Source organism: Opisthocomus hoazin, chromosome 3 (assembly GCF_030867145.1).
Source record: "Opisthocomus hoazin isolate bOpiHoa1 chromosome 3, bOpiHoa1.hap1, whole genome shotgun sequence".
Taxonomy (NCBI): Eukaryota; Metazoa; Chordata; class Aves; order Opisthocomiformes; family Opisthocomidae; genus Opisthocomus; species Opisthocomus hoazin.
In genome coordinates this window covers 64,469,006-64,613,184 of record NC_134416.1, presented here as the reverse complement: position 1 = coordinate 64,613,184, position 144,179 = coordinate 64,469,006, and positions in this window count along the sequence as shown.

Below are 144,179 nucleotides of genomic sequence, written 5' to 3'. Positions count from 1 at the left end.
AGCATATCACTCTATGCATATGAGAAAGGGGGCACTAATCTTACTGTTTGAACTCACTCATAGTGACACTGAGGTGAGACCTTCACAAAAGTTCATCTCCTCTCCAGACAGCAACTTTGATTTCCCTTTACTTGTTCTTTCTTGTTGCAAGTTACTTCCACTCCAGATTAGAGCGACTCTTGCTCTTATTTAATCACTTATGTGCAGATGTTTTGTCAAAATATAGCTGAAGGTAACACCTATGTTGTTTATGGCCAAAGAAGAAAAGGGAGGAATTCTCTTACCTCACTATTGCTCCCTGTACTGAACAGTACACATCACTGCTCTATTCCACTCCTTGCTAACCCACTGTATTAGCAAAAGTGGCAAGGTCTAAGCTGTTGTGTGAGAGCTTGCTGAAAAGTTGTTTGGATAGCACACTGAAACAGTACACTAACCTTGGAAGATCAACAGCATATAGAAAAATTTATCTGTTTAAAATCTTAAACTTTTAACTCTTGAAGTTATTAGCTTAGAAATTCCAATATGCACCTTATATTTCTAAAGGGGTAGGTAGTACAATGTAATATTGTTATACAGATCATTTTCATAATCTAGATCAGCACACGCTGTGTCAGCTGTAAGATTTTAAAACTAAAATTCTGCATTAGAAGCCTACTGTCTTGATGAGATCTTTTTGCCAACAGTCAAAAAACTATGGCAATGACCAAGGTCACCTCCAGCAGAGAGAAAGAGAAGTGAATCCCATGAGGTCCGAAGGGGTGTGTGTTTTCAGCAGTGCAGTAGCCCTGAATCCCGGCTTGTGCCTTTGTAGCAATTTGAACTTTCTCTTGTCATATAGATTCAGGCAGACATCATCTGAGGCATCCAACCATGTGGGAAGGCAGTGGCCAGCTGGACAGAAATACACATGCAGCAGTGAACTGAGAAGGCTGTAAAGAGAAGACCTGAAGGGGCTCTGCCCTTAGGCTTTAGGATAAAGCTCACATTCCTACATATAATCACAGCGTGTCTGATTCCCTCATCCCATGAGCTAGGACCACATGTGGAAACCAAAAAGATGAGAAAGTCTGGGACACTTTGTCAGGCAAACAGCGCTTGATCGTTTTTGCATATCTGTATTCTACTATAAATTATCTTTAACTGCATATTCATGGGCCTTTTGGAACTGTACTTTTTAATAGCTGCATTTCATATTTTTTAAAATTCCATACCAAGTCTAATAAAGAACCGTCACATTTTCCTATTTCTAGATGGATCCAGAAGTAGCCACAAAATACATATTTCTTTATATTGACTGGATACAGTGAGATCTAGTGTTTTATCCTGCTGTTTATGAACAAAATTTCAAAGCTTGGATTATCTGCTCCCTTGGGAAAGCTTATGATCCGGAAATAAGTCTAACCTCAAAGCTCTGTTAAATAAGTAAAACCATAAGTAAAACCATAATGCTAATAAAAATAGTATCAGAACTCTAAGATTAGGCAAAAATTCTACTGTAGTTTATATTTTTGATAGAATAGAAATAAAAATTACATACAAAACCAAAACAGTTTGATACATCTTGCTTTCAACTGACTATAAAATTTCATTTATGTACTTTTAAAGGCAGTCTCTGCTATTATATTGACAACAACATGAACATTGAGGTGGTTGTCCATTTATTCTAGAGGTTAAAAGAAGTTCAGATTCACCATTCATTTAGATCATCTCATTCAATAACAATGTTTCTCTTTTCCCAATGAATTATGATGATTTATGTGTAGTACTTTTCTCGGAAGAACTATTGTTCACTAGAGACTTGGTTGAGCTCGAAAAAGCAAATTTAATTTAAGACTATAGGTTTCACTTGAATAAGATTGATGTAGCCCAATGTCCACCAGACATGAACAGAGAGAATGACCCTTCTTCTCTTCAAAAGTATTAGGAGCATGCCTGGGAACATGAGACAAAGGACTGTAAACCCTATCCTGTTGCAACAGAGAATATTCTTTAGCCGAAGGGAAAATGCACAGGTTGTCCTACTGTATGTACAAATACATCCTCAATAGAGGCAGTTTCATGTCTGCTACATTTGAATGTTCAGTTTACTATGTTGTTTAGGCACTAATTGCCTTCAGAAAACATTTCTTGTGGTACCAATGAAAAGCTTGTCTCGAGTAGCCTAAGAAGCTTAAGATGCCTCTTCCAAAGTTAATATATGATAGGTTCTATTTGGAAATCGTTCCTGTAGCTGTAGACTCTACTTTCTTTTCAGATAGGTATTGGTTGCTGATAAACTCAGGTAAGCACAGATCATACAGTGATTTTCATCTGAAAGGTCTGTGGCAAGCACACTTCCTCTCTTCAGAAAACAGGGAAGGGAAGAAAAAGTGGAAGAGCATATCCTTTTGAGGCATTGGTACGGAGAGAGAAAACCATGGGAGAATGGGGTATGATGTAAAAGCTATTTTTTATATTCCTGTTCATTTTGTGTATTCCTATTCATATTCCTTCATGCTTTGATTCAGCACTGCTCCAGAAGTATGATTAAAAGTGAAGTCAAGAAGAGACTGTGTATGTCTTGCAGGGTCTTCCTGTCTCCATGCCCTCATCCAGTACACTGCCCATACGTGTGCAGTAAGCTGCCTTCACAAATATCAGTTCTGCTGTGGCCAAAGGGTCCTCTATTGTTTTTTTGCCAGTAGATGCATTGCAGATATATCCTATGGATTTTCATAATTCCCAAGGTAAAACTGTCAGGTTTTTATTAGGAAAGAGATAAGCATCTTAGCCTGCAGCCTGCTGTGAAAATCACTAGATACACTTTCCTAGATGTAAATTACCCATTATCTCAGTAAGATAATTAATGTATCTGTTAACTGGGTGTCTGCAAGAAATACAATAAAATATAAAATTAACATGGATAATCTTAAACCACACTATATTAGATGAATGTTGCATGTTTTTTGAGGTATTTGGGGTGATGTTAATAAATTCCAGCTCCGTTTGCCCTAGGACATTGATCAAAAAACAAGAATATAGGATTTGATTGGAAAGAATTCTGTTAAATTTAAGTACAAATCTCCATTTGCAAATGGAAGCAAAACATACAATCAAAAAGAATCATTAACAGCTCTTCAAATAAACAATACAGAACTGGATGCTTGGAAGTTGTGTTCAAATGGACTCAGAAGATGAGAAATGATGACGGTTCAGAATTCCACAGTTGAATTCAACTAGTACATCTTGAAAGAGCACTTGCTTTTGATAGGAAGCCCAACACTAAAGAGTTGCTTCAAGCACATTAGAGTGTTTTTTTAAATGTATGAAGTTAAAAACAGATGTGCAATATTTTTTTCAGCTACTGTGTTCTTGGCTAAAATAACGGCAGCAATGCTGAACAGAAATTTATATTTAAGAATTACGAAAAAATCAGAGGGGAGGGGGAGGGACCTTTACATAGGTAACCCTTCAGGTGAGTTAATATGGATCCCAATCTGAGGGAGAAATTGCTCCCCAGACCAGAGTAAATCATAAACATCCTGATTTAATTTGATTTATAACATCTCTGTGTAGCCTACGTCCTGCTACTCAGCTCCCTGCCCAGCATGATACTTTCTGTTTGATGCTGGAAACTCCTCCTATACCTTACGCACAGTCTCGATGTCCCTTCAGGAAGGTGTTACAGGACTGGAGATCCATGCTTGGGATCATGCTGACATCCCTTTGGTTATTCTAAAAAAGCCAGGAACCCAGTCTTTAGACCCAGTATGCTGTGTACCTGTCCTCCCTGCGTCAGAGCTGAGACTTGGTGCTCCCCTGCGTCCCCTCTTCCCCAGAGAGTAGTGTCAGCCTTCTTGGAAGCACTGCAATCGGAGGCTGTAAGGCATTCAGCAGAAGCCCACAGCCCGTACAGAGTTGTTCGGGTCTAGCCTCTTCTGGCTGTTTCACTTCACAAATGAAACACGCAGGAGATGCTGTATTGCTTCACATCAGCAGTAAATCAGGACCTGTCTGCATATCCCAGACTTGTAATGAAGTTAAGCTTTTGAAAATATTTTTAAGCTTTTCTAAAAAAATATGCAAGTACTGAATGGCTTTCCAAGTATTTTACAGTTATTTAATAGTTGGATGGACTGTTTTACTGTTTCGTTTTTCAGTCTCGTATCTGGCTTGTTTTCTCAGAAGCTGGCTACTAGCAGCTTTTACTCCAGACTGGTGATGCTGCTGTTTTAACCGGGTGCTAGCTGATGTTGCCAGTAGAAGAATCTCACAGATAAAGCTACACGTTTCAGAAGTGCACTCTTAATTTTGACTTATGAGAATGTTCCCTTGGAGGTTTTGGCTCAGCTGCTTTCTGTATGAACCTGCTGGCCTGGACACAAATTCTCCCATTCTTTGGTCAGCGTGAACTGAGAAATAGCATTTTCATCATCCTCTCCTCTCTTATATGAGTGTAATGACTTGGGTATTGTGGTTTTCACCAGCCAGCTTACAGGACACATGCTTGTGGCATTGCTGTGGTGTAATGACTTTTATAGGTTTCCATGTGTTACAGTTTTTGAGGTAAATTAAATACTTATCAGCATAAATTGCTGTTTTTTCATGTTTGTGCTCGATGATTTTTTCTTGTGCATGTAATAGTATATTATTACCTAAGTTTTACTTTGTCAGACTTCTGGCATTTCAAGGTTTATATGTGAGATGGGCAGGTATATTGTTACAAATTAGCAGATCAAGCTCTCTTTTTAATGAAATAACTTGGTCAGGGAGTGAATCTCTCTTCTGTAAATACTGAAATACATTACGACCTACTTATTGAGAGTAGCTCATGAGCTTTTGGTCTTTCATATCTTATTATCCACATATCTGCTTTTAGCTGCACTTAACATCATGTGTTGAACTTTGCAAACACTGATCCAAATTTTTCCTATAAACCAGAAAGCAACGTTGTCTTCTCAACTTTTTTCAAATAAAAATAACTACAGGGGAAAAACTTGTGTCACCTAATTTGTCTTCTCATGTTGCCTGAAAACCGACCTAAGCTGTATATTGTGATACACAAGGTGTCTTCTGCTTGATTAAAATGGTCTTTATATAGCATATTTCAGTGCTTTGTAACTCTTCGCTTTCTATGAAATAATTCAGATATGGAACAGCAGCTTAAGAATACATTTAAATACTGATGTCACTCATCTGACATTTTATTTCTGCACGGGCATCTCCCATCACATGAAAAGGGATCAGATCCCATCACACACGTTTGAATCAAGATAGCTGGCACCCTATTCTAGAATTATTCTTCCTGTATTTTCAAAGTCCCATTTACTAGTTCATCCCTGCTGAGCAGGTTGAACTGAACTTCCTATTCTGCAGCAGATTGACTTTCAGGTTATGCTATCTTAGCAAACATAGCAAGATGCTATTTAGTCTGGCTACAAAAGATAAATAGCAAACAAAACTAAAAGTTCGTTAGACTTCTAATTGTTCTGTATTTAGTAATGACTTTGGTAGGCTATATTCAAAGCATTTGCTGGAGCTGAAGTATCTTTATGGAAAAAAGGTCTCCAGATTCCTTTCCATCACAGAATTTCAAGAGTGTGGACAAGATAATACTGTATTTTCTAGCTTTCTTATGAAGAATCAAGCATAACAACTATCTCTAGCAAATTTTTATTGAACTTGATGAAACGATTAAAGCCATTTCATAAAATCCTTAAATCATTCCATGTCCACCTCAAGTAACCTATGTGACTGTTCTAGCAGTATGAAGAATTTTCTTCTTTCGGTTTGTCAGATCCTGTTCTCTGAGATTCTGTCTGTCTGTAATCTTTTCAAAATGGTTTTATCAAAGATTAAACAAGATGTACTATTGATAGAGATTGAGATTTGGCATCTCAAACTCCCAGACTTAGAGCTTTAAATGATATCTTCTGTACAAGATGGTCTCATCAGAGAAATGAAAGGGGTTGTGCTATATTCTAAGTGCACAAGATAAAATATGTTTTCATTTATTGAATTGTTATTGTATTATTTTTATAGTAAATCTAAAGCAGTTCCTGTGGTTCAAGCAGAACACAGTAAAGAATAATTTTGTACTTTGTATGTGTGTGTATGGAAATAAATAATAATTTTTCATGGCAAATTTTTGGAATCCTTTATTTTACCGAAAAACTAAGGGCCATTTCCCTTAAACGCAATTTCAGATACAGTTTCTTTATAGTATGTCTGATGTCTTACTATTTACCAATTTATATTGTTTTCAGCAGTGTCTGAATACAGCATTCCGTCTATAAATGTCACAAATTTGTTGAAGAAAGCTCAGATGTTTAATTTCTTATTTGCAGAGATACATAGGTGGTAATATTACCAGAATAAATTTTGCTGTATAAAAGTTTTGTAAACTACCTGTATCAGAGGAATACAGAGTCTTCAGACAGTCTGTGATAATGTTGACTTAGGTGTCCACTTGTATTACAGTCTCTTTTCTGACTAAAAATGACTTGATTGAATCTGATTGTAGTATTATTCCATTTATAATTGATCTTGTATGAAAATTCAATTGTATAACAATCAGACATACAGATGCTAAAAATGTCCAACCTACAGATAACCTTGCTAGTTCCTCACATCAGGCTAGCTGTAGATATGGTAAGCTCTTTAGGGTAATTATGTTCTTATGTTTCCAATAACATTGAGCTGTTTAATTATTTTTGTGGCTGTCATAATTTGCAAACTTGGTCATGATAGTAAGGTTCCTTCTAGCACAATAAAGAAACACTGAAGATCCTTTTGTACACTACTCAGTGAAGTTACAGAAGTCACCACCACATGTGAAACTCTGAGTAGAAGTTAGTGAACTTACATGAGCCGATGGGCAGTGAAAGCAATTGGAAGAAATAAGACTTTACTAGTCTGCAACAATGTGTATGTGTACATTAGTACCAGAAAGCCAGAAGACACTGAAAAGAACAATCCACGGCAATATACAGTAAGCAGGAATGACAGCAGACTGAGGGCTTTGGTTGTGGTCTTCCTTTTTTTCTTTTTTCTGTCAGCTGTCCAGCTTCATTTACACCAAATACAGATACTGAGAGTGGGGGAGGGCTGTCATGTTACTTGTTCACCTTTGAATCCGCATGTCTTACTGTGGTTGAATAAGTAATTGTACCAGGTTTACAAGGCAAGGTTTTGGTAGCAGGGGACTGCAGAGGTGGCTTCTGTGAGAAGCTGCAAGAAGCTTCCCCCATGTCCACTGGAGCCAATGCCAGCTGGCTCCAAGACGGACCTGCCGCTGGCCGAGGCCAAGCCAATCAGTGACGGGGGTAGTGCCTCTGGGATAACATATTTAAGAAAGGGAGAAAAAAACTGTAGCAGGATAGAGGAGTGAGACTACGTGAGAGAACCCTGTAGACACCAAGGTCAGTGAAGAAGGAGGGGAAGGAGGTGCTTCAGGTACCAGAGCAGAGAATCCCCTGCAGCCCATGGTGAAGACAATGGTGAGGTAGGCTGTCCCCCTGAAGCCCAAAGAGGTCCGTGGTGGAGCAGATATCCACCTGCAGCTCATGGAGCACCCCACACCAGAGCAGGCAGTTGTGCCTGAAGGAGGCTGTGACCCTGTGGGGGACCCATGCTGGAGCAGCCCGTTCCTAAAGCACTTCACCCCATGGAAGGGACCCACGCTGGAGCAATTTGTGAAGATCTGCAGCCCATGGGAAGGACCCACACTGGAGAAGTTCATGGAGGACTGGCCCCTGTGGGAGGGACCCCATGCTGAACCAGGGGAAGAGCATGAGGAGAAAGGAGTGGCAGAGACAACGTGTGACAAACTGACCTCACCCGCAATTTCCCATCCCCCTGTGCTGCTCTGGGTGAGGAAGCAATGAAAATTGGGAGTAAAATTAAGCCCAGGTAGAAGGGAGGAGTGAAGGGAAGGTGTTTTAAGATTCAGTTTTATTTCTCATTACCCTACTCTGATTTGATAGGTAATAAATTAAACTAATTTTCCCAAATTGAGTCCCTTTTGCCCATGATGTTAATTGGTGAGCAATCTTTCCCTGTCCTTATCTCAACCCATGGGCCCTTTGTTGTACTCTTCTCCCCCTGTCCTGCTGAGGAAGGGGAGTGATAGAGCGGCTTGGTGGGCACCTGGCCTTCAGCCAAGGTCAACCCACCAGAGTAATGCTCTGAAAATGAACCAGAGCTTATAGTGAGTAAGGCCATTGTCAAAAGACTGTTGTTCAGTCTGTTCAGAAAAGTCACATAGTGAATTTAAGAAACTCTTGTGGCCATGATGGTTGAACGCTGCTTGGATTCTCTGGGTGCAAATTTACTGCATAACCCTAGAAAAATTACGTAACCAAAGTGCCTGCAACAAGTCACTGTGTCTCCCACACATCTGTATATGGGCCTGGAACGTGTTAATAATTGTACTATTTTAGGATCTGTGCTATGAATGTGAAAAGTCTCTTATGTTATTGAGAACTTAAAAAAAAATTAGGTGGATCAAATGCTTAAACATGTTCAATGATTTTAACATTCATTTCTCTACGTGAGCTTCTGATACATTAAATAGGGCTAATAATGATCACAAGTAATTTTTGTCTCAGATGGGAATTGTGGTGATAAATGCAGTGGTAGAAGAACCGTAGAAAGCCCCATGACAAAATTAATAACTCTGTATTCAGTACAGAGTTTGGATAATGTGCAGTAAATAGTGCATGGATCCACACAGTGAATGGTAAAAAAAATCCAACACAGTAACAAAAACCAAAAACCCAATACTGAATAACTCCATCTGTCTTGGAACGAAGTTAACTGGGGAGGAGTTTATTGATGACAATATTCAATTATTGAAGTGAAACTTGCACCATAAAGCATAAAGCACTAAAAAGTAGCCTACAATTCTGGCATTTTCTGGCATTTGACCTTTCAGAATAAATTATGATTTTTACATTATTTTTGTTTGTGTATATGAAGATCATTACGTTCTCATTCTATTCAATCACATATTTGGAAATGAGAGCACATTACCTGCAGTAACAAAACATGCATTCCAGTTCTTAAGAGAACTAATACTCTGTGTTCTTACCTCAGTGGATCACAGCTAATGCTATGGCAAGACTTTCCAAATAGATTTACGGTTAAGAAAATGAGGTGAGGCATCAAGATACTCTAAATCATTACAAGTGCTTTATGATTCAGTATTGCTGTTCTCAGAGATTGCTTTGAAACAACGAAACACCTTTTCAAAGGATACAACAAAGCAGTTCCTTCGTTTTTCAATTCTAAACAATAGCTCACTTAGCAAGAACATTTGCCTCCACAGATGCATTATTAGGCAGAATCTTATATAATTAGATGCCAATCTTTTATGTGTGTAAAATTGTTCACTTCGTGTGGAAATATATTAATATATGGAGTAATGCATTTGAAGAAATATTTGAATACTGTATTATATTATATTATATTATAATATACTTTATTTTAAAAGTAATTTAATTGTTTTCTACATTGTTATACTGTGTGGAAGATAACATTTAGATAATCATCTTTTTCAGAATAACATAATAGTTCATCTATTGTCCTAGTTTTGTATAAAGAAGAGACTGTTCTTTAAATTGTAATTTATGTGAAAGTTCCATTGCCTTTTTTTAAAGTAAAGATTGTTCTTATTTATGTGAGGATAGATTCAGGAAGTATATATTTAAGGCCTCATTTTGATTGGTTCTTGAATGTGTTGCATCTTCCAAGAGGGAAAAAGGAACAAAAGAAGGATCCTGCTAATGAAGAAGTCCTTCAGTACCTGAATGAGGATAGAGGAGAGATGAAGTCTGTGAGGCGAGTCACAGGCTTGCTCTGGAGATGGTGGAGCACCTGAAAGCAGAAAAGAATTTTTAATAAAAATGTAACTGTGTCCAAGAAAACTTGGTGCAGGTCCAAGTTTGACATATTGCCTGTCAGCTTTTATCCTTGGTAATCATTACCTATGCTAGCAAATTTTGCGTGGCATATAGCATGTTATGATTATTATTACCTCTGTGATAGTGTGGGCATTTTGGTGGTGGTTTTTTTTGCCTAAGTAGTTTTGAGACACAGGCATAGCCTACAGAGGTGTCTCCATTTCAGCTCTTTCAAATGCAAGTAAAAACCTTCAAGCAGTTTCCTGATATTATTAAGTGTACTTTTATCCCACAACAGTTACAAATTCTTTTAAAGTGGAATTGTTTTCAATTTACCACATGTTTTGGATACTATGACCGTTATAGGTTCTGTATTTCCTGTGCTACATGGGATGCTAATGGTTATTCTCATATTCTATTTAATTTCTTCTCTAAAAGTCAAGGCATTTTTCAATAATCATGAGGAATTTTGCAAACATTTTAAATACAAATTATGTATTTGGATATGGTTTGGGCCTAAGAACTTCTTTTCTGGTAGTATTTTTAAAGAATAAATGAGCTCTTTCAATGGAAGTAAATTGATGAATTACATTTTTGACATTCCTGATTTACAGCAGTTTGGGTATAAAGACACAGAATTTGAATGACTCTTTCTTCCCACTCTTGAATCTACATAGAGATTAATCTCCTTCCTAAGTAATGTTAAGTTATCAGTCATTCATGTTGCTAAATGTCAAAGGCAAAGAATGCACTATGTAAGACTGAACTCTTAAAGAAAAAAGAAATATTTCTCAGAGAGAAGGGAAAAAAATATTCTAGTTGTTTTAATCATACTTATTTGAAAAATTCTAAGGCTGGAAATCTCTTCCCCAGACAGTTAAAATCCATGTTGTGATGCTGAAAATCTTATTTTAGGAAAAACTGAGCAAATTTCAGTTGTACTAGTTTGACAGAGGAAAACATTCTGCTGCCTAATGAAAGAAGGGCATTTAAATAGGAGACTACTAAGAGTGATGACTCAAAGAGGCTGTCAGTGGGATAACAGATGAAGAAGCAGAAGAATGTAAGGCCGGAGGATGTAACACTTCAAGGTTTCTCTAGCTGTAACACATTCAAAGATGTTGGAAACTTTCATTCCCCGCTTCCACCTCCCGCTACTTGCTCTGGTGTGCCTGGCTAATGCAGTTAATATTGTGTTTAACGTGAAAAATAAATGCTCCTTGGCACTTGCACTCCCTGTTGGTAAGGAGATGAGATTAGCGTTAGTGGAAACATTAACTGAATTATATCTAGGACTGAGACAAGAAGGAAGCATCTAAAAAGCACAGTGCTTTCTTGATACCACTGAGAAAATACTTCTATTCCTGTATTGTTTTGTTTTCTTGTTTGTTTTTTTTTTCCCTCCATCTACTGTGTCTTGTCACCACTAAAATGTCTCTGTGAGAAAGCTCAGAATAACAGGAAAATACCGTCAAGTATGGAAAATTCAGGTAATACTATGATGCCTCTGAGAGTTAGCTATGGTCAGATGCTTTCCTGCTTAAGAACTAAGAGAAAAATGTTTTAAGGTGGTGATGTCCAAATTTTGAATCTTTGAATGAAATATTTAAAATATTTTTTGCTTTAAAAGCTCTTTTTGTGTGTGTGTGTGCGTGTGTGATGACAAAGCTTTTTCTTGCAGTGCTTGGAGATACTCCTTGATTGGTATAGTTCTCTCTACTAAATTCTTCAAAGTTTGAGTGCATCTGAAATAACACAGCATTGTGAGGACGTGTCAAGAGAAAAATAATTCCTTTTTTTCAAGATGGGTTTTATGTTGTTCACTGTCAGGGTTTGAAGACAGATTTTCTTTTGTTTGCTCTTTAGTCACTTCTCTCATTACCTTTGGCCCTACAAAGCAAGCAAATGCAGCTTTCAAATTTTTGTCTGAAAGAAAGTTGACATTTCTATTAATGTGAATGAATGAGGCTTGGAACTGGAATAACAAGCTGAATTTGAGGGAGTTTTGCTGGTATTAGAGCTTTTAAGCTTTTTTAACAGCCCTAACTGTTAGATTGCATCCAGTGAGAGGTGCTATACATAAAAAGCATAGTAGATGTATATTTCTCCCAAATGTTCATCAGTAGTTGGCATTTTTTAGCAGAACTTTGTTTGAAGTGGCAAATAGTATGTATTTAATATGGGAATTTTTGTTACCACTGAATCACAGAATCACAGAATCACAGAATAGTAGGGGTTGGAAAGGACCTCTGTGGGTCATCTAGTCCAACCCTCCTGCCGAAGCAGGGTCAACTACAGCAGGCTACACAGGTCCTTGTCCAGGCGGGTCTTGAATATCTCCAGAGAAGGAGACTCCACAACCTCCCTGGGCAGCCTGTTCCAGTGCTCTGTCACCCTCAGAGGGAAGAAGTTCTTCCTCATGTTCAGGCGGAACTTCCTCTGCTTCTGTTTGTGCCCATTGCCCCTTGTTCTGTCACTGGGCACCACTGAAAAGAGCTTGGCCCCATCCTCCTGACACCCACCCTTCAGATATTTGTAGGCATTTATAAGGTCCCCTCGCAGCCTTCTCTTCATCAGGCTGAACAAGCCCAGTTCCCTCAGCCTCTCCTCATAGGAGAGATGTTCCAGTCCCCTCACCATCCTTGTAGCCCTCCGCTGGACTCTCTCCAGTAGCTCTTCATCTTTCTTGAACTGGGGAGCCCAGAACTGGACACAGTACTCCAGATGAGGCCTCGCCAGGGCAGTGTAGAGGGGAAGGAGAACCTCCCTCGTCCTGCTGGCCACACTCTTCTTGATGCACCCCAGGATCCCATTAGCTTTCTTGGCAGCCAGGGCACACTGCTGGCTCATGGTTAACCTGTCGTCCACCAGGACACCCAGGTCCCTCTCCGCAGAGCTGCTCTCCAGCAGGTCCACCCAAAGCCTGTACTGGTGCATGAGGTTGTTCCTCCCCAGGTGCAGGACCCTGCATTTGCCTTTGTTGAACCTCATCAGGTTTGTCTCTGCCCAGCTTTCCAGCCTGTCCAGGTCACGCTGAATGGCAGCACAGCCTTCCAGTGTATCTACCACACCTCCCAGTTTGGTGTCGTCAGCAAACTTGCTGAGGGTACATTCTAACTCTTCATCTAGGTCGTTGATGAAGAAGTTAAACAAGGCTGGGCCCAGTACTGACCCCTGAGGGACACCACTTGTTACCAGCCTCCAACTAGACTCAGCGTCGCTGATGACAACCCTCTGAGTTCTGCCATTCAGCCAGTTCTCAATCCACTTCACCTACCACTCATCCAGCCCACACTTCCTCAGCTTCCCTAGGAGGATATCATGGGAGACTGTGTCGAAAGCCTTGCTGAAGTCAAGGTAGACAACATCCACGGCTCTCCCTTCGTCTACCCAGCCAGTCATGTCATCATAGAAAGCTATGAGATTGGTCAGGCATGATTTCCCCTTGGTGAATCCATGCTGACTACTTCTGATAACCTTCTTTTCTTCCACTTGCTTCATGATGGCCTCCAGGATAAGCTGCTCCATCACCTTTCCTGGGATGGAGGTGAGGCTGACCGGCCTGTAGTTCCCTGGGTCCTCCTTCTTGCCCTTTTTGAAGACTGGAGTGACATTGGCCTTTCTCCAGTCCTCGGGCACCTCTCCTGTCCTCCAGGACCTCTCAAAGATGATGGAGAGTGGCTCAGCAATGACATCTGCCAGCTCCCTCAGCACTTGTGGGTGCATTCCATCGGGGCCCATGGATTTGTGGACATCCATATCACTTAAGCGATCCCTCACACAGTCCTCCTCGACCAAGGGAAAGTCGTCCTCTTTGTAGGCTTCTTCTCTTACCTCCGGGGCCTGGGATTCCTGAGGGCCAGTCTTAGCACTGAAGACTGAAGCAAAGAAGGCATTCAGTAGCTCTGCCTTCTCCGCATCCTCCGTCACCAGGACACCCGCCTCTTTCAGCAGCGGCCCCACATTGTCCCTAGCCTTCCTTTTTCTGCTGATGTAGTTGAAGAAGCCCTTCTTGTTGTTTTTGACATCCCTTGCCATCTTCAATTCCAGGTGAGCCTTGGCCTTCCTCATCGCATCCCTGCATGCTCTCACCACGTTTCTGTACTCTTCCCAAGCGGCCTGCCCCTCTTTCCACATTCCATGGACGTTTCTCTTCCACCTGATCTCCGCTAGAAGCTCCTTGTTTAACCATGCAGGTCTCTTGCCTCCTTTGCTAAATTTCTTTCTCAGGGGGATGCATTGCTCCTGTGCATGGAAGAAGTGTTGTTCAAAGAGCGACCAGCACTCATGGACCCCCCTGCCTTCGAGAGCCCTGGCCCACGGGATTCCTCCCAGTAGCTCCTTGAAGAGGCCAAAGTCAGCCCTCCTGAGGTCCAAGGTTTTGATCCTGCTTATCGCCCTGCTTCCTCCACGAATGATCCTGAACTCAACCATTTCATGGTCACTGCAGCTGAGTCTACCTCCGACCTTCACATCCTCCACCAGTGCCTCCTTGTTTGTTAACACAAGGTCCAGCAGAGCGCTTTTCCTTGTTGGTTCCTCCACCACTTGCATCAGAAAGTTATCATCGATGCTCTGTAGGAACCTCCTGGATTGCACCTGCCTAGCTGTATGGTCTTCCCAGCTGATGTCAGGGTGGTTGAAGTCCCCCATGAGAACCAGGGCCTGTGACTGTGAGGCTGCTTGCAGCTGCCTGTAGAAGGCCTCATCAACCTCCTCCTCCTGGTCAGGTGGCCTGTAGTACACACCCACCGTAATGTCACCCTTATGAGCCTGTCCCTTAATTCTAACCCACAAGCTTTCAACTTGTTCCTCATTTGCTCCCGGGCCAAGCTCAATGCATTCCAGCTGCTCCCTCACATATAGAGCAACTCCCCCACCTCTCCTTGTTGGCCTGTCTTTCCTAAAGAGTCTGTAGCCATCTATGACAGCATGCCAGTCATGCGAGTTGTCCCACCACGTTTCTGTGATGGCGACCAAGTCGTAGCCGTCCTGCTGTATAATGGCTTCCAGCTCCTCCTGTTTATTGCCCATGCTACGTGCATTGGTGTAGACACACTTGAGCTGGGCTGTCAATCTCACCCCTGGCCTTGGCACGCCAAGCCTAGGCTCATCCCTAGGGAGCTAGGCAATATCCCCTTCCCCCTTCAAACCTAGTTTAAAGCCCTCTCAATGAGCCCCGCCAGCTCGTGGCCAAGAATTCTTTTTCCCCTTTGTGATAGCTGAGTTCCACTTGTTGCCAGCAGGTCCGGTGCTGTGTACACCTCCCCATGATCAAAGAAGCCAAAATTTGACTGATGGCACCAGTCCCTGAGCCACCTGTTAACCAGGTGAGTTTTCCTGCCCCTTTCAGTCCTGTTCCCTGCCACTGATGGGATGGAGGAAAACACCACCTGCACCCCTGATCCCTCAACCAATTGCCCCAGTGCCCTGAAGTCCCTTTTGATGGCCTTGGGACTTCTTTCTGCTATCTCGTCCCTGTCAACCTGCATTACCAAGAGGGGGTAGTAATCAGATGGCCGCACCAGACCAGGGAGTTTCTTCGCAACATCCCTAACCCGGGCCCCAGGGAGGCAGCAGACTTCCCTGTGGGATGGGTCCGGTCGGCAGATTGGGCCCTCTGTTCCCCTCAGAAGGGAATCACTTATGACAATGACCCTCCTTTTTTTCTTAGTCGAGGCAGTGGTAATACGTGGGGCTGTCTGACTCGTTCTAGGCAACCCCCTGGATGGAGCCTCACCTTCACCCACATCCTCTGTGGCCAGTCCCTCCCATTCCAGAGCCCCATACCTGTTGCTTAAGGGCAACTGGGCAGGTGAGGGAGGCCGGGGGGAGATTCGCTTGCCCCCCTGAGCAGGGACCTGTTTCCATTCCCCCCCATCTCTTAGGCCCCCTCTTTCTGCTCGGTGGCAAGAGGGTAGGGGGTTCTCTGCTTTCTGTGGAGCCGCCTCCTGCTGCCTCTGCCTCAGGGGGGGCAGGGTGCTGCTGCACCAGTCGATCTCCCTCTCACACTCCCGGATGCTCCTCAGCCTCTCCACTTCCTCCTTCAGCTCTGCCACCAGGCTGAGCAGGTCATTCACCTGCTCGCACCGAACACAGCCATTGTCTCTGCTGTCCTCCAGTACGAGCACCAGGCTCAGGCACTCCCTGCAGCCAGAGACCTGGACACCCGCGTTCTTGCGTGGGGCCTCCATCTGGGTCCCCACACTCCTTCGAGCAACAGCTTTACCACGGGTGGTAACCATGGCTAGAATATCTCCTGGAAGAGCGATGCCCACTACTTGAGTTGCCAGAAGGGGCGGCTGTACCCTGCCAGTTGCCTTCCCCGCTCGCCCTGCCTGCGCGAACTGCCACGCAAACTGCTGCGCCGCTCCTGGGCTGCTGCGCCGCCGCTGTTTGCCGCCTCTGTTTGCCGGCTCTGTTTGCCGGCTCTGTTCGCCCGCACTTCTGGTCGCTCGCGCTCCCTGGGAGCTGCTCTTATCCGTGAGGGGGTTTGGCCGCTGTCACACTCGACTCCGCCCCCGCTGAGTCAGAGCTGCCGCTCGTTGGCACTTCCCGCTTTCCCGCTCGTTAGGGGGGGGCTGGGGTCTCCTCTCTCTCTCTCGGCGCTTTTTGCCGCCTCGCCGCTGCGGTTTTGCCACCGGAGAAAGGGTCCCTCGGCACGAGCCTCTGCTCCAGAACCCTTCACCTTCAGTAGCTTCGCCGGGGACAAAAAAAAAAAAAAAAAAAAAAAAAAAAAAAAATTCTCTAGCTGCCCACGCAGATACCCTTACTTGCCTCACTCACACCAGTCTCCCCTGTAGCTGGTTTTGGAAACACACACCTTTCCAGCCCCTGCAGCTGGAAAGACCCACCCACTTGCTCCAGTAACTGATGCTGAGACCCCACTTGCTCCAGCAGCTGATACCACAGGCCAGGGGTGCCTACACCCCCCAGTCTGACTAGCAGCTGGTGCTCAGTCCCTGCAGCACGTATACACATGGGATAGAGACTCAGATTATGCAGTGAGAGAGTCCAGAAAAGATTTAATGAGATGACAGGACACACCGATGATCAGGCACAGGGCTCAGCCAGACAAGCGTACTGACTAGCCCCATTTTACATGTGACTGGCCCCTTTTATAACCCTTTCTGTCCACCTGTCCCCCCCCCCCCCGGATCCCCTTCCCTTGCACATTGCCTCAGCAGTTGGCATAGTCCCTCCGGCCCCCCCAACATCCTGGACCCTCAGGTTTGCATTCTTATCAATTACAAAGCTCCTGTTTGCCTGTAGTTTCTTGGTATGTGACTGACCAGGCTTGTTTCTGGTTATTGTCTTTGTTAAGGCTAATAGGTCAGGTTTTATATCTTCACGTTTTTTATCATCCCAATTTGGCAAGGTCATTAGTCAAACAATCTTACTGAAGAAAAACAAAACCTTCTTACGCTCCACAAATCCTTACCAATTAGTGTGTCTGGCTGGGTTTATTCCTATCACAACTTCCACTATCAACTGTTAGTCAGGTTTGTCTCTGCAGGTTCTTGTTTATGGCTCCTTTGACCAGATAGCCTTGAAAGAACAGACTCTCTCTTTCCACACACCCTTGCAGAGTATTTTGTTGATTAGTAAAAGGATTTTGCAGATAAATATTTACTGAAAGCTTCTGTTGCAATGGACTCGCTTTGCCTAAACAGCTCTCCCTTGGACTCTCCAGACTTGACTTGTTCAGTGCATCCAGTCAGAATGGAAAGTAACCTGAAATACCATGTTCTTTTCCACCACTTTGGGTATATATACAGGCATATAAAATTTGAAATAGTGTCAGTGATATAGTGAATATAGGAATACAGGTCACTCTGGCTCATATTTTCCTTTTTGCCATGGGATAAATCTAGAATGCTATTTGTAGTATTACTCCAGATTTATTGAATGTTTCTTAAACCAAACTGTGCCCAGTGTTTTTGACCATAGTCACTGGAAATTGTAAACCTCACAATTTTTTACTTCATTTACAGAACAAAGAATCTTTATATGTTCATGCCTAAAACAGTAGTTGAATTGTGGACTACAAGAATGATGGGTGGGAGACTATTCAGCACCCATATTGTGGGCTACAAGATTCAGGGATGACACCGAGTGAGAAGAAAAAAAGATCACTTACTCTCGTAAGTGGATTTAATTCTAGCTTTTGAAAAATTTCAGAAATACTGTCAGACTGAAAAGGTTGAGTGACAGCGCGATCACTGATATCTAAAGAACTAAGATGAATTTTGTGTCTGCAGTTCAAGAAATTATTTGCAATTAGAAAAGCATTTAGCTTGCTGGGGTTAAAAAAAGAGACTTGGATAAGATTAGAGCAAAAGCTTAGTTAAAAAAAACAAACAACAAAACAAAATGCCAAAACCTCCCAAAAAAACCACACACAAAGAAACAGAAAAGCAGAAGTTTTAAAATAAAATTTAGAGCTTGTAGAGGCAAAGACAGGTAATGTTGTACTCCCTGTTCCTCAGAAGTCAAAGGCAAAGTCATCACTTTCATTATTTAATCTTTTACCTCCTCTCCTTTCAATTTAACCTGCCTTTTTGTCCTGTTCACAGGATAAAGAAAGTAGATTGAAAGGAGCACAGACATGTCCCAAAGTGCTGTGAAGCCTTCCTGCTTTGCATGCTATGAATGAATATTGTTCATTTACATGTTCTGTGTGAGCCTGAATGCTGAATTTTTCTGTCCATCCACTGTCTTGCTGACTTCTTTGCCTGACATATGCAAAAGCAGCTTTAGATGCCAAGAGCCTGGAGAAGGATCAGACCTCAGCAGGAGAGCACCTGAAGGGCAGCACAAAGGAACTCCAGCCACTCAGCCAGTAAGTCAGCTTCAGCTAGGGCCCAACTTCAATGCCTCTATGCAAATGTGCACAGCATGGGGAATAAGCAAGAGAAGTTAGAGACGTGTGCATACCTGCAGGGCTCTGATCTCATTGGCATCACAGAGATGTGGTGGGATGGCTTCTATGACTGGAGAGTTGGAATGGAAGGATACAGACCCTTTAGGAAGGACAGGGAGAGGAGCAAGGAGGGGGTGTTGCTCTCTACATCAATGACCAGCCGGACTGCATGGAGCTCCACCTGAGGATGGATGGGGAGCTGACTGAGAGCTTATGAGTCAAGATTAAAGGCAGGACAGGGACTGGTGATGTTGTAGTGGGGGTCTGGTACAGGCCACCCTACCAGGAAGACCAAGTGGATGAGGCCCTCTATAGACAGGTAGGAGCAGCCTCATGTTCACAAGGCCTGGTTCTCATGGGGGACTTCAGCCACACCGATGTCTGTTGGAGGGACAACATAGCAGGGCATAAGAAATCTAGGAGGTTCCTGGACTGTGTTTGATTATAACTTCTGCCTCCAAGTGATAGCGGAGCCCATGAGGAGACATGCCATGCTGGACCTTGTTCTCAGCCACAGGGAAGGACTGGTGGGGAATGTGAAGCTCAAAGGCAACCTTGGCTGCAGTGCCTATGAAATGGTGGAGTTCAAGATCCTTAGGGCAGTGAGGAGGGCACACAGCAAGCTCAGTCCCTGGACTTCAGGAGAGCAGACTTTGGCCTCTTCAGGGACCTGCTCAGTAGACTACCATGGGATAAAGCCCTGGAGAGAAGAGGGGCCCAGGAAAGCTGGTTAATATTCAAGGATCACCTCCTCCAAGCTCAGGAGTGAAGCATCCCAACAAAGAGGAAGTCAGGCGAAAATGCCAGGAGGCCTGCATGGAAGAATAAGGAGCTCCTGGACAAACTCAAGCACAAAAAGGAAGGCTACCGAGGGTGGAAGCACGGACAGGCAGCCCAGGAGGAATACAGAGAAATGGTCCGAGCACCCAGGGGTTAGGTTCGGAAAGCTAAACCCCTGTCAGAATTTGATCTGGCCAGGGGCATCAAGGGCAACAAGAAAAGCTTCTATAGGTACATTGGTGATAAAAGGAAGACTAGGGAAAAAGAGGGTCCTCTCTGGATGGAAACAGGAGGCCTGGTTACCCAGGATATGGAGAAGGCTGCGGTATTCAATGACTTTTTTGCCTCAGTCTTGACTAGCAAGTGCTCCAGCCACACCACCCAAGACACAGAAGGCAAAGGCAGGGACTGGAAGAATAAAGAACTGCCCACTGTAGGAGAATGTCAGGTTCGAGACCATGTTAGGAACCTGAAAGTGCACAAGTCCATGGGACCTGATGAGGTGCATCCGTGGGTCCTGAGGGAACACGCAGATGCAGTTGTTAAGGCACTATCCATCATATTTGAGAAGTTGTGGCAGTTTGGTGAAGTTCCCGGTGATTGGAAAAGGGGAAATATGAACTCCATTTTCAAAAAGGGAAAAAAAAAAGACCCAAGTCTTTCTTTCTCACACTCCAGTAAGTCTCACTTCTGTGCCTGGCAAGACTCTGGAGCAGATCCTCCTGGAAACTATGCTAAGGCACATAGAAAATAAGGAGGTGACTAGTGATAGCCAACATGGCTTCCCTAAAGGCAAATCACGCCTGACAAATTTGGTAGCCTTTTACAACGTGGTTACTGCATTGGTGGATAAGGGAAGAAGAACTGATGTCATCTAACTGGACCCGAGAAAAACATTTGACGATATCCTGTGTGATATCCTTGTCTCTAAATTGGAGAGATGTGGATTTGATGGATGGACCACTCAGTAGATAAGGAATTGGCTGGATGGTCATACTCAAAGAGTTGCCATCAATGGCTCAATCATAGAATCATAGAATCATTAAGGTTGGAGAAGACCTCTAAAATCATTGAGTCCAACTATCAACCCAACACCACCATGCCTACTAAACCAGGTCCTGAAGTGCTACATCTACATGTTTTTTGAACACCTCCAGGGATGGGGTAAACTTTCAGTAAAAAAGTTTTTCCTAACAGGCAGTCTAAACCTCCCCAACGCAACTTGAGGACCTTTTGTCTCATGCTATCTCTAGTTAGTTGGGAGAAAAGACCAACACCTGCTTGTCCCGATCCAATATCGGGGAGGTTTCGATGCGATCCCAGGAGATGAGATTAAGACGCAAATGCAGTCATATGCTGTGCAACCTTGTAAACTTTATTTTCGGTGAACTGGGAATTGGATGTCTGGCGGGGACGGCAGCAGGGCGGTGAGAAGATGAGACAGAAAAAAAAGAGTAAAGTCGGAAAAACACCAGCGGGCGAGGAAAAGAAGTGCGGGGGGGAGGAGATCAGTTACCACCACCACGGATTCGATGATGTCCAGTGACGTCCAGTCGGCTCAGTCTCTGTGCAGGTATGGAGGCCCCGGTGAGGGTGGAGCCCAGCAGCGAGGCGGTGAGGAGGAGAGCAAGAGGGTGACGAGGAGGAGAGCAAGAGACCGGCGAGGAAGAGAGCAAGAGGGTGGCGAGGAACATGTGCTGCCCTTTTATAGGGGCATTTGCACATGCACAGAGCATGTCCGCATACATGCAGTTCCTGCCATGCGTGCTGCCCGCTTAGAGAAGTCCGCTCTTGCCCGTCCATGCGGTACTCTGTGCGCAAGCTCTTTCCTGCAGGTCGTTGTGGTGTTTTCTTTCCAGAGGCCAGCAAGAGATGACAATGGCAATGTCGAGACAAAAGCAGTTGTAGCGGTCTTCTACAGCATGTGCACATCCTGTCCATTATCTTTCCTTGATGAAAAAATATGATGCAACTTCGTCACTGAAAGTATGCAATAAGTTGCTTTTATTGAAAATTTTCAAGTAACCTAAAAATTAATTTTGCAGTGACCATTTTCAAAGGCCAGTTTATCAAAGTACTGAATTCATCAGCACATGGTGATGACAAAGTGTTGTCCTCCCATACAAAGAGAAGAAAGCCTGAAAAATCAGCAGTGTTTCCACTACACAACGCTAAGAAGCCTTGCACCTTGCTCTGCTTTTTGACGATTGGCATATGCCAATATATCAATGGATTGTTGTTGCAAAGACTTGCTTACCCTTGTGTTCTCTGTCCTTTCTAGCTCTCCTTTTCTTTCTCATGTCCGTCTCTCTCTCTCTTTTAGGTTCATAACAGGTTCACACTTTCCTGTATCAGCTCTAGCAATTGCATGGCCATCTAATGAGATCAGCTTGTTGATCTGATAGAACTGAATATTCCTTTCTGGTACTGTTAGAGCTTCAGGGGGAGTACAAAAGCATAGTTTTAGCATGGCTTACATGATCCACAGGATGTAAGTCAAATCTTAGAAACAAGGAGCTACACAACATCATTATCGATATGACACACGAAATGTAGGGCTGGTTAAAGAAAGAAAAGAGTAATGGAAGAAATATCAGGGTATCTTTTCAAAGTCAGATGTTATGTTCTGTCAAAAAAAACCAAACGAAACCCACATACACACACAGGGAAGCAATACTAGACATGGCAGTACTGTCTGTAAAATGTTTACCATGGTCTGAGTAAGTATCAGTACCGCTATCCCACGCAGATCTTAATGTGGATGTCATGAAAGCAGTATAACTTATTTACACAGCCTCATGGTGCAAGAATTTGTCTTCATTTGGGGGGATATTGACAGTTTACATCAAAATACATTTATTAAATAGGTATGCTTCAGGACTGAGGATGATAGTTAATGCTGTTGCAAGTCGAATAATCATTGTTGACTGCAAAGACACAATTTTGCACCACCTATACAAAAAACTACTTCCTGCTGAAACACACTCTTATCTCAAAATAGGATATTAAAAAACAAAGAAAGAAAAAATCTGATGAGCTGTAACTCCACCACAAACCAATTCAATTAAATTATGATTACTTCTAATTTATCTCTGTTAATGAGCTCCCACTTTATTTCTGATGTTTAAATAGGCATTTTCCCTTTTCTTTGTCCCTTTCTCTGTACTCCTACTAGGTTTTTTTCTAAATACTGAGGATTTTTTTTTTGTGAGTGTGACATTGCTGGATAAGTGTTCCAAGCGGTCTAATTATTGTCCAGTATGATGCAATAAAATTTCGCTTTCAATTTGTCATCAGGGTCAAACATTTTCCTCTTGAGTGTGGAGAATAAAAATTCAATACTTTGTTTATTAAAAGATTCTCTGGGGTTACAGAATCAGATTAAAAATTATTCTGTGAAAGATGGTGAGTCTGCAAAATATGCCTTTGTAATTAACTCTAAAAGTCTGGAAATATTTTCAACATGGTAGAGAATAAAATGAAGGGGAGGGAGTATCATCATTAGAGAACTGCATGATCTGGCATTATTGTAAAAGGAAATAATCAGCGCTTCCTTCTATGAAGAATCCTTTGCATATCAAATTTTCTTTCAGTGTATTTTTTTAAATGCTGTTGTAGGAATAATTTGTTCTGTTCACATCTGGTCCTTAAAACATACTCATTAGGCATATGTTTTCATAGGAATTAAAGAACAAATGTTGTAGTATTCATTGTCTAATATCAAAATACATGACTGTCATGTTAAAATGTTCTTCTTCTGGATTTAGCACTGTGCAGACACAGCATGAATGTAGCATAAAAAAGAAAACCCAAAACCCAAGAAGCTTAACGGTGAATCAGCTATTCATTACAAATTGCTATATGTAGCTGAGTTTCACACTTCTTCCGTTACTTAGTATATTTAATTTCCAGTGTAAACCTGTGCCTCCTGTGATTTTGTTTCTTTATTCTAATATTCTATACCAGAGCTTTCTGTCTCTCTCTTTCTTTCTTTCTTTCTTCTTTCTTTCTTTCTTTCTTTCTTTCTTTCTTTCTTTCTTTCTTTCTTTCTTTCTTTCTTTCTTTCTTTCTTTCTTTCTTTCTTTCTTTCTTTCTTTCTTTCTTTCTTTCTTTCTTTCTTTCTTTCTTTCTTTCTTTCTTTCTTTCTTTCTTTCTTTCTTTCTTTCTTTCTTTCTTTCTTTCTTTCTTTCTTTCTTTCTTTCTTTCTTTCTTTCTTTCTTTCTTTCTTTCTTTCTTTCTATGTTTGTCTTTTTCTCTATGTTTGTCTTTCTGTCTTTCTGTCTTTCTTTCTTTCACAGTCTCACTTGCAGTGAAATAAGCAAAATCTTTGTCATACTATGCCTGTATAAGGTTCTCGATTCTATTTTTGTAGAGTTAGGGCTCTAAGGAGTGAAAACCTGCATCCTTTTCTTTCTCATGTATAACGTCACTGGTGACGAAGCTAGGAAATGCTTAGGAATGGATATATGCTGGGTTATCCTAGGTAGGGAAAAATCAGCATTGAATAAACTTTTTGTTTGTCTTTAGTGATAAGCATAACAATACCTTTATCATCTGAAATGAGTGGGAGGTTCTCCTGGTTGAGAGAGAGTAGTTACTGCTCCACCTAAAATAATATTCAGTTAGTAATATATTTTGGCTCCATAGTAACAACTTATATTTCACAACCAACATAAAGTACATAAAGAATTGTGAGAGGTAATTTTTATTATGTGCTTATATAGATTTCTCTCCCTTTTTTCCCCCAATGGGGATATTAAGTCTTTCTTATCATCACCTGTAGAAATCATAAAATAAAATCATTAAGTCCTTCATAAGAAAGAGTCATAGTGGTGAGATACTATACTGTAATCAACAAATCATGCATCAGCAACTTTTTGTACATTAAAGGAAGACCATGTCTCAGGAAGAGCTTTTTGTATGGCGTATTTTATGCTGAAAAATGCTTTGTGGAATGTGTCATTGGGAAATTTTAGTAAAAAGTTTAACAAGATTTAAAATTTTTTGAATGTTTTTTAATAATATTGTTTCAGATACTACTGAGAGTTATAGAAAGATTTGTTACATGAATTGTTTGTTTTAAAAGTTTAGGGATTTATGGCAATACATCTTAAAATTAGATTATTGTTATAGTGTGTATACCTCCATTTGAACATTTTTTTCTGCCATCAGTGGGTACTTTATCCTGCAACAGGTCAATGCAAGAAGAGCACCTCTTACTGGTCAGTTTAGCTGCATGTGATTTTATTCTCCTTTTAAAAGCAGTAGGTGTAAGCTGTAGATATTTTTTTTGGCTCTGCCAGATTTGCAGATATTTTTTGTCTTGGATCTTGTCAGGGAGGTCAAATACAAAAATTATAAACCCCTGTGCCACAGTCAGATATGGAGTACTATTATAGCTTTTGTTCTTTTTATTCACATAACCTTTTGCTCTCTGAAAGTGTTATCCTTTTTTATTTTTGTACTACAGAAATATTTGCTATCAGAGGAAAATTCTGCCTTCAAATGTGTGCAGAAAGTCTCATTCACATAAAACTTGAATATAAAAACACTAAAAATTTCTATAACTATTTAGCTCACGAGGAGGAGTGAGACATCCCAGAAATATTCTGCTCATTTCATTCATTTGGCCAGGTGACATCTATAGCATAAATTGATATTACCCTCTCTCAGCACAAGTCTTGGTTTCTCCTTACTTACCAGTCTGACATTCTGGTAACCAACATATGGTGTTGAATGAAGAGATCAAAGTAAATTACTGCATGCTGGTACAATAGCCTAAAGTATAGCCCATTAAATTCAAAATGGGAGATATTGCCTGTATCATACTTTATCAGTATGTACTAGTAACAACACTTATTCAAGATCTCTCACCCATCTCCAGCTGCTTAGCCATACCTTAATTATTGGAATATTTTTATCGTAAAATTTTATTTCATTCTAGGTGAAATTATGGCATTCTATAACTTCTCCACTTCCACTATTTAAAAAACCTTAGTTACTGAATAGTTACACGCACTGTCAAATGATTGACAATGATGGTTCCTCTGCTATTACCATTCTGCTTATGTTAGTTTAAGACACATCCTGGAGATGTATCTCAATAAAGGTTAAGGAATGGATATAATTAAGGAATGTAGACTAAATACAGATATAATGAGGGAGAATAACAGACAGCTTCTGCAACTTTCTTGATCTTTTTGCCATTTTGATGAGCACTTAATTGAAGATTTTGCTTTGTGAAGAAGTGAATGACAATTGCCTTTTCTTAGGGAGGGTGAAAGTTATGCTTTTAGGGAAAGTAAATAAGAAATGAAGCACAATAATTTTTAGAAGCCTGTAGAAATATTGCAGTGGGTCACTTTTACAAATTGTGGAACAGAAAAGCAGATTTCAAATTGCATTCTGCTTATCTGCAAATCATATCTCTATAAAAGATGATGTAGTCCCTATTAATTTAAACCTGGAAGAGAATCGTGTGATCACCTTCACAGAAATTGCAATCTTTCTATCATACACTTGCAGTTACAAGACGATACTGATATTTTTGAAACAGAAATCTACTGAGGATTTTTTGTAAAAAAATTAGTGTCTGTATCACAGATTCCACCTGCAACTATTGGAGACCTTATCTATGCTTTGAGAATGGCTACTGACCATATCAATTATTCCTTTATGTCCGATATTAATGGTGACTCACTTTTTCTTCTCTGTATGACTGCAACATACTGTAACACATACTGTGCAATATTTAGTGACGTATGCAAACTATATGAAGTTATTACATGAAATTGAACTATTTTGGTGAAGAGCCATCTGGTAGAAACAAAAAAGGCTTAAGTAGAAGAGAAATTTGTGAGTAATAGGAATTCTCAATGAATTTCTGTGATTTCATTGTCACACACAGATCAAACTGTGTTGATTAGCAACGATAAGTGCACTGACACTTTTTGTTGCTTTTTACTATCTTTAAACATGTTGACACATCAAAATAAAACAAAGTGGGAGACCATACTCTAGCTTTGAGACCAAATTATGTATTACTTATCTTTGGATTTTCTCTTATGTGGAGAGACAGTTGTCTTAAAATGTACAAGTATCTCTTCTAGTTTATATTCTTTTCCCTTTTCAGAATGCCTGAAATGGGGTGAAGATGGAACCACATGCTACTTTCTCATCAAGAAACTAACAGTACGTACTGAAATCCCTGGTGTGTGGCAAGCGAGGAAATGTGGTTCAGAGCAAGTGAGGTAGGAGTCTGGAAATTCATGAGTGAATCTGAGTTGTATTGAGCAGACAATTTTAATGTACATGGAAGGTTGTAGTGACTTGTATGGTCTGTTGCATATGATGTCTCACTTGATGGATCACATGACATCTGGTGAGGTCTGAGCTTGTGAAAGTACCTTTTCTACTTCCTGACCCCCTCTGAACCTTGCTGAGCTTGTGTTAGCAACCCTGTTGCTAAGCTTGTGCTAGCTTCATGACTGAGAACAAAAATTCTTTTTAAATAGAGGTCATGAGAAACAAAAGAACCAAAAAGCTATTGTAGATTTTTAATGATGCTTATAAGCTCTTCTCTGAAGCTGTATGAAGTTGATGATTCTCATGTACAGCCTTATTTACAACTGTTCTGTACTCATAGAAACAATTCTTATGTGTACGGATTTTTCTAAAACAACAAGTTTATTCAATAAGGGTTCAGTAACTGAATTTAAAGCAAGCAACATATTTTTCTCTGCTGGTCTGAATGAAATTGAATAGAGATATTACTTTCAAGAATATTCAAGAATATTCAAGCATATTAAGTCCTCCATACTTGATAGAAAACAAAGTATAATTTATTTTTCTTTTACATGGTCATTTGATCTCAGTCATATATGCATTGTTTTTCTAAAATTCTGCCCCTACATTTTTTTTTGTGAGTATTTCTATCCCTCCATCTTTTTTCTTTATGTGGTTTCTAATTCTTTCTACCCCCTAAAAGTAAGGTAAAGATAAATTTAATAGAAAAAAAAAAACAGGAAATACAGTAAAATGTTTGATTGTGCTATAGAAAATTATGAAAATAAGACAAAAAGAGGAAGGAAACAGATAGCAGAAAAGTATTACCAAGAATTTTTCTCTGATCTATTCTTATTTAATCTAATTATTTTGAAGTATATCAGTCTGAAGATCTCCCCATCACCGTGTTTATGTATCCTTCCTAATACTATTCTACAGTATTAGATATGTGTAAGGCTTCAAAAATCATAAGTTTTAGGAAAATTGTAATTCAGGCACAGAAATATGATGCATATGCAAATGAGAAATAGAGGGTATGCAAAAAGAAAACTTTTTTACTTTTAAAACATTTTTAAAGGGAGGTAAGGATAATTGCCCACAAAGAGATGCAAATGGATTTAAAGTTTCAATGTCTTCTGCAAATCCTTGATTCTGACCTCATCTAAACATGAAGGATGGAGACACAGTATAGCTTCATAATGATGATTAAATCACAAGACACATTAGACTGTCCACTGATCAATATTAATGCTGAAATTAAAATTCTGTTGTTAATTAAATCAAACCTGATTGCACAATGGAACAGTGTCTGAATACCATCTATCTACTAGTTCTTTGGCCGCAAAAGTTGTCTTTCTGTATGTGTTTACCAAAACAGCATAGGAAATGGTTGTGAACTGGTACCACACAGATCACCATGTCTATATCAGAGTCTTTGCAAGAGTAAGGACTCCCTGTCAGGGAGCTTTAAAAATGGGAAGATAATTATTCACTTCTGAGAATGAAATTTTCTTCAACAAAGAAAATATGAAGGTCTTTTTTCTTTCTCATGTCCTTTGATTCTTTTCTTGTTTGTTTTTCTTTTTTTTTTCTCTGGATGTATTTTAGACATTTGGGGGGGTTTCTTGACATATAAGCCGAAATCCAGTAACTTGTGTCAACACAATTAGGCCGTGTGTGCTGTACTAACCAGCTTGTTTCTTTCTGGTACCTCTAGTCTACTTTTCTACATTATATACAGAGCCAATTGTAACTAATTTCTGGTCTATGACAGTAAATGAAGTTATCGATTAAGAAGAGGAGTACTTAACTGAGGTTATTTTGAGAATCTGCTTCCAGTGTTTTGAAGTATGCTTTCCACTGTCTGTGTCTCCCCCACATTAAAAGAGCTGATTAAAAAACAAACCAAAACCAAAAAAATTCCAAACCAGACCTTTCTGTCTACTTTGCTCTTCAGGAAAATAAAGGTATTTGAGAGCATGAACTAGATTTGTTCCTTATTGTAAATTAACCTTTATAGTAATAACCCTTATCAGTGATTGATCCAGCAGCTAACCAATGTATAAACTGAAAAAAAAGCTGTGTAGCTGAAACCCTAGCTACAAACTGTCTTTTTCTGGGTGTTTGGAAACTGTGCAGGTCCAATAGTGTTGATGAGAGGAGTGTGCACTCTGTCCCACTCTTTTAAAGTCATTTAGACACCTCTGGCTTACTTTTCATTGTAAGAGGCCACGAAAATTCTGTTATGTTGTTTGTCCCACAGAGTCACCACTTGAAAGATTTAAACTAATATTACTTCTGTACTAGGATCAATTCTGTGATATGTCTGTTAGTCTTTTTTTTCATACATATATATTGCACTTCTTTTTTAGTTCTGGTATGAAAGTTTAGCCATAGAAGAAACGATACTTATTCTCCTCAGAAACATGTTAGGAGCATTTTATCTACCGAACAATATTTTCTTATGTATTATTCTTTTCTGGAGAGCTTGACATGAGAAGATAACGTTATGAAATCTCATTTATGGAATTGTGTCCGAGAAATGTCACTGTTTGTACATGCCAGAAATATGTCCTGTACTGTAGTTGCTGTATTTGCTAAACCTGGTGTAAAAAATATGTGACAAAAATCCATAAATTACATCTCTTTGTTAGCAACCTAATTTTTTCCATTGAAGTGACTTAAATGTTTTATATACACATACATACATATACATAGATAAATATATAATCAACCACAATATGGCTAAACTTAAAAGAGACCAAGAACTCCAATATTTGACTTGATGTGTGAAGGACATATATAGATGAATTATCTGGAGAATGAAAAAATATCAGTCAAAGCTGAATAGGTAACTTGTTTTGTTCCGAAATGTGCTAGGAAAACTACAGCTAGAACAGTGGAAGAAAACATTTTCTAGAAAAGACTGAAGGATCTTCTCTTACATATTTCCTCTTATACTGCTGTACTTATCTCCAAATTGATCCTGAAAAAAGACACAGGGTATAGAACAGGAGTTTGTAAAATGTTGATCTGAATAGACATGGATTAGGAAATAAATACTTACTATTTCTCAGAGTACAAGAATCAGAAGTGTCAATGAAGGGATCAAGTAATGGATTTAGAGTAAATGCAGGGAGGTACTTTTTCATACAGTGTGTAGTTAACTTGTTGAATCATGACTTTATAGATACCAAATTTCTACTTGTTTTCTGAAAATAGTTCATAGAAATTCATACTGAAAAAAGAAGACCAAAGGACGGTAAACATGAAAATACAATGCAGGAACTCCATTAAGTGCAGAGTGCTACAAACTACTGGAATACACCAACAAAGCTAGAAGAATAGACTGAGGGAAGGACAACTGATATACTTTCCTCCCACATGCTACACCAACGTAACTTATCAAAACCAGAACAGAGTCTGAGATAGGTCTTTTTTTTCTGATACAATCTCTGTATTCTAAATTTTCCTCAAAGTGTTAAATGTTCCCTTCCATTTCTCATTTCACTTACTTGAAACTGTGTTTTTTCACCCTGCACTCCTACTATTTTTCCTTTCACATCTTACCCTTCCTCATCTACTGTCACAGATTATTACCAGTGATCAATATCCTCTCCCAAGATATCTCTTTTCCCTCCTACATAAGCTTCTGAGGCATTCATCACTCTGCTTTAATTTTATCCGTCTGGTGGTGTTCCTATCCACTCCTCCATTCAACAGGCCTGTGAAGATGAGTAGCGACGTTTCTTATTTCCTGCATATACCTTACTCTGAGCAGTGCCATATAGGCAGAATGTGGGTGAAGAGAGGGAAGACGCCACATTGATATGTTGTGATGTGCCACAGAGCAAGCTGTTATCATCTTGTCTTTTCTATTTCATTTCAGCTGGTCCAAACAACAAGGCTAAAAGCAAAAGATAGAGCAGCATCTGAAAAAAGATCTGTCATTAGACCTGACCTACTCAAGATATTAGATAACCTTAGAGTCTTTACCAGTTTTCTGTCTCTAGATGTCACAGTATATATCACATAGCAAGGCTGTGCTATGAACATCTGCTTCGTAATACTTTGTGTATGATGAACTAAGTCTCATCTATGCATTAAGTTCAAAGTACTTTAAGATATCTCGATTGCAACTGCCTTTCTTAGCTGTCCTCCTTTTGACATAGGATTTTATTATTTTGAAAAGGTTCAAGAGATACTCAAAGCACATCAGAAGTACAGTGGGCTTTTTTTACTAGTTGATTCCTCCAAGGAATTCCAAATTCCTCAAAACTGCGGTAGATAGTATACATAAGGCATTTTCAGCACCCAGCAATAGTTTGTATACTAGTGTTTGTGGAAATCCATCGTATTCTTTCTTAAACACATTTCTTCTATACCACACCGTTCTAATCATATAATTGTTTTTCAAGAGGCAATGTTTGCTAAGTTCAAAGGCACTTATCAGGAATTCACCACCCAGCTGTCATGGTTTAACCCCAGCTGTCAACTAAGCACCACACAGCCGCTCACTCACTCCCCCCCCTTTCCTCACTATGGGATGGAGAGCACAATGAGAAAAAGTAAAAACTCATGGGTTGAGATAAAGACAGCTTGATAGGAAAGCAAAGGAAGAGATAATAATAATAGCAATATCTATAGCAATAGCAATAATAGTATTAGCAGTAGCAGCAGTAGTAAAAGTAATATATATACAAAACAAGTGATGCGCAAATGCAATTGCTTACCACTCGATGAACAATACCCAGCCTGTCCCCAAGTAGTGCTCACTGCCTCCTGGCCAACTCCCCCAGCTTATATACTGAACATGACCTCATATAGAATAAAATGCCCCTTTGGCCAGTCTGGGCCAACTGTCCTAGTTGTGTCCCCTCCCAGGTTCCCATGCATCCGATGGGCCAGGGCAGTGTGAGAAGCTGGAAAATCCTTGACTGCCGAACCACACCTGAAAATATCAGTATGCTATCAACATTATTTTTATCCCAAAACCAAAACACAGCACTGCACCAGCTACCAGAAAGAAAATTATCCCTTCTGAAACCAAGGCACCAGCACACAATACCTTAGCATACACATACATACACAAATGTTTCCTTTCAGATACAAAAGCTATAGCAATCAATAGTTACTCTTAATTAACAATTAATCTGAACAAGAAAAAAGGAGAGGAAACACCTTTTAGCCTTTGATTTCTTTAAGTCACTTATGCCATGAATCATATCTTATGGTGTTTACTGTTAGGCTTGTCATGTTTTATTTTGATTAAGATGTGTAATATGGCCTTTCTAAATGAGAAGAAATAAATCATCCCGTCTGTATCTCTTTCTACCCCACTAAGACCTATGGGGGAAATAGTGCTGTAAGTTTCATTATATGGAGAGAGAAGATGAGTTTTAATAGATTAGAGACTCTCTACAGAGCTATGCTATACAGCTTTTTCTCTATTTTACTCCCTCTTTGGTAAATCTAATTTTAAATGTGAAGCTTCAGATCAAGAAATAGTCATATGGTGAAACGTAGACTGCAGAAATTTATAATATTCGCACAAACTTTTAGTGTTTTTTTGTATCTACATTTCTTTTTCATACTGGTCAGATATAAAAGATGATAAAGAAGAGTATGAATCAAAAAGAAAGGTGTGAAGTGAAAACAGAAATAGTTGATCATGTGCATTAAGCTACATTATTTCAGATAGTCGTCTTTTTCCTCTTCCTCTTCCTCTTCCTCTTCCTCTTCCTCTTTGTTATAGATGCTCGCCTCCCGTGACGAATCCAAATTGAGGAGCCAATTGTTAATTAATCAAGTGTGAATTTATTAGCAATAGAATTTATTTAAGCAAGCGATGAAGCAGGCAAAACAGCGCTGGGCAGCCGGGGAGTCTCTTGCTCCGCCAACGGTCCGCACCTCACCTCCCCCAGAGTCCCTTTTTATAGTTCAGTAGTTCCGGTTCCACGTAGCACATCCTGGTCTCCTTCTGTGGCTGCGCATGCTGTTGCTAGGGGGTCGCTCTGGTCCCTCTGGTGGTCGTGAGGATGAAGGCCGTAGTCTTCCTCTGTGTTGTGGATCAGTTCCTTTCCTTATTTGGTCATGTTGACCCACTACATAGAAATCCCCGCTTTATTCTTTCTACAATGATTAAGGAAGTGGTTACGCAAGGGTTGCACATTAACAATACAGCAAATACCAAGGTAAGAGGGAAGGGGGGTGGGACCTCCTTCACCTTCCAACCGGTTTGAGAACAAATCTTATATGCTTTGGTTTATTACAACTTCCCCCTCTTTTAATTTGTACTAATTTGTTCTTCAAACCGTGCAACTGTCTCTCGTGCTAAAGAGAGAACTAAGGTTTCTTCCTTGCTGGTTTCTTCTCCCTCCAGGTGCTCGTATTGTCTTTTTAACAGCATCAAATGGGCCGCTTCTAATTTGCCTTTTATTAACCCAATTACTTTATTCAGGATACAGGGCCCAAAGGTTAAAACAAGTATTAACAATATTAAGAGTCCAGCAATGGTTAGCAATATGGTAGTTAACCAGGGAGAATGATTAAACCACTATTCGTACCATTCTTGCTGAGTCTCTCTTTCCCTTTTGTGTTTTTCGAGACCCTCTCTTAGTTTAGCCATGGTATCTCGCATGACTCCAGTGTGATCAGCATAAAAGCAACACTCTTCTAATGCAGCACAGAGACACCCCCCCCCCGCTGTAGGAAAAGAATATCCATGCCCCTTCTGTTTTGCAGCACAACTTCTGATAGTGAGGTCAGGGACTTTTCTAATGCCGTAATTGACTTTTTCTATTCGTTTCAAGTCTTTGTCCACAGCAGCTCTGAAGTAGCTAAAACCTTGCTGTTGTTGTATGAGATTCCTGTCCCGGCCCCTACCGCCCCAATACCCAATAAGGTGGCTATTGGGATAGCAGTGATGTGTTCCCTTTTTGTAATGCGGGGTTTTTCCGCATCCCAATGGTCATTGATTATTTTCTCTTCATGATATAGGATTCTCGGGACAATAATGACTTGGATACAATATTCGCTAGAAGCATTAAACACAGCCAAAGATACGCATGGAGTAAGGCCCGTTTTGGAACAGATCCATTGAGCTCCTTCAGAGGGAATAACCCATTTTTCATTGGTTTTCCCCACTGTGGACGAGACAGAGCTACAGAGCCTCCGTTTTTGTCCCCACACCTTGCCTATACAGATTCCAGATCCAGAAATATGTTGCATGGTTATCCCCTTTTTCCTATCCCTCCAGGAACACTGGGGTGGTGTGATTCGGGTGTCTAAGTTTTATGTAGTATTTACTCCTATTGCCTCATAGAAAGGGGGTTTCACAACATAACACAATCAACAGTGAGTAGTTAGGTTTAGGTTGGTTTGGTTCAAGGCGTCATAGGTAGCTTGCATTACTTTCCACAGGGGGAGTTCTCCCATTCTATCGAGGGAAGGTGTTACAGTATTTCTGGTGGTTTCCATGAGGCTAGTAGCTACCTCTGGTCCACTAATAATTGGATTGAGGCCAACTCCTTGAGGAGGACTTTTTACTTCCTCCTTCCTTATAAATATCAATCCACCTCGATCTGTTCCAGGTTCCCATAACCTTACACCCCAGGTCCTTTCCACAGTCCACCCTAAATCTGAGGGATTTTGTACCGTCAGGCTTAGATTCTTGCATTCTCCCACTAAGTTCACGCCTCCACCATAATCATAGGTTGGATGCCTACACCCTTTTGGAGCCCATTCAACCACTAAGTTTTTATCTTTGATTGGCACTTCCCATTCAGTAGCTATGGTTTCACATCCCCAATACACACAGTAAAAGTGTCTTGGGAGATTACAGTAACCTCTCCCTGGGTTGGAATTTGCACACTAATAAGTACCTTTTCAATTGTTTACTCCCCAGCACTGTTCTGCTACAGCAGGCCTTAATAAGTCACAATTAGTGACGCTAAATGTGGGAGCTCCAGGGGTGATACTGGTACGGATAACCTTTGAGTCTTCCATACGGATTAAAGTCCACTGAAAAGGTTGATGACTAGCACTAGCCCCTGATCTTACAACCATAAACTCACATTCAAAGAATAGCAATATTACCCAAATACGGGCTGCTGGTGGGGGCTTTGGGGGAGTCCAAATCTGGAAGGAGGCCAATTCCCTTGTACCTGCAGCTTGGGGTGCGGTATAGTGGTTTAGACTGCTTCCCTCTCTGTCCCTTATAGGGTCACCCTGCGAGGGACCGGTTCCGCATCCCACCTTACATGCGTCTCTGCCTCCTTCGCCTACTCCGGTGCCTGGAGCAGCGAGGTTAGTCATTTTCTCGGCAGAATCCGCAGTCTTCAGGAATGGTTTTTCCGGACCTCCTGGGACCTGAACAGGTCCACACGCTTTTGTCAGCAGGGCCCTAAGGACAATAAACGAAATCCGGGAAAATGGAGCTCTAGGGTTGTTAGATCCACCGCTGCCCTCTTTAGGTTCCTCTCGAATAGGAGGTGTGATAACAATTTCCCAGTGAACGCTCCCACCCTTGATCTTACCTCAGTTAGTCCCTTCTCCCCTGTGGTTGTAACCACTAGCAGTCTCCTTTAAACAGTCTTAATACTCCGCTTGGCTTGCTTCCACGCAAACCTGGCAGTATTCCAATTTGTATTTCATTTACAAACTACCCAGCACGAATGTCCAGAAGTGGGGTGTTTTATACAAGGTATTCTTAAATGTTTCTATATTTGAGCGTCTTAGATACTTCTGTTTCTACTTCACAGCACAGAGGGGGTACTTGAGACGTTCCTAGTAACTTATACAGTCCAGTCCCTCCTGTTTGATCAGGTATTTTCCCTTTACTCCAGGGTGCAAAGTGTAGTTTCCGTAAAGTACCTTCGGGGGGGGGGGGGTGTTTGAAACCACTAGTGTATATTGTCTCTCACTCCTCTTCTGGGATGGTTCATTCGCTGATGCCGGTCTTTTTCATCCCTATCTGAAGGTCTCTTGGTTCAGATATTACAATCCATTTGGTGGGAGTGGATTTCACTGGTCCTTTGACTCAAAATGCTTAAGTTCAACTTCGCTTAGCCGTACAAATTGCTGTATCTGTGGTGAGAAGAACAACAAAGGGTCTTTCCCAAAGAGGGTTATTTGTTTCTTTTTAAGGAATACGGTCTAATTAAACCTACAGCACTAATAACTTCTCCAAGACAAAAGGTGCAAAAGTGTAGCTCCGTAGCTATACTTTTCTCGTCTGAATTTCACTGATTTTTAATATTTCTTAAATTTCCTTAAATCACTTGCTTAAGTCCGCTTTAGCAATCAGCCCTGTCCTAATCAGACTAATTTCTACATCATGCACACTGACAATTGTCTCTAAATCATACTCAAACGTTTTTCCCTACAAACAAAACACTTAAAAAAAAACGAGTTACCTAAAAAAATCCTCCTGTACAAAACACCAAGGGCTAATACTTGATTCAAGTAACCCTGTCTCACAGTCTGACACACACTTCTTTAGTCTCCAACATGCTCTCCTCACAACAACAAAAACAACCCCCATAAAACTACAAATCAAAACTTTACACTCACCTTACAGCCAGGCTACATCTCACTCGCCCAATCACTCACTGAATATGTCTAACACACAATAACGACACAATAACACTCATACCTTTTTGGGACTAGCCCAACACTTCATACAAACATCAAGGCCTTATTATTAGGTGTTACAGTAGTGTTAGACGATATGATCTTTCACACAACACAAGATACCGAATTTTACAACACATAACAATAACCTTGGCAATACCAAATATAACTCCCGCTTCTTCTTTCTTTCTTAAAGGGAATAAATGAGTTCTACTACTTGTGTATTCCCTTTCCTCAAGACTGGCTGGTGGTCTCTTACTATTCACCCATATACTTAATTGCTGGCACACCCAGTCCTCAAATGACCCAAAAATGGGCCAAAGTACATGGGGGTTTATGAGAGCCTTCCCTCCCCAGATCTTAATACAATAATGGATCACCTTTTCTTTAGACTTACTTTTTTTCTTCCTCTGCGAGCTATCCCAATACCTATTATCAGCTCTAGAGGGTATCTTGGGGGTATTCCTCCACCTTCTCATGGGTGCAAGGGGCTTGCTTTTCCCCTGTCCCATCTTCCGAGGCGCCTTTATTCACACACACACTCGCTTCCCCTCGTTCATGGCCCACGCTCTCGCAGGCAATGGGAACCCTCTTGTAGTCAAGAGGGTCCGCACTAGCTTCGCCCGGTGGACTACTAAGTCCGGTGGATGTCTCAGTCAATCGCACCTCGGGAAACCCACCCCGACCGAACGGAAACCTTTTAATAGTACTCACGTGTCCGGGAGTCTTCATTCGGGTCTTCGTGCACAAAAATTACGGGGTACTGCAGTTTCTTTTGCCTGCTTCCTTAAATTTAGGGTTCGGAGGTACAGGTGTTGGAACAAGGAGTTGTCCACCCAGGGGCCATCCGAAGATGGGATGGGGCGCCTCCCCAGGGTCTGGATCCCGAACCAAATTAACCTGTATCCGAGTCATGGCACCAAATTGTTATAGATGCTCGCCTCCCGTGACGAATCCAAATTGAGGAGCCAATTGTTAATTAATCAAGTGTGAATTTATTAGCAATAGAATTTATTTAAGCAAGCGATGAAGCAGGCAAAACAGCGCTGGGCAGCCGGGGAGTCTCTTGCTCCGCCAACGGTCCGCACCTCACCTCCCCCAGAGTCCCTTTTTATAGTTCAGTAGTTCCAGTTCCACGTAGCACATCCTGGTCTCCTTCTGTGGCTGCGCATGCTGTTGCTAGGGGGTCGCTCTGGTCCCTCTGGTGGTCGTGAGGATGAAGGCCGTAGTCTTCCTCTGTGTTGTGGATCAGTTCCTTTCCTTATTTGGTCATGTTGACCCACTACATAGAAATCCCCGCTTTATTCTTTCGACAATGATTAAGGAAGTGGTTATGCAAGGGTTGCACATTAACAATACAGCAAATACCAAGGTAAGAGGGAAGGGGGGGGGGGCCTCCTTCACCTTCCAACCGGTTTGAGAACAAATCTTATATGCTTCCTTGTCCTCTTCCTCTTCCTCTTCCTCTTCCTCTTCCTCTTCCTCTTCCTTTTCCTTTTCCTTTCTTTCCTTTTCCTTTTATGTCCTTTTGTCCTCTCGTCTTTTTTCCATTTTTTTACTTTTTCTTTTTTTCTTTTTTTCTTTTTTACTTGAAATCATTGCAAAATACTGAGGCATTTCAAATGGAGGTGTTTTTCTGCTGAGAATGTTCTTGTTTGTGGTAGATTATGATTTATATAATTTCAGTCAGCCTGAAGTGTAGTTTAAATAAAAAACTAGTCTTTCAGAGACGACACCTAGAAAATGTATGGTCTTATATTGTTGTACACTTGTATTCTTTACACATGGAAGACTCAAAGAAAGAAAGTGGGAAATAGCTTGAGGAAACAAACAGATGATACGTACATGCAAAAATCTAACATGGGAAAATGGGAATTCATATCTACCAGTCATACATTCAGCATACCTTAAATCACAGATATTTATGTGGTGGTTTTTCCCAAAGCATCTCTTATGCCATGTGAACATCACTCATTATCTTATAACAAGCTTAGGATCTTCAATACAGAGGTGGGCGAACTAAACACATTATCTACTTCTGTTCAGCTCTGTTGTTCATGTAGTCCTTACAGTAATGTTTAAAAGTATGCGAATATTGCCATGGGCAGAGAGTACTTGTGCATCACGAACTCAAAAGTTTCACCTTTTTTGTTAGACTAATATAATTATACTCACACTGTACAATTACATCAAGAGACCATGTGGAAGTAATCATCAGGCAAAAGTTATAATATTAATTCCAGATTCTGAAGACAGCGTCAAAACTTGAATGAGCAAGATACTAAAAAGGTATTTTATTAGCATCTTGCTGTTATCACACTAGAAGTGAATACTTGCTTTGACCAGGAAGAAAAACAGTTTGTGAGATGACTAAAAAACCAGTTTTTTCTTTTGTGTGGATATTCATATGTGTGCTTGCATTTTTTTTAATGTATATATGGTGACTACTAGTATGTTGATTCTCATTTTTGGCACTTCATTCAAAATTCCAAAGTGTTTCAAACAAAACCTTTCTTTTAGCTGAACAGTGAAAAGATTATTAAAAACATGACAGTCCTCCAGGTCCCACTAAAAATGATGTGAAGTGCTCTTCTGTTGTATCAAGATAATGTGTTGATGCAGATTTTCTTCATTTTTTCATTTATATTAGTTAAACCTTCTTCATGAAAAAATACTAATTCAGAACATCCTTCAGAATCTGTCACTCATGAAAATAAAAACTATGTTGCCTTATGTAATAGTGTGTGTAACTCTGAGTGTTATAATTGGACCATCATGTTGAATAGACTTAATGTTTGATTACGGCAACAGATACTTTTTCTTACCTATGTCTGAGTACGTCTGTGGGTATGCGGGTTTATTTATTCCCCCCCCCTCCTATATTTTGTCCTTGGTTTTGATCAGAGATGCATTCTTGGTAATGGAAATACTGTCCTTGAACTCTCTCTTGTATTACCCTCACAGATTTTACCAACTCAGTATCTTCTTTTTCACTAACCTGACAATATAAGGGAGACTTTAACAGATCTACCACTAGTAAATCGACTTTTAATATCCTGACATTTTGCAATACTTATCACGTGGTACAGTTTTCGTAAAAGATAAGCGCTACTGTCTGCTAGATGTTCAGATGAGCTATTACAGAACACAGCAACTTACTTGCTGGTATTTTTGTTTCTTTACTTATCTTGTCTATTTTTCCAGTTCCATCATAGCTATAACTATAACATATATCTAGATCATGTCTTTTAGTGTTCTTTATTTGATCATTTAAATATCTCTTTTTTTTTCTTCTTTTTTTTATAACAAAATAAAATCTCAAACTACATTTGATACTCCAGAATGCAGGTTAGCACCTGCAAGTTGTAAAAGCATTACAAAATTAAAACTGAAATAAAAAAAAACCAAAATGACCACAAGTCAACTCAAGTCAGGCTGAAAATTTTATCTATGGCACTCTCAAATATGGTGATGAGTTCAGAAGCTTTTTTCAGAAAAATTTATGTTATTGGTAATACAGAAAGATCACACTTTGAATTTCGACATGTTGTTATGGTATTATATATGTGGTTTCTTTCTTTTTTTTTTAAAGCTACCATACTTTTTTTTCTCTTTTTGCAACGTGCCTGAAGGTTATCACAACAGCTAGACCAGTCATGACAGCCTGTAGCACATTTATGTCAGGTAGTTCTTGTTTTGCTCTTAAGTCTGTAAGTAAGGTCTAGCACTGATTTTGAATCAAACTTTCAAATAGATCCTGCTTTGATTAGAGAGTTTGATCAGATGGCCTCCAGAGACCCCTTTCAACCTAAATTATTTTAGAATTCGATTTAACTTAGTCAGCGGTGTGCTATTCTTCCGCTTCTTCCTCTTCCTCCTCTTCTTCTTGTTCCTCCTCTTCCTTCTCTTATTCCTCTTCCTCCTCTTCCTTTTTCTTGTAGTCATATTTTTTTTACAACCTCACAGTCTCTAAAATAAGGTAAGTACAACTTGCTATTTTTGTTTTCCAAAGAAATTGAGACATTGGAGACAATAGGTAAATGGTTTTTGTCCCACAAGAGAACTCAAATAAGTCATTATGTTACTGTGATTTTATTGATATAACTTACCACTTCACTTGCCGCAGAGGTACAACAGCATGCATGATTAGATAATAAGCCATAATTTGAACAGCCCAGGTTGGAAGGAACCTTGAAATTCTCATGAATGTTACTGGTTCAAAACTGGGTTGCACACAGCCAGTTCAAGTAATTCTCCTCTGTGTTTCACTGGGTTTATATTTCTGAAGCAAACAGGTTTTTAGGCACTTTATATGTGAGTTTGCTTCCGTAAAATGGATATAGCACACTCTGAGTCTCATAGAGTTATGTACCTCTTGGTGTTTATAAAACAATAGACAAACTTTGCTGACATCATCGTTAAGATTACCTAAGAGGAAATTAATAATTTGTGTTCAGTACTTGGTTTGAATGATATATATTTTAAAACAAAATATGGAAAGGATAACAGGAAAAAAAAATAAGCGTTTAATATGTTGGAGGTGTCAGGGACTTCACTGCTAAAGTACTGTATTAAGACTGGGGTTGTAATGAAGATGCACAAGAGATATGAGTTACTGTACACGAGCAATTCTAAAGACAGGATCTGTAGGTCATGAGAATTAGCATGAAATCATTGAAGTCCATAAGGTTACATGAGTTAATAGCAGATTAGAATTATTAAGGTATAGCAATGGACAGTAAGTGTGAAACAAGCCTGAGCCTATCATTATATCATTATCATTATAACCAGGCTCAATAGAGATGAGCCCAGGAGTGGCATGCCGAGGTTGGGGGTGAGACTGATAGCCCAGCTCAAGTGCATCTACACCATTGCACGTAATGTGGGCAATAAACAGGAGGATCTGGAAGCCATTGTACAGAAGGACAGCTATGATTTTGTTGCCATCACAGAAACGTGGTGGGATGATTCTCATGACTGGAGTGCTGCAATGGATGGCTGTAAGCTCTTCAGAAGGGATAGGCAAGGAAAGAGAGGCAGTGGGGTGGCTCTGTGTGTTAGAGATTGCTTTGATTGTGATTCAAAGATCCGGTAGGAAAAACCTAACAGTACAATGTATACTGTTAAGCAGGTATTCTTTATTGCGGCGCTGGGCACACGGGGGATTTCTCCTCCAAATGTGCGCACCAGACACCCTGTTGCTTCAGGTTAAATACAATCACACATGTAAATATTCATTATATTTCTATGAACTAATTAGCATATGTAAATATCTTTCATGCATGTCTGTTAGTATCTGTGGGTGGTCTTCGGGGGTCCCAAGATGAAGGCCCATCCTCTTCATCATGCTGTTCACTGATTGACATTTGTTTCTGCGCAAACTCAGTTCCAGGATCACGTATATCATGTCCTTCAGGGTGTTTTGCTCCGGTCTTGTTGCTTTCTGGGTGCCTTCTTATCTCTGTAGCTTGGTGCATTTGCCCTCCGAAGGCCGAGCAATCTGGTGCAGAATTATTTAGGAGTCTCTTTTATCCCACAATTATCCCAATTATTTGCTGAGAACAAAGACCACTTTTGTTTCACTTAATTATTTTGTCTAACGACTAAGTGACAGCTTGTGCCCATGTCCTTCCACTACGTTCCTTAATGAGAAAACAGGGATTAGTGTAACAGTTAGATTGTTAGATCACTATGCATGCAGAAATGCAAGTTACGGTACTAAAGACTACTAAAAACTAGAAAATATTAAAGCTTTTTGTTATAGTTTCACATTTCTTACAATCCCCTCTATCAATTGTACAGAGCTCAACAATTGTGATGACAAGATTGAAGGCTTTTAGGTAAAGACGAGGAGGAAAGCCAACAAGGCAGACATCCTGCTGGGGGTTTGTTATAGACCATCCAACCAGGATGAAGAAGTGGATGAAGTTTCCTACAAGAGGCTGGCAGAAGTCTCACAATTGCTACCCCTTGTTCTCGTGGGGGACTTTAACTTACTGGACATCTGCTGGAAATACAACACAGCAGAGAGGAAACCCTCTACGAGGTTCCTGGAGTGTGTGGAAAAAAAAGTCGGGTCTACCACCTACAGAAGAAAGGGCGGGCAACTCAAGAGGAGTACAGGGGTCTTGTTAGGTCGTGCAAAGAGGAAATTAGAAAGACAAAAGCCCAGCTAGAACTCAGGCTGGCCCCTGTTGCAAGAGACAACAAAAAATATTTCTACAAATACATCAACAACAAAAAGAGGGCCAAGAAGAGTATCCTTCCCTTGTTGGATGTGAGGGGGAATATTGTCAACAAGGATGAGGAAAAGACTGAGGTACTTAATGCCTTCTTCACCTCAGTCTTTAATAGTCAGGCTGGTTATTCCCAGGGTAGTCAGTCCCCAGTGCTGGAAGATAGGGAAGGAGAGTGGAACAAACCTCCCACAATCCAGGAGGAAGCAGTTAATGACCGGCTATGCCACCTGGACACTTACAAGTCTAAGGGGCCAGATGCACCTCAGACCACTTTTTTCATGCTATCACCCTTTCACTTGTAACTATTCTATAAGAAATGATATTTTAGTTTAGAAATGTATGACGTAATAAAAATTCTCCATATGTTTCTAGATGGCAATTTCTTTTTTCCTTGCCCTCTCTCCCACCTCTTAAAGCTTTGATACATATTATTATCTATTAAACCAATAAAATATCTTTGCTGAACATTTAGATGTTTATTTAAGAGAAACGTGAAGAAACGAAACTCCTGGTTCAGACAGTGGAAAGATTTTGTCTGTTGAATGCCACCTTTCTGTACTCTGTATTATGCTGTTTTGCTTCCTTTTCTAGCTGTGCTTTAGCTACTATTCTATTTCCAATGTAATTTGTTTTCTCTTATTGTGTATTGTATCTGTCGTCACTACTTAAAGTGTACATAGATATGTAAGTACATAGATATGTGTCTTGGTTCAGATCAGAGTTGTGCATGTGGAGCAGACAACCTGATAATTCCACTTAACTCTCTTTGGTTTATACCTTGGTAGATGGGAGTAGACTTTATTAAAGTGTTCCAAGTGGATTTTTTCAAGATAGAACTGAACTGAAAAATTAATTCTAGCAGCTCATAGATATTCATTTCATGGGACCAGACTAAAGATACTCTAGCCTTTAAAATGTGCGTGGTGTGGGGTAAGTATCATCAGCACAAACTGCTTTATTCAAAAAATCTGTTCCACTTTGACCACACTTTTACTGAAGTAGACTTAGCCTTACTCTCATTGGAACTGATGCTATTCAGTGAAAAAAAGCCCTCCTACTCCTTCATCAGTTTAACTAACCTTTGTTAGTTAAAGCATGATTTTGAGGATGGAGGAAGACCAAGGAATTGCAAGGGTATGATAAAAAGTACAGTCCTGGGTTATGCTGAGTTAGACATTTCTTTTTAAGGCTGTTATTTGTATTCAAGTTTCCAACTAAATTAGAGATTCGTATTTCTCAGTGCTGCCTCCTCTAGAAGAGAAAGAGATTATCTGATTCTTTCATCCAAATACAACACACATCTGAGGTGTACTTGCTTTTTTGTTTCTCTTTTTAGCTTTCTTAGGTGATGTTATGGATGGTCTTGCTTCAGCTTTCAATCAACCCTAGCTCCTACAAAAAGAAATGAGATCTTTTATGAATCTGTCTGCTGCTGGTGACATATCTATGTGTGTGCTTTTAGAAAAAATCTACATGCAGAAATTCAAGCATCTCTACTGAAAAAATGACAAGGTGGCCAGCTTTAGTATGATAGGAGTCTTGGATAATGGCAAAAGATAAAAAAATGTTAAGATCTTCTACTCCTTTTGTAATGAAACATAATGATAGTGGGTTATATTTGAAAGAAATTATTAATTTGCCTTTTCTTTCAGAATCTGAGAGGATAAACTGAAAGCTTCCTACCTTCTGTCCACTGAGTGGAGGAGGTGTTTAGTTTTCATTTCCACTCCAACTCTGAGAGTAATATTGGTGTATGTGTCTTGGTTTCTCATAGAACAAATATAAATTTATAGACAACTAAATTAAATTTGTAAAGTGGTTTCACTCTTTCTGTAGTGTCCAAATATTATCACGAGTTGATTTTTATATTTTCTGTAGCAACTATACTGTAATTAATAATTTGCTGCTTATAATTAGTTGTAATTCATACTTGCATAGTATATCCATTTATCACAAAATAATGTTGTAGCTTTCCTTCTTCCTCTATTTACTGTAGAAACTCATGCTTAGTGGTTATAAGGTGTTTTTCTGAAAATATATTCCTCTTCATCTAATTACTGAGTGACTGAGAACCTTTTTCTGTAATCCCAGTTAAATATAAGCAATATTCCACCTGAAAGGTTATGGGGACAAATAGCAAAGTGGAAGGGAGCAACAATGTTCATTTGTCAGGTGGTGCAGGAACTTGCAGGCAGCATCACCTGTGAAGAGGTTGGTTCTGCTGCCTTCCTGATAAACCTATGCTCGAGCCTAAGGCAGCTTTAGGATAAAAACAGCAGCCAGGGGCTGAAAATAAGGCTTAATGTGATGGCATGGTCAACAGGCAAAGTCAGATGTCTTTGGACTCCTTTGAATGAACAACCTTGAGGGATCGAAATCAGCTTGTCTAATGCCTGGATAGACAGCTTCTCTGACCGAGGTTGTAATTCCCGGAAAAATGATAATTTTCCACCTTTGAAATGTATTTGCTTGCATTTGCTCTATTTGAACTATGCATAAATCTGCTATAATAGAGTAACATCCCAGTGCATGTGAAGACCCTAGAGGAATTATGTGCAGAAACTGAAGACCTCTGGACATAAAACATAAGGTTTTCCTGCTGAAATCACTGTTTAGGTCAGGGTAGCATGTCTGCTATTACCATCATTTACAGAGGCTATCTGCTACTGGGAGATGACAATATTGCATGTGGTTTTGTGGAGCACGCAGTTGCCCTTAAGCATATGAACTTCTGCTAGTGTTCAAGGAAGCTCTGCATGACAGATAATTAGAAACTTTGTGATGAAGCCTCTGCTTTTTAGGCAAAATAATCATAAAAGTGGTGAATTAACTCCAGCAACAGAATATCTGGGGGTAAGAAATATTGAATCTTCTGAAAAAGTCTGTTCTACATTATAGTGAGTCTTAACATTGAAATAATACATTCTTTACTAAGGAAGATTGAAATACTACCATTTGTCATGCCATAGACAAGGAGAAATATGAGTCCCTCCTTTGAAAAACAATAGTTTTCCACTTGTTGAGATAAGAATGTCCGGGTAAAATTGATATCAGCAGTGCCAAGTAGCCAGAGATATGCCAAGTTTGTTTGTGATGCATCTTTTGTAAAATATTTGCTGTTGTTGATGATATCAATTTCAGAGACTTAAATCCTAGGCATACATATTTCTTTGTTCTCTTCTTAATAACAAAGGCAAATAAGAAACAGTAAAACCCTGATTGCTCAATGTGAGTGACCGCTCTTCTCATCAATGTTGTAATCTTGCTCTAATGCTCTGCATGCACAACCCATAACTGAGGTTACTGATGTTTTCTGATGGAAGGGCTGTCTTCATTTTCTTACAATGTCATAGAAAGGAGGAAAGGAAAGCTGCCACAGTGTCTAATAATAAGAACTATCTCCTCATTGTTGAAGAAAAGAAATTTTGAATTTGTCAAATATTTTCCTTTCTGCAGATGTACTTCTGCAGTTTCAGCCTGAATTTTGTTGCTTAAATAGTGGAAATTTTGTGTAGACAAAATTATGAACACACCACTTGTAATCAGCTGGCCTCCATCGCATCTCTGGTTGCATTCTACACCACTCTTTTGGCAAGTTCCAGTGTAAATCAAGCATCTATCTGCACTGTTGCTGATTGTCTTGGCCTTGGCCAGTGGCGGGTCCGTCTTAGAGCCAGCTGGCACTGACTTTATCAGACATGGGGGAAGCTTCTCACAGCTTCTCACAGAAGCCACTCCTGTAGCCCCCCCGCTACCAAGACCTTGCCATGCAAGCCCATAACACCCCCCCATACTGCTTGAATGTCAACAGGAGGGAAAACCACTTGTCATAAAAAGTGTGGTTGGAAAAAGTGAAATCTTAAGAAATGGATGTGGGAGTGGATACTACCCGAGAAACCTTAACGGAATAATCTGAAAGTGAACGGAGAATGATGAGGAAGGGCGAAATCTGTCAATGCCGCTTTTGATAAACATCTCCTTACCCAGTAAGTGATAGTTAACTGCTGAGCAATAGCGAGAACAGTAACTGTCGGTGACTTTGATTCATGCTAATAAACGCAAAGACTATAAGAAAGTTGGCAAGTGTTTACTGTTCCTTGAATAAATAAGCCCTAGCCTACTTTTTAAATAGATGCTTATTAAGTGAATTTTGCCCATTTTATGACTTAAGAAAACTGGGATTCCTGCTGACAGGAAGAGGAGAAACAGGGCATTTAATTATTTAGTTTACAGAATAGGTCTTGTCTCCTTCATACTGGCATGTTTTTAGTGCTGAATATGAAATATGAAATGTTGCCACAGTTGCTCTAGAGAGAATGTGAAAAACCTGAAACTCAGAAAAAGATAGGAGAAGAATTATAACTTGAGTTCACAGTAAACATTTTTTTTTTATTATTATTTTTATAGGGTGATGCTATAGGAAACCTCCAGGGGTAAAATGGACTCATAAGCTGCTTCTGTTCCTGTTATATTTAGTGAGACAGCTCAGCAATGTTGGTCTTTATATAATATCCAAAATAAGCATTGATATCTCTCTACTAAAATGTTCTATATTGATTCCTGGTAGGATGCAAGTTTCTGCTTAAACTTCATCAAATACTGCCTGATTTCAGAGATTCCTAGCATGGCCCATTTTAAAGTGCAATTTCCTGACTGCTTGCACATATAACCTGAGTAAAAAAAGGTACATTTAAACCACAGTTTAAAATTTAAACATTCAGTTCCCTGATTGGTATGTTGCATAACTGCAAAAAATCTGTAGCAAGGAAGATATTGGCACTTATTAAGACAGAACAGAAACTCAGGCAAAAATGCCAGAAGGCCTGCATGGATGAACAAGAAACTCCTGACCAAACTCAGACGTAAAAGGAAATGTACAGAGGTGGAAGCAGGGACAGGCAATCTGTAAGGAGCACAGAAATGCTATCTGAACATGTGGAGATACAATAAGGAAAACCAAAGCCCATCTGGAACAAGAAGGCCTTCTGTAAGCACTTAAGTGGTGAAAGGAAGGTTAGGGAAAATTTGGAGCCACTGCTGAATGCGGCAGGGGCCCTGGTGACACAGGACATGGAAAAAGCTGAGGTCCTGAATGCTTTCTTTGTCCCAGTGTTTACTAGCCAGACCAGACTTCAGGAATGGCATGCCCCAGAAGCCAGAGGAAGGAGCAAGGAAGATGTAACCTTACTGGAAGAGGATCAGGTCAGAGGATATGTAAACAACCTGGACATATATAAATCCATGGGACCTGACGGGGTGCACCTAGAATTGCTGAGGGAGCACGATGATGTCATCACAAAGCCATTATTTATAATCTTTGGTCGATCCTGGCAACTGAGAGACGTGTCTGAAGACTGGAGGAAAACAAAGACCACTTCTGTTTTCAAGAAGAGCCAGAAGTAGGACCCATGGAATTACAGACTGGTCAGCATCACCTCAGTCCCTGGGAAGATGATGGAGCAGGTAATCCTGAAAACATTTCCAGGTGCATGAAGATCAAGGTCATCAGGAGTAGTCCACATGAATTCACTAATGGGAAGCGATGCTTGAACAAATTGATAAATTTCTGTGACAAAGTGACTGGTTTGATAAAATAAGGGAGACAAGTGGATATTGTCTACCTAGACTTCAAGGAAGGTTTTCAACACTGTCTCCCATAAAAGCGTCACAGCAAAGCTGGCGAAGTATGAGCTGGATGGTCATATCAAGAGGTGGATTGAAAACTGACTGAACAGCAGGGTCTGGAGAGGTGGTGATCATGCGACCGAAATCTAGTTGGAGGCCAGTAATCAGCAGTATACCCCAGGGGTCAATACTGGATACAATCCTATTTAAAATCTTCATTAATGATTTAAATGATGGAGTAGAGTGCACTCTCAGCACCACCTGTATTTCTGTGTCCAGTCCTGGGCTCCTGAGTACAATATATATATATATTTATATATATATGTTTATATATATGGTGTAACAGTAGAGATAGCAGTAAGATGATTAAGGGACTAGAGCATCTGTCAGGGACTCCAGGCTGAAGAGGAGAAGGCTCAGAAAGAATCTTATCAATGTATATATATACCTGAAGGGAGTGTTCAAAGGAGACAAAGCCAGGCTCTTTTAAGTGTTTGCTAGTGACAGGGCCAGAGGCAATGGGTACAAACTGAAGGTTCCACCTGAACATCAGGAAACATGTTTTTACTGTGAGGGTGACCAACCGCTGGCACAGGTTGCCCAGAGAGGTTGTGTAGTCTTCATACTTGGAAATATTCAAAAGCTGTCTAGACACAGTCCTGTGTCCAGGAGCAGATTAACTGACTCTAGATGTCCCTGCATGAACACGGGGGCTGGACCCCAGAAACTCCAGAGGTCACTTCCAAATGCAATCATTCTGTGAGTTTGTGATTATGTGTATGTCTTCCAAGAAATATGAAGACGGAAGAGCAGCAACACGGGAGTTTACAAGGGTAGCTAAAATCAACAGCTGCTTCTACCTTTCGAGGGCAATTTCATCTCACTCACCTCAACCCCACATCATCTTTCCCCAGCTTAATCTCTTCTTCTCCGCTTCTGTTGGACCACTGCACACAGTAAAGGGGTTGTTGCCAGAAGGAGACAGCAGAGCAAATAACTTGAGTAACCAGTGGTCCTCCTGTATTGGTTCTTTTTATTTCGGAGACTTTGAGGTTCATGAAACTAATTCAATGCTTACAGCTATACATTAAATTTTTGAATTTATGCTTATTGAGTTTTCCATCTCTGAAGATATTATAGCATCTGCAATTCTCAATTTCTTGACAAAACTAACTAATTTTTTCTTTTTTTCTTTAGTTGTTAATGTCAAAAGATTAAGTGCTCATTATTCTTGTTTCTTTTTCTGTTGTTTTTGTCATTTTCCCCATTTGTGTTGTGTTTTAAAACTATTCTTTGTGAACTTTATTTGTTGCCCAGATTACACATTTTCAGCCACTTGCATTTTCCTCTGGTACTTGCCTCCTCCCTCACAGTCTCAGTTCACAGTATTATTTCCACTAATTTGTAGTACCTCTATTGCATAAAATGTCAGGGTTGCCATGTTAAATTTGCTTGCAGAAGCAATCTTTTAAAGGAAAAAAGTGAGCATTTCAGGGAAAGAAGGACAGACTTCGGCTAGAGGCTTTTTGTGAAGCACTAAGAGAAGTACTAAGGACAGAGGGCAGGGGAAAGGGACTGAAATATTAGATAAGAGCAAGATGAATTCTAGCTGTTCTTAAAAATCCACTGGACTACCAGAAATCAGTAGCAGAAAATGAACTGTTAAAAGTTACAAATAGACAAGGAACCAAGCACACAGAATGGGGTCTCTAGGAAGCAATTGGTCAGTGACTCCCTCAGGGAGTGAAACTACTCCCCCTTGTCAATGCGTGGCCCATGAGGCAGATCACAGAATCACAGAATCACAGAATAGTAGGGGTTGGAAGGGACCTCTGTGGGTCATCTAGTCCAACACCCCTGCCGAAGCAGGGTCACCTACAGCAGGCTGCACAGGACCTTGTCCAGGCGGGTCTTGAATATCTCCAGAGAAGGAGACTCCACAACCTCCCTGGGCAGCCTGTTCCAGTGCTCCGTCACCCTCAGAGGGAAGAAGTTCTTCCTCATCTTCAGACGGAACTTCCTGTGCTTCAGTTTGTGCCCATTGCCCCTTCACAGAATCACAGAATCACAGAATAGTAGGGTTTGGAAGGGACCTCTGTGGGTCATCTAGTCCAACCCCCCCGCCGAAGCAGGGTCACCTACAGCAGGCTGCACAGGACCTTGTCCAGGCGGGTCTTGAATATCTCCAGAGAAGGAGACTCCACAACCTCCCTGGGCAGCCTGTTCCAGTGCTCCGTCACCCTCAGAGAGAAGAAGTTCCTCCTCATGTTCAGACGGAACTTCCTGTGCCTCAGTTTGTGCCCATTACCCCTTGTCCTGTCACTGGGCACCACTGAAAAGAGCTTGGCCCCATCCTCCTGACACCCACCCTTCCGATATTTGTAGGCATTTATAAGGTCCCCTCGCAGCCTTCTCTTCATCAGGCTGAACAAGCCCAGTTCCCTCAACCTCTCCTCGTAGTGGAGATGCTCCAGTCCCCTCACCATCCTTGTAGCCCTTGTCCTGTCACTGGGCACCACTGAAAAGAGCTTGGCCCCATCCTCCTGACACCCACCCTTCAGATATTTCTAGGCATTTATAAGGTCCCCTCGCAGCCTTCTCTTCTTCAGGCTGAACAAGACCAGTTCCCTCAGCCTCTCCTCGTAGGGGAGATGCTCCAGTCCCCTCACCATCCTCGTAGCCCTCCGCTGGACTCTCTCCAGTAGCTCTTCATCTTTCTTGAACTGGGGAGCCCAGAACTGGACACAGTACTCCAGATGAGGCCTCGCCAGGGCAGTGTAGAGGGGAAGGAGAACCTCCCTCGTCCTGCTGGCCACACTCTTCTTGATGCACCCCAGGATCCCATTGGCTTTCTTGGCAGCCAGGGCACACTGCTGGCTCATGGTTAACCTGTCGTCCACCAGGACACCCAGGTCCCTCTCCGCAGAGCTGCTCTCCAGCAGGTCCACCCCAAGCCTGTACTGGTGCATGAGGTTGTTCCTCCCCAGGTGCAGGACCCTGCACTTGCCCTTGTTGAACCTCATCAGGTTCCTCTCTGCCCAGCTTTCCAGCCTATCCAGGTCACGCTGAATGGCAGCACAGCCTTCCAGTGCATCTACCACACCTCCCAGTTTGGTGTCGTCAGCAAACTTGCTGAGGGTACATTCTAACTCTTCATCCAGGTCGTTGATGAGGAAGTTAAACAAGACTGGGCCCAGTACTGACCCCTGAGGGACACCACTTGTCACCAGCCTCCAACTAGACTCAGCGTCGCTGATGACAACCCTCTGAGTTCTGCCATTCAGCCAGTTCTCTATCCACTTCACCGACCACTCATCCAGCCCACACTTCCTCAGCTTCCCTAGGAGGACATCATGGGAGACTGTGTCGAAAGCCTTGCTGAAGTCAAGGTAGACAACATCCACGGCTCTCCCTTCGTCTACCCAGCCAGTCATGTCATCGTAGAAAGCTATCAGATTGGTCAGGCATGATTTCCCCTTGGTGAATCCATGCTGACTACTCCTGATAACCTTCTTTTCTTCCACTTGCTTCATGATGGCCTCCAGGATAAGCTGCTCCATCACCTTTCCTGGGATGGAGGTGAGGCTGACCGGCCTGTAGTTCCCTGGGTCCTCCTTCTTGCCCTTTTTGAAGATTGGAGTGACATTGGCCTTTCTCCAGTCCTCGGGCACCTCTCCTGTCCTCCAGGACCTCTCAAAGATGATGGAGAGTGGCTCAGCAATGACATCCGCCAGCTCCCTCAGCACTCGTGGGTGCATTCCATCGGGGCCCATGGATTTGTGGACATCCAGATCACTTAAGCGATCCCTCACACAGTCCTCCTCGACCAAGGGAAAGTCGTCCTCTTTGTAGGCTTCTTCTCTTACCTCCGGGATCTGGGATTCCTGAGGGCCAGTCTTATCACTGAAGACTGAAGCAAAGAAGGCATTCAGTAGCTCTGCCTTCTCCGCATCCTCCGTCACCAGGACACCCGCCTCATTCAGCAGCGGCCCCAAGATGCTACCAGTGCCTCTTATGCTCGAAGATGCAGCTTCACTGCCCTCTGGTCCCTCTCTTCTCAGAGATGCTACGGATGCTACGGACACAGTATATTATGTCTTCTTGAAAGCTGGCCTCAAGTCCAACCTTTGTAAACCTGTCTTGCATCCTACTCTGTTGCTGTGCCACAGGTGATCAAGGGGTGGGCAACAGCTTCTGGTGAACAGCTTTGAGCAAGAGACAATCAGTGGAATTACTAAACTGCACAGGTGGTGCCAGGTTGGACCCATCACATTTATGAAGATCTGTGCTTGGCAGGAGCAGGTGCTGAGCTGGCAGGGACTCTGTGTCGAACTTAATTTACCGGATGATCTGGTTCGGCAAACATTTGGTGTAGATGCTTGTTCCTGCTTAATGTTAAGTAGCTGAGTAAACACAACAGAAGATCCCCACAAGCTGAAAAATACAAGTTCTTGAAATGTCCAAGGGCAGGAAAAATATGTTTATTCATTTGTCTGCTAATGTGTCTAATCTGTACATGATGTCAAAGCATCATTCTTTCCGGATTAGTCAGGAGCTTGAAAGTTTCTTAAACATCTTTTTATATATTGCCAAAAAGTCAATTTGTATTCAAAATTTTAAGTGTGAGCTTATAAGCCAGGAGTTTAGAGCAAGGTTTGTCCTATATTTTTGAAAATAATTCTATCCAGCAGCTAGAAGCTGCTAATAATCCATAAATCTGCACCTCTTTGTAGAGTAGTTTTTATGAAGTAAACCAGGATTAAAGTAGTGTTTATTGAAATAATATAACACTTATGTAAGTGGAGATGTATTGAAGATAAAATAATCAAACCATATCTGTACTTATAAAGCCACACTAGCAAGCTGCGAATATCCTGTCAGTCAGCCTAGTATAGCTTAAATTTATCTCTGTGTAAGTTCATATGTTTATTGTATAAATAATTTTAAAAGTTTACTTTTATTCTACAGAAGCATGGTATTAAAGACTTCTTCCAGTTCACTACTTTCCAGTAGATGTTCTGTCTTACTGAAAAGCAAGATCTGGTCAGAAGTGACCTATAAGTTAATTTTGTTGAAAAGTTTTTTGTTTTTTTCATTTGTGAGTATCTCTTCCCTCCTCCAGTTATATTTTCAGTAACATGTACATTGATATGAGAGATAAGAGTCAAGCACCATTGTCAAATAGTGCCAATGCTTTAACAAGAACTTTTGGATAGTGAACGGCATACAAAATTACACCAGTTCTGATTTTAAATAGTTGATCTTGACAGCCTTCTCCTTTATTGTATCTCCTGACTCTTATCCATCATTTTTCAAAAGTGAAATTTAAGTACTAGACATCTGTACTGTTAGATATTATTTATTTGGGTTTTTGCAGCCAGATGAGATGTTGCATATGAACAATATTTCATCTCTTACGTTAGAGGAGGAAACTATCAGTGTTACAGATGTGTTATGATGCAATATTCCATGTTTGTCAGATGATTGCAATGATGATATTTAAAATATATCACAATGCTAATATAATAGGCATTCTCAACCTGCATGTTATGATCAAAGCAACAATTCTTCCTATACCTGGCTATTGTAACGATTTTAAATGACATAGCCCTTGAATACTTGGAGTGTTTTTTTGGCAGTTCTTGTGTGAATGTGTGGAGGCATTCTCTTCCAATCTCCTCCTGAATGATAATAATAGTAATAACCAACAATAACAACAGTAACAATATTGCTAATGTCCAACACTTATTTTATACTTTTTAACACTTTTTAAACCCTTGAAAAGGAAATTTAGAGTCATGCTGTTTAATATAAAAAATGTTTTATATTAGTGATTGCCCAGAGAAGTTGTGGATGCACCATCCCTGGAAACATTCAAGGCCAGGCTTGATGGGGCTTTGAACAACCTGTCTAGTGAAAGGTGTCCCTGTCTATGGCAGGGGGGTTGGAACTAAATGATCTTTAAGGTCGCTTCCAACCCAAACCATTCTATGATTCCATAGTTCGGTATCTGCCGTTATGCTATGGATGACCAGAAAATTCAGTGTTGTGATTATCAAAGTAAACAATTGACTAACGTTTCTTTCCAGTTGAAATGTGACACTTCATCATAAAGTGTTTGAGAATCAAGTTATTATATCATGTTAACATTCCCTGGAAGATAACAAATTAGATTTACTTTGTTTTAAGTCTGGCTTCTTCATTTTTGTAAAAGTAGATCCTCAGTTCATTGTCCGTGACCATCTAGATTTTGCCTGCAGCACAACACATTTCATCCTATTATCCGCTACACATCCATTTAACAATTAAGATACTCCCAGTTAGGTGTAATTGGCAAAATTATTTCTGTTGCTGCTGTCCCCTTTATATTCATTCTTCTAATGCTCTGTAATAAATGGCTGTTGAAATTTTAATAGTCATCAGTTTTTTCTATGTGTATGAAATGATAATACAGTTGTATTAAGAAAAAATGCTAATCATTAGACTCATTTTTAGTTTCACCTGCAGCATTAGCAAATGAAACTAAGGCATTAAAAAATTTTCAAAATCAGATTTACTTTGCAAGACTATGTAATTTCAGATCATGTTTAGGAGTTTTTTTTCACTGTTATGTGAGGTGCTGAACTATTGCAGATTCCTGCTTTGTCAGGAGTTTCTCTGAGTAACTATTCAGAATTGCATGTTATGTAATGACTGAAACACTTCCTGTAACCATTTTCCAAAATGCTGCTTTTGAGTGTGTTGTCTTGTTTCCTCTCTTTTGTTGTTGTCTGGTTTAATTTGCTTTGAAGAAAAATCACTTGGGATAATCTCTGCTGAAATGTAAGATAGGCTACTTGGAAAAAGCTCACACTTGACCCTCAGTAGGAGAATTGATCTTTGTCATTATGAGAAATAAAGCTGAACGTATCTTGCATGAATGAATTACTACAATATGTTTTGCTCACTGATGGGTAGCTACCTTTGCTCTTTTCAGTAAGTAACACTTACAGGCTTAAATTAACTAGATGTAAAAGTCCTTTCCTTCCAAAATCCTGTCATTGCACCTTACCACAGATTTAAGTGCAATATCAATCAGTTAAGTCTGTCACTTCATGAAAATATTGTCATGCATGAGCGGCACTGGGAGGAAGCTTTCTTTGGTGGGAGGTATTGGTGAGGAAGCTGGCAATAGGCTTCCTGTAGTTTTAGAAGGTCAGAGAACACATATTTTCAAGAAGAGTTAAAAAGTCACAGTAAAAGACTTACGTGTACATTTCTGGCTTTACAGAAAATATTTCAAGAAAATACTGCTACTCTTTACAAGGTCATGAGAGAGTTATAAAACAGGGCTTTCTGTGTCCAAACAAAAAAATCTGGTTTTTATTATTATTTTTTAATGACAAAATAAATGTAGATCCATTTTTCAGCGATCTGAAAGCATGCTTCCTTTTAGTTTAAACTGCCCACTCCAGTATCTATACAGGCTGGGGGATGAAGGGGTTGAGAGCAGTCCTGATAAGAAAGACTTGGGGGGGCTGGTGGATGAAAAGCTCCACATGACCCAGCAATGTGTGCTCGCAGTCCAGAAAGTCAACTGTATCCTGGGCTGCATCAAAAGAAGCATAGCCAGCAGGTAAAGGGAGGTGATTCTGTCCCTCTGCTCTGCTCTGGTGAGACCTCACGTGGAGTCCTGCATCCACCTCTGGAGTTCTCAGCATAGGAAGGACATGCACCTGTTGGAGCAGGTCCAGAGGAGGGCCACAGAAATGATCAACTGGAACACCTCTCGAATGAAGAAAGGCTGTGAGAGTTGGGGTTGTTCAGCCTGAAGAAGGCTCCAGGGAGACCTCATTGCAGCCTTTCAGTAGTTGAAGTGGGCTTGTAAGAAAAATGGGGGCAAACCTTTTAGCAGGGCCTGTTGCAATAGGACAAGGGTTAAAGGCTGTAAACTAAAAGAGGGTAGATTTAGACTACATATAAGGAAGAAATTTTTTACACTGAGGGTGGTGAAACACGAACAGATTGCCCAGAGATGTGGTAGATGCCCCATCACTGGCAACATTCAAGGTCAGGTTGGATGGGGTTCTGAGCAACGTGCTCTAGCTGAAGATGTCCCTGCTCATCGCAGGGGCGTTGGACTAGATGACCATTAAAGGTCCCTTTCACCCCAAACTAATGTATGATTCTACATTTCTATCATTATTACAGCATTTCAGGTTTAAAATGCTATTCATATTATGGTACAATTAAGATGCAGAAGAAATACAGAAATATTCATACCATGGCTCTGAAATCTTAAGCTTGCTCTTCTGTGTCTTGAAGTAAATATTTAATCAGATAATTATTTAGTTTAACTCTTGAGATAATTAAGTTAGCCAGCTGTAATTGTTGATAGCTTATTCTAACCACAAGTTTCCTGCAACAGGCCTTGAGAATGAAGGACATATAGCAATGGGGGTTCTTGTTATAACCCTACATATAAATGCAAAGCCAATCTAAGGATGCATTCTGATGGACCAATAGATATCATTTATCTTGATGGGTCTGAATCTGTCAGGCAAATATCATGCAGCAGAATTGACAGAGTGTTCATTTACAATGATAATATTATAGCAGTCTTTATTATGAAATCTCCTTAGAAAAAAGAAAAAAAATCTCTTCTGTCAGTAGAGATGACTTCCTGAACACAACATGTAGAGTCATTTCATTGCCTTTAATAACTGTTCTCATGGGAAATAATTGCATTGACACAGGATATCCAAAGAAAGTGTCCTAACTGTTGAAAAAAGAAGTGACAGACATACTAACCCTGGGATGCAGGAGTAGAATAGCAAATAGGGCACTAACCTCAGAAGCCTGAATTTTATTCTCAGTTTGGGCACATTTTTCTGATTACATTTTGTCACTGTTCTTTTGTGAAAACTTTAAGTTCCTAGGATAATGTAATGCTTATTGCTTAGATGACTGCCTACAATGTTGTCAGTGAGAATCTTTGGACGCTAGCACTGTTGATTGCCTCTTTTTTTGCCCTTTGTGTTAATACACACAAAAAAAGCACCTTAATAAATGCCTTATGTAACTAAATATTAGTGTTTTCTACTTTAGAAAATAATTACCTAATTTCTTTATTTGATGTAATATGTTCGCTACCTGGTTCTTTTGCATATGTTCTAGCAAGGCATTACTTGTAGAGTGTACAATTATTTTAAACACTCTTTCTGAGGCAAATATTATGTCAATTTTCTAATAGATTTTGGCAGTAGGAAAGCTGTGACAAAGAACTTGCTCTCATCTTTATAGATCTGCTCTCATCTTCATAGGCTGAACAACAGTCTAACTTAAAAGCAGAGTTACTACATGAAAACAAGATGCTAGTGTAGAATAGTGTACGGTGACAAATATTTTGGAAAAATAACAAAAGTCATGATATGAGTTGCATCACAATCACAGATTGTATCAGTAGTAAAACTGCTATTCAAAAACAGATTTGCTGCAGTACCTCAATATCATCTCCAGTTTTGGGACCCTGATGCAAGAAAGACATAAACTGGAATGAGATCAGCAGAGAGCCCCTGAAGGAAGGGGTTAAAAGGGATTTTAATACAAGTGGCATTACCTAGTAGTTGCTGTGCATTTAAAAAACTGATAGTGCTTATCTATTGTCTAAATGAACTGAAGCAGAGAGTCTTGCATCTCCATACAAAGGGGTTAGTTCCTGATAGGGGCTGGGAGTCGCCTAGAACCGGTCAAGACCGACCCTGCTGTATGGATGGGAGCCAGGAGAGAACTGAGTTTGCACAGAAACAGAGGTCAATCATCGGACACCGTGATGAAGAGGATGGGCCTTCATCTTGGGACCCCCAACGACCACCACTAAGAGGCACTGCACAAGCGCACCTGGGAGCAGACTATGGAAATTATTTCTGGGAACTAATTTTGATATGCAATGAGGATAGATGCATATGTATAGGAGTAATGGGAAATCTAATGCGTATGTAATAGTTGATTGTATAAACTGAAGAGACACGTTGCTGTTCGGCGCGCACGACTTTGGTGGGATTACGCCCCGTGCTGCCCAGCGCCGAATAAACATACCTACTTTACAGTCTTACAGATTGTGGAGTCTGCTTTCCGCACATCAGTTTTGGCGAGCCAGCCAGCAGATCTCTACTCGACCATGGGAGCAACTGTGGAGCGGACGCTCCTGGGCGCGCCCCGGGCACTTTCCTTGGAGAAGCCTCCGCTGCCAGCCGCTCACCCGGAGAGTAGACAACAACCTCTTGAAGCCGCGGACATAAACGGTATGTTTTGTAGGGAAGGGCCTGTAAGTCGTACGCGTGGCCGGGGCTGCTGGTAAATCGCATTGAGACGTCTGGCGTGCAGCATAGTCCCCGTGGGGAAAGGGTACCCTGGTAAGGAAGGGGGGTTTGCTGACCGATAGAGCGGCCGCTAGCGATCTTGAGGTTAGATCGAGCAAACCCGACGTTACCGCTGCATCCCAGTGTTGGGTGCCAGGAAGGACCTGCTAATTTTTGGAAGGGTAAGCGGACCCCCACACAGTTGTGTCCGGATGGGTTTTGTCTAACCTCTGCACAATGGTGTTTAGGTGGTTTTGTATAGAAGAAGCAGGAGAAGGGTAAGCGGACCTCCGCGCAATTGCATTCGAGTAATTTTTGTATGAAGGTTAGCTGTAACTGTGTTCGAGTGGTTTTTTGTATAAATGTTAACTGTGTTTGGGTGGTTCTTGTATGAATGTTAACTGAAGTGATATTGTTATAATTTGAATACCCAAGGATTTTATGTTAAAAGTTCTGTCGTTTTGTGTGTGTAAGTGTGGTTGAGACGCAGCATTGCAGTGAAGTGAGTGGGAGTCGCAATCTGCGGTTCCGTAACTCCGCAAGGAGCACGGCCAGAGACGGACAAAGCACCTGGAATAATTAAGCTTGTAAATCTTTTAATGTGCAACCTGGGCTGCGGTAGTACCTAATCACTCTCCTAAGTGATGGGGAATGGGAACTGGTTAATTATTAAAGTGGCAGAGCAAAAGAAATCACTCCTTAGGTGGTTTGGGCTCGAACCTTAGGAGTATTTCAATGAGAGGGGGAATTGGATACAAAAGGGAGAAGAGAGATTTTTTTTTAAAGGAGCATATGTGACTCCCGCAGGGTAGCAGGTAGCCTTAGATTGGGAACAACCTCCAGAAATCCTTATAAGTCCTGGGGCTGGTGGGCAAGCAAGAATAATTCCCTGCTGCGCATGTGGGCTAGCTCCTAGATTATATAAAAATTGGTACCAAGCTTAGGTCCTGTTGAAGTGTAAATCTTGTGATAAAAAGTGATACTGTGTGTCTAGGATGTAAGGAGCGTAGTGTCCTAAGTGCCTTCCCCGGACCCCACGGTTTTATAGTTGGGAAAGAACTCACCAAGAAATTGAGTTAGTGAAGCTGGTGTCTGGAAGGAAAAAATTGATTCCGGAAATTTAGGATGTGTGGGAGAAAGATTGGGAGGAAACTATAACAAATTGTAAGAAGCGATTCACGTGGAAACTTATTAAAAGACTAGCAAAAGGCAAGTTAAAGGAGCAAGAAGTCACGAAATGGGTAACAATCAGGGAGGAATTTTAAAAAAGAGTCCTTTAGGCTGTGTGCTCGCTCACTGGAAAGACATTGTTGGGACCGGAGGCATAGAAACTAAAAGAACCCTTATCAAATATTGCAATAAATAGTGGCCTCTATATAAATTGGAAGATGGGGCCAAGTGGCCATTAAATGGGTCAATAGATTATAATACTCTCTTTCAATTAATGCTGTTTTTGAGGAGAGAAGAAAAACGAGATGAAGACTCATATGCAAATATGTTTTTCACCCTCCGAAACCACCCGGAGTGAGAAAGAGGCTGTGGAATGATACCACCACAGGACCCCATGGTATTCGCACTTGACTGAGAAAATAATAAAGAATTCAGAGTTAAACTGAGGCAGTGTTGTTCAGCATGTAGTATTGGGCAAAGATGTACTAATCTAACTGACTTGTTTAAGCCTCCTCCTCGACCACAGGATCAGGATGCGAACTCAGATGAAATCCCCACTCCTCCAGACAGCCCTGTATCTTCCCGGACTAGGATTTCCCCCTCCAAGACCCGAAGTGGGATGCTAACAGGTCTGCTCACATGGAGAGACTGCAGGCATACCAAAAGTGGATTTCTAAAGGAATGGAAAGGGCCATTCCCAGAACCATAAATTGGCCAGCTTTATATGCAGTTAAACAGGGTCCTTTCGAGTCTCCATCCGAATTCCTGGATCGATTGAGGGATGTAATGCGCCGTAACACACTGCTGGACCCTGGGTCAGAGGTAGGAATACAACAACTAGTCTCCCTATTTTTGGGTCAGTCTACGGGAGACGTTAGGTGCAAACTCCAGAAGTTGCATCCTACAAAAGGTAGGAACTTGAAAGTCCTGCTGGATGAAGCATGGAGAGTGTTTGGCAATAGAGAGGAAGGAACAAAAAGAGGTAGAATTTTTGGTTGACACAGGGACAACATACTTGGTTTTAAATCAAGCCTTGATGCCCCTGGGGAGTGACTATATCATGGTAAAAGGGGCAACTGGCCAAAGTGAAAAGACATACTTTTGTAAACCTTTGAAGTATAGATTAGGAAAACAATGGGGCATCCACAAATTCTTGTATATGCCTAATTCCCCAAAGGCACTTCTGGGAAGGGATTTGTTGGAACAATTGAGTGCAAAAATTACATTTGAAAAAAGAGAAATTACTCTGGAGGTAAAAGATCAACAATATATTCAAGTACTGAGTCTATTTCTAACCAGTCCTCCCACAGAAGGAAAATTCCCGAGGAGATCCTAAACCAGGTATACTCTGGGGTATGGGCCACTGATGTCCCTGGAAGAGCGAAGAATGCTCCACCCATTGAAGTTAGACTCAAAGAAGGCCGGCAACTGGTAAGAGTTAAGCAATATCCCCTAAAACAAGAAGATAAGGAAGGAATCCAGCCAGAGATAGAAATATTTTTACAATTAGAATTATTGAAAGAGTGCGAGTCGGATTTTAACACCCCTATAATACCTGTCCGTAAATCTGACGGGTCGTATCGGGTGGTCCAGGATTTGCGAGCCATAAACAAAATAACAGAAGACCTCTACCCACTACCGTATTAGCTCCCGAATTAACCTGGTTTACTGTTTTAGATTTGAAAGATGCCTTCTTTTGCCTCCCTCTCCATGAAGCGAGTCAGAAATTATTCGCATTTGAATGGGAGAACCCCAAAAGTGGTTGAAAGACTCAGCTCACTTGGACTGTGCTGCCACAAGTATTTCAGAATAGTCTTACCATCTTCGGTAATCAACTTGCAAAAGACTTGGAGTCCTGTGAAATCCCGTCTGAAGAAGGGAAATTACTACAGCATGTGGATAACATCCTGATTGCCACCAAAACAGAAGATGGTTGTATAACTTCGACGGTGAGTCTACTAAATTTCTTGGGGCTCTAAATGTATCGGGTATTTAAGAAGAAGGCCCAGATAATGCAGCGCGAGGTAATTTACTTGGGCTATGAAATTAGTGCTGAACAAAGAATTCTGGGACAGGCCCCTAAAGAGGCAATATGCCAAACTCTGAGACCTCAGACAGTGAAAGAGCTACGGACTTTCTTGGGAATGATCGGGTGGTGCTGGCTGTGGATTTATAATTATGGACTACTTGTTAAACCACTATATGCACTAACAGCTACTGGACAAAATCACCTTAAACGGAACAAGGAGACCATGCAAGCCTTTAAACTACTGAAAAAGGCTCTGATGTCGGCCTTCTCTAGGGCTCCCAGATGTGAGTAAGCCGTTTTTCCTTTTCTCTCACGAGAAGCAGGGGATTGCTCTGGGGATACTAGCACAAGATCTGGGTCCATATCGATGAGCAGTTGCCTATTTCTCCAAACAACTGGATGCAACTGCGAAGGGTTGGCCTGGATGCCTGCGAGCAGTTACAGCTGTAATATTAAACATACAGGAAGCCCGAAAATTTAGCTTGGGCCAGAAAATGACTGTCTTGGTGTCCCACACAGTATCTGCAGTATTGGAAGCAAAAGGAGGACACTGGCTTTCTCCACAAAGATTCCTGAGATATCAGGCTATACTGGTAGAGCAGGATGATGTGGAGATTATAGTTACTAACATTGTCAATCCAGCTTCCTTTCTCAGTGGAAACACAGGAGAACCAGTGCATCATGACTGCTTGGAGACCATTGAAGCAACCTATGCAAGTTGCCCGGATTTGAGAGACAGCCCTATGGAAAACGGAGAAAACTGGTTCACAGATGGAAGCAGCTATGTTCTGAGTGGTAAGAGACATGCGGGGTACGCTATTACCACCAGTCAAGAAATCATAGAGTCAAGACCTTTGCCCATAAATACCTCTGTGCAGAAAGCAGAGATAATTGCTTTAACCCGTGCCTTGGAGTTGGCCCAAGGCAAAGTTGTGAATATATACACAGACTCGAAGTATGCCTTTGGAGTTGTGCATGTGCATGGAGCAATCTGGAAGGAAAGAGGACTATTGAACTCAAGGGAAAAACATCAAACATGCAGAAGAAATTTTGAAACTACTAGAGGCAGTTCAACTCCCCAAGAAAGTGGCAATCATGCATATTAAGGTGCACCAGAAAGTGAACTCAGAATTGGAAAAAGGAAACAAGCTGTCGGAAAAAGAAGCAAAACAGGTGGCTAAAACAGAGGTAAAAACTGAAGGGGCTTTAATCCCTGATGGACGAATCTCCCTAGAAGGTAAGCCAGAATGTACTAAGGAAGATCAGAAACTTCTCACAGATCTAGAAGAGTCATATAATGAGGAGGGGTGGGCTCAAACCCTGCAGGGAAAACTAATCATTCCCTCCTGTCTGATATGGCATCTGGTAAGGGATGAACATAGGAAAAGGCAACGGGGGACAGAGACTCTGTATAAACATCTAATTAGAGAGATTGTGGCCAGAAACCTATACACTATGGTGAGACAGGTGACTCAGCAGTGCGATCTTTGCCTCCAGACTAATCTGAAAAATAACCCTAAACCAAAAATGGGACAGATTGGAAAAGGTAATGGGCCTGGGCAGCAATGGCAAATTGATTTTACTGAACTCCCAGGAAAAGGGGGGTACCGATATCTATTGGTATTAACCGATACCTTTTCAGGTTGGCCGGAAGCATTCCTGACCAGGACGGCTAAAGCTCGAGAAGTGTAGCCTTTGGCGTTGCAAGAGTATGGGAGATTCTTATAGTGAATGGAGAAAGAACCAATTACGACGAAAGCCGGAATCCAATAAGTATTTTGAAAAGATGCTGAATAATAATGTACTATACAGAATTAAGAATAGTAAAAGAATTTACTAACTTTTTTGAAAAGGGGGGACTGAAGGAAGGGGTTAAAAGGGATTTTAATACAAGTGGCATTACCTAGTAGTTGCTGTGCATTTAAAAAACTGATAGTGCTTATCTATTGTCTAAATGAACTGAAGCAGAGAGTCTTGCATCTCCATACAAAGGGGTTAGTTCCTGATAGGGGCTGGGAGTCGCCTAGAACCGGTCAAGACCGACCCTGCTGTATGGATGGGAGCCAGGAGAGAACTGAATTTGCACAGAAACAGAGGTCAATCATCGGACACCGTGATGAAGAGGATGGGCCTTCATCTTGGGACCCCCGACGACCACCACTAAGAGGCACTGCACAAGCGCACCTGGGAGCAGACTATGGAAATTATTTCTGGGAACTAATTTTGATATGCAATGAGGATAGATGCATATGTATAGGAGTAATGGGAAATCTAATGCGTATGTAATAGTTGATTGTATAAACTGAAGAGACACGTTGCTGTTCGGCGCGCACGACTTTGGTGGGATTACGCCCCGTGCTGCCCAGCGCCGAATAAACATACCTACTTTACAATCTTACAGATTGTGGAGTCTGATTTCTGCACGTCACCCCCAGGAGGGTGTGAGGCGCGAGCACTCGCCTAGCAAGGAGAAGCTGCGAGCTGGTTCATCCTGGATCAGGGCTGGCTTCAAAAGCACCTAACCACATCCCTTCAGTGTGTGCAGAGAATTTTTCGAGGAGACAGAGCCAGGCTCTTCACAGCTGTGCCTGGTCGTAGGAAGAGGGACACTGGGCATGTGCTGAGACAAGAGATTTTCAGGCTGGATATAAGGAAAATCTTTTCCTCCCTGAGGACAGCACAGCACTGGGACAGGCTTCCCAGAGAGGCTGCGCCTCACTGGAGTGCAAAACCTCCATCATCGGAGGTTTTCAAGACCCAGCTGGACAAAGTCTTGAGCAACTGGAGGTCTGACCTCAGCAGTGGTCCTGCTGTGAACAGAAGGTTGGACTAGAGACCTCCGGAATTCCATTCTCATGTGAGTTATTGTGCAGCTCTAGAACATGTTCCACATATTCTCCATACCAGTTCCTGTCTAGCAGATAATTGCAAGCTTTAACATCTACTGTCTACCTCAAAAATTGCTCGATTTATAGAACAGATCCTAAATGTAATCTGTTCAACACAAATTATTTAGCAAAGATCTCTTTTTCAAGGGAATAAGAAAATAATCGTAGCTAAAAAAGATTTAAACCTGCAAAAATTTGAATATTTTCAAATAGTCTTGAGACATTGGCTCACTGTTGTGCAATTTCTGTACCATAATTTGATATGTATGTTAGAACTTATGCTATTATAAAATTATTAAAGCAGAAGTTTCAGATTTTATGTTAAATATATGTCACTTATGTATGAATGTTGTATCCTGTGGGATATAGAAAACAACTTTCAGACAAATCATGTAAAATTTGTACTTTGAACAAGCGTGGATTGTTTTACAAATGCTTTGTTGGTGATCTCACAGGAGAAAATTTTTTTCCATATTCTTTTTCTTAGGTTTTTAGGGGGGTTTTTAATGCATCCAATGACGACTCAATTTCTTTACAAAAACAACTGATTCATAAGAACAAAATAGATCTAAAAGAGCATTTAAAATTATTTAATTATCCTTTATGAATAATAATTTTTGAATGCTTTGAGTGCAGATTCTTTTTAGTCTTCTTACTGGCACGCAAAATAGTTGGAATTGGTATAATGTCTATTTATTTCAGTATCACCAATGAAATAACTTTTTGAATTTTCTAAAATGAGTAGTATCCTTTAACTAAGCTAGCAAGTGTACTAAGAATTAGTTCTGTCTTTATAATTTGGTAGAAGGTGCTATGGTAAATGAAAGCAGTCACAGTTCATAGCTGAGCAATTTTACCTTGTCGGAACAAATAAAAGTGGTTGGAGGAAGGAATGGGAAAACACTAGACACGCAGCTGTTGGTTATATTTATTTCCAATGTATCTCTTAGATATTCCACACACAATATTTTAGTATTGGTATTTCCACATTTAAACAGGAAAGTTTGTAAAATTCCAGAAAAATAGGGACATACCTTGCTCTTCCCATGCTCTGTGACAAGTTCAACTGTATCTAGGTCTTTTCTGCAAGAACAATTAAACAATGGCCTATTAAACCTTTTGTGCTGCCATCTTTGTTCCCGTATGAGTTAATTGCTGCTGGTGCTAGCCAAAACGAGCATGAAGGACTGTTCTGTGTCTTCTTCCTTTCTGGAAAAATGGTGTGTGTCTTATGACTCACCTCTGTTATGCCTCAGCTTCATCCCAGTCATCCTCTTGCACAACCGTATTTAGCATTCCACTCATACTGGCTGTTCTTCTTGTGTTTTCCAGTTGGTCAACACCATCTTCGAAGTGCAGCACTAAAACTAGGTAAGGTGCTTGAAGTGAGTGTTTGAAGGTCTACTGAGAGCAAAAGAGTTACTTATAGCTTTTATGGACAATGTTCCTATACAGAAATACATACTACATATAAGTAAATTTATATAGATATTTAAATACATGCATAGCTTTGCTTTTGTGCAAAAGCATGATGTTATTAGAGTCCATTCAACTGACAAAGTGTAAAATCTCTTTTATGCTGATGCTGGTCTGTATTTTTGAAGTCTGCCTTCTAATGATGAGAAACTTAACTTGTTTGACACTATTTGCTCTGGACTGAAAATGGTCAGAAGGAAAACAGCCATGATTTTTTATTTATCTCTTCTCCAGCAACAGGTGGAGTACTTGGAGTTCATCAGAATGTGAACTTAGGTATTTGAGCTGTGTTTTTATTTGTACTTTAAAACACAGTAATTTAATCAACAAAGATGGAACACATTTTAAAACAAAGAAAGGAAAATAGTGTTTATCTAATTCCTTTTTGTTAGGGATGGGATCAGCCTTTGATATATATTTTTTTAACCTTTTCTTGGCTGGTTGTGTTCAAATTTTAATTGAATATATGGTGTACATATTACTTTTATATGTTGATATTAATTTCCTGTAAGTCCTTTGCTGGTTTAACATACTAAATTATCACTTAAAGTATACAATTTCAGTTTTAGTTTCAAGAAATACCCACTGCCAATAATAGTATCAAGAGTGCCATTAGTGTCAGACATTTTATTGCTACGTTGAACATGTAGTTTATGATTCAAAATGTCAGACTTCAACAGATCAACATTGTACTTGTAGGTGTTCTTCAGAATTTCTGTATGATTTTATGTAAGCATTGCAACCTTTCCATGACTCCTTTTTTCTACACACAATAGAGTACTTTCAAGTGTCAAGGATTAAATCAAAATGCTGTAGCTATACTATTCATAAAAGCTATAGGAACCTTTAAACATTCCAGGCTGCCATAAAAATGGATCCACCTCAAATTCTCTCCAAACACTACAGGGTTAAGAGATGCTTCAAAGTCTGGTAAATTGCATGTGCTCCCTGCACTTCCTGGGTAGCTTTCAGCTCTGGTTTGAGTGTATGTAAACAAAGGCAAGCTACACAAAGAAATGAGCACTATTTAAAAAAAAAAAAAAGTTGGAACTAGTCTCAGCCTTGGGTAGAAATACTGAGTTCTGAACATAATTGCCTTTTTCCTCTTGTTGGTCACATAGATACGTGAATGTATATATTTATACACTTATATATGCTAATAAACATGTAAAATTTGAGTTTAGAATACAAATGTGATACTTTTAAGAATTTTTATAATTATTGCTGATTATCATCAAATAAATGTTGTCATAAAGATTATAGTAGTGTTCAGAGAAATAGTTCACTATACTATTTTCATAGCTTCATTTTTAATTACCCTGTGGATTGTCTTCTAGTGCTTTCTGTTAGTAAGTTTGCGAGTCGTATATTCATAGGCTGATTGTTTTTCTTCAATCAATTTCATGTTCCTGGAGCATGACTCTCATTTTTAATGAAAATATGAGACGAGTTTCCAGGATGAATCTTTCCAGGGGAAAAGAGAAGTTGAAGGATTTTAGAAGAACCTTTAAATTTTATCCTTTTCTTGTCAATCCTTTCCAGGTGTTCCCGGAAAAATTAGACTATTTTAAACAGTATCAGCTGGCTGAAGAATTTTAAATTTATTCAAAATATCATGGGAAAAAAACCAAGAAAAATAAAGAAAAAAAAATCAAAAAATGAAAACACTGTTTCCAGATAGAGTTTGTAGACCATATCCTAAAGGATGAAGAGATTTATTTCAGAATTTGCTTTGTCATGCCAGGCTCTTGCATGTGGTCTTTGGAGAAATCCTACCTCCTCAGAATACTAGTTGTTGTAATCCAACCCACAGGACAAAGCTGCTTTGTAGGCACTGTTTCTCTTCATTATTAATTTTTATATCATGGGAATCATGGATATCATAGAATCATAGAATGGTTTGGGTTGGAAGCCACCTTATAGCTCGTCTTGTTCCAACCCCCCTCCCATGGGCAGGGACATCTTCCACTAGACCACATTGCTCAAAGCCCCATCCACAGAATCACAGAATCACATAATGGTAGGGGTTGGAAGGGACCTCTGTGGGTCATCTAGTCCAACCTCCCTGTCGAAGCAGGGTCACCTACAGCAGGCTGCACAGGACCTTGTCCAGGCGGGTCTTGAATATCTCCAGAGAAGGAGACTCCACCAACTCCCCGGGCAGCCTGTTCTAGGGCTCCGTCACCCTCAGAGGGAAGAAGTTCTTCCTCATGTTCAGGTGGAACTTCCTCTGCTTCAGTTTGTGCCCATTGCCCCTTGTCCTGTTGCTGGGCACCACTGAAAAGAGTTTGGCCCCATCCTCCTGACACCCACCCTTGAGAAATTTGTAAGCATTTATGAGGTCCCCTCGCAGCCTTCTCTTCTTCAGGCTGAACAAGCCCAGTTCCCTCAACCTCTCCTCGTAGGGGAGATGCTCCAGCCCCCTCACCATCCTTGTAGCCCTCCTCTGGACTCTCTCCAGTAGCTCCTCATCTCTCTTGAACTGGGGAGCCCAGAACTGGACAGAGTACTCCAGATGGGGCCTCACTTGAACACTTCCAGGGAGGGGGCATCCACAGCTCCTCTGGGTAACCTGCTCCAGTGTCTCACCACCCTCACAGTAGAGAATTTCTTTCATACATCTAATCTAAACCTACCCTCTTTTAGCTTGAAGCTATCACCCCTTGTCCCATGACTACATGTCCTTGTAAAATGTCTCTCTCCAGCTTTCTTGTAGGCCCCCATCAGGTACTGCAAGGCTGCTGTAAGGTCTCCCTGCAGCCTTCCCTGCTGCAAACTGAACAGCCCCAACTCTCGCAGCCTTTCCTCATAGGAGAGGTGCTCCAGCCCTCAGATCATTTTTGTGGCCCTCCTCTGGACCTGCTCCAACAGGTCTATGTCTTTCCTGTGCTGAGGGCTCCAGAGCTGGACACAGGACTCCAGGTGGGGTCTCACCAGAGTAGAGGGTCAGAATCACCTCCCTCAACCTGCTCGCCATGCTTCTTTTGATACAGTTCAGGATACGGTTGGCCTTCTGGGCTGTGAGCACACTTTGCCGGGTCATGTTGACCTTCTTATGAACCAGCACACCCAGGTCCTTCTCCCCAGGGCTGCCCTCAATCCATTCTCCACACAGCTTCTATTTGTGCTTGGGACTACCCCAATCCATGTGCAGGAACTTACACTTGGCTTTGTTGAGTCTCACAAATGTCTTGTCACAAATAAGCTTGATTTGTTTATAAGGCTATATCATTATCTATTCCAGGTAAGGAGCCCATAAAGGTTTTGGGAATCTGTTCTCTTGTTCTGAAAAAAAAATCATTTTCATCTAATTTAAAGTCTATCTGCAACAATATGCACAGATTACTGGTTGCTCAAATATAGCAACAATAACAAAGAATCCTCTCTGCCATCCACCTAAAATCATTTGCATCAAATGGGCAACTCACAAGTACAGTCTGGTTATCTCAAATCACATTATTTTTCTGTGAACACACATTGTATGGGACAAGATAACATAGTATTCATATATGAAAACTGAAGTGTGTATTCTGTAATTTCACTTTTAGTCATAATTATAAGCAAAAATTTATGACAGAAGTAGTCAAAGAAACTGATCATTAATTTGGTGTAAACATGTTTCAGTGAAATAATTTTAAAATTCCTATGAACCCAACTGGGAAGGCAGGCTTACTTCAACTTTCTTAGTTTTGCACTGAATTTGTATTACAAACTTTTATATTCAATCTCCATTGTCTAACTTTACTTCATACAGTGTTCCAATCCCAAACACTATTTAAAATCCTGTTTTAAGAAAGTAGTTTAAATTCCTAGACCTTAGAATGCCTAGATAATATAATGGTGATATATTTTTGAATTACATTGGATAATGTAAATTATTGACAGTGGCTGCATCATTATTCACTTTGATATATGAACCCACAGTTACATAACCCCTTCTATAAAGCTTTTTTATGTCTTGTTTTGCTGTTGTATACCTTAGAAACACTGTTTACTAAGGTGACTTCCCTTTGAGAATCCTGTTGTTTCTATCAATGAGATTTTATCATTCCTAGACTAAAGCCAGACACGCTCATAAAAATCTCTTTAAAAGTTACTGTTAGCTGCCAGCAGACGAGAAATAACTCACAACCCTCCCAAGAAAACTATTACAAAGTATTTATTCTCTAATCTGAAGTATATAATTGTCTCCATTCTGCGTGTAACCTAAGAATGATTAAGCCATTCTGTGTGTGTTTTTCCTGTCGTGCTGAAGTACTTTGGGGTTAAATTCACCTACTGAGAGGGAGTTGCAGACTGAAGACCTGCTTAACTGCTCATACTAAATAGCCAGATTTGTGGTATACACCTAAGAAATATTCATCAGACAAATACATACAGAATCTTTAGCAGTTTGTAAACCATCACTATCAATTATTGAAATCCTTAACCAATACAAAGATGGTACATCTGTTTGATGTGAAAGAACAGGGCTAAGAAGAATTTACATGGCGTATACAACAGGCTGCATGAACAACTTTGCCAGTATTTGTGAGAACCTGAAGTGTTGTTCAGTGTGTACTTTACATCCTAGCACTCCATTTGTCAAAGTCATTTAGAAGAGAGTTAATAATCCACACTCTTAATAATTTGAAAAAGGTTTACAGAAGGGGAAGGCAGAGAATATAAATCTTACCTTTGAGACAAGAGACTCAAGCACTCCCAGACTCATAGGTTTACCTTCTTTCATTTCTTCTTCTCACTTATTAGCTCATTATTCTTGTTCAAATTTTTGAAAAACTCAGATACTTGTTTTCACAAAGTGTCTTATATCATTTGATTTGCTTGTTTTTTTACTAAAGTATAAGAGTTATTTTTCCACTTCATTAAAGAAATCATATCTACTGGTGCGCGTATACAGTTCACAGGCTTTCAAAAGGTTTAAGAATGCCTGTGAAGTCCAACATTCCTCACCACCTGGATAACATAGTGGCAACCTGTTTTTCATGCTCATCACCACAGAGGTAAAAACCAAGAAGTTCTACAAAAAATATTAAAAAAGGATTAGGCTGCAAGTGAAACTTCTGTGATACGGTGTAACTACAAATAACTGGTGATATCACTGTGTAAAATAAATAGTTTAATCATGTCCTAGGTTTGGCCAGGACAGGGTTAATTTTCACCGGACTCCAGGAAGGGGCACAGCCGGGCCGGCTGACCCAACCCCAGCCTGGCCAAACAGAGCAGGGTATTCCATACCATGTGCCGTCATGCTGGGTTCCGGTGGGGGGAAGCTGGGCGGAGGGAATTCACTCTCGGCTTGGGAGAACACAGCGGCGGTTCGGTCCAAGAAAGCGGTTCTGTTCTGCGGGCTCTATTCTGCTGGTTTGTTTTGTGTATTCTCCTCATCTGTATCGTTGTTGTTCCTGTTCCCTTTGTTTGCTGTTCTGTTAAACTGCCCTTATGCCGACCCACCAGTTTCTGCCTGTTTCTTTCCATTCTCCTCCACACCCTGGCAGGGGGAGGGGCGGCCGCGTGGCGCTTTTGTTGCCGGCTGCAGCCAAACTGGAACAAATCATCAGTGGATTTGTCCTTTGTGAGTGCCTGTTGCAGAGGGAGAAGAAACCAGTCTGACAGTATTTTTGCCCAAATTAAAACTGTAACAAAAGTTCCTATATAAAATAACTTCCTCTTTTTTATTTTTTTATATAAAGGGACTATTTCCAAACAGTTCTTTGCCTTTCTATAGGTACATGCACAAAGCACTTCTTATTTTGCCACCTAAAACCCAGCTGCTCTCCAGTGTTATCTGTTCTATGCTTTCAAAATAATTTGCCTTCGCTAGGCACATATATACTGTCTTGAGATTTTTCCTTACTGTGTGCTGCTCTGCCCTCCCTACTGTATTCATCAAATTTCTCACCTGTCTCTATTTCTGGGTTTTTTTCTTTTTTGGTGTGCATGACAGTCCAAATTGGTTTTATATGTGTATTTCACACAAATATGTGAATGCAGTCTCTGCCTTGCATTTAGAGTGATTTTTTAGAGATAATTTCCTTTCAGGTTAATATAAGATAACTTTGATTAAAAATTTGAATTTGTGTGAGGTGGCTTTGATGATCTATAGAGTTTAAATAGTCCAGTCTTCTTTTTTTCTTCGTAATTGCTGTTAAGAAAAAGATGATTTCTTGGATTATTTAATTTGTATATCCTAAGCACATTCCTTTTTTATTCTACATGCTTTCTAGATGTATAGCAAAAAAAATTGTTTTCTTCCATCTTTACTGGAAAATTCTGCTGTTTTAACACCCCAGATAAACTATTAATTTGAATTAGAATTTGTTTTACATCATTATAATTAGCAATGATGTAGTTATCACTGGAATTTGATAATGTTTGTGCTCCTGCTAGTTCCTCTTAGACAAATCAAAAAAAAATAGAGAAAGGAAAAAGAACTGCGCTTACTTCATACATCAGTTACTAACATAAAGAAGGCTTACAAGGCATGTTTTAGTACTTCTGAGTTCTGTTTTGCTAAACACCTTCAGCACAGAAATTTATTATGATGTCAAATGTCATAAGAAATTGCACAAATGTTGCAGACTCTAAAGGTGTTTCGTATTGCCCCATACAAAGGATTTTTATTGACAGCTGGTTAATTTAACTTCTTTCAAATCGATTAATTACTTGATGTATTAACATTCCAGTTAGAGTTTTGCTGTTGATGTGAAGATTTTGTTGCGCAGTTCTTCTCAGTGATTTAGTGATACAGTGATATAGCGATATATAGAGTCTTAGAATGACTGACTATTCCAATTTTCTGTTAATTTGATTCTGGTGTGCTTAGGGATTTTCATATGATAGGTATGACTGTGTAATAATTCAATTTATTTTTATGTACACTGCTCTGTTTCTAAGGTGGGAAGGTTCAAATTCTATTATAGATCAGAAAAAAAGATTTTAAGAGTTGTGTGCTTTGTGGGTAATCTCTGTGGGACATCAATTACTTTGCAGAAGTACTTCTTGTTTTCTGTTAGGTAGATACATGAGTATTCAATGGCCCTTTTGTGTCTACTTCTGTCTCTGGTGTATCCTTAAGTGTGTGTAACCAAGCACAGATGTGACATCTCAAGCTTCTGAGAGTTGTGACTTAGGTAACACTCCTTACTTATTTCTAGAGCTGTTTAACTGCTGTGAAAACTAAAAACTGATATTTCAAAATATTTTTATTTACTTTTATTCAGTTACTAAATACGGTACTTATTTTTCTGCTTTGTTTTATAAATATTAGCTATAGAAAGCAAGAGTGAATAACTTTCTAAAGGTGACAATGGAGGTGCTTGTCTTTTTTGACATTTGTTGTCATAACACTCTGAAGTTAATGATTTGGGCCTCAGGTGAGGCAATATGCAATAATTAAACAGAATTAACTGTCTTACAAGAATACTTTTTGAATATCTAAACCTTTTAACGCATTTAGTCCATAAGCATCAATTAGTTGTCAAGCACATTTTGCAACACACATTAGAAGAGTAACAGTGCTAATGCTTTTTAGCTGGTGGAGATTTTCCTCCTTCCTACCCACTTACAGCTGCAGTGCAGGTACAGGAACTTCTTGTTCTGGGTGTACGTCATGCTCTGGCATATACTCCCTCTTTCACGGTACTGATGAGTTGATGTTGGTGCATTGCCACCTCAGCGCAGCAGATAAACAAAACTCAGAAATATTTTACTGAAGTTATACAGTTCGGAGGTGGGGAGGGTGGGTGTGGTGTTGGACTCCAGTGTCCCCAGGATGAGAGCCACCTTTGGAAAAAGATGCATGTTCTACTGACAGCTCTTCTTTGGTGGTATAAACTAACAGAGTACTAACAAATCAGGTAGTTTCTGGCAATAGAAATATTATGTCAAGGAAAAAGGCAGTAAAAATGAATTTCTAAACCAATGTGTTTCTGTTCATCCAAGAGTAAACCATTTTCCTTCTGCACCCTTTTACTGACAGCCTATTTTATTTTCATGTCTCCTGCTCTTAAATGTCTATGTTTTGCAGAGTGGTTCCACAGATACAGCTTGGTTTTTAATAGATGATCTGGTGATGTTTCTACTGAAAGTGCTGCTGCTAGAAATATCTTCTTGCTTACAGTTCAGGGAAAGCTGGTACACCATACCCCTGACTTCCCTCTAAATCTGATTTCACACTCTCCAGTTCCTATTTATTGTTTTTCTTATGAACTTTAGATAAGATAGGAACACAAGCTGGAGCACAGTATTTTCCCCAATATTTTTCTCTCTGGATGTAATTTAGTAAGTTTAATAAAAGCTAAATGAGAACAAATTATCTCATGTCTTTCTGTTATCAGGTCATCAGAAGTATTTCGGAATTTAGCTTTCCCCCATTGTGTGCTTCAGATGCACTTTTTCAACATTTCTGTTCTCTCTTCACGAAGCAGAGTGAGTCTAAACAGAACAGTGAAACTGTGGAGATAGACCTGAAAATTTCCCTTGAGTGATGTTGGCATCAGGTGGTAAGACTAAGTGTGTCTCAGTGTTGTCAAGGAACAGCAAAACACCTACTTGTGCAGGAGGTTGATGCATGTGTATGGAACTTCACAGAGAGGGGAGAAATTTGTTGCTTTACACAGGAGGCTGTGGGCAAATTGACACATTGTGGATTTACCCTATGTGGCAATTAAGGCAGTTCTCTGTTCTCTAGTATCACTCTTCTCCAGAGGAACACTCTCTTAAGAACACATGAAGCAAATGTCACCAAGCTCCTTGTACTTCTTGTTCGCTTTTGCCTTGCTCATACTGACTAATTTTTCCTAAGCTTCCTCGCAGTGACAGCCTGAAAGTCTGATTGGAAAGATACTGCCTGGGGTCATACTTTGGACTGGTGTGGCTTAAAGATAGTACTCTTCCTCATTTTCTCACTTTCAGAGGTGAATCTAAGCCATTTCAGACAGATCTTGCAAAAAGTACCTCCCTGTTAAATGTTTATTTGAAAATACAGAGGAAAAAAGAAAACATCACTAAATATCATATGCTGCTTACTGTCTAGATAATCGTGTCTATTTGTGTTAGTCTCATGATACCTATCTATCTGGCTATCCATCTTTCAAGAAAAAAAATGTTGTCATGTTCATGTCCATCATTGTCAAGGCTACCTTTCCTACCTTCCAGTAAGAACTGGAGAGTTATGAGGACCCTCTTTGCAGTACTTAGGAATCCTTCTATTTCACAGCCTCAGGTAGTCTCAACAAAATAACACAATTGGTCCAAGTACATGAACAACAAAAGGGGTTTTCTTTGTTTGTTTTCACTTTGGAAGGCACCAGTGCTTCTCTTCTAACATGGTTTTAACAAAATGCACACATTCTTTAGAATATTTTCTCAAATGCTGCACAAGCCTTCATAGGAGTTATTTATTTATTCACATCAAACAGTTTAATGCCATCTTCTACATACAAATCCGATTAAAAGACTAGTTTTGTGTGTTCCTGTTTTTATTAGATAGCTATTTAAATCTCTGTGTTTTTTCTTATTTAGAGTTGTATTATACTTGCAGCATTTATTTTCCTGGCTATTATCTGAACACTTTTGTGCTGGTAGTCAAGAACGAGTGGTTTATGGGAACACAGAAGTGGAGAAAACCTTCTAAAGAAGTCTTTAGCAACCAAATTGTATATATTTTTCATAAACTGAGCAATTTTCAAATTAAAATAGGTTTTTTAGACTTTCTTTTTCTGGTGGGAAGCTGATGAAAAAACTCCCTTGTCTGTTATTAAAACAAATTTACCCATGCTCATTTATGCCAGTCCTGCCTTCAAGTACAGTTAAGTGTTTCATATGCTAGTTTCCTGTCTCTGGAACTTCGTCACAAGGAATAATTTATCTCCTTTGATAAACTCTTAGTTTATCACCATGTGACAAATGCAGATGTGTGTGAGCTAGCCTGACACCAGAGACCTCTACCAATCACCTCTGTCAGAGGGATTTACTAGCCTGCCTGTGAGAAAGGTTAACACAACTCTACAGCTTCCAGTACTGCACAAGACTATAAAGAAGTATCTATGAGCATATGGCACAGCTCTCTGCTAGCTGGATGTCCCCTCAGACTGTAATTTTGGTCATTCTGAGATGGCAGCATCTCTGATTCCTGACTACGATCTTACGGTTGACTGCTCGTTCTGTGTCTCATGTCAGCACAAGAGTTCATACGGACATTTCCTACTCTCATGCGTTCAATGGCCTCATTAACTCTTCTGCCTCATCAACAGTAAGAGCAAGTAAGAACGAAGCAAGGATCAGTGGGGAGGGTTCATTAGGCCTCACTGTCAGTTTATGCCAGGTTAAATTGACTGTGAAACTATGACAGTAAGACTGAAATCAACTGAGACAACTAAGCTGGACTGATAGCAACCTGCTGCCATCTTTTTTTATTTTTTGTACTGTCATCCTGTTTCAACTCACGAGAGCTTTGGGTCTCAGCACTCTTCCTGCCTCTGCAGAAAGAAGAAGCTGAGGCCAATATTCAATGTTTTCATTGGACATTAGTGGCAAGGGTGGCTCATTGTAACCTCCTAAACAAGAAGTATATGTTTTTTGTTCTCTTTAGTTTTTTTCCAGGTGGAAAAATAAGATTTTTAAGTAATTTAGATGTATCTAATTTTACCTGTCAGTTCATAGTTCTTTTCTGCTTAGCCAAAAGTGAAAATGAACAGCACGGAATCTTGCCATCTTTTAAGCCACATTTCTGTGTTCTATTGTTAGGGATTGGAGGTCCAGATGAGCCTAAAATCAGCAAAAATAAATTTAGATCCAGAAAATAAGATTGAAACACTTGTTTGGAAAGGAATTCTGGTTTATTTTATTCCACTAGCTAGATATTTTCCTATTTTATTTCTTCCTGCATTATAATAAGTTGAAAATAGAATGTTTTCTGGTCTGAGCTGTGTAAAAGCTGACTGAAATGTCTTGCATTTTAGTATTTTGGCACTATGAGTTCTGAACTGTGGTAAAATATACATTAAAGAACAGAAAGGGAGAAGGGTCAGGACATTACTGGTCTGACTGTTCTGTCACGTTCTTTCTGCAAGACACTGTCACAGTTTTTAATTTCCTTGCCTTAGCTTCCTACTTGTTATATTACAATATTATGACGTTTTGCTTCAACTACTCATTCAGAATTGCCTTTCCAAAGATCTGTAGTTCTGAAGTTTTTAGCCTCACAACTCATGAAATGTGAAAAATCATAGTTAGGAAGACTTCATGTTGAAATAGGATTGCTCATTTAATGCCTATCTGTCTATCCAACAGAAAATTGAAAACAACAATTTCTTATGGAATACTTAAGATACTGGTTGCAACACTTTTTCTCAACAAGCAGCTTTGTGAAATTTTAGAGCTGCCTTGACTGGGCAAGAAAAAAATTAAAGAAGTTGTATAATTCTGATTGAAACTAGATTTGCCACTACCATGAAGAGGCTGGTTGCTTGCTTCAGTCATCTATCTGAACAATAGATAAAGTAAAAGTGTTTCTTTCCTTCATGCTGGAAAGAGGATTGAATTACACAAGTGAAAAGCATGTTGGGTTTTTTTCCAAGCTTATTGTAAAATATTCCTTCTCAATTGAAAAACAAAATCAAAAGGATTTCACACAGCATTTCTCTCCTCTCTTCCACATGATAAAAGGCCATAAGTACTTTGAGTTTGTACTTTCCATTATGACTATTGTCAATATAATTTGCTTATTTGGCAAGACTCAAGGGAAGGCGGAGGCTTATATTTCCTGTAGCACACTAATACATCAGTGAGATTGTAATAATTGTTATGAGATAAAGTGAGGCTAGTGGATTGTGTAAATTGCTTAGGAGTGACAGTATTATTTTTGCTGATCATTCAGATTGTTCTCTATTTTCTTTATGTCCATTGCGTCTTCATGTAAAAATCTGGCATGCTGGTGTTCATGATGCCTTGGTATTATTTCTTTTTTTCAGTGTAGCTGTTATATTATAATAAAGTAGAACAGCTAAGTAATAAACTAATATACATAATCATTAGAATATCATCTTGGGTAGTAGATTGTCTTTGCTGTTACACTACAAATCTTATTACAGAATGACATTACTTAAATTTTCAAGACATAGAAAATAGAGGTTGATAATAAAATGTAGTGATAACATAACAACAGCCTTTGCCGACTTTATAGTCCTTCACAGTATGAAGACTCTTTAGAAATTATAGGGGAAATTACCTGTCTTCACAGATTAAGCAGTAAAGGAGAAACTTCAAGATATTGCTTTGTTAGGCTTCCTTAGTTAAAAGCCACAACTACCTATGTGTACTTACTTTAGGTTTTACTTTCAAGATATAATTAAAATTGACCATCCTTATTAACAAAATATTATATATATATGTAACTAGTTATAATTTAAAAAAAAAAGAACTGCCAGCTGTACTTTAGCTACTGGAGTCCTCTTCTCATCCTGTGATACATGCACACAATACTGTGCCAGCACATCTTCTAAAGAAACTGGAGTTACTCATTGAAAAAGAAATTGATATAGCTGTGTTTATGTTTCAGCTGGATTATTTGAAATAACTTGTTATCTCACCACATGTGTGGCAACTTTCATCTAAGAGGGTGGGTCCGAATGTCCATTATGTTTAATCTTTCAGATGTTATATTGTAATTGCAGTTTCAGTGAGAAATACAGGACACAGCCCATTCAAGAATATTGTTATTTTAATAATATATACAGCTCTGTGAAATAATATATATGCTCTGTGAAAAAGAAGCTAGGAGCACCGAATGAGAAGATAAGAAGTGGTTAACCAAATAGCAGTGGACAAAATCACGACTCATCTCAAGAAGATATTACTTCAATGGAATCAACCATATCTCAGTTTCTGAACTTGTCATGCCTATGTAAATTGTGTCAGAAAAATTGCAGGCAGAACAAATAAAAAAATATGTTTTAAAGTTTAAAGAAGAATAAACCATATTGACTAACATTTTGATACTATGTGATCTAGATTGCTTGTATGAGCAGCTTTTGAACAGCAGTTGCCCTTAAAAAAGTAGTTTAAGTGAGAAAACACTTTCCTGGTGATCTGTGCAATTTCTAAAGAAACCTCTATCAGAACAGATCTCAGCTATTTTTATATAGTACCAGTTTGACATGCAAGATACTTGTACAGAAATAACAAGCTTTGTAGTTCTGCAAAAGTAGCAGTCAGATGGAAGAATTTAGGGCCAAATTCTTAGGTGGAAATTTCTCATTGTGTGTAACACCTTGCAATACACAGTAGTATATTTTTAATCAGGAGACTTCCTGATGTGTGATGGAAGCAGAATATGCATTTCCAGGTCCTATTTTTAAGGGTTGTTGTGATCTGCCTGTGCCACCCCTGGGGGTAGCACAAGTTAACTTGCTAGGCAAATCTCTTCCTTTTCAGAAAGGTTTTATGCAGCATATTACAATTTATCTTCAATCCAGGGTATCTCCACAGCAGTATTTGTAACTTGCACTTATGTATACAGTTATGCATGCATGTGCACAACCACTTTGGTGTGATTCCTTTCTTTCCTTTGAAGCTCTTTGGTCACATGTTCTTTACACATTAGAACCAGGTGAAGTTATAGTTTGTTGTCTACATGCTTTTATATGGAAATATGACTAATTATATAGACTCATGTCTGCAGGTAGCTTTACCACATGTTTTCTTTTTCTTTCTCCAGGATAACTGTAAGGATAACTGAAGGAAGGAATGAGAGCTGGTTCAGCTTTGTTTATTTTTTCCGACTTTTTTTTAGCCCTTCTTCTTTAGAAAAATAGGAAGTTCTGCATCTGTGGTCTGAAATACATTCTGTTGTGTTATCCATCTTTTAGCCTCTTCATATACTGTTTTATTCACCACAGTTATGGAAATTACATAATTATAATGTGTTGTCATTTTAAAACAAGGAAGACAATCAATACTAAATGCAGATTGTGAAATACAGTTAGAGGAAGCTTTTATTCTTAACACAAATGAAATTTTTTGCCACAACTTGCGAAAGGCAAACTATTATTCGTATCAGAAACCATGAGTTGAGATGACACATTGAGAGTTGTGACTTTACCATGTCATTGTGTGTGACTTTTTCGTTATAAAGATTTTTCCTATTTGCTCTGTACTATTTCAATAAGGTCCATTTTTCCCTCTAGCCTGTTCTGTTGACTTAATGTTACATCTGTGATATATTTTGTTGGGAATTTTTAAGAACTGAAGTCCAGTTTCTTCTTTGTAACAATGGATGTCTGGCAGCACTTTGGGATTTAGGAAGCCTCACCACTCAAGGAACTGCTTTTGTCACTGAAGCATCACATGGTTGTTATGAGAACCACAGTTCTAAACTTACTGCTTTTTCATTATTAGTGGTATATCACATTCGAGACCACTGGCGTTTTGCAGTAACTTGATTTTCTTTTAACACAAAGGGAAGTAAGGAGGAAATAAGATACACCTATTTTATTTATTTATTTTTTTTTAATTTAATGGCACTTGTTAGAATACTTCATTAGCAGTCTGTGTTCTCATCATAGTATGTTCTGCCCTGAAGCATTTGAGAATTGAAGTTGGAAAGCATCTGGTAGAAAGCAGAGTTAGAAAGTCAAGTTTCAGTGGGGCATGGAGAGAAACCTAGAAATACAGAAATGAAAGAAAACTGAAAAGAACATCTAATCAATTTTCCTGCTCTGAAGCAGTTAAAATGTGCCTAGAATTTTAATAGTAAGACTTTTTCAGTGTAATGTGTTACAATGTTTTACTTTTCCAAAGGTTGAAGTATTTTTATTCCATGTTATTTAATTTAAATTTCCCTTCGTATAATCAAATGTGATCTCCTTCATCATTAAGGATATGACGATATTCTCCTCTCTCTTCTTTGTAGCAACTTTATTTGAAGACTGTTCTGTATACAGCCTCTATCTTCTCTCTGTCTTTTTGTTTTCCCTTAAAACAAATCAGAATTTTTTTGTAATCTTTCTCACAAGATCTCTTTCCAGCACTGCTAATTGTATCCCCTACACTTTCTGCCAGCGATATATGTTCTTACTGAAACATAATGCCCCAAAATGCACACAGATATTTGCTGATAACTTGTGCCTCATGAAAAAAGTGAAGCAATTATTTCCTATGCACATGAATGACAGTTCTAAAATTCAATAACAACCACTGTTTTGTGCAATCATTCTATTGTATTAGTAGATGTCTTTCAGTAGTGATTTCCCATCCTATGTTTACACATTTATTTTTCGACTTCCCCTGTTCCCAAGGGCTTGGTTTTATGTGCATACTATAGTGTTTTTTTCTAGCTGCTTCTGTTCTGGCCATCCTCACCTCTGCTAGTGTAGAGCAGCATGAAGAACTGAATCAGGCAGGACTGACTTTATCTTGAGATGCGGTCCTTCCCCAGCAGAATCCCATACACCTAAAAATCTTCCTTTACCATTTTGTCCCAATAGCAAAAAGAAATGGTGATGTAATGCAGCACTAACATGTTGCAAAAAATTGCTCTGTGTAATAATTTTCCATAGCTTTTTGTTTGCATGCTTGCTTTTATAACAAATATTGAAATGTATTACTATTTACCACTAAAAATTTTTAGTTGTGGTCTTCACCAACTGAGAAGCCTTAGAGCTGTTACTGGAATCAGGAGATTGATTATGACTTTAAAACCAACCTTGCCAAAATTATTACTTTTAATCCAGATCAGCTTACTCTGCAGCCCTACACCTAGCTCTGCAACACAAATGGAGGAACAACACAGGCTGAAGAAAGCAACCAGTAATTAAAAATTGCTTAAACTGGCACTGACAGAAATCTGGGCAGCTAAGCCTGAATGTTGTAATTTCCTTTCCTTGCTTTCATTGATCTTGGAATGAAGATATTTTTCTGCAACTATTTTGAACATCTTCCCTGATCTACTGGTCATTCTCCAGAGGAATATGGTTATCCAAGTCACCTACCAGGAAAAAACAACTCTGTTCTCCTTTTATTATTTCACTGTATAGTATTTAATTTAATAAACAGAATACTTTGTAATTTCTTATTTAGAAAGCACCTTCAATATGGATTGATGGAGCTGCAAGAGCAGCTTTCCACTACCAGATGAAAGGGAAGAACGTTCTTCATATCATCCTCTATTAGCCACTAGTAGAAAATGGGCTGGGTAAAGTTTTTATGCTATTTAAAGTGGTACAGGGAAAAAATATAACAGTCTTGCTGAAATGATCTTTTAAGAGTGACCTATCAGGATTAAACTAGTGCCATAGGAATGTGGATATATTTATGTAAGTCATAGGCAATATGAAAAAGGAGCAAGAGAGCCCCACTTGCCGCTTGCAACACGCCTCTGTAAAAGTTTCACTGCAATATTTATGGATTGGCTAGCTTCTGAAAATCAATTAACTATTTAGCAGTTAGTACCTCTGAAAAGAATTTATAATGTAATAAAATCATGGATGACTCTTTCCTCAGACTAAATAGGAACGTCTTTCAAAATTACCAATGTATCAAAGTAAAGGTAGCAGACTCTGAAGCATTGCTAACAAAAATATCTCTATTTTAAACAGGCAGGGTGAAATAGAATTTGAAGAAGGAAGCTAAGAGAAGGTCCAAACATCAGTATTTACTGGTGGTAAATGGTGGTAAAAGGAGGCTTTGAAAGTAGAAGACTAATGTCATAGAAAAATTTTTTTAAGCCGGGGTTCTTACAGGATGGGTGGTTTATTCTTTTGTGTCAAGTGGAATGGAAATACTTTATTGAAGGCTGATTTAGAGCAAAGGTGGTGGGGAATGAACAACATCACAAAAGCCCATGGAAGGAGTGTAATAGTGTAGGCATTGCCACCTATTGACTAAAGTATACAACTGCAAGAAAGGCAACTTTATCCAGAAAATAAGAGGTACTAGGCAGCAGTAAGATATATAAAATGCTAATTTCATATACTCGAAGTATTTCTCCTGCTAAGTGTTATCTGTGACTTTAATAGAAATACAGCCCAAATATTGATGCTGACCAGGAGTAGGATTGTTTTTTGTTGTGGGTTTGTTAGGATATTTTGGTTAGTGTTTCAACTATTAGTTTATCTTACTTGTAGACCAGACATCCCAGAGGATTGCTCCTAAGATAATGGAAGCTATTGACTCTAGGCTGTTTGCTCTGACTTGCTAAATGTCAGTAGAACAGTAACAGACAGTAGTTAGTTATGACCTGATGACAGTTCAGCAAACTGTACTGAATATGTTGATAATATCCTTGTAGTAGGTAGGTATTAAGATCCTAAGAGTTCATAATAACAGCATGAAGTATCAGCCAAAATAATGGAATTATGGAGTAGCCGATTGAGGCGAAATCCAGTTACCTTGACTATCTTCTGAACCCTAGATGCAAGACAGACTGTTCTTGTCTGCTACTGTTTAAAAACCAATCAACCAACCAAACCTCCAAACAACAAGAAAAAACAATCCTGTGATATTTTTATATTGTAGAAGTGGAGCTGTGATAAGTCAGTAAATTTCTATTTATTTATTTATTTATTTATTTATTTATTTATTTATTTATCGTGCATTGTTTCTTTATTTCTTATAAAGAGACAAAAAAATTTCATTTCATCCTTTACATCTTTACTTCTCAATGCTACAGAAAGACAACAGTTTTATCCAATTAGTACCTAATGTAGAAACTACTGAATTCATTTTGGTTTGAATGCCCATATTTTGGTTTAAAGTATGACATTTGATGATGGTAAAACGACAAAATACTATACTCCCTGTCCTTATCTTGACCCATGAGCCTGTCATTGTATTTTTCTTCCCTGTCCAGTTGAGGAGGGGGAGTGATACAGAGGCTTTGGTGCGCACCTTGTGTCCAGCCAGGGTCAACCCACCACAGCTAGCTTGTTACTATTAAAATTAGTGCAGATGAAATGTGAAGAGTTGTCGATTACTTTTTCGGTTGACTGATTTTAGTTCTGTGAAACAGACTCCTTCATGCAGCCGGATAACGACCCATGTGAGGTAGAAAGATAACTTACAAAGCAGGAATTAAACTCTGTTTATTTTGTACCTACTCTAACAATCTTGATGGTGCAACACAGCGCAAAGAAGCATAAGCCAAGTGAAGAATTTGAATAGAAATGCGGGAAGAGAAAGAGCAATTACACAACGTATGCACTGAACAGAGAGCACCTTCAGAAAAGACGCATTCTAACTGAACTGTGTAAAAATACACTAATTTATGCCTTGGCCCCATAGAAATCTTTCTACAAAAATATTTTACAGAACATGAAGTATATTTTTTGCCACTCAGAGAAGTGCACATTTTCTTAAAGCCTTCAAAATTTGGAATTCTTTTCATTTTCAAATGAAAAAAACAGATTTTTTTTTGTTTTATTTTGTTATTCACAAGTTGGTTGGGTGTGGGAGGGAGCTTACCTTTCCTGGTTTAAATTTACGTGAAATATTGGCCATCATCCTGACTGTCTAACATATCTTACTTTATCAGTGATATAGCCTAAAAAATGAGGAAATGGCTTTCATTTCATAAGAAAGAGAAAAAGACAAAAAAAAAGAAAAAATGTATTGCAGTTAAAATCTTGCAAACATTAAGGTTTTTTCTTACATCAGACATGGCCACTAAGCCTTTTGAAAAGCTAAGTCTACATGTCAATATATATATATAAAGGTCAAGAGTAATCACTACAAACAGCATGGTCAAATATGAAGTAATCAAATTCACTTCATACAAGAGAGACGAAAAAATTTTTCTTAATAAAGGTTTGCTTCTCATAGTAATTATGCAATTTTTTTTTTAAAGTTATACCTAAATGTACCACTTGGCTGGGCACTGTTAGCAAAACATATAGAAAAGCTTTCAATTGCTATGTTCAAACACAAAATGCAAGTGTATATGAAATTACAAAAGTACTAATCATATTTATTTATTGTGGTAATCATTATTTTCTTCCTTATTGAATAATCACTTCTATTTAAAGCATCATTAAAAGTCCAATTGTTGGTAATTAATGATAAAATTTGAAATGAACTGCATCATAATACATTGTTTCTTCACAAGCTTCCTCAGTCTTAATTGTGCCCTTAATAACAAGTACTGCCTTCTAAACGTGTTACAAGACTAGTGGTTTTTAAGTGAATCATGAAGTAGAAAGAACTGAAAAATCATGTTTCGTGATAATCTTATGTAATATTTTCTTTCTAATTGGTCTCGTTTTTTAAATTGGATATAATCTAAACACTTTTTGCCAAGCATAGATAAGCTTTTGCACTACTTTTGAAGGTAAGTTTTTTCACTACTTCTGGTTTTCCAATGTCCTTCTCAGTTTCTGGTTTACAGAAATATAAAGGGGAGTGTATTTTCTTTGCATTAACTGTGTATTTCTCTTCTGTGGAGAATGGCCTTGAAAAGGGATGTGTTTGTTCCCAATGAACTATAGACTACAGTATCAGGATTCTCTAAAAACCTCATGTGGAGAAACATGTGGACAGCATTGCCAGCTCTAGTATGTTATTGGACTGCCAGCTGCTCTTTATGCCTTTCTTGCTGGCATGTTGTTTTGCTCTCAGCAGGAAAGGACTTGAAACAAGAAGCAAAGAAGTGTTTCAACTATGTTTTTTGAGTTCATTCTAATTGCTTTTTTTTGTTCCTCATGTTAGATTTTTTTACCAGCTCAATTCTGGCAGAACACTATCATTAGCGGCAACTGTCTTCTGACTTTGTTCATCCCGCTGATATTATACTTTTTTATAATGCCTGCTATTAAGCTAGGCTCAATAAGATGGTAGCATGTTAGGGTACAAATGGGCATTGGTAAGATACTTGTGATTTTGTTGACTTTAAACTTCTTTATAGAATATGCTTTGATGAATTTTATTGATAGACAAATACAGTTTATTATTTCTCTCTTTCAAGTAATTTTTGTTGCAGATAAATTTGAGATCTTACAGCAAAAAAAAAATTATTGATATGACTGAATCAAAGCTTGGAGACTATAAAATTGGGGATTTGCAAAGAAGTGGCCATTCTGATGTAGAATTTCACATGGAATTTAATTTTTTTTTATATAGCTTTGTTTATAAATTATGAGATGTTCTTGCAAGAAAAAAAAGTACAACTAAAAGGTCATATCATCACTATGTAACTAAAAAGACACTATCCAATATTAATTTATGTTATCAGCTTACAGAAGAGAATAGATTTACAGTGAGTAACAACACTGTGCCACAGCAAGCGAGGAAAGAGTATACAAGTATTACACACATTTTTAAAGCCACTTAATACAAAAAAATAATCCTGTGGGAAGAGGGAAGAATCCCAAAAGGTTCTGATATAATTAGAAAAAGACTAAGCATAGATATAAACGAAGGCTAAAAAATCCTTGTTAGCTGTTTGTAAATGAATATATTCCAGCAACAATGTATCTAACAACGAGAAGCACAGGGTGGTTTAGAAGAGAGGAAAATGTGACTAAAAAGTAAGAACTTGCCCACCAGTGACAAAAGTGCTTTGCTGCTTGATTATCCTCCTCTTGACACCTGAGGAGTCCCTATCTGTTGTGATAATTTGAGTCAGCTGTGCAGATCTGACTTTAAAATTTGGATTTGCCCTTCTGAATCCCAAAGTTATGGAGATCCCCATGTAACATCCCTTCCAGCATTTATTGCAAAGCTGAGTGCCAGATCTTTGCGCTATTGTGTGAGCTTGCTTAGGCCAAGTTGGAGACCTTGCCTTTGGTACCAGAGCACGCATGCCATGTTGCTGTAGGAGGATGGATGAGACCTGCTTCAGCTGATCCCCATACTTCTGCTCATTCAACATTTCTGAGCACACTTGAATCAGCATGACAAGATTTGTTCTGATGCAGAGCTTTGCATCATCTAGCAGTGGCTGAAATACAAGGCTTTTTCTTCTTTTGTTCTGAGCTCCCTGTACAGTCAGTAGAAACCACAGAATGTGTAATGTTAGTGATATGAAAATCTTCCCATCTGTATATTTTTATTCAGCTTTTAACTATTTTTATTTCAGGAAACTCAGAGCAAATATTTGTTAAATATTCTGACAGATCATAATAACAGTGGGCCTTTGCCAAATATTTTAGGCAGAGATTTCAGAGAAGTACTAAAATAGAGTAAAGCAAGTCTGACAGTATACAGAATAGGGAAGGCTAGAAAAGTGTCTTTAACTAAATTGTGTATTTTCTGTGGTGGTAAAACTGGTTGGTTTTGACAAAAATTTCCTTAACTTGACTACCTTGTATTTTAACCATAATGGCTCTCTGGAATATAAATTATAAACCAGAGTACTTTTATATTTATATATTGAAAATAAGATGCTTTGATAAGGGAAATGGAACAAAATTAGTCTAGAAGTCTAGACTTGGTGGACAGTCTTTGGAAAATAATGACATTGTTTTGTACACAGCACATTTACTAGTTAAGTTTTTGTTTAAAGCAGTGTGTATTTAAACGCAAAACACTTTGTTTTGCTAATAATCTGTAATGGATATTCATATATCCCTGACTCTGAACCATGGCTCATCTTATGGTTTAAAATTATTGTAAGTTACAGCTATTTTGTGCTTATGTGAACAATGATTACCCTGAACACTCTGTACCCTTTCTTTAAGCTAATGAATTTTTAATCAGAAGAGGTAACGCCGTTATCTCACATTCGATGTGTAACTACTCTGGGAAGAAAACATCTAAGAAAATTTGAAGATCTTTTGCAGCCCTTCTTAAAATAAAATGAAGCCACAACTGAAGTTTGTAAATATGGATAAGAGATTCTTTGAAGTCATTACCCAAATTAGGCAACAAAAGAAGCTTTTCCAGTGCATACCTGAATTTTGCAGTTCAGCCCTCCCAAGGTGAGAGTAGTTCTGGGCAAACAGCAATACGTGTTGAGGAAACATGGCAAGACATTTGAAGGTTAAAAGGTAAAGGAGTGAGACAAGGCAGCTCATTACCTGTCATCTACCTGCTCTTTCAGTATGTATTATGTTGGGGCTGGTCATTGCAGGTCATCACTGACATACTTGCATTTAAAGGCCACAATACTATTCATCTTAATCCTCAAACTTTATAGTATGAGGTGCTCTATATCAATATATAATATTGTTCTTATATGAAACCTACTGTCCAGGTGCATTAATATTATGAGGAATTACTATTTTAAGGAAACTTTCACCAATAATGTGTCATAGTGGTAAGAGCACAAGAAGGAAAAGAAATGTGGCAGATATGAAGATATAGTAGAAGGAACAGCAAAAGAGAGAAAACTTCGAAACTTAGGAGCCTTCTGGGCAAATATAGTCCGCCGTAGCTGGCGCAGACTAGGTTTCATTGCTTCTATATTTGACTGCCCATTTTTCATCCTTCTTGACCTTTCAGTTTGCATGTTGTAAATAATTTTTAGACCTTTATGCTAAGAAGTACACAAACTTGAATAATCAGCTGTCTCTCATCAGTATCTAGTAGGTGGTTTTAATTTTGCTCCTGAACAGAAATTTGAGCTATCTGGAGTACATAATTTGTTTTATAGTATTTCAAATTGAACAGGTTTTATTATGGCATGGCTTCCTTTAGCAAATGTAAGTGAGTGACTGCAAGAGAATTATTCATCGTCAATTACAATGTCTGAGTGGCATTACTGGGTAACCCACACAGCTAGTGAAGTCCCCAAAGTAGGAGAACATTATATTAAAATTGGCATCTGACTGCACTGGATTTGTACTGTTCTACCCTTCACATTAAAAATACAAAAGCACAGATGAATCCAATAAATTAAAAATAAACTGCTCATTTGGAGTCAGAATGCAGATCCAGCACGTAATAAATTTCAAGGATAATTGAATGAAATTTTGTTCCAGTTTAAAACCTTAAGAAAATATTCCATGTTTATGTTTGTATGGCATTTTCTTTCTAGCTGCTGTCAGATTAATTCACAAAACAATTTCTTAGAGAGAGAATAAAAAACCTGGTTGCTTCTACAAATGCTTTTTACTTTTCTATTAATTTTTCCACTTATTGTTTTAGTTGTGTCAGTAGTATTACTGTAATGAATGATTTGTCATCACTAATGGACCTTTACGCACAGAAAATCTGTTTGTCAGCTACAGGAAGGAAAACCACCATTTGACAGTTTCATAGATTTGGATTAACTCTTAGTTACAAATTTCAGAAACCTATAATTTGGGACTGATACTATTTTCTCCAAAAAAAGGAAATACTTCTTCCCCCCCACTCCGCCCCTGATAAAAAGCCCCAAATGCACACCAACCACCTCCCAGAAAACAGGACCTGTTGTGGAGCAGGGCAAAGGGGTCTAGTTTAACACCTTTATCAATGATCTAGATGAGCGGATTGAGTGCTCCCTCAGTAAGTTTGCAGATGACACCCAGCTGGGTGGGAGTGTCGATCTGCTTGAGGCTAGCCAGGCCCTGCAGAGGGATCTGGGGCCAGGACAGTGGCAGTTCCACTTGCCTGTTTCGTTCTCTCTGGTCCTAAAGAGACAAGGAATCAGCCTGAAAATATTAGATTAAGGAAATGCAGTCAAAAGGGTTATAGAGTCAGCTTGCTAGTGTGTAGGCTACAATTTGTTCAGGTGTATTCATAGAATCATAGGTTGGAAAAGACCTCTAAGATCAATAAGTCCAATCATCCACCCAACACCACCATGCCTACTAAACCATATCCGAAAGAGCCATATCTACACATTTTCTGAACACCTCCAGGGATGGGAACTCAACCACCTCCCTGGCCAGCCCATTCCAATGTCTGACCACTTACTCAGTAAACAAATTTTTCCTAACAACAAATCTAAACCTCTCCTGACACAACTTGAGTCCATTGCCTCTCGTTCTATCACTACTTAATAAGAAGAGATCAACACCACCTCACTATAACCTCCTTTCAAGTAGTTGCATGGGTCCCTTCCACAGGGTGCAGTCCTTCAGGAACAGGCTTAGAGTGGGTCCCCCACAGGGTCACAAGTCCTGTCAGCAAACCTGCTCCGGCGTGGGCTCCTCTCTCAATGAGTCCACAGGTCCTCCCCACGGGGTCACAGCCTCCTTCAGGCATCCACCTGCTTTAGCGTGGGGTCCCTTCCATGGGCTGCAGGTGGATACCTGCTCCAGCTTGTGTCTCCATGGACTGCAGGGGGACAGCCTGCCTCACCATGGCCTTCATCATGAGCTGCAAGGGAAGACTCTGCTCTAGCGTCTCAAGCACCTCCTCCCTCTCCTTCTTCTCTGACCTTGGTGTCTGAGGAGATGTTTATTTCACATCATCTCACTCCTCTTTCTCTAACTTCCGACTCACTGCAGTTTTTTTGTCTTCCCCTTCTTAAATATGTTATCACAGAGGTGCTACCACCGTTGCTGATTGTCTTGCCCTTGGCCAGTGGTGGGTCCATCTTAGAGGTGGCTGGCACTGGCTTTATCAGACATGGGGGAAGCTTCTTGCAGTTTCTCACAGAAGCCACCCCTATAGTCCCCCATTCTACTAAAACCTTGCCACGCAAACTCATAACACTTTATATTACAGGGACAGGAAGATTGTTTTAGGTATCCTTGGTAGACTGGGGACTGGCCCCACAGCTGTAGATATAATTAGAGCTTTATAATTACATTAAAATTTTAATCATCTGTATAGCTTCTTCTTAGCTACTATTTCTAGCATTTAGAGTAACTTACTGTTATATAGAAATTTTAGCAATTATTACAGCTTTCTAATAAACAGAATTTCTGGTAATCAGTGTAACTTTCTTTCTTACTATCTAGAGTTTTTAGTTACCTAGACTTATAGCCACCTGGACCCTCTGCAGATCAGGTGAAATTCTTAATAGTCAGCATGCAATACAATAATCATAATCTAAAATTTGTCTAAAAGAACATGAGTCACTCAGTCCTTGGACACTTCCAGCCGACTAAATGAACTTTTCGTAGTAAGATTTGCTGGTGCAAAACCAGGAACATTTCCTTGAAAAAAAAGTTTGTATAACCTGGTGCCATGGAATTTTGGGAGTTCCTCGTGTTAATGTTTTCTAGCAGAACATCATGTCCTCTTGGACCAAGCATGATTATAACACATTAGCATTCTGTGGCCTTTCCATGTGAAAATATCTGAGTTTCAAAAAAGCTGGTATTTTTGTGGTAGTCATTAGTAGTGTAAGTATGTAAGTGGTGATATGTGAGGTGTTTCTGGATCACTTTACTGTATATGCATGCAACTTTTTGTTCTGGTTCCTGGATGTTAAATTTGTATTTGAACTATTTGAATGCATCTCTTTTATAGAGGTGTTTCATGATCTGTCTTTTGTCTTTAGATTGTTTGTGTTGTGACAAATCAATGATAAAAATATAAACATTATATCCAGACAAAAAGTGTTTGTATCAATGAATCACAGCAGTGTCAAATATATTCTGTGTTGTGTGCATGTTCTGAAATCATTCCATTATCTTTAGGTATTCTTCTCCCTGATGCATTATGGTGGGTTTTTTTCTTTTTAATTTGTATTTTGTTCTTTAGACTAAGATGTTATAGATTAGATTTTTTCTAATGTTTATAAGGAATAACCATCATTTACTAGAGAAATCTGAAAAATATCAGTATATATTTTTCATTGTCTTAGATATTTTTACTTTTTCTTTCCTAGCATTTTATTTCATTTTATAATACAGTTGGTTTTCTTTTAAAAGAGAGACAGTATAGTAGCATGGAAAAAGCAAAAAACTCAGAAAATATGAAGTTCATATATGGAGATTTTCAATTGTTTGAATTAGTCTGCCTTTGGACTTGGAGGAGTTGGTGTCACTGGGAAATGCCTACACATGTCAGGTCTAAGTTGCAGAGTGGCCAAAGAGTAGCAAAGTTACCTGGTGTAGTGGTAGGAATGGAACCAAAATGTTAAAGTATCGGTAAAGCAGAAACAATGTGCGGCATCAGGTTTTTGAAATGACTCTTGAAGTGACCTTAAGACTGAACTTGTACTCTGCTTCTGCAATGTGAACTGCACACGGATAAATTTATTTCAAGATCCAGGGACCTACAGAGCAATAAGGAATGATAATTAATGTTGAGTTTGTTAGTTAATAAACAAAATTCTTTATGGAAGATTTCCGGCAGTTGTACTGTTCCTATGTAGTTATGCATGTATAGTTATTGACTTGTAATTGACAGGATTTTATATTCTATTAACAATCACTTGAGCCATTCATTTACTGCGCTTTCAGTAAACTAATCCAAATTTCTGGACATTCTAACTGGTGTTGCAACTGTCTATCAATGTATGATGCAGAATCCAGAAAATTTCCTAGGATTAAAGATAGCCTTCACATTATTTTATCAATGCTTACTTGAAACCTTTCAGTGTTATCATTAAATATTTCTAAAAGATCAGTGTTTATGATTATGAGAAGATCAATACAAAACTTAGATAAAAATAAACCATTTTTAGGCTTAATGAACACAATGAAGTTTCTTATCCATGCTTTCAAGTATATAATCATAGCTTTTGGCTGTAATGGAGTGTTATGTGCTTGTTTTTTCCTGTTAAAGTCCCAGTGTAGTAATAAAGTGTCCCTGTGCAAGATAAGTAGCTCTTAGTTGCAATCTGTTTAATAGGAAACCATGATAATACTGCACTGTATTTTTCTTTTACCTCTAATATGTACTTTTCTAATGAATAAAGGTACTTGGTCTAAAAAGATACACTGAACTAAATTCATCCCTCAGATGTGACTGTGATGATTATCTGGGGAATTGGTTGCTACAGAAAAAATTGTCGTATTAGTTTCTTCGTGTAAATGCAATCATGCTTCTGAAAGTTGTTTGTCTTCTAAATCATGAGCATTTCTTCAATATCAGGGACATTGCCTGGACTTCGGTTTTCTAAAAGAAAAAATTACTCTAACAGTTGTAAATTAATCTTAGTATTAATCCCATTAAAATTGAGATTTTTCTCTTTTTGACCAAATAATTGCCAAAAGTAAAGTTCTGAAAGCTGTAATTTATTCTAAAATTGGCAAATTGAAAATCCCTTTTCTCTGTTCATTCAGTTTCATCCATTTCCACCAGGAAATATTAGTAGTGATTCAGGTTGTAAAGTTTATGGTGAAAGAGCAGCTGAATCCTATTAGAAAACTGACAAGCTGTTTGTCCAGACAGGACATCTGTCAACGCAAGTTTGTCTAATCACTCACATTCGGGATGGGGAATGTGATGGGAGGTGATTGATGCATGATGTCCACATTCGATTCTCATTCTGCCCAGTGAGTCAACAACTTGTCAGCATGAGAAAATAAGAATGCTATGGGGTAAAATGCTGGTCCCACACATAAGCAGGAAGGATTTGGCTGTCACCTATGGAAAATACAGTTTCAGGTAGGTAAGTGAGATATTCACTTGGCAGAATTTTCTGCATATTTCAGGGTAGAAACAGACCCTTCTAAGAGAAAGAGTTAACCTGATTTTATATTAACAGTTACATTCATTTTCAGCAATAAATTTCTTAAGGTAATTAAGAACTCTGGATATGTGGGAAATCAGCTATACACTGCGAATTGGAAAGGTTTTAAAGACAATTGTCTGAATAGCTATATGAACTGAGTATGACTCTCAAATTTGTATCTGAAAAACCTTTTATCCAGAGAGTTGTTAGCAAAGACAGTCATTCTGACAGACAGGTAGTAAACAAGACCAATAAGAACTGGATGGCAAAGAAGCATAGTTTGCAGTTTCTGTGCATTTTGTAAAAAAAAATCTGTGAAGTATAAACACAATGTTTCAGCATCTGAATACATATTTTAAGTAGGTGTCTCCCTTCTAAGATTAAACTAAGCCTATGCAGACTGAGAGGTTCTAAAGTCTTCGAAATCCCTTGTAAGGCTATGCATGACTGCTAGAATTGCTCCCAAGCTCAATTTCTTTTCTTCTCCCATTTCAAAAAGCACCAGTTCTTAGAGAAGGTGGTGTTCTACCTTGCAAAAGATGTGCTAGTAAACAGGGGCTTGTCAACAACTTTAATAATAGATACAGTGATACTAAAGTATGCAGCTCCATACTACAGCACATCAATAATTTAACTCTTCTCTGCCAGTTATGGATGAGGAAGGAACAAAGTATGTTGAGATAGGAGAGCATCAAATAGCAATGCACTGCTACCATCATAGCGTATGTCATTGTGGCCCACCCGAATATCTTTCAAATATTCATTATACATAAATACCTGTAAAGCAGGTATTACTTTACAGTGATGTAAATGAAACCACATTAAGACTAATTTAATAGTCCAAAATCATACACTGAATGCTGGTCAGATGGGTACCCAGAAATACTGGTCTCTAATCTTCTACATAAACTGTATAGAAAATATATTATCTCTATATAAATACATTTATTCATCATTTTAATAGTTTATGAAATAATACTTTAAAAATCACTCTTCTTTTTCAGAAGAGTATGAAAAATCTAAAATTCATCGTAGTTAATATGTGTGAGTTTCTTCTGTCTTCCCCATCATGTACATTTTTACACTAAGGGAAAATCAGATACATTTTCATTGTTGCCCTGCTATGAATGAACAAATTCAGGCTTCATACAATGATTTCCTGGATGACTTCACAAGCATCAGGATGAAGACAAAGCACTAAGATGACTTGATCATTTTGGCATCACAGTTAGATATAAAATCAGCTTGCTGGACTGCCACTCCAGTCCTTTGAGCACCATATGACGTAATTTTAAACCTTCCACTTGGAAATGATAATTCAGTTTGGTGACCCTCAGCTCCTGCTTAGAAGGAGAAAGTGAATTCATATTTTTACAGACCTTTTTCAAGATAAAAATTGAAAATGGTTATAAGAACTGATGACTCTTGGACCCAGTTGTCTGCCCTCTAATGGAAAGTGATTCTTCACATAGGTTCTTGCCTTTTTTCTCTATAAATCTTTGAAATAATATTTAACGTTCTTAAATAATAATGATAAATAAAAAATCTATAAAATCCACAACTGTTTCCAAAAGGAAATGTGTGATAGGCACTTCAAACAAAAAAAAAAGTATGAAAAAAAATGTACAATAATACTAGAAGCATATGTGGTTAGCACAGAATAAAGTTTGTTTAGGGATTACTGAAGAAGGAAACATCAGATATTCAGTTTCTGTAATGACATGTAACACTATTTGAATTAATTTTTTGTTTGGACATAGGAAAATTGTACACAGCTAAGAACCTATCCCTCAGGGAATATGTATATATTTTTTTTGCAACCTGTCCAAGCAATTAATTCTGTTTTCTTTCTTTCTTTCTTTACACTTACTGCAATTTGTTTCTGAAAAGCAGTGCAGAGTAACATGGAACGCAGAATACTTTTCATCTTTGGAATAATAATGACAAGGCCTGACTTACAACAGTCCATGAACAAGGATTTAGTGATTCAAAATGTTTACCTATCCTACCTCTTGAGTGACAAAAGGAAGTGGATTTTTTTTCTCCCAACTGGAAAAAGGAAATTGCTTTGCTTAGTCATTCACTTTCTTCAGTACTGAATGCTCAGACCTGAGCATATTGACCACAGCTTGCACAGAAATTGGTCAAATCTCCATCTCTTGTGAGACAGAAGAAATAAACTCCAAAGTGACTTAGGAAGACAGCACTTGGACCTTAGGGCTTTTATGACATTTTTTGTAGTGCAAGATTCTATTGAAAATAAACTTCCATTGATGTTTTGATTAAGTATTGATAAACTTCCATTGATTCAGGGATTTAAATACCAGTAAAATTCGTGACACACTCCTCTCATTTCTTAATAGTTTTGGTACAGTTAAATCCTAGTCTTGCAGTCAGCAAAACTCCCACTGACTCTTCTGAAAGCACATCATGCATCAGTACAGCCAGTAAGAGTTCCTTGAGAGTTGCACTGGTGATCCCTCAACTTTCACCTGTAGTCAAGGGCTAAGAGATGAGGTAACACCTACAGCCCAAGATACAGTTGTGTTGTGTTAATCTCTGAGGGACAGAGGACAGTTGGCATAGCATGAAATAAGCTTGAGAAGTACGGGCCTAGAAGATTCATTACTCACAAGTGATAATACCACATCTCCAAGGCAGGTGAGAAAAGTAGTCTGAAATACGGTACCATGATTACTGATTGACTATTTCAGAGTGCCTTGAAGCCTTCTTTCCCAAAGTCAACTACATAATCTCCCTATCTTGTTGAAATTTCTTTCATTTCACACGCAGCATTGCAACTGAAGAGATTATTTTAGGAAACAGAGAATTGTTGTTGATTCATGTTTGAAGATACGGATGTGCCTGAGAGAAATACAAAACAAATCTTTGTTATGTAAATAGCTTGAATCTTGTTTGTTCCAGGTAAAAGAAATCTGTTTTTGTCTAATCTTTAGTGAAAACAATCAAAAAAGCAAAGACTAGAGGTACAAAATGAAATTAAGGTCTAGGATGTAATACTTTATTATCAAACCACGGTATTTTAAGAATGTTTCAATCCCGTATACTCAGTAGAGGATAAAGGCAAAACTTTTTACTCTATGTGCATCCAAAAATACATGCCAATACAATATACAATTTAAAAATTTTATATAATAGGTTATTAAATAAATGGTCTTGGAAAGATGAAGCAAGTACGTTTCATACTAAGATCTCTTAGTTTTTATTTTTTATATATGTAATACTTTTAGTTCTAGCAAGGCCAAGAGCTTTGCAATAACTAAATTCTTCTATGATTAATGTTCAAATTTACATGAATGTTTCTAGGTATAATAATATGCTAGCTTAATAGAATTGTTCAGCATAATCTTCAGGTAAAAGCTTTTAATTTGACATATTTTGCACAGGGGCTGAAACAGGACAGGTTAAGAATAGAATGGTTCCCTCACTTCCACTGCTTGTGTCTTCCAAGAGACATAGCAAATACCATCTAAGGAAGCGTAGCGAAAAGGTATGACTGCAGGTTGCTTTTCACACAGCTAGTGAAAGTCAGTCTTTAGAATCAAAGAAAAAATGACTAAAAACCTGAAGAATTTCCTGACCTGGAAAGGATGCACGAAGATCATTGAATCCATCTCCTGACTTCACACAGGGCAACCTAGAAATTTAACCATACATCTAAGAGCGTTGTCCAAATGCTTGTTGAACACTGACAGGCTTGGGACCATGAACACTTCCCGCGGGAGCTTGTTCCAGTGCTTGATCATCCTCTCAGCAAAAATAATTGGATATTTTCCTAATATCCAATCTGAACTTCCTTGAAACAACTTTAAATCATTCCCTCACGTCCTACTACCAGACACCAAAGAGAAGGGATCAGCACCTCCCTCTCTGCTCCCCTTCATGAGGAAGTTGTAGACAGCAATTAGGTCACCCCTCAGTCTCCTGTTCTGTAATCTGAACAAACTTCTTATTCTCAGTCACTCCTCATAAATCTTTGTTTGCTTCTCTTACCATCTTTGTTGGTCACCTTTGGGTTTTGAAGACATTTCTTTGAATTTTATTTTGGTGAATGCTCGTAATTGCACTAATTCATATGTTTTCCTTTCACCAGTTTTTCTTTCCAGATCTTTTATCTTAAAAATTTATCACCCTTAAAAACTTCCTTCTATTCAAGCCAAAAAAGTTACTTACTTTCTCCCATTATTTGCCCTAAATTAGAATGGTATAAGATGTTTCACTTGAAAACTGAAAAAAGTTTACCTTTCTCCTTTCCAAGTAGAAAAACTCCTTTTTTTTTTCTCTTTTGTTTTTCTTTTACATTTATCTGATTTCCATAATGCGTTTTGCATCTTGGATTCTGTTTTTTTGGCAGCTGGCAGAGACACTGGGAATTGAAAGATTGTTATTCATACTTGCAGTAGGATGAATTCTCCAACTAATATTTCCTGCTGTGCTGCTTCTGAACAAAACTGTGGGTCAGAAGGTAAAAGGTGACAATGTCACATGGTGTGCTTCCTGACATCCTGGCAAAGGGTGCCTCGGCTTGCCAAAGCCTATTGGTCTAAATCTGAGTGCAGGAGAGGACCTATCTCTGCTTCCATGAAAGGTCAGACAAGACCTCATCTCTGCTCACCAGCAGGGACCTCTTCCCTCCATGTACTTCTTTCAGCTATCTAGCTCAGGATGCTTCTCATTCTTGGTTTGCTCTAAAAATATTTTTATGATGTTTGAAATTAATTCAATTTATGAAGTTTGAGGCTCACATTTTTTTAAAGTTGCATAAAGAAGTCCCCTGAGAAGCTTCCAAGGCCCTGATTGTGTTCCCTTTGTGTTCCCTGGCAGACACTTCCCTTCAGGCTGCAAGTACTGTTGCCTTGCCAAGGCTGTCTCCCACTTCCTCCCTTTCCTTATGCTTTGCTAAACATGAATAAACAGTAAACTCATATTAGATGGTTCTCTGTGGGCACTGAACCCTTGCCAGTAGCACAGCACATCTTCATCAGAATGGTTACATTTTTGAAAAGCAAATGTCAATGCATCCCTGTCCAGAAGAACTGAAAATGACAACAGAGGGAAATGGGAAACTGAGTTTTGCCCACATCTGTTTAGTGATTCTCTCATTTTCTCTTCCATACTAATTTAGTTACCCCTCTAATGCCTTCATGTTTTTTTATGTTGGATTTTTTGGGTGAGATAACTTATGTTATAAAAATATAATTTGAAAATGTGATTCTGCCCCCAAACTTCCCCTTTTGCGTCCTTCCTGCAATTTTGGTTTAGGACTGCGAGAGGATTGCTTTGCATCAGCCTAACACGAGGTTAGGCTGGGCTGGGAAAGGGATTTCGGCTCTCTCTACTTCCTTGATGGTTTCAATTAATACCTTTCGAAAAGCATTTCTGACGTTGTCACATCACAGTGTTTTGCTGTTTGTATACACCATATAGCATTCCCGAGAGTCAGGTTGCTAGTTACCTCTGTTTCACCGGTCAAGAATTTCAGGTCTATTAGTAGACAATCTTTAAAAGTAGCTCTGACATATGGATCCCTTTTACATAAAACAAAATATTTCTGAATTCATCTTGAACAAGATGCCTCAGTCCCACCTGTCACATCTCAATGCCTCTGGGGTCATGCGGACTGATCTTGAAACTTCCATACTGAAACTGATATTTGGGATAGTGAACTATTTGAAGAAATTGCCAGTCAGACATTGGAGATGTAGTTGAACTTAAATATAACATGCACCAATTTATTTTTCTAACCAAATGATTTGGAAGTACTCATTTCAGCTGGCACAACTTAGACCAGGTCCATGGCTGCTTTATCTACTTTTGCTTTGCTCCTCTTACGCCTTGCCAGACAGTAGGAGAGAGAAAACATGGAAGTGAATGTTTACCATTTATTTTCAGCCCGTAGTATGCTTACGAATAGCTATTTTCCATTCATTGTTTCATCAGAAAATTATTAGTGAATGAAGTCCCTCTGCATAGTGAAGTCCAACATCTATTTCTACCATACTGTATCTGAATGAAATTGCCAATATGCATAAACTAATATATGTTTGCTGAGTCAGGAGCTAACAGCATTTTTTTGACAAACACAATGTAACTAAAAAAGGCTTTAATTATTTTACCACAATTAATCTGTTCTGTAGAAAAGGTTGTGATTTTGATTATCTGTAAGTTAATTCATGTAGGTTCTCACTATATATAGAAATGTTCCATAGCAGTCATATCACTGGGAATATTTTTAGTTATAAAATAAAAACCTAGTAAATGAAATAGTAAATTAATTAATATCAATTACACAAATAATTTCTTAGGTATGACCATATTTTATGACTGAAAATCTTTTTAGTCATACTACTGATGCATAACATTTCTACAATTAATGCAATGCTCATGTCTAGGTCTAATTAATATTCTTCCAAAATAATTTGTTTTATAAGCTAAAAATCAAGATATTTAGCAGCAAGGTCAAAACTTTTTTCTTATGGTGTATTTTCCATGACTAAAAGAAGCAGAGTTAAAAGTCATATTATGTATTTTTGCTTAAAGCTGAAAAAGACCAATTTTTTTTTTCTTTGATAAACATTTAAAGCCAAAATTGCAACCACAAATATGATTTTCTGTTTATTTTAGCAGTATAGATATTGTTTAGAGCATTCTGTAAGGACAAGTCTGTGACTACAGCAGAAACTAAACCGTAAAATTCACTCTGTTAAGGCTGGAATGACTAAACGCCTTCTTCTTCAAGGCTAAAAGCAAAGCTGATTTTTCAGTGTGGCAATCTTCCCTCAGTAATTCCCAGAAATGTGCATTAGCATTCTAGCACCTTACCCTCTCTCCCAATGAGCTAATCAAGCTCACTCTCTCCAGCAGGCTGGGAAAAAGAAAAGCATATACTTGTAGATAATAGGAATGTGCTTGGAGTCATGGTGCTGTGTGCATAACCATGCACCAAGCATATTCCAGAAGGCCCTTGACTATAAATTGCTCATTGGGGTTGTCTGGAAGGCTTTTTGTGATTTATTGGTGTAAAACACATTTGTAGCTGTCTGACCTCATGGAGAATTCAATATCTGGAGCACAGGGTATTGTCAAACTAAACATGGAGAAGTATTTAACCAGAGACGCTAGGGTCTAGGTGGCAGGCGATGGTAGGGAGGAGGGAGAAAAGATTAGCTTTCAGATTTCGCAGTAATGGATACATTCTACTGTTCATTAGTTCTGATAGACTGAGAGAGATTTCTTTCTCTTCAATAACAGGCTGGAAATATTTTGTTTCCTGGTCTATCACCCAATTTTAATGTGTTATTCATGTTGCATGTGTCAACACAGTGAGGAAAGACTATTGAAAACAAAATCTGTTTCTTATCCCCTCTGAATCCAAGTGTGTATGGATTCTTCCGCCTTTCCTTCTGTATCTGAGAAGGTTTTTAAGTTGATATTTCATCCAGTATGGGGTCCCTCCCACAAGAGACAATCTTTCATAAACATCTTCAGTCTAAATACTTTAGCACACAGCTCAAGAGCCGTAAACTTCTGTCCTAGCTCTCCACCTACTTAGAAGATCATGGTGGGTTTTGGGAAGTGTGAACGCCAAGTGTTTTTATAATATATTATGAACATGCAGATGCTAGCATATTCGCACATATAGCTCCATGTTTGGTATCTGAGTGGTTCAGAAAAGTCTTAGTTTTACTTAAAAAAAACCCAAAAAAACAAAAAGACCCACAAGTAGTTCTCCAGCTCAGTTACCACCAGATTAGTTAGGAAGCTGAGTGGACCTTGAAGAAAGCAAGAGGATCTGGTAGCTGAGCAAACACTTTTTTGCATATGTTACATAGTGTGAACCAGCAGAGAGGGACAGGCATCAACAAGGAAATCTTTTGTCATGTGAAGAGACCAAATGAGCGTCTCACTTCTCAATGTTCTACAAACAGGAGTATCCACTCCAGTGGTTGTTAAAATTATAGAATCACAGAATGTTCAGGGTTAGAAGGGACCTCTGTGGGTCATCTAGTCCAACCCTCCTGCCGAAGCAGGGTCACCTACAGCAGGCTGCACAGGACCTCATCCAGGTGGGTCTTGAATATCTCCAGAGAAGGAGACTCCACCACCTCCCTGGGCAACCTGTTCCAGTGCTCCATCACCCTCAGAGGGAAGAAGTTCTTCCTCATGTTGAGATGGAATTTCTTACGCTTCAGTTTGTGCCCATAGCCCCTTGTCCTGTCACTGGACACCACTGAAGAGTTTGGCCCCATCCTCCTGACACCCACCCTTAAGATATTAATAAGCATTTATAAGGTCTATAGCTATTTAAAGGAGAGTTCCTCTTTGCTACGAAGTTTGGAGGTTTCAGAGTGCTTGCTGGTGAGGATTACAACTTGAATCATTTACAATATTAATGCGTCTTACCTCACTTACATAAAAATATCATGCTAGTAATAAACTTATTTTGGGACGTAACAAAACTGGTCCACTGCCATATTTTAGTCTTCCCGATACTGTTTAACAAAAGAAATTTGTTGGTTTTGCCTTGTCCACATTACTGACATCCTCATACCTCTTAGTTGCGATTGTGAGGTGCTCTGCTGGGGACTCTTGGGAGAGGAGGTGTATGACAGGAAACCTGCTGGTTCTTGTCTTGGGGAAGTAGCTTACATTGCTTCTTTTGATGAACTCTTTTAAACTTACCCAAAACTTTTCTGCCCCTGCAACTGCTACCATGTTTTTATTTGCATAAAAATGCCACTAAAAACAAGAAAAAAAGCTCTGTACTGCTAATCACCGTTGTATACTGGAAAAAGAGAACTTTGACTAAATGAAGGGCCAGCTTCCCAGTGAACCTGATCATCATTTCTCCTGAGAAATGAGATGGAATGTTTTTTGTTTGTTTGTTTGTATGTTGTGGGTTTGGGGTTTTTTGCAAATGCTATATGATCAGTAGAACAGAACCTGCTTTATTTAAAAAAATAAATGTATTTCAGAACAGCAGAGCCACCTACCAAGTTTTCACTGTGCAAAACAATTCCTATATGCCATAACTCTTTTTTCTATATTACTCATGAGGGTAGGCTATAAAACTGAAATACTGTCTGTTTATAATCTTCTAATATTGAAATGTCTGAAGAGAAAATGTGATAGTACTGGGTATTCTGTTGTAAGAAGCACAAGCTTTCCTGCTGTGCTATATAGGAGATTTTTTTGGTTTTGTTGGTTTTATCTGTCTTTTTTAACTTTGGGATAAATTACCCTTCAATATTGTAAGTATGTCAAAGCTAATGGAAATAAACTCACAGTCAAACAGCAAACATATTTTTGGAAAATTTATGTACATAATTTAATTAAAAAGGTTATTCATTTTTCTTAACTTTTTCAAATATACTCTCTTCTGGCAAATTTTCTTGAAAATTTGCCAGGCTTTTTGCAAAAACAATTACTTAGAAAAAGTATGCATAAATTTGCTTTAAAGATGTTAGGGTTTTTCAGCAGCAGACTTGCAGTAATTGACTCATGTTTTTATTCATTGCAAATACAAGGTATGTACAATGTTAGCTGACTGGCGTAGTTGTTTCAGTTAGCAGTTTTCAACTGAGAAGTACTATTTAGTTAATCTGTGCAAATTAAGTCACATATGATTGTGTAAATATGTCTTGCTGTGTATTCATAAAACAGGATTTTTCTTTTTTTGATGAGTGTCAAATATAGTTCAGCTTGCTGCCAGATGTTTATGAAAAGAGGGCAGAAATGACTTCACATAAACACTTGTGATTCTGCAATACCAACAGTTTCTCAGTTCCCAGATCAAGATTCCTGTATGATCTCGTACTTACATGGTTGGCTTCTAATGACCTCAGTGTGAAAAAAAAGATGGATTTCAAATTTCAAACCGTGAAGTAACATACTGTTACTAAGCAGTAGTTGCACTTAGGCCACACTTTAAATGTAACATTCTTCATCTCAGCAAGAATTTTCAGTCCACTGAGAACCATGTATGGAGTCCAGTCCATATATATGGGAAAAATAATTTTTGTTTTTTGATGGCAAAAGCAGTTTACTGGTCAATTGTATTTAACAAACTTCGCAGGATCTTGCACTGGGTTGTAACTCTCTTAGCATGTGTCATGCAAGACACTGGAATACCAATTCAAAAAACCAAAAGCAGAATTCATAACCATGCGTGTCTATATACACACTGTCTAAATAAAAGTATGAATTTGATGTTAAAAGGATGTGAAATAAATACACTCCCAAGGCAGGAAGCAAATATCAGAGAAAATGCTGAAGGTGAAATCGTGTCAGAATTTGCCATCATTTAAACAGATCAGCATTTTATATTCATCAAGTGCTCAGATTGTACTTTAAAATATTTTTCATGTTATTGTTAAAAATATGCTTAGGTTGCCGTGTTTCAGTTAGGGAGGATTTCAGTCACAGTGCCTGATCTTTTTCTTGGTCAAACCAAAACGACCTCTGTTTAGTTTAGTTTAGTTTAGTTTACTTTAGTCTTTTATACTACCTTGATCACGTTTTTCCTGGTCAGTTGTGGCCGAGTGAAAATTACCTTCTCATTTCTTGTCTTTCTTCTAGTGCTTCAAAAGAATAAAATACAAAGCATGCTAACAATACCTACTCTTTGACAAAATGCACATCAGGAAGGGAAGAAGTTTCAAAAAATCAAAACTGGTGGAATTCAATTGTCAGTCGGTCTCTGTGTTATGTTGAGGTTAGATTACTGCGTGCTCCAATATGCAACTTTGCTTTACTCATAAGTAGTAAATTTCCCCTCAAATTTTAGATACAGAGAAAATGTCCATTTAGTGTCATGAAATTGTAGGTATGTTCTTTGTTAGTTCTGAGATGTTTGCTTTCATATATGAAGTAATTTTAATGAACTAAATTATTTATTTTTTAACTTAAAATTTCTAACATCTGCAGAGACATTTTAGGCAGCAGCTATGACAAGATATACTGAAGACAGCTAACCTCTTTCTTCCAGTGCACAAAAACAGGAGGGAAGGAGAGAAGGAAGAAGTGACCTGTCAGTTCAGTGACGCAATTTCAGTGTGTAATCTTGTGTGTTTGTTGCCGCATCTAGAATGGACTTATATAGCAAAGATGATATGAATACACTTTTTATAAAAGGAAAATAGATTTTCACTAAACCACATACTTCTGACTGATTTAAGAAAGCTTTGTCAGATCTTGTAAAAGATCAAGTAACTGGTCCTTCTAGCACCACGTTGAGCTGTAAGTGTAGCTAGAGTCCTGCTCTCCAGCTACTCTGCTGTCACCAGTGCTGTAATCTTCATTTTTCAGGGTGATCTATCAGCTGCCTTTGGCAAGCATACAGTTGACTTGCATAATTAAAATCAATCAGAAGAGTAACATTTCAAAATAAACAATGTGTTTTCCCTTTCATATCAGTATAAATCGGGTTTAATGCAACAAAGGTCAAAATAGTTGTAGTTCCAATAGGACTGATCTCCACGAAAGCATGGTCAGGTCCTTATTTTGGTTTCTCTGCTGGATAATATAGATCCTTCATCTCTGGATTTGATTTAGTTGATGAGCAATATAAAATCAAACTTAACGTACATACTTCAATTTCAGATTTAACTGAAGAATGATAAAGTGACTCATATGTTTTAATCAGAAGTATTATAATAATTAATGTAAAGTTTGATAGGATTTTATACTAGAAAGAAGTCTGGTGCATTGCTTTCTTCTCCAAAGGAGAAAGCCTGAAAATCGCTTGTCTAAGCAATCAGTATCATAATACTTTTTGTATCAAAACTTCTAATTTCTTTCTCTACTGAAAAAGCCACCCAGCTCTCTCTGATATTATACATCCATAAGCAATGATTTTAAAACAGAAATCCCCTCTGAATTTCTGCATGTGCATTTCGTGTTTCATGTAATTAGGTCATAACATTTATTCAAAATCCCTTTTCAGTACAGAATTTTTAAGAAATGAAGCATAAACTAGTCAGCTATTTTTGCTCATTTGGATTTATTCAGTGATCATTCTGTCAGTCTTTTCGTTTATTGGAGGCTGATTCTTCCTTTTATTCTGGAAGTACATTAGGGGTCATCTCACTAAAATCAAATACTAAAGAATCAAACTTTTCCACTCTGAGCTTTATTCCTGACCATAATTAAAGAAGTCTATATTTGTGAGTTACTTCAGTTTTACAAAATATAATTCTTATTTTATTGGAAAGGGAGAAATAAAGTATCTTTCTTAATAGGTTTTGTCCATTTAACATGCATTAATGATCTCTAAACTATTCTGCAAAATCTGTGTCCATAGTGTACACTTCCTCCCCAGAAAGAGATCCCAGCCTTTTTCCAACTAACTTATCTTACCAATTTGATGGTGCATGCTACTTTAATAATTACAAGGCATTAAGTAATGCTTTGGGCAGTCAAAAAACACTGTAATTTACTTAACATGGATATTACTGGGACATCGTTTAAGGTTAATCCAGCAAGATGAAGGGCAATTTAAAAATTATCTAATTGACACTTACCCTGCAGTGTCATAGTTTTTCATTTTTTACTAACTATCCGTTTATTACTCAACAAAGTGCAGAAGAGGCTTAGTAATTCAAAATATAATTGATATTCATAGAGAACAAAGGAGGAGGAAGAATTAGAGGATGTTTAGCATACACATGCTAATGTGTTGTCATCTGTGTATGCAGACACACAGCTTAATATTGTTTGATGCCACAAATCTCACAACTCTTGCATTAGTGTGTTAATAAATATTTATGTTTTCATATATAGACCATATCCCAAGGTAAATACGATTTATTCTGTTTGGGTTAAAGACGCATTCTTTTTGTTGAAAAGACCGAAAAATAAAAAGTTTAAAAAGCTGTGCGTAAAAATTTAAGGACAGTGTGTTTCCAAACAGCTGGTTATGGAATGGTTTGGATTCTGCATTTTTCCCCCTTTTTTTTCCTAAATTACTTTTACTGGCTGTAATCTTGCACCAGCTACTAAAGTTCTTCAAACTATGGTCTACTCTGGGATTTCTTTTTATGCCCTCATTAAAATTTCAAGATAAAAAAGGTTTTCTGAAAATATAATTAAACAAAAGAATTTTATTTTTTTTTTTAATCCCAGTAATTTCTTTCATGCAAACATTTTGAATGTCTGGAATAATACATGTACTCAGTATGCACATTTTCAGTCCTTGAAGAACAAGAAGTCAGTGGAATGATTCCTAAGCACAAAGTTAATCATGTACTTGGAGATTCAAAGTCTTTCAGCCCATCAGAATTACTTTCCTCAAGAGGTATCTAGTCCACTTACGTTGGGGCCTTTTTTATGGCCCAGTTTACCACATTAGAGGACAGATAATGTTTTTGGTTTACCACTATAGTAGTCCAAAGGACTGTTAATTGTGAACTTTTTAATCTGTATTTTAACAAGTTAGAGCTTCATCTCTGATCAGGCTCTGACAAAAATTGGTTTTGCAGTTACAAAGTGAATTTTGTTTCTGGAAAATGATGTCAACTTCTTACTCTAATACAACTAGGAAGAGTTTTTATTCATTTATTTATTTAATGAGGTCCAGTATAATCAGCCAAATCAGACAAAAAAAATAATATAGACTCATAGAATTATTTAGGTTGGAAAAGACCACTAAGATCATCAAGTCCAACTGTAAACCTAACACTGCCAAGTGGACCACTAAATCATGTCCCCAAACACCATGTCTACGTGACTTATAAATACCTCCAGGGAGGGGGGCTCATCCACTTCCCTGAGAAGCTTGTTCCAGTGCTTAATAACCCTATCAGTGAAGAAATTTTTCCTAATAGCTGATCTAAAACTCCCCTGGTGCAACTTGAGGCTGCTTCCTCTTGTCCTATTGCTCATTACCTGGGAGAAGAGACCAACACCTGCCTCAGCACAACCTCCTTTCAGGTAGTTGCAGAGAGCAATAAGGTCTTTCCTGAGTCTCCTTTACTCCAGAATAAACGTGTGGTTCCCTCAGCATCTCCTCATAAGACTTGTTCTCTAGACCCCTCACCAGCCTCATTGCCCTTCTCTGGACATGCTCCAGCACCTCAATGTCCTCCTTGTAGTGAGGGGCCCAAAACTGAACACAGTGTTCAAGGTGCAGCCTCAACAGTGTTGCGTACAGGGGGATGATCACTTTCTTGCTCCTGCTGGCCACACTATTCCTGATAAAAGCCAAGATGCTGTTGGCCTTCTTGGCCACCTGGGCACACAGCCGCCTGTCAACCAACACCCCAAGATCCTTTTCCACCGGGCAGCTTTCCAGCCCCTCTTCTCCAAGCCAGTATTGTTGCATGGGGTTGTTGTGACCGCAGTGCAGGACCCAGCATTTGGCCTTGCTGAAATTCATACCATTGGCCTCAGTCCATCAATCCATCCTGTCCAGATCCTGCTGTAGACGCTTTCTACCCTCAACCAGATGAACACTCCCGCCCAACTTGGTGTCAACTGCAAACTTACTGAGGGAGCACTCAATCCTCTTGTCCAGATCATTGATAAAGATATTAACCAAATATGTTTGGTTTTTTATATAATATCTGACCAAAAATTTCTCTTAAAGTATCTACTTGCAAAAAAGGATGTAGGTATTCTTAAAGAGGTAAGTTCCAGGAACATTGTTCTTCCTCTTTTTTTTTTTTTTTTTTTCTTTAAATGTTTATTCCTCCTTTGCTGTCGGTTTACCTAACAGGCATACCCACAGGTTGAAGTGGATGCCTGCAAATAACATTGTTATTCATAAATCAAAATTATGTTTTCAGATTATAAAGAATAAACAATTTAATGTGAATGTCGGATAAAATCTTTGTTCTCCATTTGTGTTTCCTCTATTGGCAGACTCATTCCTCTCAAAGTTCTTTGAGCAGAGTCTGTCCAGATGTTTCTTTTTGAAACTAAAATACACTGCTTCAGTCCACAGACAGTCAGATTGTCATTTGCTGGGGAGCTTTTTTTCTGTATTTTGGAACTGAAAGGTCAAATGGCATAGAGGGAAGAAAATGAGAAATGCCATGGTTAGGAGCAGTAGGTTTCAGGAGTATTGTTTTTATTTTTAAATGTGTAAACTAGAAAAAGATGTTCATAGAACCTGAGGCAGCAGTGGAAGTGACCCAAAAAATGGAGGAGATGAAACGGGCTATGGCAGGCCAAAACTGCTGGATGCACATTGTTCTTGAGTGGTGAGTTCATGGAGAAATAAATCTGAGAACAAAAAATGCACCAAGGAGAGATGATGGAAGACAGAAAAGGTTTATAACATGATAGGAAGATGAGTTATCTGTTCAATCTCTGCTCTTACAATTTACTGAGAAACAGAGGCTGGAGAACAAACTCTTAAGAAAGGGTGATGTACTGAGGAATGTGACCACAGGAATAAGTCAGGAGGAAAAAAGAGGCAAATTGAGGGGAAAAAAAGTTACAAAAGAAGAAGAAAGAGAGACTTCTTTGAAGAGTCTGTAGGCAAAATTGTCAATCAGAAAGTGGAGTGCTAAGGAACAAGAATAAATTAGCTAGACCCATGGGAATATGACGACAGTAACAGCAGACTGTGAAAGAAGATGGGAAGATAACCAGGAGGTTTCCAGAAAGACCATTAAGATTCTTCTCAGACCTGAGAAGATTTGAGGGACTTGTAACGACCCTGAGAGAAGCATCTGTGATCGAGGACATATTTTTTAAGAATAATCACTGAGGTTTTACCAGGAAGTCTGAAAAACACAAAGTGTTGCCCACTAAGATGAGCCACACAAAATACGGAATTCAGGTTGGAAATATAGTAAGTGGGATTACTCATGTAGGCTTAAAACCTGTTCTAAAATACTGGAAGAGCAATCATGAAGTATCATGAAGCACAAAGTATTACACAGAAGGAACCGAAATACTAGTACAATGAACAGGATAACAGCATATATTGATGAAATAAATGTCTCAGTTTAAAAAACAACACAAAATAAAGAAAAGAAGCCATAGTATAATAAAAGAAGCTTGGCAGAGGTCAAATTATTTGGAGGAAAATGTTAAAAATATTACAGCAAGCTTTTATAAAGATTCTATTAAAAGGCTTAAGATAGGTCAGGATATGAATAGAGATCCTTTGATATTATCTGGCTTTTCTAGGAAGTAAAAATGAGACAAAACTCTCTAATGGAAAAATCCTAATAGCACAGTTCAGTGGTCTTGAATGTGAATCTTCTAGATTTTTTTCTGTCAGTCAGCAAATAGGGATCGCTTTTTTAGGCATATTGTAAAAAAATAACTTAAAAAATAGTTTTAGAAAATTATGGGAAGGTCAGGAGCTCTTTCAGTTTAAATTAGTTTAAATTAGATTTTTCAGTTTAAATTTGATAAGGCAACAGACAAAAATAGACCTACCATCGTGCCTGCACAACAGAAAACCACCTCCAGTTTACAAATTCTATGTTCTCTATTTGATGATGATTTCATAGCATCAAAGAAGATCATCTATAAAGAGGATAAAAAAATGTTTCTCATGAACCTTACTTTCTTAAAAAATGGAAACTTGCAGTCAAGTTTCAGATCTGAAATCTCTTCTTTAGCCAACAGGATGAAGTTTTGCCCTAATAATTAAATATAGGGAACCATTCAAAGCTTAAGTAATGAACTCTCCTCTGGGAAAAAAGACATATAGAATAACTCAAAAGAAATATTTATATCAAGTGCTTCATGACACACTGCATGACCCCTTAAGTAATCAAGATATGTTAAATCATGATGCTCTATTAACAACATGAAGTGAAATAAGGAACATGGCTGACTGTTATGAGCTGATATTTTGGTTTGTAGCCTTATTAAGTTCATGGGATCAACATTTAGGAAAACAGAACAAGACTGAAAGGAAAGACTTCACAAGGCATTTCTGCTTTCTCCCAGCACAGGGACTGTGTATCATAAGACCACTCAGAAAAGCATCTAATAGAGAGAAAAAAAGGGAAAGAATGAGAGAGAAACTGAAAGAGATTAAGAGATAAAGAAAGAAAAAAATAATAGAAAGCAGGAAGGAGAGCAAGGAAATAAAAATTAAAACAGGAGGAAAGAAAAGAGGAAAGAAAATGAGAGGAGAGGAAAATTATCCTAACCACTGACTTGATGCTCATTTTTTTGTATTTTGTCACATTCCTGTTAAACTGTCTAAATGAAAAGTGTCTTCTCCATAAATCCCTTAACAATTGCCTGTGATGTTTAATGTGTTACTGAGGAAATGCAAAAAAAAAAAGGAAATTCAAGTCCTGGCTTAAATAAAAAGGTGATTTCTTATCTTTCAAAGAAAAAGTGACTGTATTTACCTTAAGGAGAGTATTCATATTAGTGAATGATGGGTTATCTTGCAGTAGATTTCAGTCAGGAGTGTGCAGGACAGGAGAACTAAGCAGCAAAATACTTGTCATGCTCGTTGTTTGCATCCAACTCTGAGACATTTGTATTTCATTATAAAGCTGTTGTCGGGGTCTACATTCCACGTAGGAAGTCAGTGTCTAGCACTCCATGCAGATCATCTTCACAAGGACTGAATGTGAGAACTTCTTTTATTTTCCTCTTGTTGATCAGTGTATAGTATTTGCATAGCAAGGTTTTGTTAGCAGGGGGGCTTTTGTGAGAAGCTGCTAGAAGCTTCCCACATGTCTGATAGAGCCAATGCCAGTGGCCTCCAAGACAGACCTGCTACTGGCCAAGGCCAAGTCAATCAGAGATGGTTGGTAGCACCTCTGTGATAACATATTTAAGATGGGGGGATAAAACCTGCACAACTGCAGCTGAAGGTCAGTGAAGAAGGAGGCAGAGAAGGTGCTCCAGGGGCCAGAGCAGAGATTCCACTGCAGCCTGTGATGAAAACCGTGGTGAGGCAGGCTGTCCCCCTGCAGTCCATGGAGGTTAACAGTGGAGCAGATATCCACCTGCAGCCCATGGAGTACCCCACGCCGGATCAGGCAGATGCCCAAAGGAGGCCATGACCCCATGGAGAGCCTGCGCTGGAGCAGGCTCCTGGCAGGACCTGTGACTCATGGAGAGAGGGAAGCCCATGCCGGAGCAGGTTTTCTGGTGGGACTTGTGACCCTGTAGGGGCCCCACACTGGAACATTCTGTTTCTGAAGGAATGCGCCCTGTAGAAAGGACCCATGCTGGAGCAGCTCATGAAGAACTGCAGCCTGTGAGAAGGACTGACATTGGAGAAGTTGGTGGAAGACTATCTCCCATGGGAGGGACCCCATGCTGGAGCAGGGGAATAGTGTGAGGAGGAAGGAGCAGCAGAGAGAATGTGTGATGAACTGACCACAACCCCCATTCCCCATCTCCCTGTGCAGCTGGGGTGGAGGAGATAAAGAAAATCGGGAGTGAAGTCGAGCCCAGGAAGAATGGAGGGGTGGGGGAAGGTTTTTTTAAGATTTGGTTTTATTTCTCATTACCCTACTCTAATTTGATTGGCAATAAATTAAACTAATTTCCCCAAGTTGAGTCTCTTTTGCCTGTGATGGTAACTGGTGAGTGATGTCTCGCTGTCTTTGTCTTGACCCAGGACCCTTTAGTTGCATTTTTTCTCCTTTGTCCAGTTGAGGAGTACAAATGATAGAGTCGCTTTTGTGGGCACCTGACATCCAGCCAATGTCAAACCATCACAACCCGAAAGAGTAGCTGTACGACATGGGTCTATTGCTCTACTGTCTGAGATCTGAATATGGTTTGAATAATTGGACAAGATGGCTCTGTCTGCTGCTTGACATTTGAGTAAAGAAAAGGCTTTCCTTTGTTCCATGTGTTGTCTGTTAACTTAGATGATATTTTTAATAGAAATTGTTAACAAGGTTTCCCTGTATTGGCTAGATTCAGGCAGAAATTCTGTACTTATCATAGGATACTTCTTCCTAAGTCAACTTCAGGATAAATTCCTTGGGAACTGAGAACTAATAATAACATTTCTAAATTTATGATAATGGTGCTACTTAATATGCAATTTCTATACATAAAATGCCTAAATTATTTTGAAATTTTTGACTAAAATCTTATAGAATTGGATTCCACAGGTTAGTCACACAATGCATTTCATAAAAAAGTATTTATTGTTAGTTAATTTCAATTTTGTTTCTTTCATGATCAGACTACAGAACTGAAAGAACATTACTCTTAGTTTCTCAAATTGCTTTCAAGAATCAGCATTAGAACACTGACAGGCTGTACTAGAAAGTTTTTAAGCACCCTGACTTTTAAGTAAGTACTTAAGTTTACTGGTTTAGTTGATTATCAATGGTATTGAACAGGTGGTTGGATAGCAAATTGTTTTTCCTGCTGAAAATCTTGTGAACATCATGGATGGTCTCATGGTACTTTCAGATCAAACTACTGTGAATGGTATAGGAGAAAATACTAAATTTATATTAATGCCTGTAGCAGCCAAAGTGACAGAAGCAGCAACTAAATGAAAGAAATTCATAAGGGAGAATAGTAGAACAAAATTAGGTAGAAATCCTGTCTGTCCCAATGGAACTAGGGACCTGACTTTATTTATATAAAGGAATATCTGGAAAAAATGAGAGATATTTTACTCCACATGGTTCTCACTGGAAGACTGAACATACACTCTGATAATGAGGTTTTCTTAGAAGAAACTGCTGTAGACGAGCATATCGTAAAGTCTTCATACGAACAAACGGAGAAAGCAGAAAGCATAAGAGATGTCTAAGTGCAAAGATGGGTGAACATTTGTGGTGAGGGAATACTACCATAGAATAGTTACAAGACTACATATTTAGTATAGGAAAGAGATGCATCACTTGAAAAAAAATCAGAGGACTTCAGAAAATCAGTCTCTCTCTCTTTTGATCTCTGTCACACAGATTTCTTATATGATCCTTGAAAATTTCTTAAGATACTCAAAGTCTTAATTTCTTACCTGTGGCATAGGGATGCTACTTACCTGCAGGCACAGGGTGGTCAGCTACTGTTGTGAAACAACTTTGAACAAAAGCTACATTCCCAAGAGTTAGGTCAATATCCTAGACACCATGCTGTCAGCAGTGTATGTTGTACGCAGTCAAGTATTCTCCTTTATTCTCATACTTAAAATTTCTTTCTGCACCTGTAAGACTTCCTAACAAATATTTAGCTGAAACTGCTCAATTCCTGCAAACCCTGTTTTGATAACTCACCATTTCCCTCCAAAAAACTTTCCTCCAGAGGTCCTTTGATGCACGTAATGACATGTATCAAAAAAGATGTATTGATCGAGATGTGATATGTAGCACAATATAAGTGCTAAAATTTCCCCTCAGTATTTTCTACACAGAAATAACCTGACCTCCAACACTCTTGCCACTGCAGTATGAGTTTTATTCTGAATCACGATAGATAGTTGTAATAAAACAAGACACCGTTCTGTGACACGTGCTAACACGACAAACAGACAAGTTTCAGACAACCAAATACATTTTCACTTCTGAAATGTCAGGTATCATCCTGCATTGTCTCACAGGTGAATAATCAGACTGGTAAGCCACTGTATAATCTAGTTCTCTGGACATGAGATTTTAAAAAACAGTGTGAAGAGAAAGTGAATAAAACAGGAGAATTTACCCTTTCCTATTGTTTTCCACAGTCTTCAGATTCTGATGCATAGCAGATTACCAGTGGAATCATAAATTTACAGTTCCTCCAGTCCATATGAGCCAGATCACTAAGTATAAGTATTCTTATTTGCAAATACTTAAGTGACATGCTGCAGCTGAATATTTCGTAATGCAGTAATATCAAGAAAATTATTTAATGTCATGAAAATTGATAGGAATTTCCAAGGCTTTTATGAGAAAATAATAACTGTAAAACAGATGGGTCAAAAAAACCTTTTTTACCAGGTCGGGTAGATGGGGTGCCGTGCATTCGGTTTTAGACAGTGTGCCTCAGTACTGACATTAAATCTTGCTGTGGAGGAAGAGATAAATTTAATATCTACATTGGTTGTGTCTGAGGCAATGTTTACCTAATGTATTGACATAAAGCATTTTTTCACAGAATCACAGAATCACAGAATGGTAGGGGTTGGAAGGGACCTCTGTGGGTCATCTAGTCCAACCCTCCTGCCGAAGCAGGGTCACCTACAGTAGGCTGCACAGGACCTTGTCCAGGCGGGTCTTGAATATCTCCAGAGAAGGAGACTCCACAACCTCTCTGGGCAGCCTGTTCCAGTACTCCGTCACCCTCAGAGGGAAGAAATTCTTCCTCATATTCAGACGGAACTTCCTGTGCTTCAGTTTGTGCCCATTGCCCCTTGTCCTGTCGCTGGGCACTACTGAAAAGAGCTTGGCCCCATCCTCCTGACACCCACCCCTGAGATATTTGTAAGAATTTATAAGATCCCTTAGCAACTTTCTCTTCTTCAGGCTGAACAAGCCCAGCTCCCTCAGCCTCTCCTCATAGGAGAGATGTTCCAGTCCCCTCGCCATCGTTGTAGCCCTCCGCTGGACTCTTTCCAGTAGCTCCTCATCCTTCTTGAACTGGGGAGCCCAGTTTCAGACAAAACAGACTTAGCACTGATTCAGGCTTTTTATTTTGGGGGGGTTGAATAGTTATTTCTGCATAAACAGAAAAAACAATAACTTTTTTGTATCAGAAAGCTTGTAAATGTGCAGGAGATACTTAAACCTTGGAATACTTCATAAGATTTTCATAATTTGCTTCATGAAGCCCATTCTGATCACATGAAAAGTGAGCATTTTTTCTGTCAGCTTTTTAACTGAGCTCATTTATAATTGGTCTTCACTCTTTAAAAAAGAAGAGAGTATCTACTGTTATACAATGTATGCCTTTTCCTAGGGGCATGCTTTATATCCAGAAACACCACTCCTAATTCTTCCCTTACCTCTTAGTTTGGACCTCTGATTATACCTCATTTTTGCAGAAAGAATTTATTAAAGGTTACACTTGCCTTTTCGCCCGCAAAAGAAACATTGCTTACAGTAAAATCAGTACAATAGTGAAGAGGTTTCCTTACAGTCTGGCATTCAGAAACCTAGTCATTTGCATTACTTACTGAGGCACACTCTCACCTTTGCTATTTTAAAGTGTTAAATTGCTGATTATTCCTTAGTCAACAATAACTGTTAAGCAGTAGATTCTCTGCTTTAACAACTGCAAATATAGAAGAAAAGAAATTCCCCGGGGGAACAGATACGTGTTTGTAATTCAGGGATAACCTGTGACAAGGTGGCCGAAGTTCTATTTATGTCACTCCAGGCATCGATGCTCCTGCCCAACAAGGTTTTCTTAAATAATCTATAACCCGGTCAAGTCTGATGACCTATTTTTATATCTGAGCTCCTTAATTGCAATATTTCTGCAACTGAGGAAATGAAAAATTAGTCTAAAACTAATAAATTTTTTCTCAGAGATAAGACAGAAAAAATTTGAAAGAAACAGCTTTTGAGGGTCTTAGTATTCATAATTCACTTGCATGACCACAGCTTTCAGTTCAATATATTTTTCTACACTTCTAGGTGGCTGTGATGGCTGCATGTCATTCTTCAAGAAGTGATCTGAAAAGTAAATTAATACGATATCCAGGCAGGATGAAGTAAGAATGGTTACCTCTGTGCTGCAGAATAGATTAAGAAAGTGAGAAGATATTTGTCTTTATATGAAATGTTACTTGAGGGGAGTAAAGTCACCCTAGATGGATTTGGATTGGTTTACTGTGACCTGAGGTTAACTTACTTTATTCTGGTTCCCAATATCTTTGAATGTATCTAGATGAAATAAAAAGGAGAACTTCAGAATACTTTTTTAAAAAAAAGAAAAGTTTCTTTTTTCTTTATTTCAATTGCTGTTAGTTTTGCTGATAAAAGCAATCCCAACAAGAATCGAAACATTTTTTTTATCAGCAGAAAGTTCCCTTACCCTTTTAAAATTGGAAATTGGATTCACAAACAGGACACAGACAGTGTTCCCAGCAAAACCCAATGGGTTCTGTCCTGCCTCGTGTTACATGGAAGTCCTACAGGCTATTGCAGGAGTTTTGAAAGCATTCTCATACGTCTTAATATGTTTGTTTCAAAAAGGAAGGCAAAGACTCCAAGAGGCGATCTGTTCTGTAGAGTAAGACTACAAGATCAAGAGAATTGTGTTAAAGTACATGAAAGAAAAAATTAAAATGCAGTATTATTTCCAAGAACTTGAAAAATGCCTTCCTTTTGTCTGATTTTTTAAATAACAGCTTTTGCTAGATGTAGAATAAAAATTACTGAAGTTTGCAAGTTTGTATGCTAATGTATGACATTTGTGCAGGAGTGCAGAATTATGCTCGCATTTATTTTGTTTGGATAATCCAGTGCTAGACAAGTCTACTTTCTGCAGGCAAATATTGCAGAAGTTTTCAAATAATGCTGACACATTTTGAAACTTCTACAAGAAACTGGAACCATAAATACCTTTCCTCTACTTTAAAACAAAGAGATTGGTATTGGATTAAATCTAGATCCCCTCCTGTTTATTTATTACTAAAAGTGAAGAGAAGGGGAGAATTTTTGCCTTTTCAGTCAACTGCTTGCCGAGAGAGAGGGAGTCCTAAACAGCTTGGAAAACAGATTGTCTTCCTTTTTGTTTATCATTTCTTATAATCAAAAATAGCAGTAATGCATCTTCAACCTAGATAATATAATATCAGGGACTTCAATCTTCTTAGGTTAATTTGCATGATGGTCCTTATGGACCATAGCAACCACTCAGTTTTTCATCTGTTGTTATTATGAATAATATTTTTTTTTTTTAAAGAGGAAAAAGAAAACAGCTTTCCTTAAATAATATTCAGCTATTTCCCTGGAGATAGGAACTGCATGAGACAGAATGGAAAAGGAAATATTATTTTCTCATAGTTCTTTTTGTTGTTTTGGTATGTTATCATATCTCAGAGATGTCCAGTTAAAGGACTTTCTCTACCACTCCCCCTCCCAACCTACAAAAAAAACAGCTCATTTGAATTTCTCCTATGGATAAAATAGTGCCATCGACTTTGAGATGAAGTTTTCATAAGCTTTTTAGTTTAATAGTCACCATTGTCTTTCTAGGGTGGCTTCCTATTCCAGAACAGGAAGGGAATAAATACTGAATTAGCCTTAGTAAGTCCAGTTTGTTACCCAGCTTGAGAGAGAAAGTAGTACTTGAACAGCAGAGAGAAGGAACACTCATTTCTGTTTTTACTGCTTAATTTGGAAAGATGTGAGCCCATTTGAGCGCATCTTTGTCAATGAAGAAACGTCTTCAGTTTATGCCATCTCCTGTAGTACTGTCTTTGTTGTCACATCCTGTATATTGTCTAACTGGAAATCCACCACATTCTAATAAAAAAGAAGAAGAAAAAAAGGCATCTCTCAAAGTACCATCCACTCAGAAAAAAGATGAGAAGGCTTTGCTCTCCTTAGTGACCAACTCATACTTTGAAATACGGGCTTTGTTGCCCTGTTCAGGTGTACATTTACAAGACAGGTTAAATTGGACTCAGAATCTGGACTAACTTCTCCATTACCAAAAGTGACACAACTGGAAAGTTTCAGAAGTGCAATGCAGAAGCAGTGATAATTGTGGAGTGTCATCAATATTTCTTGTCCCAGAAAAAGTGAGAGTATTGTATTGTCACTAAAGTTTATGAGGTTAATAGATCTAATTTTCCTCTAATTTCATCCACTGTTCCATTTATTGTTGCTGCCTGTGTTGCATGCAACTTTATTCTGACTTTAGGCTGCTGTATTAACCACCTTGTCATGTGGAAAGATTGGTGCAAAAAGCACATGCAGACAAGCCACTTTTTAAAATTCTTACTTACTTAAGCTAGCCATGTTATAAGAAATAATACTTTACATAGGATTCCTTAGGTTTGGTACCAAAATGTGGTCAATGACAAATCAAAAAGTGGTGCTTTGAGGGAAGACTTACTGCAGATATACAGTGGTGCTGATAAAGCATGGTGTCAGCAAAAGTATGAGAAATTCCACTCTGTAGTCTTCATTTCTTCATATCTTCTAGAGGCTGCAACTATTTTTTATACCTTCCTGCTTTTTCCCTCTTATTTTTACCATATGAGTCGTTTTGCATATACTGTTATGTTCGGTTATGCCCTGAAATCAACTTTACGCGTCTTTGAAGCTTGAGATTTGTATTTGTACCAGTTGGGCCTCTGGTGGCATTTTGTGCCTGTACTTTCAAGGCCTCTGCTACCATCCTCTGTTTGCATTCCCTGCTACAGTTATGTTGGGTGCTAACTTCTGAAGCTTCATGACCTGCCTTTCCCATCCCTGCAGAGTTTCAATTTTTTGGTTGCCTCCATGCTATGTGCTAGTGCTTTGGAGATGTCTCAGTCTGAACGCTTGATGCATGTGCCCTTCTAGTGATTCCTCCTTCAAACTGTTTAACCCCAACTGCATTGCATATAGGTTTCCACAGATGAGCATATTCTGTTCTCAAAGAAGACAAATCACTTCTTTGTCCAGAAAGCCTTATCTGACCTATGCACCAGCCATGTACTTGTCTGTATAATTAGCTAAAATATATAGTGCATTATGACCAAGCAAATCAAACTATTTTAACATTAATGACACTAGCAAAACCCTATAGAAGTGACAGGTTGAGGGCTGAAATGCTTTTATTTGAATTTTTTTTTTATCAAACAGGTGATTTATTCATACTGCGTAAGTGCATCCTACTGTCTGTTTGCCATCGTTTAAATTTTAATTAAAATTTTCCCAAGGATATACCCTTGTTATCTTGGTAGGGAATGCCTTTAATGAGTGTATGATATGTAAATTAACTTCCTGATATTCTGATCAAATGTTTTTGGAGAACAGAGGAAGAATGCAACAGCCACATGGCTAACATATTTTCAAGGAAAAGCGATTCCTCAGATTCTTGTTGGGTCCTATTCTTCTACTGTATGGAAATATTGAAATGACAGAGTTACTAAACAGTCATGGTTCTAATGGATTTGGTTTGTTCGTTCTTTATTTCCATAGTTTATCTGCATCTTGCTGTGTTGCATATCTATTTGCACATTTAGCTAGACAAGCCTAGTAGTGATATGGAGGACAAATGATGTTGCTGTATAGCTTGTCAGAATTTTGTGAAATGAGAAAAAACTGTGCAAGAACTTCCGTTTCAGTTAATTTCTTATTTTTTAAAAAATAAAGGTAAATTACTTTAAATAAGAAAAGTTCTTTCTATAATGACACAAAAATCAGAGAGTAGTGAGCATTTTATGCGTATTGCTAACTACTTGTAGGCACATGGAAATGGCTGTACTTAGTCTTAGTTTTCAAAGTGCTAAAGGAAGGAAAATATCATGCCTGCTTAAAGATAAGGGAAGAAGTAGTTAAAGTAGAAGTGGTTAACTGCCTTTGCACAAGATAATTCCGAAAGTTGAACTAGATCTTTTAATTTTAGTGTGCTCTTTCATCAACCATCCTCAAAAAACTCGATTACCTTTGCATTAGAGGAGTCATTCAGTGAGTCAGTACTAGCAATTTACTAGGTAGCGCTTGAGTGCTATAGAGTGCACTGTATCCATCACTACTGAGAATAGAATAGTTTTCTAAAATCTGCAGTTGACAAGTGATAATTTTGAACTACTTTCTATGCACAGTGTTAGACTTTCCATGGCTAAAACTCTATGGCCGCCATACATGTAAAATCTTGAGAGATACAATTCTGTGCTAATTGTCTAAAGTCTTTCAGCTGCTCGTATTAAGAACTTACTAATTTTTGTAATTTCAGGGAACTGCCAGTTTTCTTTGGTTTCTTCTTCCTGTTTTCTAGGACTAGGTATTTTTGGTTTTTCATCCGTTTTATTTTTTAAGTTTTTGTTTTTCTTCTTCCCTTCCTTTTCATTTTTCTGAAAAGTACTCTAAATTATGATGATGATTATTATTGTTATTAATATTATTATATGATTTTTTTATTCTTTTGTTCTCTATTACACCTTCCATTTTCTAGCCCATCTCATTCCTCTAGCTTGCCTTTCTTTTTGACTCCACCTCATTGTCTGCCTACAAAAGGGCTGGATATATGAGGGAAACAGAAAAAATTGACATTTCTAGTCAGACATTTAAAAAATGTTTCTTTATCTTTTCATAGATAGATGTTCTTCTTACCATAATCTTCTTAAAACCTGAAAATAAATGGGACACTCTGGAACAAAGAAATGCATTCCAAGGTGCTTGTGCAGTAACTGAGTAATGTGTGATGAACATCATCACATACCTAAAACTGTGTGGTTCACCAAACTTCATTTGTTACGAACATTATTTTTCCATTGTAGCTGGCAAATATTTGAAGAGAAGTTTGCCTCAGGATATAAGTTTTGAACCTTCACACGTCTTTTCTGACTCTTTTTCAGGTTGGGGTAGGTAAGAAGATAAAAGTTCAAATTTTGCTTCATTTTTCAGCTTTCAAAAATTCTTTTTTTTCCCTTAAGCTTTACCAGAAAAATCCTTCCTTAGTTCTGTCTTCAAAGCAAGTCAAAAAATGGGACCAAATTTCTCCTTCTGCTTTTGAGGTTTTCCACAGCACGCTTCCAGATTATTGCAATATATCATCACTTTTGATGGATATGAGTTCAAGTCTAGGTCAAACGTACTTTCAACAGGGCAACAAAAAATTGCTAATAGAACATACTGGGAGAAACTTTGTGTTAGTGCTTATGCACGTTTCATTGCTAACCTTTCTTCTGCTGCTTTTACAGAAAAAGTGAAGTAAATGTTTTTCCTTTCAAGTGTTGTATTTAAAAGAAAACCTATTTACAGAGCCATGCATTGCAAAATTGCTAAAATAAGTCAGTTTTGACAATATGATTCATTCCAGTGTTGTATAAAACTTTCTAGCGGAATTACTAAAATTGATGTAAATGTCCTTCATTCCTTTTGTGTTTTTCATAAGGAGGATGAATAAGCATTTGAACATTTCAAGCCTAAGCTACATGGTCCAATAAGTCTTGTTTCTTCGTTATTATTATTACTTAAAAAATTGCTGCTTTAGCTTTCCAGTTACAAGGAAAGGCAAGGACTTGGAGTCACTATGAATTGTATGTTTATTTGTTTATATTGATGATTTATCTAACCATATAATGCATGGGTTTTCACCTTCTAAAAATAATTTTACACTTGTTTGAACTACTGGTAATGCATAGAGTCCCCAATATCATTAAATAAAACCTTAAATGCCAAATCTTCTCAAACACCAGTGAGATCCTTTGCTTCTTTCTTAGGGAATCAATGCCTACTAACATTTTGTATGTCAAGAGGTTTTGAGAAGAGCCAAGGGATGCTGATGTATTAGCAACTAATAGGGAAACACCTGTGAAATATCTCAAAGGAATTAGTCTATGTTCCTCTAAAAGGGTGACATAGTTAATAGACAAGCTGAAGTGCCTCTATACCAATGCCCACAGCATGGGCAACAAGAAGGAGGAGTTGGCAACTACTAAACAGCTTGAAATCTATGATCTAATCGCTATCACTGAAACATGGTAGGACAAAATGCACAACAGGAGCATTGTAATTGATGGCTATAAACTGTTCAGAAGCAAGGAAGGAGAGGTGAGGAAGTTACCCTCACATAGAATGGATTGACTGGACTGAGCTGTCTTTGAAAAACTGTGATCAACAGGTTGAAAGCTTATGGGTAAAAGTAATGGAACACGCCAACAAAGAAAACCTTGTGGTTGGTGTTTACTACAGGCCATTTGACCAAAGGGAGGATGTTAATAACGCATTCTTAGTTCAACTACAGGAAGCATCACATCCACAGGCTCTGATCCTGCTGGGGGACTTCAGTCACCCTGACATATGCTGGAAAGGCAGCACAGCAAGCTGTAAGCAGTCCAGGAGACTCCTGAAAAGAGTCAAGGGTAATTTTTTAATCCATGTGATATACAGCCTGACCAGAGGAGCAGTGCTATTAGACCTGTTGCTCACCAACACAGAATAACTAATTAGGGATGCCAAGACTGGTGGCAGCATTGGCTGCAGTGATTGCACCCTGGTGGAATTCACAATCATCAGTAGTATGGGCTAGGTGAAGAGCAGAATCAGGACCCTGAGTTTTAAGAGAGTAAAATTTCAGTTATTTAAGGAGTTAGTGGATGAGACTCCCTAGAAACCAGCCCTCAGGGACAAAGCAGCTGAAAAAAGCTGGGAGCTCTTTAAGGATGTTTATCTTAAAGTGCAAGACCTCTTGATTCCCGCAAGTAGTAGTTTGGGCAAGAAAAGCTGAGACCAGCGTGGCTTAGTAAGGACCTCCTGGTAAAAGCAAAGTATGAGAAGAAAATGCACAGGCAGTGGAACCAGTGATGTGTACCTTGGGAAGAATATATGGATGCTGCCCAAATGTCTGGGGATGGGATTGGGAAAGCTAAGACACAGTTGCAGTAGAGACGGCTCCAGTGAGACCTGATTGTGGCCTTAAGGGAGCTTATAAGAACGATGGAGAAAGACTTTTTACCAGGGCCTGTAGTGACAGTGCAAGGGGCAACAGTTTTAAAGTAAAAGAGGGTAGATTTAGATTGAATATAAGGAAGAAAGATTTTATGGTGAGGGTGGCAAGACACAGGAACATGTTGCCCAGAGGAGTTGTAGATGCCCCATCAGTGGAACTGTTCAAGATCAGACTGGATGGGACTTTAAACAATCTGATCTAGTGAAAGATGTCCCTGTCCATGGCAGAGGGGTTGGACTAGATGATTGTCAAAGTTACCTTCCAACCCAAATCATTCTATGATTCTGTTATTCATTTCTCCTCCTCCTTTTTTAGCACTTGACTCAGCCAGTTCGTGGGGAAGAAGAAAAGAGAGGAGGAACAGCTGTACCTGAGAAAGAGTTGTATTATTCCAGTCTTGTTTAACATCTTTATCAATGATCTGGATGAGGGAATTGAGTGCTCCCTCAGCAACTTTGCAGATGACACCAAGTTGTATTGGAGTGTCATTTTGCTTCAGGGCAGGAAGGCTCTGCAGAGGGATCTGGACAGACTGGGTCCATGGGCTGAGGCCAAATGTATGAGGTTCAACAAGGCCAAATGACGGGTCCTGCACTTGGGTCACAACAACCCCATGCAACACTACAGGCCTGGGGAAGAGTGGCTGGAAAGCTGCCCAGCGGAAAAGGATCTTGGGGTGTTGGTCGACAGCTGGCTGAACAGGATCCAGCAGTGTGCCCAGGTGGCCAAGAAGGCCAACAGCATCCTGCCTTGTATCAGGAACACTGTGGCCAGCAGGAGTAAGGAAGTGATCATACTCCTGTACTCGGCACTGGTGAGGCCATACCTGGAGTACTGTGTTCAGTTTTGGGCCCCTCAATACAAGAAGGATATTGAGGTGCTGGACCATGTCCAAAGTAGGGCAACGAGGCTGGTGAAGGGTCTAGAGAACAAATCTTACGAGGAGCGGCTGAAGGAACTGGGGCTGTTTAGTCTGGAGAAGAGAAGGCTGAGTGGAGACCTTATCGCTCTCTACCACTACCTGAAAGGAGGTTGTAGTGAAGCAGGTGTTGGTATTCTTCTCCCAGGTAACGAGCGATAGGACAAGAGGCAATGGGCTCGAGTTGCATAAGGGGAGGTTTAGATTGGATATTAGGAAAAATTTCTTTACTGAAAGAGTGGTCAGGCATTGGAACAGGCTGCCCAGGGAGGTGGTGGAGCCCCATTCCTGGAGGTGCTTAGAAACATGTAGATGTGGCACTTCAGGATGTGGTTTAGTGGTGTTGGGTGGATGGTTGGACTTGATGATCTTAGAAGTCTTTTCCAACCTATGATTCTATGATTCTATGATGCTCTGTTTGTATATGTTTCCTGAGACAGTCTATTGTTCCTAAAAGGCTTGGTAATTTCATTAAAAAATTGCTGTGTCTTTATGTTTGTACGTCTAATGCCTCAGGTTAAATGTGCAAAAAAAAGCATTTTTTTGGTGTTTTTTCTCATTTGTGATAAAAGCTCAGGAGTTGATTTTGATATGGTATAGAGTTTTGTCATGGAAATTATATAACTGAGTTGCTGTCACCTTGACCTCTTCCCCAGATCTCCTGTGGAAACTTGTAAAATTGTACATATGCCCACACAAAAGTTAATAGCACATGGAAGGCAGAGAAAGCTATTGCGTTTCATATTGAACAGACTTTTTGAGGACATTACAAAAAACAAATGTTTAAAGAATTTGAGTCCTCTTTTTTTTCTGTGATTCATCCTGTGAACTTGATTTATTCACTAAAGAACAGTCTATATTCAGAACGTACAAAAATCCTGCTATACTAAATTTCTTTCAGTGTCTCTTTTTTGCATGTGACAATGGTTGGGGTAATTGACAAAATTTATGAGGGAGACAGACAGAGAGAAAGCAAAGTGAAATAATAATATGACAAAGGAAGAAATGAAGCATTATCAAGAATATCTACTCCATTATTAAAACAGAACTTTAAGTAGAAAAAATATAAGCATAAAATAAATATTCTGACTTTTATCATAAATAATTATTATTGTATAATATTGATATGGGCCACTAACTGAACTAAAAAAATACATCAACTACCATTTAAAAGAAATCTTCATTTGCTAAGCGTATCTCACAAAAAATTATTTATCTAAATTATTTGTGTCAACATTTCTGAATTTTTTACAGATACATGCATCATGGATCAGCAGCTACTGGGTGTTTATACTGACTTTTTAATGTCAGCCACATAATGTTCTGTATTCAAAGCCCCTGAGACGATGGAGAGTGAGAGAATTCTTATTGCAGAGCAATGACTGTGCTGCTAAATTACTTGTTTAATTGAGAAGGGGGGAAGATCAGTTCTTGGGGTTTAAAAAAGTATTTATGGATCAATGTGAATATATTCTGGCCGAAAAAATAGTACTTTTCTTTTTTTCCTTGGCAGCAGAAAAGACAAAAAAAGGGCTTACTTTACAATGTACAAACCATTTCATATAGTGCTACTTAGTATGCAATTGTTTTGCAGTCTCCACAGCTCCAATTCCCACTCCATGTGGGCTTATATTTGTGGCAAGTTGGCAATATGTTATGTTGTCTATACAGTCTTTGATGTCTGATATTAGCCTGTTGCCTGCACTCTTTCATATGAGCGCTTTCAGCATACTTTTCATATGTTCTATCCCTTGCTCTGCTCCTGTTAGATGTTCTGGGGTACTCATGAATTTTAAAATCTATGTCTATCTCTCATTCCCAGATCAGGTATGTAGCCCCACAAATCTTGCAACTGTAGATTAAACCAATTTTGATTCAGCAGTGAAGCACAAGAAAAGATATTTCTCAGTGTCTGTAACATAGATAGTTTGGAAGTAGGAGAGGTATAGTTATGAGACAGCAGAAGAGAACATGCTGCGTGCAACATCTGCTCTTAGACTGCCATTGACCACCCTCACCATCCTCAGTCATTAAAGAACTTTTAAGTAATTTCGCAATGTGTAGAACTATTAAATGAAAACTCTTTCCAGTAGACTGAATCGTGGAAAGTATTATATTTATTTGCATTAAAGACCCTAATGAATAAAGGGGGAGAGGGAAAGATTTCTGGAGATTTTGTACTATCTCACTCCACTGTTAAGCAACTTAAAACATGTGTCTGAAATTCAGTCCTAATACATCGTAATGTAACAGGCTTTGAAGTATTCCCTGTTATTCCCCATTTCCATTTTCTCCCTCCCTTAATGATTATGATCACTGTTGGACTTCATAAGATTTAAAAATCAGATGCAAGAGAGGTTAAATTTAATGGAGGTGGGACAGCCTTATAAGAAACCATCTAAAGTTTTTTTTGTTTTCATGGAATATATCTTTCAGTATATTTCATGCTGCATAATTACAACTAGCTCAGTAGCACCAGCATTTCCACAATGCACAAATATATCTTCTTCCTCTGTACCCTTTAGCAGACTTTAGATACCTGTTGATTTTTTGTCCATGTGCTAGGATAGTGAAGACCAAACCAGACAGCTGAATTGCATGTTTATAAACTTTTGTCCATTTAGACTACAAAAGTTTATATGTCAGTCCCTCATCTTCTTCTACTAATTAAAAGAGTTACTTGCCTCACTAACTGGAAAGCATACAATCTTTTACTTACAAACATGTTTCATTTTATAAACTTTTACCCTGAGGTGAAATATAAATGAAATTAAATGTTTCAGGGTTACTTTCATTGAAATAAAGATATTCAGAGCTGTATTTGTGTGGCAAATACTTCAAGAAAACTTCCTGAAGACACTGAAAAATGTCATGCTTATTTTTTTTTCATATAGTGATTTATTTTTATGTCCAGACATGGGAATTCCTTCTCCCTGCTAGGCAATGAGTGTCAGTGAGTATATTTGATTTGCCCTACTCTTTTTCAGCTGTATTACATTACCATTTGTTGTTTTTAAAAAAAAAACAAAACCCAACCATCCATTTATGGCACCTCAGTTTATAGCTTTGAGACAATGACTTCTTGAAATCCTTTAAGAACTTTGAAATCCACCATCACTTCTTACCCTTCACATAATAATTTTCTGACATTAATAAACATACCATTTTTTTTTAAAGCAAATTGTTCTAAATTATTCTAATGCTTCCCATTGCATCTACATTAACTATTAGTTTTTTATGTATTTTTTGAAACAGCAATGAATGGCAGAGTTGATAAAAATGCATGCACAGGAAAATGTTTCAGTATTGGAATTTAGATAAAATAATTGCTGGAGATTGTAGTCTGAAGATTTCATGTCTCTATTCTTCACAGCCTGGCTTGCTTAACTTGGTCACATCTTCATGAGATACATCAGTTATGCAGCTCTCCTACACTACATTGTTTCCTCTGATCAAAAGGCTTAGGTAACGCTGTATTTTAGGAGAAATGACGCGGTTAGGTAGCGATGCCTGTAAATGAGAAAAGCATTTGAAGTTTAAGTCGTCAGCGACAGCAGTCAAAAATTGCGTTTGAAATACTTGGTTGTGGATAAGGGGGAGGAGAGAATGAAGAGTAGTTGGATATTTCCTTTTTCACTTGAAAATCAAAATTCCATAAAGGTTACATTCCAATATATATTCCAAATGTATGTTTGATTAAGCAAATCGTTTTGTTTATGAAACAAATAAACTTAGACTTTTCCACAAGGCCTAGTGTTTGCCTATTTTGAAAAGACATATATTTCTTCTCAACATGAGCTGGCAATGTGCGCTTGCATCCCAGAAAGCCAACCGTATCCTGGGCCGCATCAAGAGAAGTGTGGCCAGCAGGTCAGGGGAGGTGATTCTGACCCTTTACTCTGCTCTCGTGAGACCCCACCTGGAGTACTGCATCCAGCTCTGGAGCCCCCAGCATAAGAAGGACATGGATGCTGATACCTGTAAATGTAAAATTTCCACTTACCAGAGTGATTGTAATTAAACTAAACTAGATCCTTGCTGTTCTGAGAAGACAAGAAAGCTTTAAGATAAAGAGGCTCCTCTATAACACTACTTAGACAAACTCGACTTGCTGTTTTGAGAAGGCAGAAAAGCTCTAAGATAGAGAGGCTCCTAAATAATTCTACCCCAGACAGCTCAGCCTTGGGAGAGCAGATGTACCAAGCTACAGAGATAAAGAGGCACCAAGAGGGCAACAAGACCGGAGCAAAACAACCTGGAAGGACACGGTATACGTAATCTTAGAACTGAGTCTGCGCAGAAACAAAGGTCAACCAGCGGACACTGTGATGAGGAGTATAAGCCTTCATCTTGAGACCCCCAAAGACCACCCGAGGACACTAACAGACATGCGTGAAAGATATTAACATGTGCTAATTTGTTCTTGGAAAAGTCATGAATAAGCTAAACATTTCTTGGAAATATAATGAATATGTATATTGTGATTGTATTTAACCTGAAATGACAGGGTGTTTGGTGCGCATGTTTGGAGGAGAGATCCCCTGTGTGCCCAGCGTCGCAATAAAGAACACCTGCTTAATAGCCCTCCGACTATTGAGTCTTCAGCTCTGGCTTTTCACAGCATCAGTGCGTTGGAGTGGGTCCAGAGGAGGGCCATGATGATGATCAGAGGGCTTGAGTACCTATCCTACGAGGACAGGCTAAGAGAGTTGGGGCTGTTCAGCCTGGAGAAGGGAAGGCTCTGGGGTGACGTTATAGCAGCCTTCTAGCACCTGAAGGGGGCCTACAGGAAAGATGGAGAGGGACTTTTCACAAGGGTGTGTAGTGACAGGAAAAGGGGGAATGGCTGTAAACTAAAAGAGGGCAGATTTAGATTAGATATTAGGAAGAAATTCTTCACCATGAGGGTGGTGAAACACTGAACAGGTTGCCCAGAGAAGCTGTGGATGCCCTCTCCCTGGAAGAGTTCAAGGCCAGGTTAGAAGGAGCTCTGAGCAACCTGGTCTAGTGGAGGATGTCCCTGCTCATGGCAGGGGGATTGGAACCAGATGACCATTAAGGTCCCTTCCAACCCTTACCATTCTATGAATCTATGATTCTATATTTAAATATCTAGGAAGCATTTTCCAATAGCAGTTAACAAGATTTAATATACATTTTTCTCTGTTTTAGGTGGTATGCTTAATCAGTTTATAAATCATACTATGAAATCCTGTGAAGTCCAGCAGATTACCAAGAACGTATCTTTATGAAAACTGTATTTCTATGACCATGTACCAAAACAGGAAGTGGACACTGGTAAAATAAATTTTCTTGTAAGAGCATATATTTTTAAAAACTTTAATTTCTGGCAAAAATCTTCTTACCCGTTGCTCCGCTTTTATAGATGACATTAATGGCAGTCCTCATCTTTGCCGTGGTGTACAATACCCATCCATGCAGATGCAAGAACTGTCAGGGTGATAAAGCAGTGTCAAAGACAAAACCGTTGGTCAAATGTACACCAGACTGGGTCTGAATGCAGTCTCATTTTGTCCGTATGATCTGGTGCCTGTGCTACCGTGCCTTTGGAGTTGGGGATCACGGGCTGTACCTAGCACTAGCTTATTCGTCCTGACTGTTCAAGGGGCTGCCAGGCTGTACTGTAACTTGATCACATTTGCTCCATGCTTTGTGCCACAGTACAGACAACCCTTACATGAGCACATGTTAGCCTAGGAAAACAAGGACTTAGATGTACCTGACTACCCTTTATGAATATAAAGGGCATGGGAAAACTGGATGTGTGAGAAGTTGTGTTTAGTGGTAACATTGGTGTAAGAACAAATGAGGACAACCTCTTTGCAAACAAATGTACTCTGGAAATTCCAAGCTCATTTCCAAATGCTGGAAGAGTCTGGAATCCCTAAAGAGTTACATCCAGAAGTTGAACTTAAGTAGTCCCTCGAAAACTTTTAATATGCTGTTAAATTTGAGGATGATCACACTTAGAAGACTGAGAAGTCATTAGAGAAACAGGATAGGTAAGAAAAGTTCTCATTATGCTACGGTATTTTAATGCCCTATTAAACTTAATCTTATGCTAAATAAATTTTAAATCAGCTTTTGCATTCCAAAAAATGTATTGGAAAGGAATATTTGAAGTGTATGAATAGTTTAAATACTAGCCTAACACATCCCTGGGCTTCTGTTATGGTATCTATAATGTTAAAAATTCAAACCTAAACAGAGAACTTGGAAATTGTGAATACTCAGTAGGATATGGATTAGAAAGATGTAACATATTTTTTACAGAACTGTATATTTGGTCAAATTCTAAATAAGTAATTTTTTCAATATGGTACATTTCAATTTAGGTATTGTTTACCTATTTTATCGAAAACATGAGGAGGAAAAAAAAATATTTTAAATAAAGTGGTCTTACACTGCGGCAAAATTAATACTTATAAATGGTTTCTGAAGCTGTAAATATATGTATTGGATGATAAATATTACAAAGTATTAGGTTGTCACATAAGTTTTAACAACAAAATCCCCAGTTTTATATCAGTGTATAAGATGCTGTTTAATACTTCAGTAACCGTTGTCCACATATAACCAATCTGATCAATATCAAACAAGGATAGTGACCTTCTCAATTTTGATCTCTGAAAAGAAAAGTTAGTCTTAGAACTCCAAATCCCAAAGAGCAACTGTGCAAAATACTATAAAATTGTTCTTAAAAAGAGCATATTAAAAATATTTTAAGGTTGAAAAAAATGGAGTGTCTATACCTCAATATTTTCACTGGAAAATCATTGATTTTTATGGAAATCTTCAATTAAGAAAACAAAAGTAAAATATTAATTTCAGTTCATTCAGCCAGTCAGTTCACATAAACAAAATGATCTGCTGAAATATTCTGAAATGCTTAATTCCAGCACATGTCAATACTGAGCAATATTAAGCCACGTTGTAATTATATTTATTCAGAGCTGAACTGATGATTACTCTTCTTCCATACATCTTACATAGCCTGAAATGAACTCTTCTCAGAATATGCAGAATGTTATGTGGTGTAATATTTTTAACACCAATAGAAGAGGTTACTTTCACAGTATGAAAAAACCACAGTTTTATTTTACAAAACTACAAAATGCTTAGGCTTAGATGTGCATTTGTAATGTTTCAGAAATGAAATTTTTTCCAATTTCTCTTACATGAAAAAAGTATAAGTCAAAAACTTATCAAAAAAGGAATTTGTATTCGTCTCAGCTGAGACAGAATTCCAACAGGAGAAAAAAGATTTTCTGATAAACTCTAGTTTTACATGGTTGTTTCAGCTAACTAAACATTGACATGGAAATCACCTAGATAAGATTACAGGAAAAGATTAAGAACAGAAGATAATAAACAATTATAACAGACTAACAGATAATACTAAAAAAAAAAATAGTAAATAATTTACTTACCTTGGGTAATTATAGTACAATAGGAAAAATTCATTCCCCTATAAAAATCAAATGCAACTATGAATAGGGATGTCATGCTGTGGATAGCGATGACATCAGTCATTCAAAATTGCAGTCACAGAATCACAGGACCATAGGGGCTGGAAGGAACCTCTGGGGATCATCTAGTCCAACCCTCCTGCCGAAGCAGGGTCACCTACAGCAGGCTGCACAGGACCTCATCCAGGTGGGTTTTGGTTATCTCCAGAGAAGGAGAATCCACAGCCTCTCTGGGCAGCCTGTTTGAGTCCTCCGTCACCCTCAGAGTAAAGAAGTTCTTCCTCATGTTCAGACGGAAGATCCTATGCTTCGGTTTGTGCCTTTTGTCCCTTGTCCTGTCACTGGACACCACTGAAAAGAGTCTGGCCCCATCCTCCTGACACCCACCCTTCAGATATTTATAAGCATATGAAAGGTCCCCTCTCAGCCTTCTCTTCTTCAGGCTAAACAAGCCCAGCTCCCTCAGCCTTTCCTCATAGGAGAAATGCTCCAGTCCCCTAACCATCTTTGTAGCTCTCCGCTGGACTCTCTCCAGTAGTTCCTCATCTGTCTTGAACTGGGGAGCCCAGAACTGGATGAAGTGTTCCAGATGTGGCCTCACTAGGGCAGTGCAGAGGGGAAGGAGAACCTCCCTCGACCTGCTGTCTACACTCTTCTTAATGTACTCCAGGATACCATTGGCATTCTTGGCAGCCAGGGCACACTGCTGGCTCATGGTCAACCTGTCGTCCACCAGGACATCCAGGTCCCTCTCCACAGAGCTGCTCTCCAGCAGGTCAGCCCCAAGCCTGTACTGGTGCATGGAGTTGTTCCTCTGCAGGTGCAGCACCCTGAACTTGACCTTGTTGAACTCCATGAGGTTCCTCTCTGCCCAACTCTCTCACCTGTCCAGGACTTGCTGAATGGCAGCACAGCCTTCTGGTGTATCCACCACTCCTCCCAGTTTGGTGTCATCAGTAAACTTGCTGAGGGTACATTCCGTCTGTTCGTTCAGGTAACTGAATAAATTGAACAAGACCGGGCCAAGTACTGACCCCTGAGGAACCCCAGTGGCTTCAGGCCACTACACTTAATCAGCACCTGGTGGATTTCACTTTCCTTTTAACCCCGTCGGTCTTGTCGACCGAGCGTGTTTTTTCTTCCCTTTTGTGTTTACAGGAATCCTGGATGAACTGCACGTGGATGGATGCATTGGCTTACGCTAACCTCTGATATAAGCCAGTAAAGCGTTTGTATGGTAGCTTCTTTATGATACATAAACTTTCAAAGGACAATCGTTGTGTTTGTCTAAGCATATATGTAGTCATTCTTGGTTTACATACATAATCCCACTCTGTGTAAATTTATCAGCATCATGCTTGAAAGAACGGAAGAAACATTGCCAGGTTTTTAATCATTGCAGTCATGGGAGCCCCAGCGATCATGTAGTCGGGCTTGCATTAAACCAAAAACTACTCAGTTCATGCTTAGTATCGTCTGCCTCTGGTTTCCGTTCCCAGAACTGCAGGAATAACAGGAATTATGTACATCAGCCACAAGATCTTTTCTTAATAGTGTGCTTCAAGAAACCCATTACTCTCTAAATGCTTAGAATAGAGGCATAACCGTAGGCATCAACAGGAATATGGAGGCAACATAGACACAAGAGACATCCACTCCATGGTACAGCACATCAGTATTAAAAATTTATTTAAAAACAAACTCCATATTTTTCAGCAAGTATGTTGCATATTAAACTATTTTACTAGCTGAAGAAAGTTAAACTGAAGCAACTCACAAAAATAAGAAGTTAAAACAGATTGAGGTTCTTGTATTTAGAACACAATATTTCAGCCTGTCTGCTTTCATATGATTTAAGAAATAAAAATAAGCATAAACAACATGAGAACACTCATTTCAAAATAATTAATTAATGAATTAGTAAATAAGGAGTAGTCAACATGGATTCACTAAGGGGAAATCACGTTTGACCAATCTGATAGCCTTTTATGATGGCATGACTGGCTGGGTAGATGAGGGGAGAGCAGTGGATGTTGTCTATCTTGATTTCAGCAAGGCTTTTGACACTGTCTCCCATAACATCCTCCTAGGGAAGCTCAGGAAGAGTGGGCTGGATGAGTGGTCGGTGAGGTGGATTGAGAACTGGCTGAATGGCAGAACTCAGAGGTTTGTGATCGGTGGTGCAGAGTCTAGTATCTTGAGCAATCCTTGGCTTCCCATACATAGGGATTTTTAGGAGTGACTAGTACCATTGGCACTGCTCCAATTTGAGGCATTTTTATCAGCACAGGTTGTCCTGCGTAAAAACTTTTAGGGTATTTCACTACTTCAGCAATATTTGGAACTGCGGCAGTTAGGGGTGTAGTATTAGCATTTATATTATTTTTTTTTCCAATCTTACTACTACCCCGTCAATACCAGTAAGTGTTGTTGTTGACAACGGGTATTGCCGAACATTAGTGATTTTAGAGGGGGGTAATGGTATGGAGGTTTCCAGAAGACTCAGTGCCACTGTGTCTAATCCCTTTTCATGTCCTGCAAAGCTCCATACAGTTCCATCAAGGAGTTTCCACACTCGCCCGTGCAGCAAATCAAATCCTAAAAGATTAGTGTGTGCAGCATCCACTAACACTTCTTTCCTGGTTATTCTCTGTTCTCCTGGTAACCGGAGGGTAATTTTTGCAGTGGGGCATGTTTTTATCACACCATCAATCCCAATAAATTTGACTTTTCTCGGGTGGGTTTTATGCCTAAAAGTTGTACTGTTTTATTAGTGATTACTGACATTTGAGTCCCGGTATCAATGAGAAATTCGGTTAATATTTTTTGGGGTCCAATGGGAAGGGCAATAATAGCTTCATTGATTTTACCAGGGAGCCATTGAATCACTAGTACTCACTGGGCAGGGTGGCTCACTGCCCTCCCCAGGGATGGGAGAATTTTTGCTGGGACTCTGATAAATCAATGAAGTTAGATTCTGGTGCAGAAGGCACAACACTGTCATAACCAGGAGATTCTCCGTTTGGACGCTTTACCCCAACCAAATTATTTTTTCTAGTTAAGGATTGGACTAGTGCACGGAGATCTTCCATAGGGACACCGTGCAGGAGCCGTCGAAGTAACCCCAAGTCCAGGGTTTTACACTACAACTCATTTCGCTCCTTATCAGGTTTAAATCTCCTGTCAGGTTTAGGGTTGTGAGTATGCATTTGATCAGATTTGGAGTTTTTTATGTGGACCTGGCGAATCCTTCAGGTAGGATCGGGGGGCTTTTCACCAGTTAGGGTAGCCCAGCCCATTTGACGTCCGTATTTGTCTGTTTCCTGTACAAATTCATTCCAAGTGGGTATATGGTTACGCTGACCCTGACCATGGTTAGGGTTATCAGGAATCTCCCGTATGCGGTTTCGAGTTTCGACCGTAAATGGCTTAAGGCAATCGGGGAGACCACGGATGAAAGGGGCTAGTCGGTCTGGGTCAATAGGAGCTAACGTCGGGGATTTTCGAAACTCCTCCCAGTCATACATGGCTTGCAGACAAGCTGCTTTTCGTACTGCTGCAGACAGGTCAGAGTAACCCTTAGCTCTAATCTCTAGCAGCTCTCCCCTTTCCCGCGGATCCATACCGCCTGTCCAGTAGGCTGCTCGAGCGGTTAGGGAATAACAGTGATCTCCTGGCATAGTGGTTAAAAACACTCCAGGTCCCCAGGTGTCTCACGCTTCATCCTCACTTAACATAATTCTATCTCCGCCCTCAGCAGAAACTCGCCACACATATTCAACAGCTGACTCGCTTGGCCGCCTCAAGTATTTCTCTTTTATTCTTTCCAACTCTGTCGGTGTCCACGGCATGGTACGTGTAGTGGTATGGATTTCATCATCATCATCAACAGCTGTTTCAGTTTTAACCAGAGGTCGTAAGGGAATCACTTGGGATTTGAAAGTCCCTTCGACTTCACTGACTTCCTCATCATCACTGTTACACCAAAAATCTTCAGTCTGCATTCCTGAGCTCGGCTAACGCATTAACTTATGAATCTGCTGGACCTGAGCAGAAGGCTGCATTTCAACTAAAAGCCCATTCATCTTTTCCAACAACATCCTAGGCTGCTAAGCCTCAACCCTGAGTCTAGCATTTCGATATTCTAAATTTCTATTTTCCCCCAAGAGCTCATCAAGTTGGTTTTCTAATTTCTCATTTTCACTTATAAGTTTGCTAACCTGAGTTTCTAATTTTTCTCCTGTCTCCTTTTGGAAAGCTAATGCTGATTTCAGCACCTCATTTTCTGATTTTAAAGCTGCATGTTCTATGGTAGAGACCAGAGCAGGAGCAGGGGCTTCCTTAGCCTCTTTTTGTGCACAAGATAAACAGGCACCTAACACCGCACAAATCACTCCTTTACCTTTACCCGTTCGGAGCTTTTGTGAAACTTGACATTGTTTAATACGTTCAACTACTTTCTCTTCATCCTTCCAAAACCTCTGGGCCCACTCCTGCTTGGCTTGGGAAGGGGCACAACCGTACGTTTGCAGCAGTTTATCCATGGCAATCCTGTCCGTGACGCCAACTTTCTGTCGTGTTAATTTGGCAGAAAATAAACCCCCTTGCTTTCTAATGCTCTTCACCGAAGTAGAGGCTAGGTGCGGCTAGGTTTAAATTCTGAGTGATGTCCAATTTGCCACTACCAGTCCAGTCATGTTTAATATGTATATTAAACTACCACGATTCTGGATACACTAATAGCGGTCTGCACCTTCAGTCCAGTTGTGCTCATGAACTAGCACGGCCGCATTTGGTTGCGTTCAGTGAGAAACAGTGACAACTGGCTACTTCAACAGTGCAGTTTTATTTGTGCAACAGGTATATAGGTCTTCTTTGAATTGCCGTTGATAGTGACTGTCTGCAAGAAAGCACGTGCAAACGTAAAATGCATGAAAAGGTTATAAATAATACAACCTGGCTATAAACATTAGGGAGTAACTATTCCCGAGAAAAGCGCTTAGTCTGAGTCTCACCCAAGGGGTCCCAAGGGGGGGGAGAAGCAAGGCTCAGCCCGTCGGCCAATCCCGGTTGTTGGAGGTAGTCTGAGGTGGAGTTTCCCTTGACTTGCTCACGGTGTTATCTTCTTCTCCTCCGAAAATCTACGGTGTTATCTTCTTCTCCTCCATTTCCCTGGCTATTTTTATATCCGTTCTACCTTTAAGGTGGAGTTTGAGTGACTGTAGTAATACATACTTTTTATCATGCTTGGTGTAAAATTTTCTTGCTTCACGTTTAAAGGTATAGTTTACGAAACATTGAGAGCGCAGACTCGAAGAGGGGTGGTTGCACCTCAGAGGTGGGTAACCTTTGGGATGGAGGTGTGTTTTGGTATTAAAATGATATTAAAAAGAACAAAGTTCATGAGAGGGTAGCACTTTGGCAAAGTTTCAAAAACCTGTTGGCTCAGGGAGCCAGATGAGCTGCTTATCAGTTCTAGAGGACCATTTCTTCCCGCTTTATCATCATGGAGCAGGGCTACGGAGTCTCCACTCTCTTCCATCCTCTATGGTACATTGCAGGGAGTTGCAGTGTTAGTGGATTCCTCGTACGCCTGCTGCAGCTGTGTCCCATCCTCAGAGCTCCTTTTGATTTTCCTCAATGAGTGAACACTGCTAACGTTTTCATATAAACCTTAGTTTTCAGATGTAAAACCTTAATTTTACTAATAAATCCACAGCATTGCATTCCCTGGTAAATACAGGTTGCAAATTTTACAGCCTCATGCCTTCTCTGAGAGACTTTTTTTTTTTTCTGCCATATATCTTATTCAGAAAAGTACTACTTTTTGTTTTTCCAGTGAATCATTTTATTTTCTAAAACTTGGGGATGGGGGGAGTCAACACTTAAAACCAAAACAAAAGATAGCAGTAAAATAAAACAGAATAAAGCATTTGAAACATCATGAACAATGCTTAGATTTGCCAGTCTACAGAATCACCATATTCCCTATTTCAATCAACAACTCTTTAAAGCATTATCCAGGGATATGGGATACCGGGTTCTGTATTCCTTTACCTGAATGTAAACCTCTCACATTTAGAAGACTTTTCTACCACTCTGTAGTGTATAATTTAGGGGATTATCTCAGTCTTTGCTGTTGACACAGCTTGATTTTGGAAGGTTTGCTTAAAAACTGTTTGTACAAGGAAGTTTAGCCTAGTGTTTAGGACACTCTCCTGAGCATTCAGTAACTCACTTTGTCTGAAGCAGTGAGCAGAGATGTAATATTTGGTCTCCTCAGACAGAGAACGGTTCGTAATCTGAGCTTTGCACTGTCTAAATGTCAGGAGCATCACAGCTCACATTTCAGCAATGCAAAACTTAAACTTCCTTTTTCTCCTCTGTATATTTCTACATGACTTGCCGTATTTTTCCTCAGAATTCCTCTTTCAAACAGTCTCTCTAGAAGTTACTCTATTGTTTCCTAAGGTTTTGGCAGCAGTACCTTTCACCCTATCCCATCTGTCTCCTCCCAGATGGTCACTTCCACACAGCTATGGGTTTAGGTATGTAAAACAAGTAAAAACAAAATTAAATATCTTTGTCAAATTTTATAACGATGATCCTGGCCCCATCTGCCCCTCTGTTCTCACCAGATGCCCAGCTCTGTCCTGCTCCTTGGTTTTTGAGCTGTCTCTGATGATAAACTAGGAACACCATTTTGCAATGAATACCCATTGTTGCAGAGTTTCAGTAGTCTGCTTTATTTTTGGTATCAACATAAGTAGGCAAAGGCTAAGAAAACTTTTTCCTTCTATCAGTGGCTCAGCTCTATGTGGGAAATGACGCCTAAGATATCTGAAAAAAAGGAAAGCAGAATACTGGAACTTCTAAGTTTTTCCCAGAGTACTCTTATCTGATTGCTGCCTGATGTCAGTTAATTTCTTACCTGTCATACATGTGTGCAGTGAGCAGAAAGCTTGGCTTTGTAGTTCAGGTCACCGAGCTATAGATTTACAGTTATCTAGCTACTTTGAACCATAAAAAGAAAAATTTAATCCTGGAAGACTGATTTCCTAGTGTTATTTTGTGTGCTTTAGAGCATCATGTGAACTGTGATACACTGTTTAGTCATCTCCCCAACTCCAAAACGAAAGAACATTTTGTAGGAGTATTCTTTGTGTATATTGTGAAGTATTTATAGATGAGGTACACTAATAAATAAAAATCTCCCTCAACAAGCACATTGATTAAATCTAAGGCAGTGCTCCCTAACCTTCAGGACTGATATTGTATAATGCTCCCATACCTATATAGACTTTCTGTACAAAACAGGTGCCAAGACATATAAAAGATGCAGTGGATAATTGTGGTTGATAACCTTCAGAAATCTAACACTTACTTTCTAAATCAGCTTTAAGTTATTGGTTTTTTAAAATGTGCCTTGTGTTAACAATAATACAGGTTGCGTCTTAATGGAAACTCTGTCAAAGAAAGTGACATAGATTTCCTCTCTTGATGATTTTGTAAAAACTTTCATGAAAATACACTTATGATTAAATATATCTTCATGCATGTATATATGAAAGTGTACTAAGTACATCTAAGAATGGAGGATTGGTAGTTCTAAGTCATTAACTATTTGTAAACATTTGACAGAACCAAAGAACGGTGGGGCTTGGAAGGGACCTCTGGAGATCATCTAGTCCAACACCCTTGCCAAAGCAGGGTCACACAGAGCAGGTTGCATAGGACCTCATCCAGGCGAGTTTTGGTTATCTCCAGAGAAGAAGACACCACTATCTCTCTAGACAGCCTGTTTGAGTGCCCTGTCACCCTCAAAGTAAAGAAGTTCTTCCTCATGTTCAAGTGGAACTTCCCATGTTTTAGTTTGTGTTCATTGCCACTTGCCCTGTTGCTGGGCACCTCTGAAAAGAGTCTGGCCCCATCCTGTTAACACACGACCTTAAGATATTTATAAGCATATGAAAGGTCCCCTCTCAGCCTTCTCTTCTTCAGGCTAAACAAGCCCAGCTCCCTCAGCCTTTCCTCATAGGAGAAATGCTCCAGTCCCCTAACCATCTTTGTAGCTCTCCGCTGGACTCTCTCCAGTAGTTCCTCATCTGTCTTGAACTGGGGAGCCCAGAACTGGATGAAGTGTTCCAGATGTGGCCTCACTAGGGCAGTGTAGAGGGGGAGGAGAACCTCCCTCGACCTGCTGGCCACACTCTTCTTAATGCACCCCAGGATACCATTGGCCTTCTTGGCAGCAAGGACACACTGCTGGCTTGTGGTCAACTTAACAATTAGCAAATGGTTAACTTAACATTTAACAAAAAGAAAGAAGAAGCAAGCTTATTCTTTTAATCTTCTGATCTAAGCACAGATATTTGTTAAAAATCCATGGATACTCATTCCCAGACACCAGTTTCTTAGAGGGGTAAAATAAGGGAGGTGGTGTGAAGTCAGAGAGGTCTTAGATAGTCGTGTTCCTTCTTTTTCTAGTGCAGTAAGTTTGCAAAAGCTGAGAGCAGAGATTATCTGTAAGCATTTACTTCAAAATAGGGACAGGATCAGATAATTAGATGTTCTTTTTGACAGTCTTTAGTATTTTTTCTCTTTTTACTAAGATTATTAATAATCATTTTGGGAATATTTTGATGGGTGCCAATGTAAGTTATTTAAAATACCTTTATGTCTCATGAAAGGTAAAACCTAAATTTTATCCCTTCCTCCTAGTCCCTCTCCAACAGGACATATTCCTAGTGATGCTTCTGTTGTTGTTCTGCTTGGCACACTACTAAATCCAGGGAATCGCACTATCAATCACAGACTGAAAAAGTTAGTCGTGGCCCAAAAGACTGTTATGATTTAAAAGTAGAATACAAATGCATTATATTTTTTTATGTAGGAGAGCTTTTGTGGGAACAATGGCATTTCATGCATTATTTTTCTCAGTATAACAGATTATCCCAGTAGAGCACAGTTGGCACATCTTTGTTATTTGTGTTGTTGGATCTCATGAGGACAGCAATAAAGAAAGTTGCTGCAATGGCTATTTACATTAATATATGGGCACTGGATTTCTGCCAAGCAAGCTTTTTCACTTAGATATCTAATTACAAATGGTTTCTTTGTTGTTGTTGTTTTCTCAGCCATTCCAGCAATCATTCTAGAATGCTAATCCTTACTGTTAGCTGCCAAATGCCGAAGGTCTTCCACATATTTGACAAACAAACCAGATTTAATATCATCAGTGAAATGATGCAAGCAATTTTCTTCTTTATGAAGGGCAGTTATACGCATTGTGTCTTCATAGTATCACTAGCTAGAAATATTATTTGATGTCAGAATTCTCAAAAACCGGTTATAAAATATATTATTCATTTACCACCATTAATGTTTTGTCATCATCTTGCATTGTCTTAAAGAGTGTACTTTGCCTTAGCTATAAAAAATTATATGTCACTATATACTAGAAGTTTCTCATAAGTCCAAGGTCCCCGGTAAAAATTCATAACAACACTCCCTATGATATTAATAAGCAGATCAGAATAAGTTTTTCACAGAGTTGGTAGTAACAGTTTCTTATCATTATTATTTCTCCCCAGCCCAGCAATTCAACTTTTGAACAATTTTCAGCTACCAGGCCAGGGCCAGCTGTGTTTGGCTTAGTCCTGAGCAGGACGTTGGTGCCAGGTTGCTTGCATGTGATAAGCTGCCAATCAATTCCCACAGCAGCAGCAGAGGTCATTCTACAAATACAAGACTGCAATACAGGCTGTCACAAGAGGTTAGGGCAAAAAGATTTGGAGAAATAAACATGTCATAAAAGGGATGCTAAACAAGGCTGAAGGTATTTTTTTGAATCTTAATATTCACAGGCCAAAATCAGTTCTCTGTTTTGCTGGTGATGAGCTTTCAAGATAACAGAGTCCAGGTGATGTGGCAGTGATATTTAGAGGCCAACTTTCATTAAAATACACAGTATATGCCTATTTTGTACCTAAAATTAGTGCACTACATATTGCATGCAGCATAGTAATATAAAAGTAGAATGACTTTCATGTCGTCTGGTAAACTGAAATTGCACAGCTTAGCTTAAAGAAAGAATGTTACTGTGTTCATGAAATCTGTACCTAAAAAGTAGCGTAATATTTTACTTTTAGAACCACTTTTCTTCCCCACAGTTTTGGTGTGACTATTTCATTCACTAGTTTAGGTGACAAAATTACTTCCTGCTATCATAAACAAGTTCTTCAAGTACTTTTTATGAAATCCTTGTGTAGTATTACTAATAAATAGTTCTGTTCTGAGAGTTATATAGACCTGTGTATGTAGCAGCAAAAGAAAGCAAGTAAAAGGTCCACCTATAAGGCAATGAATAAGAATGTCTGACATGGTGTACTGGGTTTGCATGGCAAGACTTTGGTCGTGAAGAGGCTACAGAGGTGGCTTCTGTGAGAAGCTGTTAGAAGCTTCCCACATGTCTGATAGAGGCAATGGCAGTCAGCTCCATGACGGACCTGCTGTTGGCCAAGGCTGAGCCACTTGGTGACAGTGCTAGTGCCTCTGTCATAACATGCTTAAGAAGGAGGGGAAAAAAACATGTGCAACAGCAGAAGAGACAACGGAGAACATGTGAGAGAAATAACTCTGCAGACACCAAGGTCAGCGAAGAAAGAGGGTGAGAAGTTGCTCCAGGTACCAGAGCAGAGATTCCCATGCAGCCTGTGGTGAAGACCATGGTGAGGCAGACTGTCCCCTTGCACCCCATGGAGGTCCACGGTGGAGCAGATATCCACCTGCAGCCCATGGAGGACCCCATGCTGGAGCAGGTGGATGCTCAAGGAGGCTATGACCCTGTGGGAAGCCTGCGCTGAAGCAGGTTCCTTAGCAGGACCTGTGGACCTGTGGAGAAAGAGAATCCCATGCTGGAGCAGGTTTTCTGACAGGACTTGTGACGCTGTGGGGAACCCATGCTGGAGCAGTCTGCTCCTGAAAGACTGCATCCCATGGAAAGGACCCAAGCTGGAGCAGTTCATGAAGAACTGCAGCCCATGGGAAGGACCCACATCAGAGAAGCTCATGGGGAACTGTCTCCTGTGGGAGGAACCCCATGCTGTAACAGGGAAAGAGTGTAAGCAGTCCTGCTCCTGAGGAGGAAGGAGAAGCAGAGACATGTGATAATCTGACCACAATCCCCATTCACCATCCCTTTGTGCCACTGAATGGAGAGAAGGTAGAGAAGATGGAGAGTGAAAATCTGCCTGGGAAGAATGGAGGGGTGGGGAGAAACTGTGCTAAGAATTCTTTTCATTTCTTGTTATCCTACTCTGATTTAATCAGTAATAAATTAAATTAATTTTTCCCCCAGGTCAAGTCTGTTTTGCCCATGACAGTAATTTGTGAACGATGTCTCCCTCTCCTTATCTCAACCAACAAGCTTTTGGTTATATTTTTTCTCTCCATTGTCCAGCTGAGAAAAGGGAGTAATAGAGTGACTTTGGAGAGCACCTGGCATCTAGCCAGGGTCAGCCTACCACTCATGGACTGAAATAGAAAGGGTACCAACTAACTTAACACTCATCAGCTACAGCTTGGGAAAAGCCTGCAGAAAAACTCAAAGCTCCAGAACAGTAGAGAAATCTGAGATGTGATAAAGAGGAGGAACAAATAGAAAGCAGTTATTATTTAGCTGTGGACCTTAGTTCCCACAGAGCGATGGACTGGAATATGTGGCAGGGCAGGGGCCTAAATTCCATGCCATTATTTCCTTTATAACTGCCAAGAACTAATGAGATGTGGTAGCAAAATATTTCACATCTGGAGGTAAGGACCACAAAGCTTTCCTTTGAATATGAACTTCAGTTTTCACTGGGGAGGAATAAAATCCTAACGGTCCAAAAAGAAGAGAGAGGTGGAAAAGGAAGGCCATGGATTAGGTCACGAAGGGATAATTTGATGGTTGCCAAGCTTAGAACAGAAGTCTCATGTAAAATGATCAGAATTGGTAGACAATGCGATGTCAGAGTTTGGTATAGAATTGTCTTTCTAGTGCTTCTCAGAAAGCAATGGTGCAATTTTTGATATAGTCTGATTGTTGTTAGCAAGCAGCAGACTAGGAATTGATAGAAACTTGGCATGCTTATTAGTTATTCTTCTTCTCATAAAACAATTTTCTTTATACCAAAAGCAATACTCTAAGAAGTTAAAGCTAATACATTAGGCAAACATAATTAATGTAGTTTATTTGTAACAGTCATCTGAATATTATGCAATCTACAATCACAGACAGAAAATTATTCATTGAATTATTTAAGAAATACAGATTTTTTTCATTGTGACTAGAAGTCCAGAAGGAATTATGCCTAGTAATTGATTTATTTGAATTTTAACTTCTAGTTTGTCAAATAATATATGTTTAGTTTTTAACTAAAATGACTGGTTTGCCATCCTTCATTGATAATCTAAGGAGATACTTCCACAATATCTACATATTAT